The 106,397-nt window shown below is 37.7% G+C and overlaps 9 protein-coding genes across 25 annotated transcripts; 7 read left to right on the top strand and 2 right to left on the bottom strand.

Moving 5' to 3' along the window:
• The first annotated feature begins 1,671 nt into the window (after positions 1-1,671).
• Positions 1,672-6,850, top strand: LOC103712140 (putative cinnamyl alcohol dehydrogenase). The gene is made up of 5 exons (XM_039116042.2): positions 1,672-1,917; positions 2,205-2,318; positions 2,452-2,682; positions 2,922-3,361; positions 3,859-6,850. Exons 1-5 carry the CDS (start codon positions 1,805-1,807, stop codon positions 4,053-4,055), a joined length of 1,095 nt encoding a protein of 364 aa, XP_038971970.2. The 5' UTR covers positions 1,672-1,804; the 3' UTR covers positions 4,056-6,850.
• PDE334 (ATPase, F0 complex, subunit B/B', bacterial/chloroplast) lies at positions 4,201-6,850 on the top strand. The gene has a single exon (XM_088706361.1). The coding sequence runs from the start codon at positions 5,978-5,980 to the stop codon at positions 6,677-6,679; it is 702 nt and encodes a 233-aa protein (XP_088562487.1). The 5' UTR covers positions 4,201-5,977; the 3' UTR covers positions 6,680-6,850.
• Positions 6,851-11,246: 4,396 nt separating this feature from the next.
• Positions 11,247-43,045, top strand: HMA1 (heavy metal atpase 1). Of its 6 annotated transcripts, none has more exons than XM_039116041.2 (14): positions 11,247-11,893; positions 14,087-14,237; positions 14,345-14,529; positions 19,865-20,011; positions 21,226-21,421; positions 26,683-26,795; positions 30,962-31,203; positions 34,175-34,280; positions 36,425-36,589; positions 39,215-39,431; positions 40,764-40,951; positions 41,039-41,125; positions 41,461-41,667; positions 42,758-43,045. In XM_039116041.2, exons 1-13 carry the CDS (start codon positions 11,261-11,263, stop codon positions 41,641-41,643), a joined length of 2,613 nt encoding a protein of 870 aa, XP_038971969.2. In that variant the 5' UTR covers positions 11,247-11,260; the 3' UTR covers positions 41,644-41,667; positions 42,758-43,045. The 6 variants fall into 6 exon arrangements, 4 of the variants coding, with proteins under 4 accessions (XP_038971969.2, XP_038971967.2, XP_038971968.2 ...); XR_015970985.1 differs by having other exon boundaries at positions 11,257-11,893; positions 41,461-41,818; XR_005506996.2 differs by having other exon boundaries at positions 11,257-11,893; positions 41,024-41,125; positions 41,461-41,818.
• A 2,460-nt stretch (positions 43,046-45,505) lies between these two features.
• On the top strand, positions 45,506-46,975 carry LOC103712120 (Leucine-rich repeat (LRR) family protein). The gene has a single exon (XM_008798544.5). The coding sequence runs from the start codon at positions 45,572-45,574 to the stop codon at positions 46,766-46,768; it is 1,197 nt and encodes a 398-aa protein (XP_008796766.3). The 5' UTR covers positions 45,506-45,571; the 3' UTR covers positions 46,769-46,975.
• A 5,545-nt stretch (positions 46,976-52,520) lies between these two features.
• LOC103712114 (D-3-phosphoglycerate dehydrogenase 3, chloroplastic-like) lies at positions 52,521-61,090 on the bottom strand. Its single transcript, XM_008798531.5, has 5 exons — positions 60,516-61,090; positions 54,629-55,005; positions 54,420-54,530; positions 54,219-54,314; positions 52,521-53,433 (listed from the first exon to the last, which is right to left on the bottom strand). Exons 1-5 carry the CDS (start codon positions 61,051-61,053, stop codon positions 52,762-52,764), a joined length of 1,794 nt encoding a protein of 597 aa, XP_008796753.3. The 5' UTR covers positions 61,054-61,090; the 3' UTR covers positions 52,521-52,761.
• A 9,334-nt stretch (positions 61,091-70,424) lies between these two features.
• LOC103712109 (putative isoaspartyl peptidase/L-asparaginase 2) lies at positions 70,425-73,446 on the top strand. Its single transcript, XM_008798517.5, has 3 exons — positions 70,425-70,872; positions 72,413-72,499; positions 72,743-73,446. The coding sequence occupies exons 1-3, from the start codon at positions 70,477-70,479 to the stop codon at positions 73,250-73,252; spliced, it is 993 nt and encodes a 330-aa protein (XP_008796739.3). The 5' UTR covers positions 70,425-70,476; the 3' UTR covers positions 73,253-73,446.
• A 2,109-nt stretch (positions 73,447-75,555) lies between these two features.
• Positions 75,556-84,200, top strand: LOC103712098 (Ribosomal L18p/L5e family protein). Of its 2 annotated transcripts, none has more exons than XM_026806744.4 (3): positions 75,556-75,755; positions 79,428-79,535; positions 83,465-84,200. In XM_026806744.4, the coding sequence occupies exons 2-3, from the start codon at positions 79,428-79,430 to the stop codon at positions 83,915-83,917; spliced, it is 561 nt and encodes a 186-aa protein (XP_026662545.3). In that variant the 5' UTR covers positions 75,556-75,755; the 3' UTR covers positions 83,918-84,200. The 2 variants fall into 2 exon arrangements, with proteins under 2 accessions (XP_026662545.3, XP_088562485.1); XM_088706359.1 differs by having other exon boundaries at positions 75,616-75,755; positions 79,358-79,535.
• A 1,263-nt stretch (positions 84,201-85,463) lies between these two features.
• On the top strand, positions 85,464-96,194 carry LOC103712067 (small RNA degrading nuclease 1-like). Of its 10 annotated transcripts, none has more exons than XM_088706356.1 (14): positions 85,464-85,651; positions 85,734-85,803; positions 85,913-86,019; positions 86,290-86,469; positions 86,567-86,656; positions 87,036-87,104; positions 88,132-88,272; positions 88,388-88,504; positions 88,578-88,647; positions 88,761-88,858; positions 92,168-92,245; positions 92,382-92,489; positions 92,578-92,682; positions 95,698-96,194. In XM_088706356.1, exons 3-14 carry the CDS (start codon positions 85,957-85,959, stop codon positions 96,025-96,027), a joined length of 1,449 nt encoding a protein of 482 aa, XP_088562482.1. In that variant the 5' UTR covers positions 85,464-85,651; positions 85,734-85,803; positions 85,913-85,956; the 3' UTR covers positions 96,028-96,194. The 10 variants fall into 10 exon arrangements, 8 of the variants coding, with proteins under 8 accessions (XP_088562482.1, XP_088562480.1, XP_088562481.1 ...); XM_088706354.1 differs by having other exon boundaries at positions 92,168-92,302; XM_088706358.1 differs by having other exon boundaries at positions 85,491-85,651; positions 85,913-86,023; positions 92,168-92,302.
• LOC103712086 (uncharacterized) lies at positions 96,007-103,253 on the bottom strand. Of its 2 annotated transcripts, none has more exons than XM_008798484.6 (7): positions 97,673-97,848; positions 97,493-97,597; positions 97,285-97,411; positions 97,127-97,198; positions 96,980-97,034; positions 96,417-96,888; positions 96,007-96,305 (listed from the first exon to the last, which is right to left on the bottom strand). In XM_008798484.6, the coding sequence occupies exons 1-7, from the start codon at positions 97,704-97,706 to the stop codon at positions 96,268-96,270; spliced, it is 903 nt and encodes a 300-aa protein (XP_008796706.3). In that variant the 5' UTR covers positions 97,707-97,848; the 3' UTR covers positions 96,007-96,267. The 2 variants fall into 2 exon arrangements, with proteins under 2 accessions (XP_008796706.3, XP_026662543.3); XM_026806742.3 differs by lacking the exon at positions 97,673-97,848 and adding an exon at positions 103,111-103,253 and having other exon boundaries at positions 96,106-96,305.
• Between the last annotated feature and the right edge of the window lie 3,144 nt (positions 103,254-106,397).

Here is a 106,397-nt window from a genome sequence, read left to right as displayed (position 1 = left end):
GTAAACTGTAGACGTTGATGGAGTTTGGATTTTATCAAAAATTTTGTTTTCATTTTTTTTCCCTTTCGCCATCTCCAATGTGATGATGCGTTAAGATGTTTGTGAATATTATGAATCGAGTGAATAGGGTTGACGAGCAGAATGAGTAATTAGCCTATTCATATGTGGCTTTTTTACGCCATAACAATTTGAATATGCAGAAGTTCTATCAAAAGAATGGTGTAGTTTATTGCTTTTCCAATTATCGATTCGAGGCGCGTTCATGCGATGAACGACGTCCTGCTGGTACTGCCATGATAATTTTCAATTATCGGTCTTAAATTATCATGCTGGTACTGCTATGATACTTTCAATCATGCAGGCATTATTTTGTCAGCAAATTAGAAATGGTGTAAACTGGGGTTTTAATATAAGGTTACTAGTTACCTAACTAGACAACTAGACATTGACATATCCGGTTATGTTTGGCAACGTTTATGGAGAGACTGGAAGCATTTTTGGATGGTATAATAATGATTGATAAAAAAATCTAAAAGTTGTTTTAGCTTTGCTAGAAATCTGAAAAAGCTTCATTTTTTAGCTTCTTTCAAAAATACTTTCAGAAAAAAGTAATTTTAGCTTTAATAAAATTTTTATAGTGACCAAAATATCGATGGACAAATATGATAATTACATCTTATTATTAGACTGTGAATATAATATTGTAAAATATTGTAGCATAATAATATCATATTATATTCTTATAGTATACTATATACTATTATATTACATTATAAGAGTATTATACTATATAATAATATTTTAATACGTAATAATATGGAATATTATATTATACATATATTTTTGTTATTGTCCTAACTTCAGCTTTCTGGTCCCATCTTCCTTTCCCTTCCTATCTTGGTTGCGCACACACGCATATCTTCCTTCCCCTTTCTATCTTCGTTGCACGCACGCTTTCTTCCTCTTCCATGGTTGTTGCAGACAGCAGAAACATTTACTTACTCTTCCATGGTTGTTGCATTTACTTCGAATCCTTGATCTATTGAAGTTATACACTATGAGTAGATTTTATATAGCACAACCAAAAAAACAAAAAAAAAAAACTATGTGCTTGGATTTCTTGAATGAGATCTAAACAGGAACAAGATTCTTCACTATTTTGGCATATCAAATTCGAATTATTTGCCGATGGTGGTTGAGCTACCAAAAGCATTATTGCATCCGACAGATTTTTTTTTGGTTTCCAAGAATAAAAATATTGAGGGCTCCGAGAAAAAAAAACATTTTTTTAGTACACCGCACCGGCCCCCGCCCAAAAAAGAAAAAAAATCCGCCGGCAGTCAAAGCTTGTATAGCGTGGCCGCGGGGGCAAGTTGGATGGGGATTCGGGTCGCCTCTTTCGCGCAAAAGGATGATAATCTTTTTTTTCCGCAACATCGACCGTCGGATCTGTTCATGCACAGATCTCAAAGGACTCGAAATTTTTAATTCGCCACCTGCACAGTTGTCAAAGTAGCTGCTGCGCGATCCAGCGGTGGATTCGCGCTCAAGGAAGGCGAATCTTTGTTTCGCCCCCAAGGATACAACCATGGTCTCCTTCGTCAGCAGTGACGGCTGCCGCCGTCCAACCCTGTAGCCTCAACATTGATTAAAGATCCATGAAGCGGTGGATCGAATTTTTTTTTTTTGGATCAACCGGAATCTCCTGTTACAGTGGGATCTTTAGAGGGATGGGAAAGTAATTTACCGTTATTTTTATCCGCCCAGCATCTCTTCGAAGCACATCCCTTCTATATATCCTTCCATGTTGTCTTCTGCAACCTCCAGCCCAACCACAAACATGGATGCAAAAGTGGCCACTGCATGGGCGGCCAGAGATCCAACCGGCGTGCTGTCTCCCTATTCATTCACTCTCAGGTGAGACACAACCAAACCTTCATGAGGATGGTATATATGTGGACGGAAGTTCGTGCTTCTTAATTTCTACATGATTTCCCGAACCAATTTACTTCGCAAAGCCTTGTAATACTTTTATTATGATACAGTAGTCCACGTAAGTTTCGTTTCGAGATGGAAGATTTTATTTACTTTTAGTACTGGTTTCGGTACAGGATTTATCGACTTCACCGGTTTCAGTTCAGAAAATTCAAATTTCTAGCAGTGGATGAAACTTTGACTATATTGTGTGATGCTATCATTGTCAGGGAAATGGGACCTGAGGACGTGCTGTTGAAGGTGCTCTACTGTGGGTTAGACCACACGGATGTTCACATAGCGAGGAACGAGCTCTCCAAGGCCATCTACCCTTTGGTCCCTGGGTTAGTTTAAACTGATGATTTTGATGTTTATATATTCAAATAAAAAGACTGAATGACTCATAAGGATTGCAGCTAATTAGCCCATGTCTCCTTTCTTCTCCGTCCCTTCCTTTCTGAACAAAAAAAAAAAAAGGCATGAGGTGGTGGGGGAGGTGGTGGAAATGGGGCAGCAGGTAGCAGGAAAGATCAAGGTTGGGCAGGTGGTGGGGGTTGGGGGCATTGTTGGGTCATGCGGAGACTGTAGGTGCTGCAAATCCAACCGGGAGCAATACTGCAGCAAGGCGGTGCCCGCCTACAACGGCGTGGATGTCGACGGCCGGCCGACTCACGGCGGCTTCGCATCCACCATGGTGGTAAATCACAGGTTAGCAGCTTTTCTGCACTAAAGTATACTGTCTCGGTACCGAGCTCCGTATTAGTGCTATCCTATTATCGTATCGGTACGATTCCTTATGACATGACATGCTTTGTTCTACACGTTAGTCATCCTTGCTTTTACTTTTACAGTTTCAAACGAAACAAAAACTATGAGATGAATCCATTGAGAACATGACAACTGAATAAAATTTTCACTGGATGTTGACATTAGCTTCTTGTATTCAGGTATGTGGTGAGCATACCAGAGAGCCTAGCACCAGAGCTGGCCGCCCCACTTCTGTGCGCAGGTGTCACAGCCTACAGTCCTTTGAGAAGGTTTTGTGGATCGGAGCCTGGCCTCAGGGGAGGGATCTTGGGGCTTGGTGGAGTTGGGCATGTGGGGGTGTTGATAGCAAAGGCAATGGGGCATCATGTGACGGTCATCAGCTCCTCGGACAAGAAGAGAGAGGAGGCCCTGCAGCACTTGGGGGCTGATGCCTATATCGCGTCCAGTGATGCAGCCAAGATGGCTGAAGCTGACGGGAGCCTGGACTACATTCTCGACACCATTCCTGCTCCTCATTCTATCGATTCGTATCTCTCACTCCTGAATCAGGATGGAAGTATCCTTCTAGTTGGTGCTGCACCCCAACCCCTCTGCTTCACCTCCTCCACGCTTATTTTGGGTATGCAGTGCACAATTTACTTGGTTTTTCTAACATGCATACATGCACATATAGATTTAGAGTAATTCATTTAGCTATTCAGGACAGAATGACAGATGCAATATTATCCATCTTTTTACCCTGCATTCTTGCTATGTTCAGCCAAGGATTGGTAAAAATCTTGCTGCAATAGTGAACACTGTTGCAACAAAGTTTTCTATATTGAGATGACTGTATACCAGTCCATTGGAAGCTGAACTGCTACACCCCCTTGTGACTCCACCTTGGTAGATACAACTAAACTGCCATTCTAATCCACATCAATTTATAATGCTTGACATTTCTACACACACACACACACACTTTAACCCTTTATGACTACATGCATTCTGATGAGAAATGCAAGCTATTCAGTTAAACTCACTAATGTGGTACCTTCGATATAGATAATCACTTTGTTTCTAGGTTACTTGTGATTGTCTTCCATAAATTTACTTGCATATTGTTATTTCATTCAGGGGGGAAGACAATCACAGGTAGTTTCGTGGGGAGCATAGCAGAGACACAAGAGTTATTAGAGTTTTGGGCAGACAAGGATTTGACATCAATGATTGAGGTAGTGCCCATGGATTATGTGAACAAGGCAGTGGAGAGAATGGAAAAGAATGATGTTAGATACCGATTCGTATTAGATGTGGCAGGAAGCTATAAATAAATAATGACTTACTATATCGATAAGGCTGTTTTTGTTAGTGTAAGAGAAATAAAAGTTCTCCACATACATAACCTGGTGTATGCTTCATAGCTTGTAACCAGTTAAGTTGTCAAGATTTTATGCTTCATTAAATAATTTAATGGCTGTCGCAATGCTTCATTAGATCTCTACTATATTTAGGGCTTGTTTGAATCAATGGAGATATAAACTATTCAATGGATAAGTACCAAATTTGTTTAAAGTTTACATAAGAATAAGCAGTAGGAGAGAAGAATATAACACATTCGAATTCCTAAAAGATACAGGGATGCCAAATTTCCTGTAGGAGGTGATTTATGTTATACCAGGTTTTTCTAGAAGAGTTCATATCAAGAGTTCTATCTATGGAAGAAAAAAAATGTTTCCCTTCATCAATTTCTTCTTATCACCGTAAATCATATGAGTATTTGATGAATAGCTTGTGAGGGAATCCAAATAAACTTTTGGCATATTTAACTAAAATATTGAATAAAAATCAAAATTTGCCTCTCTTTTCCTCTCCTTTCCTCATAAAAAACTAATCACGCTCTACTATTTTTCTATAAAATTTATTTGAAATATTTGAACAACCAAATATCTTAGGGCTTGTTTGGAGACCTAACAAGTTCTAGTTTTAATTCATAGAAGAAGAGTTAGAGAATGACCATGGCACTTTGTGCATATAAAGTTCTTATATTTTTTCAGACAAGGTAAATCACCTTCAAGATAGTATGTTCTAATTGAAAATTAGAAATGGAGGAGAATAAATAAGCTAATTGAATCTCTCTATCTCCATTCCATCATATCCTTGAAAGCAAGCTTTACCTTGGGGGCTATAACTAGAAAGTTTCAAGGGCTTATTTGGTTCACGGAAAGCATTTTTCCTTCTAAAAATATGATTCTTGCAAAGCAGGTTCTTAAAAAGAGTACGCCTAGGAAAGTATTTTTAGCATATTTGGTTGATCATGAGAAAGTGACAGATTTTCAGAGTGCTTATGTTTGGTTGACCATCCACTTTTCTGAAAAAATTATATGTAATTCCTATTATGCCCTTAATAAAAATTAGGTCTTTAATAACTCTTTAATGCTGAAGGGCCCTTTTGGAAAAAAATAAAAATAGAGTGATTTTCGGCTTACGAAAAGTAACTTTTCCATGTTTTTTATGTAAAAAACTTTCCCATGAAACATGGAAAGCTTATTTCTATGAGAATACAATTTTTTTGTCTCTCTTCTTTAAAAACTCTAGCCAAACAAGAGCCATCTCATTACTTTTCTGTTGACCACACTTTTTTCCCTCCTTTTTCCGCGAACCAAACGAGCCCTAAAGTGGTAGAAACTTGATCCGGTAAACAAAATTGGATAGCTAAACTTTAATCATGTTTATTTTGAAATATTCATAGACCAACCTAACCTTAATATGGCAATTCGGACCTAAATGACGGCATCAATTTTTTTTATTATTTGTTACTAAACAAAATAATATATCTTTTGAACCATATAATTACTTTTGGAAGGAATTTTGAGAAAGAAGTTGAATTTCATTTAAAAATAACAAAAAAAAATTATTATTTATATTATAATGGTCAATTCTAATGAAAACTAAAGATCATAAATCATAATATATTTTTTTCCATGCTATTTACCATGATAAGGTAATAAAGGTGGCCAGAATTGTTATAACGAAACTAAACCATTCGATTTCTTGATAAAAAAAATAAATACTCAATATTTGAGGTCTCAAACAAGGAAGGGAGGCGAATCCAATATGCGGCAAAGATTAGGATAGGGTTCTTCCGCACTCCCTCCCAGTCACTCATCAAGCTTCCATTCTCTCAGTCCATTCCCTCCTCGCGAAGCCGAAATCCATTGGAAGATCGATCCGAGGCGAGGTTAAGACCATAGACATGGCGAGCACGGTCATGGCCTCCTCCTCTTCCTCCGCCACGTGCCAATTCCTCTGCAATGGCAGAAGAACCGGACATCCCTCTACCATCCCACTCATCCCCAAAGTCGTCGTCATGGCCGCCAAATCGGATTCCCGGAGGACCGCTACCACCAATAAAACCTCCTTCCACCGGCGCCTCCTCGACTCCCTGCCCCAAAAGGCCGGCGCAATCGTCGCCGCCGCAGCGGTCGCAGCATCGCCGCTGCCGGCGCTGGCGGAACAGATGGAGAAGGCGTCGCTGTTCGACTTCAACCTGACCCTTCCGGCGATCGCCGTGGAGTTTCTGCTGTTGATGGTGGCGCTGGACAAGCTCTACTTCACGCCGCTGGGGAAGTTCATGGACGAGCGGGACGCGGCGATCCGCAGGAAGCTGGGGGACGTGAAGGACACGTCGGGGGAGGTGAAGCAGCTGGAGGAGCAGGCGGCGGCGGTGATGCGGGCGGCGCGGGCGGAGATCTCGGCGGCGCTGAACAAGATGAAGAAGGAGACCTCGGCGGAGCTGGAGCAGAAGCTCGCCGAGGGGCGGAAGCGAGTGGAAGCCGAGCTCGCGGAGGCGCTCCAGAATCTGGAGAAGCAGAAGGAGCAGACCATCAAGGCGCTGGACTCCCAGATCGCCGCCCTCAGCGACGAGATCGTCAAGAAAGTCCTCCCCACCGCCTGACAAGTGTTTGTTTGATTGTTTGTTACACCTTTCCCCTTCTACTTACTACCTCTCTCTCTCTCGTTTCTCGCCTTTTCTCGGTCTCATCCTCTTGCTCCTCTCTTTTGTTGTTCGTATAATCTTTTGCTATTTTAAATATGAAGTCAATTGCAAGGGGATTTAATGATGAAATAGGGAGATGTTAGTCGATGATGCTGTTACGAACATCAAGTCCTCGTTCCAGAAAGTGTTCTCAATCTTGCGTGAGAACTCGTTTTACTTTTTTGATTGATCTCTCGATTAAACCCCCCCCCCCCCCGGCCCGCTTTTTTTTTTTTTGGTCAAAAAAAAGAAAAAAAAAAAAAGAAGGGGGGGGGGGGGGGGGGGGGGGGGGGGGTTTAATCGAGAGAACCCCACTCGCATAGTAGCTTCCACTGGACTCTTCGATACGGGTTGCAAGTTTCTGTGTGCCTTCTCCAACCCATGAAAAACTCCACTGGGCCATTCACGTGTAAGTACGTCACCCCAGCGCCACCTCAGTACTGATGGAAAGAAAGCAAATCCATACAGAGCCATCCAGATGTGGAGCATGCGGTCCCCTGTTTTAATCGACGTCCGCATGTTTCGAATCTGGACAATTCGGGTGGAGTCCAAGCTCCTTTACCACCAAACTACCACCTTGGTGGCTCCATTAACCTTGTTCTCTCTTGGATCTTCCAACCAATACCACTACGATGCCAATGGGTTGTGAGAATCAACTCGTTTTACTTTTTTGATCCAGATAAATTTAGGCCATCCCATACTTGACTCAAACCTAATTGGTGTGAGGGTGGCAAGTTGCTTCACCTATCAATATCCGGCCTGACTTGATCCTATTAGGGTACCTAGCATGTAGCGGATACAATTAATAATAAAGCTTGCTCCAAATCTAACATAGATATATAGTTCTTCACAAATCCTTTTTTTCGTGGTAAAAAAAATTGATTTGTATGTCAAAAAAATATAGTTTAATTCGATCCATCCAACCTATCCCATTTTATTTTGAGACTCTACTCCGAGACAAGCAAGGGATGATTCATTGTTGTCCCTAAATTGGTAGAAGTTTGGATATGGTCACTCAAACATATGAAAGACCTTATTTCACTTGGGGTTTGCTCAAATTGAGGGGTCATGCTTCACCTCAATATGAATGTTGCAGCTTCTAGTGATGCTCTCTGGGGAGAGATTTTTAGTTTTAATGGCATAGACAAGACACATGCTCCATTTGCTCGACAACCTCATAGGTATTATAGAGAAAAAAAGGAGTAATAGAAAGTTTGAGCCTGACCAAGAAAGAGATGTGATGTACAAGTAGAAATCCTATTCAATTTTAAAACATAAGTAGTTAAGTTTGTTAATTTTTGTCTCAATCACTAAACCTTTGCATCTGGTTCTTAACGTTTTTTCTTTTTTTTTTTTATTTTATACAACGGATGACTCGCACATTTCTAGTATGAATATATCCAAAAAAAATAGAAAAAAAGCAAATCTTAGAGATTACAAGGCAGCTCCATCTCACCAGTTTACAGGACTCCACTTGAGTGATTCACCATAAAGAAAGCCACCCAGTCCGCAGTTCCATTCACCTCTCTGTAAACATGCCTTGCATCGAAAGTGATACCTCAATTAGCTATACTCCAGATATCTTAGAGCAATGAGTAGTGGAACCAACCTTCCTGAGTTGCCCCCGGATCTACCCAACCACCATGGTCAAGTCACATTCTAATAGGATGGCATTGGCCCTCAAAACATGTTGCGCATGACTGAAGCCAACTCAGGCTGCTCTCAGCTCTGCTCTAAGAACAAAAAAAAACACATTTCAATTCAAAAACCCCAATAATCATGGAGAGATTCCCTTCTTCTTTTTTCCCCATGTTCAATACAAAAAAAAGGATCAAAATTGCACATAGGTGTTCTCAGTTAAAAAAAAAAAAAACTGATTTTCTAATTCTATAGAATTAAAATTTCATGATCTTTAGAATTTACAAAATTTAGGCTGTCTGATGCTTTGGAAGTCCCAAACTTATATGTGCTGGTTGTTCACAAATTCGATGCATAGAACCACAGATTAAAAAAAAATGCAAAGAAAGAAAATTCATCAACAATCTGAATTATGTCGAAAGAATCCAAAAGGTAAAAGAAAGAAAAAAAAACCCAATCTTAGATTTTAAAACAAATATGTACGCATCAGGCATAAAACAGCTGACTTAAAGGCCAGTACTTAAAGGTAAGAAAAACAGCTGACTTAAAGGCCTGTACTTAAAGGTAAGAAAAACAGCTGCTTAGTTTAAGCCTCACACGTCAGATAGAATTCTTTGATAGACACCATAACTAAAATGAAATAATAAAATCTAAGGAAAAGACTCCTCTTGTTACATAGAGATGGTGTGTATTATAATGTAGATGTTGGATTAGTGCCAATTGGTTTTGTTTTCAATTTTTTATTCCCCTTTGTTATATAATCTATTTAAGAACAATCTTGTGAATCTCAATTTCCTAGAAATCAAGCTAGGGGCAATACAATTTTGAGAGCCAGTAGATGCAGTAAGTCAGTGCTGATGGCAAGGGGATCATTGGATGCAAAACCAATTGCACTCTTTTTTGGTTCCTAATGGATTTTCTTGATGCAATAATTAAGAAATTTTTGGTTGCTTTTGAACCTAGAAGATGGGACTCAGAGTTGCATTTAGGAGGGAGCTATGGAATCAAGGCTGGCTCTGATTGTAGCCCATTACTTACAAGTTGTTCCTAACTTTTTTTCTATTATTATTTTAAATGGTCTCGAGGCATGAAGCCTAGTGCATTCTAAAGATATTACCTAGTGAGTCAAACATATGGTAGTTGAGATTTTCTATTGCCATTGGTTATTATGACAAGTTGTAGGTGTGAAAAAATCAAGCAAGCTCTTAAGATAATCTATTCTATGAACCCAATATATTTCTTTCACCGCGTCTTACTAGCTAGCCACCAACTCTAGCCTTTTTTATTTTTTCCCTCTCTTAAACAAAATCAATTCATTTCATCCGAGGGTAATGGCACCACATTGGTTTGTCGATTGTTCAATCAATTTACTTCCAATTGACCTAAACATTTGTGAACAATTAGTGTTCCGCATGATGGTTAGGGCTTGCTCATTTTAGCAAATGACCTAAGCTCAAGAATTACTAAACTCACCATGTCTAACTCGTTTTACACAAGCATGCTTGTATATGTAATGTCCAATCATTTTTTTATATCATTAAGCTTCACTACCATTTTGTTTACTAAATATAAATATAAATCTAAAGGATGAATTATTATATTTGTTCAAATTTAATTTGTAGCAGAATAAAACAACCATAGTTATCGCAAAACTAATATAAAGCCCCTTTACCAACCTCAAACTATCATCAATCTTGCAATGGAGCTATTAGCAAGGAGCCCGAGCCATAGAAATATACAAGTCCACATACAATCTAGGTTCGATGTAACCACTCACTTAGGCTCTGGCTCAATTATGCCCCTAATCACTATGATTTATGATACCACATCTTTGCTAATGATAAAGAAAACTCTTAAGTTGGGCATTTTGGTAAATAGAGTTTTGACCAGATTCATCCATCGCGAGTCTATCTCTCTACATTAAAAGTGAGAGATATGAATCAATTAAAACAAAAATGAGTGACTTTATGGATCTTCAAGTGCATCTTAAGTGCTGATTCTATCGGTCCAAGTTCTATCCTAAGAACAATTGAGCAAAAAGTGAAAATTCAAAATTTGAGAAAACATAAAAATTCAAAACTAAAAAAAATCAAAAAATCACAATAATAAAAAATATTATTAGTATTCTAATATATTTATTCATATGAAAATATCTTCCTCTATCTCCTATCTTAAGAAATTCTCCCCCTCTCTCACATTTACCTATCCAAATGTGGCGTTGATCACACCACCTGTCCATTCTTCATTCCTCCCACTCTACCATAGTTGCCTAGATTTTGAGATATCTTTTCCCTATAATTCTAATATCTCTCTCTCTCTCCCTCTTTTTCTTTCCCAATAATAAAATTCCAATTTCTCTCTTTTAACCTTCATCTGTCATTGATTTTTGAAAGTTCCTATTCTCTCATTTAAGAAGTCTAATTTCAGGCTATAGGATCTCTATGCATCATTAAAAGATCCAAGATAGGTTAAGATCCACTGTCCATGAATTGCAGCATAGTAGATCTCGCCTAGTCGTAGGTCATAGTGAAAAAGACGAAGGATCCGGTATTTGGATCTAGCGAGATTGTTCCAACTCAACTTTGAATTAGAGAGAATATCCATTTTAATGTTGGAACGAAAAATTTTACCTAGATATTATATTAAATTTAGAAATCACATTTTTTTATATTTATCATTATTTTATTTAAATTTTAATAAATTTTTGCATATTTTTGTAATAGTCTACGTTTAATATAAATGTGTGTACATATTATTACCTGCTAATGCGCATTTAATAGAAAACGGGAAGGGAAAAAAACACGTTTCCCATTTGGCAGTAATGCTGACCCAGGGTCTTTCTAGCGAAAGAATGATCACATTATGTGGATCACACTGCGATACTCCCCTGTCCTTATAAATTTCTCCTCTCCAACCCCTCTCTCTCTCTCTCAAAAAAAAAACAAACCTCCCGGCTATCATTCTCCCCTCCCCGCCGTGCTCCAAGATCCCCGGATGGAAGCCCTCGCCTTCGCCACAACGGCCGGCGGGAGCAGCCCCGCCCACCGATTCCTTCTCTCCCGAACGCTCAGGCCCTCTCCCTATTTCTACCGTCACATTCCCCCACGACGCCGCCCAACCCCCCATTCCCTCTCAGTTCTCTCCATCTCGCCTTCTCTCCGCTTACGCCGCCTCCTCCCTCCCCGATCTCTTGCCTGCAAAGCCCATGGCCATGGCGATCACGACGACGATCACCACCACCACCACCACGACCACGGCCACGGTCACGGCCATGGAGGGGAAGGGGAGCTTAATAGGGCTCAGGAGGGGATCCTTCGATTTGCCAAGGCCGTGGGGTGGGCGGACCTGGCGGATCTTTTGAGAGAGCACCTGCAGCTGTGCTGCTGCTCCATGGCGCTGCTGCTCCTCGCCTCCGCCTGCCCGTATGTCCTCCCTGATCGAGCTGCGAAGCCCTTGCAGAATGGTCTTATTGCCATCGCGTTCCCTCTTGTCGGGGTAAGAATTTGCTAATCATTCTCGTGTTTCTTGATCAAACGAGAAAATAACTAGGATTCTTTGACAACCCAGAATCGAAGAGGAATCTTTAACGAAGCAAAGTAATGGAATTTTCTTTCTCTCGAGTTATTAGGGTTTTCTTGCGTGTATAAACATAAATGGGTCATTCTTGAATTATGAGTGCCGACCAGACTTCGAGATATATCATAAAGTTTAATTTGTAATTAGTAAATTATTTCATTAACTTAATAATGGAATTTTCTTTCTCTGAAGTTATTAGGGTTTTCTTGCGTGTATAAACATAAATGGGTCATTCTTGAATTATGAGTGCCGACCAGAATTTGAGATATATCATAAAGTTTAATTTGTAATTAGTAAATTATTTCAATGACTTACTAATGGAATTTTCTTTCTCTGAAGTTATGAGGGTTTTCTTGCGTGTATAAACATAAATGGGTCATTCTTGAATTATGAGTGCCGACCAGAATTCCAGATATATCATAAAGTTTAATTTGTAATCAGTAAATTATTTCAATGACTCAATGGACATCAGTTGCCTAAACATGCCGCCTAAACATACCTTGTTAGTTCGTCTACGCTGGAACACACTAAAATTCATTATTACTTCTCCTGGGGGCAGACTCTTCAGCTCTATCTTTGCTTTGCTTCTCGTGTTTTTCCCCCCAACAATCTGAATCATGATCAGAAAGAAAATTTTCATGCAGCATTTACTCATTTTTAGAACTTTGACTTGCACCCTTGGAACAAGGATATGATCTTGCAGATGATAAAATGGTCTGAGTGTGTGTGTGTTTTGAGAAATAAAAAATGTTTCGAAGCTTCTATTGACAACATTGGAAGCATGACATGCATTAGGAAGCAGTGGTGTGAGAGCCCGTTATATTGAGACTTGTAGCTTTACTGATACCAATAGCATAAACCAAAGGGTGGCCTTAGGCCCTTGTCTCCATTGTCTATAATAGATGAGCTGAAAATTGATTTTTGGCAAGGCTTGTTTCATACGTTGTATTCTGCATATGAGCGATCTAGTATTAATCGAAGATATAAGAACATGGTTGCATGCTGAATTGGATATATGAAGCAAGAACTTTGGATGATATTGTTGAGCTGATCAATTTAACTCTATTATTGCATATTATGTGCAATTTTTAGTTGGAATATGAATGCTATTCAAGATCTGACATAAATTTAATGGCTTCAATGCGTCTTAGGTTATTCTCTTTATCATCTTGAATTCATTGTTCAATAGAATGGTTCATCAGAATTTAAGTGGGGCAAATGTGAATTCGAGTTTCATCAAGTGTTCTTGTGATTCCTAATTGGCGACCAGACCTTATGCAACATAATCACAACACTGGATGAAACTTGACAAGAAGCTTGTTACTTTTGTTGGTGTTGGATGGCCAGACCTTATGGTGCAAATATCAACTAGAGATGTGCTGTAATTTGACTAGAAGTCCTGCTACTTCTGCTATTCCTTCTAGGCTTGAAATAGGGTGACGAGGCCTCGACATTGACTCTGCACTGGATTAACTTGTGTTTTTAGAATTCACCCCAAGATGCTACTCTCCTAGTAACTTGCAGTTTCTTTCACCAACTTGGTTCTGAGACCTTTCTAAGAATGAGTCACCATACTAGAATTTATGTATTTTTATACAATCACATGAATGAATTTCCATTCTAGACTTTGACCTTTTTTGATCAGCATTCATAGCATTTTGTCTTTTGGCGCACAGTTACAAAATTTGTTATTTTAATTGTCAGTGGCAGTATTCTGTTAAATACAAGAAAAGAAATGCTTTGAAAGTTTCTCAATTGTTATCGGAAATTCAATTGAATTTTCTGGATTCTGCTTGTGTTTTAAAAGTGGAGAATGTAAATTAATGACAGTGGAATGGGACAAGGCCCAGCAGTTGCTGTTAACATAATCTATCAGGTAAAAGAGCCCATATGCTGGACTGCGTTGTTAACTGGTATAACTTTATTCTGTAGCACTTTATAAATTCATATTTTTCTTTTAATTTCCTTTTACCGAGTTATAGTCTGTAATGCTTATATCTGAATCCTTTCTATGCCCATGATCCAAAATAAAAATCGATAACCTTTTATATATCAAGGGTTTCTTTTTGTAAATTGGCAATCTCTGAGTCCAATTTGTTTTCTCTATTTTAGGTTTCAGCAGCTCTTGATGCTGTTCTAAATCTTGCTGGTGGGAAAGTAAATATCCATGTTCTCATGGCTCTTGCAGCCTTTGCATCAATATTCATGGGAAACTCATTGGAAGGTGCCCTGCTTCTTGCAATGTTTAACCTGGCCCACATTGGTAAATGACCAGTAATTAGCATCAAGCTCCAATGTTCTTAATGTCCTCCAAAGAGTCTAAATGTCTGAAGTCTCTCATGTATTAATGAATGGCATTTTTCTCTGCAGCGGAAGAGTATTTCACAAGCCGATCAATGATCGATGTGAAGGAACTCAAGGACAGCCACCCAGATTTTGCACTGCTTCTGGAAGTGAATGGTGATAGACCACCTCAATTCTCAAAATTGAATTACACAAAAATTCCAGTGCACGACCTTAAAGTGGGTTCTTTTATACTCGTCAGGGCTGGTGAGGTCCGTGTGCAGAAATCTTTTGCATGTTCGCACTATAAGTTGATATCTCTCGTTTATAGTTCTCCATGTCAGATATGGCACTAATATCATATGATTGCTTGCTGCCAGACATTATTATACACACAGTAGTACGCGGTACTGACTGTACCGACGTACTGGTGGGCATCGGTACCGATACGGTACCGAATCAAACCGAGCCGAACCGGTACGGTACCGATGGGGTTAAAAGCCAAAAAAAATTTGGAGCCGGTACGGACTGGTCGGTTTGGGTCGGTACCGGATCGGTACGGGCCGGTACCGGATTAGTACGCGTCGGTACCGGATTGGTACGCATCGGTACCGGTCGGTACAGGCCGGTACGCATCGGTACAGGCCGGTACGCATTGGTACCAGTCGGTACGGTTCGGTACCGAAATATGTAGCTGTACCGTACTGGTAGGATCCGGTACCGGTATGTACCGGCCGGTACCGACCCGTACCGACCGGTACAGCAGACCATGACACACACCATTATACTATATCCCAGGTGCAGATACTATTTCTGTGTATTGGCTATTACCACCTTCTTGTATCAACCAGTGCTATAGGCCCATATAAATTGAATTATTAGCCTCATTAAAAGATTGTTGCATAACATGCTTATTAGCAGTTATAATTTAATTCTTAAATGATATTTGAGTTAATTCGAGGCATTTTCAGCAATGGAGAGAGCATTATAAATGGGTCTTTTATTGCCCATTTCACCAATGTTTTGGGGTGCTGCAGCATGGATGTAGGTTTTGTCTAAATTAGGATTAGTTAATTTGCTAATTTTATTGAGTCTATCTCTTATTTTCTGGCAATTTTCATAATAATTTTCAGAGATATTCTTCTAGTGAATTTCTAAGTCCTTTTATGAGTAGAATTATCATCTACAGGTCCTACTTTAGGTCTAAGATAGGTTAGAAGAGTTCAAAGTCATCAGAACTATGATTTGGAAAGATTTGATGATCTTTTGTGCGGGATCCTTTTGAATGACGAATTTATTAATATTAGAAAGTCCTTAATTATCTCTTTTTGATGTGGTGGAGTTTTGCTTTGATTAGGAGTTCTATTTTGAGTCAAATAATGGAAGTTAGTAATCTAGGTCCATTATAGAAGTTTGAAGTCCTTATATGATTAAGGAAGTTTGTTCTAGGGATGTTTGAGTGTTTATAAAAATGGATTCATGAGGAGTGACAAATTATATATGATTTATGAATTTGATTAAACAAAGTGACTTCATGGAATTTTATCCTCTGTTATTGTCCCTCTTCTCTACATTTTGTCTTCTCCTCTATTCAACCCCCTCTTCATCTTTTTCCTTCTGCTTTCCCACCATTTTGGCTGTGGAAAAGGATGAATATTTGAGATCTAATAAAAAAGGGTGTATCAATGCATGAATCTCCTGCCATTGTAGGGTTTGGAGAGGTTCAAATGTACACGGCCTTAACCCCATATGTGGAGAGGCTGTTTTTATGTTTCAAAGCCATAACATCCATATCACAATGGTGCAACCTTTCGTTGCGCTAAGGCCACCCTCAAATAAACAGATCTAATTAGGTTTGAAATTTGTTTATGCTCATATCTATATTATTTGCGGACCTAGCTCTATGGAGCTGCATCAAGCATCCCAGCTATGATAATTTTGTTGCCATAGGCATTTGCTGAAAATTGTCGGAGATTGATCTCAGCTCAGCCAGTTGCCATATGATTCACCACATATCAATAGATAATTACGGATTTAAGAAGATATTGTCAAGGTAGGGAGGTATATTGGTTGGTTGTCAAAATTGGGGTTCTCTCTTTCTCTGTCGGATTTAAGAAGATATTGTTAAGGTAGTTAGGTATATTTGTGGGTTGTCAAAATTGGGATTCTCTCTTTCTCTGTCGCTCTATGTTTGCCCTTTTATCTCTAGTGAACAATATTTGAAGGACAAGAATCTTGAAAAAGATATTCAGAAGTTGAGCAATACATCATTAAGCTTGGCTTTGCCACCTCCTTCGCTGAATGGCTTTGTGGTCCTCAAGGTTTTAAAAGCGGACGTGGTATGTGGGTAGTTGGGGGTACTGCATAGCGCATATGAAGATATTTTTGAAATATTAAAAATAATTAAGAATCATAAAAAGGATAAAAATAATTGAAAATTAGCAATCAGTAGATAAATTTTAAAAAAATAAATTGTACACTTCCACCCACTTATTGAAAGCCAATTTTAGTTGCGTGACATGTTAACCTAAATAAATCAACAATATGCTGCTGTTTTCTGTGCTCACATTTCAAGTATGCTAGTGCAATGAGCAAACCTACCAATTGCAAATGAAAAGTAGACAGAGAAAAGAAAAGCGAATGTCCTTAGTAGCATAAGGCTCGGGCTGCATATAAAGGCTGCCTGAGCCTATGTGAGCACATAATGACCCACTATGCGGTTCAACCACAATGCAGTGTGGTCATTAGACTACATCCATGTATGCAGCCACATAGATGGCAACTTGAAATAGTGAGTGACCCTTATCTTTTAATCAAGTGAAACCAAAAGTTTCTAACTGATATGTTATATTTGCTTGAGAAAATGTACATGGCAGTGCTTATTTAAGGATTTAAAAGTTTCTCTTATAAATCTTGTATGGATGGTTTTTTTGACTTTCCTTGCTTCATTACTGTTTTGATATCTGTCTTCTCTGTTTATTAGAGGGATTGCATTTGACCTAAGCTTGCTTCACCATAGCAACATAAGTTATGGTCCCACCAATTGCTGTCAAGATCTTGCTATCCACAATCCAGGTCATACGATCTGGATCAAAATGGTTCTCAGCTATCCAGATTGGATCTGGGATCAGGATTAGTATGTATTCTAAGATTGAGATTTGCAGTAGGATCCGAGTAGCGGATCATACAATCCTTTGGATCTTAAGATCCAAATCCAAGTCATGTTTTTACTCATTAATGCACTTAGTTTGCGCACTTAATACCAATCAATTTCTTTAACTTTTACAGTGATCAATTCACATTCAATAAACTTCCAAAACATCAACTCAGCCGTCTCCTTTAAATTTTCAACCTTTAAGAATAAAGAGAAAATATATTTAGTTTTTTGGAGCTACAACCTATAATTATCTCTTCGCCCATTTTTAAAAAATTGATTCCTTCTAAAATATCTTACTATGCAGGAGAATCAAGTTTGATAAGCCTATGTCTATTTACATTTTTTATTTTTTTGGTGGGGGTCAATAAATCAAATTAAGACATTCTATTGACTTATATCATGAAAAAAGCTACATTAACTAATTGAACATGGTGCTTGTTTATTGGACATGATAAAAAAAATGAGCTTGTTGTTGTTGGAAAGTTAAGTTTTTATGTCCCTGTATGATGGTTTGTTACTCTTTGTTAGTTTAAATTGCAGTTTTAGTGTTCTTTTTACCTTTTATATTGTTTCAATCCTATCTTTTTATGTTTATAAGAAATAGGAAAGTATTTTATATTTTGCAATCTGATCCACGTTCCAATCCAATTCAACCTTTATGATTTATGATATGATCCCAATCTTGACAACATTTGTCTTACCACTTAAGAACTTGGTTCCACACTCAAAAGGGGAACTTGATCATCCAATTACATCCCTCAGTCAACTATACATATAAAATCAGCAAGATAACTCTCTAAAACACCAATAAATAAAATGTGAACATCTAATAAACATAATAATGCAATTAATGAGATGAGATAAAATCAACAAATTTCTGGTGCCCAAATCTTCCATTTGCATTTCTCAATACCTTGGTTGCCCCACATTTGTAGATTTTCAAATGGTCTGTTTTGAGAAAGTGGATTTTCTTCTTATTAGAGACTATCTCAACAAAAAAGAATGCCTGTTGGATTCAGAAAAAAAAAGAAGAGAGAATCAAAAATTCAAAACAAATTTCTTATTCTTCTTTCTCAAACAATGCTGTTTTCACCTCTTATCCATTTGTTGCATGTATCTGAATACTACTACTTGTCTTTCTTCTTAAAAGCTATCCTTTTTTTCCATCTTGGTTTTTGTCAAACACAATGTATTTCACATTGCTTTTCTGTTCGAGAGCGAAATTAAATTTAATTCCATTACTGTTGATGAACTTTTCAGTCACAATGACAATAAAATTCTAGTTTACTAAGCTATTGATATTATATATGGTATTTTCATTGATTAGTATGGAGTTGCTTATTTTTTCAAAATGGCCATTAAATTATGTGCATATATATATATATATATATATATATATGCAAGGTATAAGTAGAAATCATACTGTATGGATGGTATCTGCAACAGTTTGGACTTTGGACTTTCAGCTTAAGATGGCTCACTTATATCTTGGGCGATTCACTTATTATCAGGTGGCATGTCGCAGTGTTCGTGCATTTTGATCTAGTTTGGTCTACATTATCATTTTGATCAAGTCTTGATGTCTTGGAAATCTATCATGATATTTTTCTGTTATGGAAGTTCGATATAGTATGTTTATGAATAATCAGCCACATTGACGCTCTTAATTTTTCTTATAATTTTTTTTCTACAAATAAAATAATGCTTGAAAAAATTACTGTCTGGCATATGTTGCTTTTTATACCAGTATGAAGTTTTCAATACTATTATTTTGCCTTTGCTATCTTTATCAGCACTAATATGCTTGCTGATGATAATTTGTGTTTCACGTTAGATTTTATTAATTTAACAATTTATTAACCATTTTTCATGTACCTACCCATTACACAATTTTTCCTTTTTAGAGAACTGCCATTACAAAAGATGACATGTGGTATTCTTGTTTATAAATGACCCATATGGTTAGGGCACATGGTTCTTTCACACTAGGTGTGCGTTATTGCCTTAGGCATTTGCATTATACCTGAAACACTATAAGTGTTGCTGTCCTCTCTGGTTATACATTTTAAGAGCCCAGAGTAGTCCCTAGGATCATTTTAAGCTATATCACCTCTCACTGCTGGGTATGTAATCTTGAGGATGGAATTTTGCTTAGGGGGTTGTATCTTCATTTAAGCATCTCAAGTACTAATGAAGTGATTGACTCAAGTCTTGCTGAGAGAATGATGCATTATTGAAACTCTAGATGGATTCCCCGTTATTTAATTTGTCTTTTACTTTGCCTTTGTTACCTTCCTGTGTGCTAGAGTAGAGTTTCTTAATCAGGGAATCATTTTTTTCCATATCATGGAGTATATGTTATGTTGTGGTTCTTGTATTTTGATGGGTTTTTTTTTGATATACTTAGTGTTTATCGTATATTCTTATTCAAATTTGCTTATTTTGATTAGGCCGTGCCTGTGGATGGGGAGGTCTTTCAAGGTTCATCTACAGTTACCATTGAACATTTAACTGGAGAAACTAAACCTCTAGAAAGAAAGGTTGGAGATAGTATTCCTGGGGGTGCTAGGAATTTGGAAGGAATGATGATTGTTAAGGTTTGTTTGAAATTCCATTACAAGTTATATCGTTATATTTTTATCATCTTAATACTTTTTTCTATTGCCTAGGTTTCTTGTCAAGCAGATATAGTTCTTCGGTGTGATGTTTTTCTTGCTCTTATTATGCGTTTTTCCTTTTGTAGCTTTTAGTATTTTGATTGATACCTTTTGACTTCAGGAGCCTTCAGTGGAGAGGTCATTTTAAGAGTTAGCAAGAAGAGAATAGAGGCTAATAATCGACATAGATGTAATATTTCTTAACATATAATTACCATCAGGAGGTGCTGCATTGAAAACATTTTCTCATATGTGCCTAGATTTGTTAAACATTTATTGTGGTTATATTTGTTGGCCTTGCCAAGTTGTCCATTTTGTATACCTTCTTTATTGATGAAACAATTTTATTGTTCGCCTGAAAAGATGAAGCAGTCCTTTTTCCCCCTCAAGTGTTTTCTACAAATACTTCGTATAGTTCTGTCGACTAAATGAAATTATAAATATGTTTCTAAAATGCATATAATTTGCTGCAGAGAATTTTAAGGGTTCAATATCTATACTGAAGGATATGCATATTTTCAAAGCCTAACTGATACTATTATAAGGACCCTCCTAATCTTGGGGAGTATTAGTCAGCATGCTCCCACATCAGTGTGTAGCAACCTTCATTGTGGTATTTTGAACAATGGTAGTTATTGCTGATATAGATGATTATCTTTTACATCAATACATTTTTTTTAAGATGTAATCTATATAAGAGAGTGAGCCATGAGGCAACGGTAAGGTTGTTATATTGTGACCTGGTTTTCATGGGTTCAAAGCATGGAAATAGCTTCTCTGCATGCAAGAATAAGGCTATGTACATTTGGCACTCCCTAGACCCTGCACGGGCAGGAGTCTTGTGCATTTTGCGGCCCTTTTTACTTTTCCAGATAATGCTTGTCTGATGGTACTTTGTGGTTTAGAAACTCGATGTTGTTTAAAATTAAACAATAGGTTCTTAATGTAAGTATTTATTAGCTTTTCTATGTTATGTGTGTTGTATTATTCTGGATTCATCATTCAAGTACTTATTAGCTTTTCTTTTCATTCTCGGGGTTTACATATATGCTGAGCTGCTCATTCCACAACTTCGATATCTACCAGCTTTTGTCTTTAAATTTTGTTTTAAACTTGTAATTTATTTAGCTACCTTTTTCCTTTCTCTTCTGTAGGCAACAAAGTCTTGGAAGGATTCGACATTAAACAAGATTGTGCAGTTGACCGAAGAAGGGAAGCTAAATAAGCCAAAGTTACAAAGGTGGCTAGATGAATTCGGGGAGCATTATAGCAAGGTTGTTGTTGCTCTATCTTTGGTGGTTGCTCTGAGTGGACCATTTCTTTTTAAGTGGCCCTTCATAGGAAACTCAGGTACTTTCCTGCTGTATAAAAATATTTTTTGTTGTTTCTGATGCTGCACACGTATTTATCTAACCCGCATACTAGTTAGTTCCTATTAAACTTCTATCTCTTTCAAGTGGTTCAATCGAACCTTTTAAGCATGCTTCATTGGAGTTCTATTTACCACAAATTATATTCTTTTAAATTGCAAATGCTACACTTGATCTATAATGAATTCTTTCAGCACATAGTTTGTAGATATTTGTCATATATATATATATATATTGTCATTTATGAGCCTGCATTGATAATCAGAATTCAACATCTAAACTGATTAGTTATTATATCATATAAATCTGATGCCGGAGTCTGTGATTGATGTGAATAAGTTGCATGAACAGTTGACTCGGCCAAAAAGCAAACTGCAGTTTATGCTCATCTGTGCACAACTGGTTCCAATTTGAGCAAGGATTAAAATATCTTGTGCTGGTGCTGCACTGGCCTGGCACTGACACAATATGTACCATTCTGCCACTTGCCAAGCGCCAGTATCTCGCACTGTATTGGTGCTGTGTGCCAGGAAGGCTCAGTAATTTAGTTCATGCCTCCATGGATATAATTGTCACACTATACCCAATATTTTCTGTGACTACTATGTTGTGACTGCATGTAAATCTATCTGGGAAGCTAGTAAGTAATTGTGTTATGCATCTCGCTGTCACATAAATGAAAATTCTCTTCTGTTACTTACATGAATGCATAAGTACAGTAGCTAATATATGGCTAATAAATCCCCATAACATCGTGGTGAACATTTAGATGCAACTATTACATTTTTGTGGCTTAACAAAAAATTTCACCATACAGACAGGTAAAAAATGGATCTATCTGATGTGTGAAGATATTCTGTCCAGCTGTGGTGAGTAGGCTGCAATCAATTCCGTTGAAGCAAAAAATAGGAGTGCTACTCCGTGGAAGTTTTATTTCATGCTCATTACTTAATGTATTAAAATATCAGGATGTCTTGCTTCTAACTTTTTGGCATCGTTAGAAGACATCTGGCTAATTTTGAAGTTTCAAATTATAAAAGCTTCCAGCTGACTCTCCCAACCAATACTCATAGGATTCCATGTTTGCAAATATTGGAAATTAGATAAATGTATTCCTTTTTTAAATGGATACCCTACATAGGTCTCCCTTTTTAAAGGACACAATGGAATGACGAAAACAATAGAATAACACCAATAAGAAAAATTTATATAAGAATGCACACTCAAAAAAGTGGGAAAAAAATAAAAGGGAACCCATTACATCATCATTGAGGCAAATTCTTACTAATAAGTTGATCTGTTGCGAACTATCAACTCCCATCATTATAGAGTGGCCATCCTTTTATAAGAAGCCCCACCCATCCTTGTACGTCATCATGAATCTGGACTCCTCATATGTGCATCAACTTTGCTCAACCCAATGTTTTGGGGCTAATGGTTGTGGGGCACATTCTTACACGCTAGTGTAATGATTGAGGAGGATGACATATGTGGAAGCCAAATTGAGAATATTTGAGTGCAAGAAGACTTCCGTTTGGAATCATTTTATGAGTCAGTGAGGCATTGCTAGTTTAAGATGTCTTTTTATGGTTATATTATCTTTTGTGGAAGTGTGTCTATATATAAATTGGGGGCCTTGATGGATTTGATTTGGTTGATTTATATGTGCCACTCTCACTTAGGAGAACATTTGGTGGAGGAAAAAAGGGGGCAAAAATAGAAGGAAATTAAGGAAAAGAAAGGAGAGAGAGGAGAAAAACTGTTAGAAGGAAAAAAAGGAAAAGGCAAGGAAATAAGAATAGAAAGGGTGGCCAGCTACTTTATGGGCGCACACTTTGAAAGAAGAGGAAAGAAGAGTCCAGCAGTTGATATATGGGAATTCAGAACCAAAAAACCCTCATTTAGGGTTGAGGGGATTGGCCTCATGAGGCAGCAGAACTCTCTCTACAGTAAAACCATGAGACTTGTCAGTGATCATTTGTCATTTTGTTGAAACAATCAAAATTCTTTTTTTTATTATGGCTTTCAGGAGAATTTAAGTTCAAAGGCTTAAAGTTATTGTTATAGATCTTTTTATGCGGAAAATCTGTATAGAAGGAAATGCTTAATTTTCTTTTAGCTTTCAATTTTTCTTTATTTCTTATAGTATTTTACTTTTGAAAATTCTGGCAAGAAGAATAGTAGGCTAGGCATACAACATTAATTTTTTTATAATATAAATTTTTTTCAGATATATGAGTCTCTTTTCGTTTTTATTGTTCAAATTCAAGTATCAACTTAAGTATAGTTCACAACTTCACATCATGAGGTTGATCTACCATATATAGCAAAAGATCAAACATCATTTTTGTCTATTTCCCCATCATCTGGGAACAAAATATCGTGAAGGGAGCCATGGATGAAGTGCTAAGAAGGTATTGGAGGATAGGTATGATTGCTTTGATTATGTAGATGTTGGTTGAGATCATCGAGTTATTGATGCTTCAACTTGAAAGGCCCTTCTGAATTACCCAAAGTGTTGAGCTTGCTATATAGTCAATTTTCATTGCGTGAAATATAAAGAAGCCATGTATTCAAATCTTTTCACTCTTTGCATGTGTATGAATAATGTTGAAGGTGATGCAGATTAATGTATGGATTCTTGTGCATGCGGGCAGCAACATCTTGGCCATGACAATAAACCACAGCATGTTACATGCATATAATTTTGAGCAGCAAGTAGGAATCTTCAGGTCTTCCTCATCATCCAAGAAACCTTGAGATGGGACCACAAGGTCCTAAATCCTATGTGCATGTGTTATTCTTCCATTGGAAAAGTGAATGAAATTTAAGGCACTAGAGTTCTATGGATGTCAAACTATGATTTTTTATTTTTCTGGATCAACTTTCCACTATTGGCAGCTTATTTGCATGATACTAGATGATAGACACTTGAAAGACAGTTTTCTGGGACAAAGTTAAAGGTATTGCCATGGTATTATTTCGGTTCCAACCCCTTCTGGGTCGGAACCGAATGGTTCCGTATGTATACCGGTGCGAACCGGTCCGGTTCGCATGATACAAGCTGGTATTAGTGCGAATCAGGCCGGTTCACACCGGCCCCGCGTGGGCGCGGGGCTACGTGGTTTCCTGTGCTGAGAACCGCGCCCGCGCGCTGCCTTGCGCGGGATATTCAATGCCACATAGTGGCATTCAACGCGTCCGCGGCGGGGGGGGGGGGGGGGTTCTCTTTTGGTCTTTGCCGGTACGGTACCGGTTTGGTTCGGTATCGTACCGGTACCGATGCCCATCGGTACGTTGGTACAATCGGTATGACGAACATTAAATGTTGTACTATTGCTGCTGCATATATGCAAAGAGGATGCATTCAAAAGCAAATGAACACTGTAGCAAAGGCATGATACTCAACTAGGTTGAAATAAGGATGCTGTTGCATGGTTGATTTGGAGTTGTATGCTCTTAGAAGGCCACAAGTGAGACAAAATCACTTAGCGGAGATTTTTACATGCACAAGTTTTCCTAATATGCATGCAGCATGTGCATTAAACATATGGCATACAAGCCAAAAAAGGAGTGCACAGGTTGTTTTGCGTGGAAGGGCAAAGTGGTTGTTCTGCAAACTAGAACACATTTAGATCTGATTCATTTCTATACCTGTCAGATTGCTCACAGCTCTGGTTGAGATTAGGCAGTGCACTTTCATGGCTGCCATTGCGTAGTGTCCAGGTTTCTTACAGAAACTATTTGCTGGTCATCGGGGCAGGGGGGCCCATGAGGTGATGGGTGTGATTTCACATTTAGTGGGAAACAGTGTAAATTCATTTACTGAAACCATACTGTCAAAATGAAATGTTCGATTCACTATCGTACACACAGTGATACTATGGTCCATGTCTCTGATGCCACAACTGTTCACTGTTCTCTTAATATTTTTGCTTTGAGGCCCAGTTGAAGTTCTTGTATAACACATTATGTAGAGCTTATTGGATGATTTTATAACAATGTCTAAAGCTGATATACGGGCAGAATGGGATTCACCCAGTACCAAGGCACTAGCAGGTTCTTGGTTAGTCATTTAGAGGTCTATGAGGCTAATCAAGAAATCATATATAAAAACAAATCCAAAAAATGATATAAGTCCAAGAAATACATTCCAACATCTAAAACATATCAAAGGCGTCTTTGTGGCAATAGCGTAGTTACTCTCGGTTTCACTGCTCGGAGCACCATCAGCAATAACAGCCTTGGTCATTTCCTCTGGTGGAGGCAGCAGCAGCAGCAGCTGTGCCACTGGTGGCAGTAGCAATAGAATGAAAAAAGGAAAGAGGAACAAGGGGAGAAGGTATAAAAAATTACAAGCATTTGTGCTGTTTGCCTTCACAAGCATTGCCTGAGATTGTTGGCCCTGAGTCCCAGAGCCACTAGATTCCACCACTGTTGCTCTCTTCTTTCTCTCTCTTCCTTTGTTGCTTAACCTAGGGCACAGTGCAACAGGGTAATGTGGTGACTGCACAAATCATGCTCTACTTGCCTGACCCAAGCACTCGCCTATGCACCCATAAGATGTCCAGGATGTCTTGGCACCTTCCAGTGCATGACTTGCATTGACCTAGCTTGCAGGCTTAGGTGAGGTGCCTGAAAAATATGGCACATTTTTAATCCAAGTTTGCATCACAAGTTACTGTTTTTAATAATTATAGAAGCCTTCACACTTCTCGGCAAGACTGAAGCACATTAAAGGAGCTCAAAATATTCTAAATTGATTAAATTATAGCAAAATAAAAGAGGAAGCAGTTTAACATCTTGCTGTTCTTTTCAGCAAGGAACATAATACTTCCTTGCCTATCATTCCTCTTTTTCGAGTTCTCTTGCCTCAATACATAAAACACCTACACATATGGTGTTCTTCCAAATTTCTGATACAAAGAGCTTTAAAGTAAATATTTCCATATAGATAAAACTGATGGACCTGATAAGAGCTTACATTAACTAGTTAAGTCAAAATCTGAAGGGATAATAATTGGACATATGAAAAGCTGCCATGCAAATTCTAATTGCTATTTAAAGTTTATCAACTTATGCTTCTTAAGATGTGTGTGCACGCCATAACTTAAAAATGTTCCCTTTTGTTGTCTGGAGAAGTTCTATAGATGTTTCATATGTAGTGCTTTGATCTAACTTTTTTTCTCTGTTCAACCTTGTATCTGTATAACCTTTTTCTTAAAACATTATCTCTTTTAGTTTCCAGGGGTTCAATTTACCGTGCTTTGGGGCTTATGGTTGCAGCATCTCCATGTGCATTGGCTGTAGCCCCTTTAGCATATGCTATTGCAATCAGTGCCTGTGCTAAGAAGGTAATGTGGTCACTCTTTAGTGCTTTCCATTGGTAGAACTGTACTGACATATCATATTTGAATAATCTATTGATTATTACTGTATTCACTCGTAATCTTTATGGATGTTTTTGTCATTATTTGTATCCACTTGTTCACATATGGCTAGAAGATCGCTTAAAATATATTCAAAATTTTTTATTTATTATGTCTGATGCATTTGATGTCTTTTTTTTGTTTACTTTCAGGCCTAGAAGGGAGGGAGAACCTCTTATAATTGTTCATGATTTTTATTCTCTTGTTTCTACCTCTTTCCTAGGACATCTATATTGCGCATAGCCTCTCTCATAGATGGAAGAAAAATAGAAAATAAGATCAAGAAGAATACATATTTTAACAGAGGAGCCATAAAGCTAAATGCTATTCTTCTTGACATCATCTAGTTGCTAATTACATTTCAACCTATGGAAAAGATTGCCATTGTAGACAATTTCAAACGTGGTCTTGTTGTGTTAGAAAATAGCCTATTGTATTAATCATTCAGTTACAACAATTTTGTACATGGGATTAAGACAAATTTATTTTGGAACAAGGAGCTATAAAGCTTGAAGATGTTTTTCCTGGATTCATTAGTTGCCCAGTTATTTAGTCAAGGAATAAAAATACCTTGGTTTGTGTTTGTGAGGATATGCCCTTATTGTGCTTTAAAATAGCCTATAATCTCAATAATTCACACTGATCTTATGTCTTATTACATTCTCTTTAGCAAAGATCTTAGAACAATTAAGCAAGACTTCTTCGATAAATTGTGTGACTTCTCATATACATTGTAATACTAAACTTTATTTAAGTATTATTATGCATTTTTCTCTAATTTCTAGTTTCAGTCTGCTTTTGCAAGTTGAAATCTAGGTGTTTTTTTCCGTTTACCAAGCAGTGTACAGTCTTAACTTTTGTCTGGGCTCACGAACATCAATACTCAGGGCGCTAAACGAGGATAATATAAAAAATATTCTTCCTTCAGCTGCTCCTCCTTTTTTCATATTATTATATCGCACAAGTGGCCACAGGCTTTTTAACGAACTGTTTGTAGCTACCTTTTGACAAACAAGGGCAAAATTAGGAATTTTCTTTATGGAGGGAAACTTGTCATTTAACAGTACTCGATATTTTATACAAGTATGCTGTGTATTAATTTTCACTTAATTTGAAAACTTGGATTCTGAGTGTCTAATAGATTAACCAAAGAAAAAATGTTTTTTCTATTAACATTGTTAGATTCATACATATGATATGATTCCTTAAAGGCCTTAAATTTCTGACAATGTACAGGTGTTACTATCTATTATAACTTTATATTGTGACAGATAAAACTGCAAATTCATGCATTGATTTAAGCTGTTAACCAGGCCCGAGCTAATTTAGTTTCAATAACACCTAAAAAAGGGTTAAAATGGCCCTTAATGGTTGGGGGAAAACAAAACAGATGACCTCTCATAACTTGGTCACTAGAGTGGCCTTATTGTTACCCCCAAACCTTTTTATCTCAACCTAAATGGAGGTATGTTCTTTATGAAATTTAAATGATCTTCTCAAAATGAGAATTTCATTTGACTAAATTAAGCTAAGCTAACTTGTTAGTATTGATGCTTGATTTCATATTATTATGTAGATTTGGCATTTATATAAGTTATCTTCAACAGAATTTGACATAAAAGTGCTTAAAAGCAACAATATATGCCTAAGTTTGGGAAACTGCTATTCATGCCCTATCAACTGGGACCACCTTTTAACCAAATAACATAGAGGGAGAGATGTTCTTTTATTCATTAATCATCCATATACATACATATCAAGGTAGGCTGAACCAATACTAGTAGGCGTACCGGTCGCCTACCAGACTGGTTCGTACCAGAACCGATCCAGTAAGAACCAGTCTTCTGCCTCCCCTTTTTTCGGTTCACGTCTGCACGCGGACGCGCGCGGATGCGGGTACATAAAAGGCCATAGAGTGGCATTAAATGCCACTTTGTGGCATTTATGACCTGCGCGGGGCAGCACGCCTGTGCGCTGCCTCGTGCGGATAAACTGGCCCGTACGGCCGCGCTGCCCTGCACAGGCGGAGGAATTGCCCGCGGGGCGGTTCCCAACGCGGAGAATCGCGCCTGCGCGGGGCGTTTTGCTCTGAAGGAGCACGTGGCCCGAAAAAATTGACGCACAGGCCGGTTCGCACCGGTACGTCACCGGTACACGACCGATACCGAGCGGTACCGACCGGTATGGCAGACGTACCGGCCAGTTTTCCAAATAAAAGCTTCCGGTACCGGACTCCACACTGATCCGGTACCGGGAGCAGCCCCGACCATGGAGAGAGAGAGAGAAAGAGGTTGGGCTACTCTCAACAGTGTTTAGCTCCTAACACTTCTTTCCAGCCACAAGCCTGCTTTAAGATCCATGCCATGTTAAAAATATGCTAACATTATACCCTGTTTACTATCACTTGCTCTCTTCCTCACCTCATCCAAATCTCTCTCCCTCATGTCCCACCCCCATGCTGCTACCTCATGATGCCTTGCAATCACCCCAAAATCTACATCTTCTATATTTCCTTCTAGAGCTTGTCTGCTTCTAAATCCACTACTATACGGACAATTGATGGCAATGCTGGTCAGCAGCCTTTGGAATGAGCCTCCAAAGATTTTTTTTGTGATGATCATCGGTGTAGGACCAATTTGATTTTGTACCTGTCTCCAATCTAGCGATGAAAATAAGGAGGGAGTGGCATCCAGCATTGATTGTAACATCAAGGGAAGGCAGGGGAGGGAAGAATGTGATGGGGCAGAGGAGGCTGAGCATGTCCATAGCATAGGCAATCAGATCATCTGAGCCGCCATGGAATAATGGATGATGGGGTAGGCGAGGGCAGGGGAAGGAGGAGAAGGTAGGGAGAGTAGCGACATTGTGGTCGTGGATAAGTTTGCACAGGCTAGATTTGTTATGGTAGTGGGATAAGGAGAAGATGGATAAAAAGTATAAGCATGGTGACCATCCACTGGTTAGGATGCGATTAGGGCATTTGGTGGGTGGTGACTAGAGGAGATGAACAAGAGATTAGGAAGGAGGGAGGGGTTAATGGGGTTGAGAAGCTAGAAGCGTGGTTCCTTTTACCCCTTTATTATACACAAATCTTAAAGTCTATCCTGTGGCTGAAAAGTTAGAAATGCTAGGGGCTAAATATTATTGAAAGGAGCACAACCTTACTCTCTCTCTCTCTCTATCTATCTATCTAGATATGTATCTATCTATTCATACATAGATGTGTGTGCGCGTGCACACACATTATATACACACACATATGTATACATGTATACATATAAATATATGTATGTGTGTGTGTGTATATATATATATATATATGTATGTATATGTATATATATATATATATATTTACATATATGTGTGTGTGCCTATCTATATATAAACTTTTTTCTGGATTGTCGAATAGTTTTTCATGACGTCACTCCGCGTGTCGGAGGCATATTGGATTACCTCTTCCTTTCGCTGTGTGTGTGTGTGTATATATATATATTTAACTTAAAAAATTGTGAATATTCCTGAATCATACCTAAATACCATAAGTTTCTTATGCTCTTTTTATATCTTATTTTCCTTTCTCTACTCCCAAATATTTTCGAACTTCATCAAGGTGTTTTTTAAATAATTTTTAATTCTTTGTGTGGCATATGTTTGTCCTTGCAAGGTATACCTTAACTCGAAGCTTGATTGTATGAACATGGATGTGACCTTGATGATACATGTATTTTGAAGTTGTTGGATCGGAAGGCTTGATTTCTTCTGGCATTGCATGTTTATATCAATTGTCATAATTTAAACTGATTACAAATGGATTAAGTATTGCACTCAAGTGGTGCAACTAGATTCTTGATTGGAAAATATTTGCTACTTTTTTGGGTACTCCAAGGAAAATTGCTAGAATTACTGTATGCATTTGTAGTTTTCCTGGATTGCAGTATGTTGAGTTTTTCTTTTATTTTCCACATAATACTTAAAAATGTCAGTATATTGATTATGTTATTACTTCTGCTTTTATCTTCTTATTTTCCTCTTATGAGTATAATTAATACAATGCTATTAGTGTGTCTGATTTTGTTCCTTTGTTTTTGTAGGGAATTTTGCTCAAAGGTGGGCATGTATTAGATGCCCTTGCAGCTTGTCAGTCTATTGCATTTGATAAAACCGGGACTCTGACAACAGGGAAGCTTATGTGCAAGGCAATTGAGCCCATTCATGGGCATTTGGAAGGAAGGATCAGATCTGAGGTTCCATCGTGTTGTATCCCAAATTGTGAAAGTGAAGCTCTAGCTGTTGCTGCAGCAATGGAAAAAGGAACTACTCATCCTATTGGAAGGTAAAACAATAACAATGAAGAAACAATAGCAATGGAAATTATTGGATGTCTTTGTGTTATTGTCATGAGAATTGTTTGTCAAAAAGAATTAATCCTCATTGAAAAGGAAAACTCAATTAATTTCCTGCTACTTGTTTTTCAATTTATTTTTGGTGGTAAAAGCTTTCCCATTTCTCTTTGATGGGTAAAAGCTCAAAAATGTACATACCACAACTTAAAGAACTCTTTATAAGAGTACAGCCAGCATTTTACCAGAAGATACAGGTACAAGCTGAAGTTATAGGAAGGGACCTAAACCACATTCAACTATGCTGCAGTTCCCTATTCTGGAACCTTAAAGTCTTGCTAGTGATTCTCATTGTAGTTTTCCATCCATAATATGATCTAAAGAAAGTGATTGCAACAGTTGCAATTGTGTGTTAGCCTCTTTGTTCTAAGTAGGGTTGTTGAACCTATTTGCAATTGTTTGATTTCTTCATCATATGAAAGTAAATTAAGCGAAAATATTCATTCATTTAGTTCTGAGGTCCCATGAGCAGCAAAATTGAGGAGACATACTTATGCATCATTGTACATTATTTGCCACACTTCTGCCTAGTTAAACCACCTTCCCCACCCCACCCCCCCCCCCCCCCCCCCTTCCCCTCCCTCAAAAATAAAGAAAGTTTGCCTAAAAAACTCATCTATCCATGTTGGAATCTCATGCAAATTCTATGCCACAAATACCACCTCTTTTTCTATGTAAACTTTGTACTATTATATGATTTTTTTATTACCTCATACCAAATTGTGAACTTCTCATTCATATACAATTTCTTGTCTCCTAAATTTTTCTAAATATCTGCTAAATCATGACCATAAATCACTCTTGTTTAACTAGACTCCTTTTTTTATGCAATAAGGGATAAAGGGAAACAAGTGAATCATATTTCCAACTTTCTTATATTTTTGAATCAGCAGATTTCTGGCCCATAATCCCTCCCAGACTTGGAGTTTTTATTTCTCCTATGTGGCGTAGTTGAAAAGGAAAAGAAGTAAGCTCTTTTGAACCTTACTGCCTTGCTCGCTTCTCTTTCTCATAATCTTCCTAATTTTCTTATAGATCCCAACCATCGAATCACTCCTAAGTTTTTGGCATGGATTGTTGTTTTCCATTTTTGTATGATAAAGGAGGTGAACTCTCTTGCACAGAATATTTTCTACTTACAGATTTGACTTGTCAAATCTGTTTCAAACCATGAATTTCTTAGTCAATCCTAATTTGCCAGCTCCAGTCTCTACCAAATACCATACTGTAGGTCACTCCTAAATCTACAGCACGGACTATCTTCTCCTTGATGATATATGGTATACTGGAGATGCTTGTGTTTAACGTGCATTTCACATGCATATTTGCTAGTAAATAAAGTAAAAAAGGAGGGGTCCAGCATGAAAGTATGTGTTGATCACTTTCATGATGAAGAATGTGTACCAATTTCATATTTTAGACTTAGATTTTTCTTTCATTCTCTTCCGTTTGATAGTATTATAGTGAATCTATCATTTGTTATATGCTGCGTTGGTCTGATTCGAGATTCTTAATCCATTGAATGTTGATGTTCATGTTATTATTGCATTACATCTTTCTTTGTTAAGGGAGAATGGGTTCTTATTGATATGGAGAACTATTGCAACCTACATGGAAGGCACGTATGCATCATAACCATAAGTGACAGGTTTTAGTCAACTATCTCATATGTCTAAATTATTTTCCGTTAATTTTAATTGAGGATTAAAAATTTCGCATAACTTCTACATTGTTACCTTTGGTCTTCCTCACATCTTTTTAGTTCTTCTAGACAGCTCCAACCTTCCCATTATCAGGGCAACAGATTTATATTGACATAACCGTTGATCTTAGTGATTATTCATGATTTCGTTTCTAAATGGTGCAACTTCTAAGCATCCTCCAATATGCACATATTACTCCTATAATTTCTAGATTTGCCACATTTGTTCCTGAAGATTTTTATCTCCATGATTCTTATCTTGTCTTCGTAACGCATTTTGGTTTTTGATATTCTGGTCCATGCAACTCTGGCAGCATTACTGTTTTCATAACCTAATGACATGTCTTAAAAGCATGCGGTAGTTGCAGGCTATGTCAGAAACTTCTCTTAAGTTCAGTTATCTTTTTCTTTTTTTCTTTAACTATATCTTGTTTATTTTATCTGTCTTATGGATGGAATATAGCAAAAATGATTGCATGGTGTTTCCACTGGTAATCAATATTAATCATGGTCATTGCATTAAACTTTTGCTGCATTTTTTCTGGTTTTGTTCTAATGATTACTGCCATACACCCTCTACTTGTTTTCTTTGTTATGTAGAAACATTCAACCCAATTCTAGTACCATAAGGATTCATACATCATCCATTAATAGCACGTAACATGGAGCCTTATCTTAGAAGTGATTTCGTATATAACAAATGCAAAAGATAGCAAGTGTAAACATGCACTTAGAATATCCCATATCTTTTTCACAACCAAACTAAAACCTATTAGTCCTCTGATAAATGTCTTAGACACTCCGACATCCTGACTTGCAATTATCAGTATCCCAGTTGGAGGTAAACATCTATTTGCCAATGTTGTTTATTCTGAGTTTAGTAAAATGTTTCTTCATCTCAATTAGTCTATATTTGTATAATGTTTTCTCTAGCATGATTTCAGTGTGTGTTTCATACCAGTTCTGTTACTTAAAACCTTTTTTATTGGTTGGCTACTCTATGAAGGGAAGAAATTGAACTCGGTTAAGTTTGAAATTTTTTATTATAATTTACCTTGATGTATAGAACCATGCAAACTTATTCTCGACTGTTTACTTGTATGATCGGTTTATATTTGTTGCCCAGAAAAAGGTTTTTCAAGTTATGTATGCCCATTGAAAAACTTTATTCTCATATAGCCCTATGCCTGCTTGCTCTGCAGAGCAGTTGTAGATCACAGTCTAGGGAAAGACCTTCCAGACATTTCTGTTGAAAGCTTTGAGTGTGTGCCTGGCAGAGGTCTTTTTGCGACATTGGCTGGTATCAAGGTAGTAGCCTGCATCTTATCTCAGTTTGCTTAATATCACCTCACATATTTTTCTGTCCAAGCAAGCTCCATTTTGTTACATGCTGCTTTAGAAGCATTTCCAGTGAAATGATTCAATTTTTTTTTAGGCTATTTCTTTTAAATTTTGACATAGATCCTCAAGAAGTGATAAAGTATTGCTGGTAATAAGCAACTACTAATTATCAAGCATGGCAGGCCTGTGTGGAACAACTCTGTGAACTTTTGCATTGCAAGTCTTTATTTCTATGCTTCAAAATTTTTTCAAAATCTAATGTCTTGTATACTCTTTTATCTTTTCCTACTGTGCAGCTATGGTGATTATTTTCACCATGAGTGTTCATTTTCTTTTTTCTTCCACATGTAAATGTCTCAAATTTGATAAATTTCTGTACAAGCTTATGCTTATGTCCTAACTGATCATGGAAATGGGCAATGATGGAAGGTTATGTTCTTTATTGCTAGTGTGAATCAGCTGAAAACTACAAAGAACAGTATTAAATGGTCAGAAGAGCATGGACTAGTGGGATTTTGCTGTAATTTAGTTTAATTTTAAAAATTAATGGATCGGGTTCTGACAATTTATGCTATTGGGGTAATTTACAACTGCTAGACATCAATCTGATGGATGGATGAGATCACATCTTATGCAGTCTGGGAAGTCTAGTTGGTATTTATCTAAATTCATGACAACCAGCGTCTGTGATTATGCAGAACTTGATTTGGAGAACCACCTCTTCAATTGGGAAGCAGATGCCACTACAAAAGGGCCTCATCTAATAACAAGAATTGATTTTATTTTTTAAATATTGAAATTAGTATGACATTGAGACAAAAAAGTGGGGGAGATGAACACTTTGGAAGACTAGGGAAGCAACTCTTCCCATCATTTTCCTTTTCTTGTGGGCCCATCTATGCTGGCCTGACACCCTATTTTATTTGTTGTTGTTGTTGTTTCGTTTGACTAATGCCTATGTTGTGCATAATAGTTTTCCTCTTTCTTAGGAGAAAGTCTACTAGGAGTTCGCTTCAGTAAAAATCTTAATTGGGAGACATTATGGCTTTACACAGGGTACGACTGCTACATCTCATATGACAAGCCTGGATACTAAGGCAGTTGAGTTGACTTTGAAAATAGGTTATTGGAACTAAATGACCAGATTCCACATTTTTACTTTTAAAGTACTTAGCTCTCTCTTTGGAACTTTTCTTGATTTTTATATGATAAACATGACAAAAGAAATGGTTGATTATTAAAAAGTTTGTTCACAGAAAAAATAAAATAGGAAGTTCCTATACTAAAATTATCCTAAACTAATTGCAAAACATTGTTTAGCCATATGTTACATACGCACTCCAATTTTAAAGCTTCTAGAAATGCCAATAATTTTCAACACTTGGATAATAACCCAACATGGCTAGGCAGTAAACTTTGAAACATCCTGTTGACATTTGCAAACAGTTCCGACTTTGCCGCTTTTTGTTTCTAGTGTTGGCTGCTTTAACAAAGTGTCATTATCCTTTTAATATAAAGTTATCCCAATTATTTGCTAGCTTAAGTATCTTTGGGACTTTAATTGACCTTGGTATCTAGGGAACAACTTAAACAACATGCATACTCGTGGCTGATTAATTGTTTTATTTGTTAGATAGCATATAATATCTCTCTTTTTCCGTTAGATTCTGTGGCTGTTTTATTTAGCTAAAGAAAGTCGTTTGATACATTTTTCTTGGTCGATCTTACAGAATGTTCCTCTCTTGGGAGTCTCATTTTGACATCATAAAGATAAATAGCTGCGACTAAATGAGCTTGAGAGAATTTGTGAAGAACAATTTTCATAACTTTATTGTCATGGTTGCATCTTGCATGCATTATTTAGTGTTTGGAAGGTGGAAAGAGTCACTATGTAAATACAAAATTCTACTTCTGTTTGTCTTGGCCCACTGCAATAGTATATAATATTTTATTCATGGATTAAGTAATCCTTTCTTGCCACCATTGCTATGTGCTTGTCTGCATGACTTTGTAGACCACTTTTAGCTCTACATGGATATAAATGAGAAGGTTGCATTTGAAGCTCATTATGCTGCCTACTAATTTAACACCATTTTCTCTCTTTGATATAGTCACTAACTGGAGATAAAGAGCTTTTAAAGGCATCGCTTGGTTCTGTCGAGTATGTTGCCTCATTGTGTAAATCTAGTGTTGAATCCTCAAAAATAAAGGAAGCAGCGAGGACATCTGCTTATGGTAATGATTTTGTTCAAGCTGCTCTCTCTGTCGATAAGAAGGTAAGTCATCCTTTGTCATGTACTTGTCTAGGTTTGCAAATTTATAAAGGATTTATTCATAAGATAGCACATCAAAGCTTGCATATATGGATAACTTGCATCTGAGGTAATTCATGATTGTATATGCTTTATTTCTCTATTTTCATTGTCTCTTCTCCCTTAATAAAAATAAAAGCATGCCTCGACCATCTCTAAAAGATATTTTAGTTAATGTAAGTTCCAAGGGATAACTTCTATTTTATCACTTGATAAGATATCTATAGTTGGTAACTAAGGATTTGGCATTTTAAAATAGCTTCCAACATTTAACAATCTGTCAAGTGAAATGAACAACGTTGTCAACATCTTTGCATCGGGTAAATCAAGGAGCTAAATGAAAATTGAGAATAATATCATTTGCTAATTTAATCATGATGTGATATTGTCTTTTTTAATGTAAACATGTATGGATTTCAGAAAGGGATAGCAGTGTAGAGACAAGTGGCCATCCAAGGACTGTTGGAAGTTCCTTAAAAGTAAGAAAAAGCAGTGAAAAAAAATTCTTGATGTAAGTTTTCAACCTGTAGCAACTTCACAGGGTTCGGCAAACATAAGATTAACAACTTACTATAGTGAACTGGTGGAAAAAGGCCAATTTTCTATCTATAAATGACAGAAACAATCAGGAATTATATTTTTATTCCCTTTATGAGGAAAATTGAATATTTGAGATTTTTCTTAAAAATCATCATGAATGCATATATCTGGTGCACAAACAAGTTCAATCTGCAGGAATTTTTTTTTTCCGTATTTTGGGGGAGAGGGGGCCAATAATATAAAGCATAAAAACATTAATTAATATGTAATAGTGGTAGACACAACTAACAAACAATTTGTTGTACAACTTAATTATGTGTTTTTTTCGCACCTCGACTTTTTTTTTCTTATAGATTATAGTTATGAATAATTTCAAGAAATTATAGATGGTTACCTATAATTTTGTGTAAGGTTCGCTATCTTGGTACCGAATCCTATATCGGTACCATCCTATTATAGTGTTAGTATACGATACGAGACGGCGAGGCGTGCCAAGCGACGGTATCGTACGAAACTGCATGCCAGTTCGGTATCGGTACGGTACGATACTGACTAGTATGGCAAACCTTGGTTTAACAACCATCGAAATTATACTTTTATTTAGAATTATACTTTTTATTCAAATAGATTTCTTCTAAGTGTATGGTGTCGTATAATAGAATAAAGAACTAAAAAATTCAATATACATTTTAAATAAGGTCTTGTTTGGCACAATGGGATAGAATGTGTGTGTATGAGAGGGAGAGAGAGGGCGGGGGCGGGGGCGGGGGCGGGAGAGAAGCCTAATCCCATTGGGTTTGACGGAAGTTTGCCGGACAAGCCCAAAATGTGAGGGAAAATAGAGAAGTTACCTCTACATTCTAGGAATGGGAGAGAAGAGTTTGAGAAATTAAGAGTCAAGACTTGGACTTGTCCCTTCAGCCACAGTTTTTTCCATGTAGAGAGAGAAAGAGAGCGCTTGTGCTGTGGTTTATGACCTTTTTTTAAAAAAGAAAATAGGCTGGTTCTATACCAGTGCTAGAAATATCAATACATAATTTACTTAGAGGAAACTGCATTGTGTTTGGATCTCATCAATCATCCTTTTTTGCAATAAATTGTATATTAAGAAATGTGAATCCTTTTTTTATGAAAAAAAAGAAGCATGGTTTATAGAAGATTAGTGAGGCATCCTCATGTATACGATATCATAAAACGTGGAGAGGGGAGAGAGGAGTGGGGGGGGGCTTTGAGAAAATATACAAGCAGTAGTTTGGGTGGTCCGTTGAGTTTGAATTTTGACTGAAATTAAAAAGATAAGGACATCAGATTGCTATTTCAATTAGATGAGATTGTCATTACTAAAATTATAGAGGAGACACGGTGTTTATTGGGCAACATATTAGGAGAGGAGGGCATTTTTTTTATTAGAGAAATAATAGAAGGAGTCGCCATATATGATTGCATGAGTTTGGGGGTGCGCCTAGCATTTTTTTTTAAATGAATGAAAAGAAATTGCCAATCTTGGGGGAGCCATGTCTCCTGCACACCCTCGTCCCCAGGGTGGGACCCTCTCAAATCTGCCAACGGTGAAGAATGTTTTGTACTTTGATACTTGATATATTATTAATTCATATGTCATGAATGAGTTGATATTTTCTTCTTGGTGAGTTTGTGAAGCATATCTTCTATCATCTTTCTTAACTAACCCTAGCTCTCTTGCTACTACTGTTATAAGTTAGTACTTTGAATGATCAATTTAGAACTAATGACATGAATTATTTAGCATTATCCCAATTGCACCATTATATCTTGTTATCAAACAATGCCCTCCAAAATGGCAATTAAAGATCCTTTTCTAAACTTTTATTTTTTTCTGTTTTCTTTTGTTATATTTTCCTTTCTTTTGATTTTTTTAGCTTATTCTTAGCCCCTTTAAGTATATGAATTTTAGCAAATATGTTGCAGTTTTTTTTTAATCTGACTCAGATCAAAACTGAAGTTTGATATTAAGTAATTATTATGCATTCTTTTTGTGCTTTGACTTGTAAGGGGGAATCTCTATTTTAGGTAACTCTCTTCCATTTTGAGGATGAGCCCCGACATGGTGTTGCAGAAGTAATATCTACTTTAAAAGATCAAGCACAGCTTCGTATAATGATGCTGACCGGTGACCATGAGTCAAGTGCAAGGAGAGTTGCTGATACTGTAGGCATTAATGAAGTGCATTGCTGCTTGAAGCCTGAGGATAAGCTCAACAAAGTAAAAAGTGCTTCTAGAGATACAGGTATCCTACTACTGGTATTGTTGAAGATAGGCTTATTCTCATCATAAAATTAAGGTGTAATTATTATTTTGTTATTAGTAACTGTTTAGTCATCTGATGATTAGTATATTTAGTAATTTTTTTTCATGATGAATTTTCTCAGAAATGCTAGGTATAGCATGCAATTGCAGGAACCTTCTGTAAATAAATCGACTTTCAGATTTTATTTGTTCATGACTTCAGCCTAGTTTTGTACTGATAGATGATGTGGTGCAGCAGAACATAGGCTTGTTATCCAAATAATATTTATCCCAGTGCATGCAATGATATTGTTGATTTTGAATTTTCATTATTGAAGAAGTTGAATCATCGTATTAGGATTTGCAAACATAAAAACTTAGACCATGTACCAACCATCCATCAAGCATTTGAAAACATTATACCTTAAAGATCATGTAGAATGCAAGGAGAAAAGGAACATGATGACAAAGAAGATGAAATCAAGACCATCTATCAAGGCAAAAGTCGTCGAAGAGTAATTACTACTCTCTCTCCTCCATTCTCTTTTTTCTCTCCTTATTTTTTTCTCTTTAGGTACTTTAGTGCCACATCAGCTACCTACTTTTTTAAAGTTATCATAACACAATAACTAACCATGGAAATCTGAAGTCCCTTTGGGCCTTTGGAAAGAGGCTGAAAATGAGGGGGAAAATAGGCCTCCAACTTAAAATTAAGCTTGTTCTCCACCATCTCATGTCAACCATTTCGCCTGGTGCACCTTAATCATAACATAATAGTAAAGTTGAAAGAACCTTGTATAGTTAATGTTAGGTCCCTGATTGTGTGAGCAGGGTACCCTCCTGGCTACCATTCTCATACATGGATTCATTGACCTAATCAGCTCCCCGCATATCATAAAATAGTCAATATATTAGTTAGGCCCCTAGATAAATATCCCATTACCACAGTAAGTAGTTGCTTCCTAGAATCTGAGAACTGCAGTCTTCCTGTACATTTGGAGTCCTCTGAAATACATAATTGGATTCATTGACTCAATCGGCTTCCTGCATATTGTACGAAGTAAGATTTGGGGCACCAAATAACTAAAAGCTAACTACAGTCCGTGGTAGTTTCCTCAGATCAGAGGACCAAATTCATCTTGTATATTTGGAGTCATCCAAAGCCCATAGTTTTCGGTTTCTAGGTAATTTAGACCATGTAGATCATGACCAACGGTGTTCTTTTCATTTTAGAAGCTCAGTTATGGTTATCTAATAGGAATATAGTTTTACCAGCCCAGCTTTGACTTACCCCTGGTACTTCTTTGAGATGGTCCTATACTTTACATTGCAGGTGGAGGATTGATAATGGTAGGGGATGGTATCAATGATGCACCTGCACTTGCCGCTGCAACTGTGGGTATCGTGTTGGCTCAACGTGCTAGTGGAACTGCAATAGCTGTTGCAGACGTGCTGTTATTGCAGGATAACATTTCTGGTGTTCCATTTGTTATAGCCAAAGCTCGCCAAACAACATCATTGGTAATGTCCTTGTTAGGTTCTTAATCATCCTGTCATTTTAACATGGATCTATTTATATAATTGTTTCAAAAGTTTGGGTACTTGCAGGTCAAGCAAAGTGTTGCGCTTGCTTTATCTTGCATTTTTTTTGCTTCTCTTCCTTCAGTGTTGGGTTTTCTTCCTCTTTGGTTGACGGTATGTTGTCACATCTACATTTCCTTGATATTTAGCCATAGCTTCACATCCTTTTTTTTGTTCTTTTCTGTCACTATTGGTTCTTTGAATGAATTAATTTCTTTTATGGTTAATTCCATATGTGATATTCTTTTTCTTTAGCCTCTTAATGTCACTGTGAATCGATGCCTCCAAATATAGTTGGGCTATGCCCCTTATCATTCCTATGTGCTTCTAAAGAAGTCTGTTGTGCTCAACAACAGACTTCATTACTAAACTGGTGTTTGTAGTCACAACAGACTTCTCTACCAATCTGGTGTTTAGTGATGCATCTTTCTTTTGTGGTTCAAATGTAGGTTCTTCTTCATGAAGGAGGGACCCTTCTCGTCTGCCTGAACTCAATTCGTGCCCTTAATAACCCGGCATGGTCTTGGCTACAAGATCTACAGCAGCTAGTGGATAGACTGAGAAAGTCTGTGGCTGATCTTTTCAATAAGAGGCCTCCAAGGAATCACGTAATTCAGGCAGCTCCGTTATAATATATACTACATCAAATTTCACAGGTCCTGTTGCAATTGAATCAATTTTTGAGAGATGATTCTAAATTACGTGTGGAGGATGAATATATGCACAAAATTGTATCTTTTGTCTATATCATCAGCAATTATATTTTGATGCAAAAACTACGACTGCAGTGCATCACTTAGTTCTCAGGTGTTTGTTCCTGCCTTGTCATTTGTAAGCTCTTTAAAATGGAAGAATGTTGAATGCTAAGTAAATAGATTCCTCACTTCGGTAGCGGTGAGGAGGCTGATTGTCATTTATCTGCATTAATGTTGTGCTTTGAAGGTTTCATATAAACCGTCATATAAGCAGATGTAAGCATGTGTTGAAAAACATCTTAAATAGCTTTTATGCAATGAAATTATGTATTTCCATTGTTTTGCTTGAATCTTGACCCCTATCTTTCTTAGAACTGACTTTCGTTGTTTTGCAGTCTTTCGTTTATAAACAATGGCATACAGTTCCAGTTTCTTTTGTAACGCTTGATCCTATATGTTTAGAAACAATGAATTGTTTAATAATTGTGGTTAAAAATTATAAGCAGGAAACACTATGGGTCAATATGGATTACGTGTCAACAAAATGCTGCTTTGTATATTTTATGTCCTGGTATTTAGATTTAAACTTGCTGTCAAGCGCCCAGCCTTTGCTTTCTTTACTCTTTCGTGCCCACGGACTATATTTGAAGCAATATCGACTAAACGATCTGCTGGCAATCTATAGTATTTGTAACTCACTTATGAGTTAAATTAGGAAACTTAATTGTTGAATGGGTGGCTAAAATTGGGGCTCCATATTCTTTATGGTTAATGAATCTGTGCATTGCCTGCTAATTTTAACCTACTATTTATAATTTTCTTATGCAGTTCCTCTTCAAATTCTTGATTTGCTCCAAGAGTATTTATGAATGTTTGCCTTTAAATCAGAAAATTCTCACTTACTCTTTGGGAACATGGCTTTTTTTTATTTAGATCTACTGTAACCTTTATTCATGGTAATCTTTTGTCTTGAAGAAGAGACTGTGAAGAGTGCGAGCCACAATGCAGTAAGGCATCTCATCTGACCCTTGTTTGTGTTTATATAATGCAGGCATCACAGGGTAGTGACAACATTTCGAGCAAGTTGTTAGTGGAAATACTCTGAGCAAGCACTTTCATCAATGATATAGACCTGCCCATGACTGATCTCCAAACCACTCTGTTAACAAAGTGGATTCTAACTTGCTAACCGCAGCACTTGCAGCTCTTGTCTGTCATCACTAACTTAACCACTTGCAAGGAAGATGGTAACTTGTGTGCTACTGTTGGTCCATTGGTTGCAGGTCTGGCACCCAGTCATGTAAAATTTAGTTTATGGTACATTTGTTTTACTTGTGCATGATGGAAAATGTGCAGAGATAAGGCTCGAGTGCATGGCAGGGCATGATAGCCCTCTCTGTTCCTGAAAAGGTGACTGCAGGTGGCTAGAGATTAGGTCGGGGATTGCTGCCTGCTTCATGGGCTTTTTAATCAGAACTTGGTCTTTAGATGAATCTCATATTAGGTGAGAAGCATAGATCTCTGCCCACAAACTGATGGGTTAAAGCTCGATTCATAACCATTTCGACATACGTGTTTGCTACGGCAAGCATATCTTCATCAAAACAAGCCCCCTTTTCTCTTGCCAAACACATGAGTAACATCTTTTTGCAAAAGCTTAGCCCATAAACCCAAACATCTTCACCTGCTACATGATCCGAGAATGGCCAGGTCTCAAGAGGGGTTGAATGATTCACTGAGGATTAGCTTCATTGGTGCTGGCTTTTGGAAGAAGCGGAGGAAGGATGCATGTCAGTGAATGGAGCAAATGACAACTAAATGAAACTAAGAAGGCAGGTGATATTGTTGTTTTCAGAATAATAAATCATAGATGATTATTATGCGCTCGACCTTGCTTTTGATGTTATGTTATCCTAAAAGCACAAGTCAACATATGATCATTATCTGCAAAATTTTCAGAATAATAAATCATGGATGATTATTGTGCGCTCCACCTTGCTTTTGATGTTATGTTATCCTAAAAGCACAAGTCAACATATGATCATTATCTGGAAAACAACAAAAACAGCTGTGACAGCTTGACCTTCCAAACAAGAACGAAGTTTTATATATAGCAGCTTCAACAGTGATCAAACTATGAGCCTGTCACAATAAAAAAAATAAAAACAGAACTAATCCATGTTAAAACTAGGGTCTTGGGACCAGAAGAATATCATTAAAAACCCCCGGTGGGGTTGGTCTAATATCGAAAACGATAGCTCTCAGTGAGTGACCTTCCAACAAACAAAACAATTCAAAGTGGAATGGTCATCAGTCCCTTTCAGACGACCTCTTTTTCCAAGCAAAGTCTCCGCCAGCTAATCACCTCCTTCCTACTAAAGCCAATCACTTATTTTCCCTTACCCCACCCCACTTGCTCTCTCTTTCCTCACCCAAAGGTTCCACGAAACTGTCGGCGAAATTGTATCTAGAAATTGCAATGGATCGAGACATATGATGAATACTCTAAGAACGCGATTCGCCCTCCACGTGTAGATCTCTGGCTATCTCATTGCTAAAGTAAAATATTCTAGCTCAAGCCGATCGTTCTTCAACAAGCATGGATGCTGGGACGCTAGATCTGATGGACTCCTTTGGTTGCTCAAACAAAAAGATTGGAAAAAGGAAACGATATGGAAATAAAAAGAGTGAGAAGAGTTTCTGCGTCTATCTCAGACTTAGAAGCATAGAGTACAGAGACAGCACCAGAGAGGGATGTAAAAAATATGCTATTTACAGACCTATTCAAGTGACCGAAGCAATGGGGTAGTTTCGGAGATATACGATGCTTCAGAAACACCGTATCTCCTAACCTTGCCTCGCCCACCATGAAATGCACACGTGCACAGCACGGCATGGTCGGCTGCACCGAGTGAATGCGCGTGGTCACCGACTCAATGTCCTTGAAGCCCGACTTGGGCTTCCAAGGATAGGATTTCCATAAAAGCAAGAGAATTTGCTATTATGGTTCGAATGTATGACCGGAAAGAAAGTATTTTAAAGCTTTAAAAAACCCAAAAAAAAGAAGGGGATAAGGATCCATTTGAAATTTAAATCTTTTCAAAATTAAAATGTGTGACAATCTCTTAATAAAGACTTAATTTTTTTAAATCATAAAAAAGAATATCTAGACAACTTATATTGTACAATGGATGCGGTATTTTGTGAATCTGAACTTTACTTAATGTTGATTCCATTTGAAGAAACTATAGTGGATTAAACTTTAAATTAGGTCATTTTTCACATACTTCTATATATTACATACATAGTACAAAACTACAAATTAATTGGATTTTTATGATATGACTATTCTTACATAAATAAGCTCTCAAATAAAGAATAAAATTTCCATAAAAGCAAGAGAACTTGCTTTCACATTTCTAGCATGGGACTAAAATGGAAGTATTTTAAAGCCTTTAGAATAACTAAAAAAAAAAAAAAGAAGATAACGGTCCATTTTAAATTCAAATTTTTCCAAAACTGAAATTTCCGGCCCAAACAAAAGCCTAGCAACTTTAACCAAATAGAAATATAGAAAGCAATGCCATATGATAGGAGGGTAAAAAAAAAAAAAGGACTGGTTCCGTCATCCTATCCTATACTCTTATATTGGTCGACAAAAATGCACCTAAAGTTTAGTATGTTATAATTTTATACTTTTAAAATAATATTATAAAAATCAAAAAAATATTTAAAAAATTAAAAAGTAATTGAAGAATAAAATATATAAAGTAGTGCCGCGTCATACAAATAAAGAAATCACCCCGTCATAGAAATATATAAAGTAGGTAAGATACTGGACTCGGAGGGAAGGAGTGCATACACCATGTCCATCTTTTTCCACTTACTCTTCCTGTGGGTAGTATCACTCGTCCCGGCGGGTGCGGTCACCGCCCCGTCGGACGTCGCGGCTTTGGCTGCCTTCAAGGCGGCCATCTCCCCGGCTTCTATTAGTCCCTCGTCTTGCCTCGATTCCTGGAATTTCTCCTCCGACCCATGCCGCCCCGGCCCCTCCCACTTCCTCTGCGGCCTCACATGCACAACCACCGGCGGCGGCGCCACCGCCACCTACCGCGTCTTCTCCATCACCCTCGACCCTGCCGGCTACTCCGGCGCCCTCACCCCGCTCCTCTCCAACCTCCCCCTCCTCGCCCACCTCGAGCTCGCCAACAACGCCTTCCACGGCCCCATCCCCGCCTCCCTCTCTTCCCTCTCCTCCCTCCAAACGCTCATCCTCTCCTCCAACTCCTTCTCCGGCACCATTCCGTCCTCCATCTCCAAGCTCTCCTCACTTCAAATCCTCGATCTTTCTCATAATTCTCTAGCCGGCCTGATCCCCCAGTTCTGGGGCTCCATGTCCGGTTTGAGAACGCTCGATCTCAGCTTCAACCGACTATATGGGAATCTCCCCCAGACGATGCCTCCCAACCTGGTGGACCTGGCTCTGAGAGGGAATTCCCTCTCGGGGACCATTAAAAGAGCCACCTTTGCGCCGCTCCGAGCATTGGAGGTGGTGGAACTGGCGGCCAACCGGCTCGAGGGGAAGCTGGAGGGGTGGTTCTTTCTTCTCCCTTCGTTGCAGCAGGTGGACCTCGCGAATAATAGCTTATCGGGCGTCGAGGTAGGGCCGCCGCCGCCAGGGCAGCGGCTTGTGGCGGTGGACCTGGGGATCAATCGGATCGAGGGGCAGCTGCCGGCGGCGCTGGCGGGATTCCCAGCTCTGGCGGCGCTGTCGGTGCGGCACAACAAGCTGAGGGGAGCCATCCCTTCGGAGTACGCCGGAGCCAAGAAGGGGGTCCCGTTCGGGCGGCTGTTCCTCGACGGGAACTTCCTCACCGGGACGGTGCCGGCGGGGCTCCTCAGGAGCGGGGAGCTGGTGGGGAGCTTGGGGGACAACTGCCTCCGGGGATGCCCACCGGCGGCGCCTCTGTGCTCGCCCCCGCAGAAGCCGAAGGCGGCTTGCAAGCAGGTATACGGCGTCGACGGGAGGCCGCGGCGGCCCCACTCTTATTTGGATCGGTAGAGAGGTTCGCCGGCGGTGGTGTTTTTGGCTACTGGCTTTGGGTCTCTTTGGCGGGTAAAATTATGCGCCATAACAATAATAATATATAGTTTTCTGTAATATTGTTATATAGAACAAGGCTTCTTGTCGTTTCTTACCGTTGTACGGTAAATAACGGTTTACTATGATTGAAACGGACATCAAATACCGGAGTTTTTTCATGCTTCACTCAAGACATCTCTGGAAAGAAAAATTTAGAGTTTATTTGGCTCTTTGCAATCTCCTTCTCATGCATTAATCACCAATCTTCCATCCCCTTTTTTAACATTTCCTTCGACCACCTCAACTCTATTTGGCAAACATGACTCCCTTTGACAAACTCCAACCCCTCCCTATTGCCCCTGCTAATGACCCCAACCCTCTTTAGTGACCTCAACAACTCTAATGCCCTCCCTATCTCCCACTGCAATGATCCTTACCTACTTTGATCTTCTACTTACGTCCCACGCCACCAACCCTCTTTGGTGACCTCCAATGCTACCACCATTACTACTGCACCACTTTTTTTTGCCTCATCATAACCTAAATCGATCTGGGGCTACTTCAGTCTACCGTAATTCTTAAGGATGAGATCAGCAAGGAAGGTTAGAAATCTCGAAGGAATGAAAAAATGAAAGAGTTTAGAATGAGAGCTGAATGAAGAAAAGGAATCGCCTGAAAATTAATATGAGAAGCCAAACAACCATATTCCAAATCGAAAATCCCATATGGCAACTTGATCACCATAGTTCAATATTATTGCATTTAAATAAATAGAAAGGTTTCAATTCGTAGTTGTTATTTACATAAAGATCATTTGATATAATAATAAAAAATAATAGTTGTTATATAATTCTTTTTATTATTTCTAACCTTTTTTCGATGAAAGAAACTCGTTTAAACCCTAGCATGCCATTCTTGTGTCTCATATGTGCAGCGTCCCTGGCCTTTAATCAAAATGCACTTTGCTTCTCTCAAGATAAAAGAACTTTGATTAGTTTAATTTGAATTGAACTACAAAAAATAATAAAATTGCATCAGATAAAATTGAGACTATATTTGTTATATATATAAAAAATTATCGGCTGCTCGCTCCCTTCTAGTATGTGATTATAGCCAATTCATAATTTTTGCATGTGCATTGCATGTATCTTAGTATTAGCATACATGAGCTATAAGGCAATGAGAAGCCTCCAAAATTATAAGGAAAGCTATCATAATGTTTTCACAACTTTTGTTTTTTTAGAGGTTGAGGGATGATGGGTGGTGAAAGGTTGTTCATGTTTGCACGTCTTGTAGTGTTTAAAAGCCAAGCTGAAGTGATAGATATGTCGGTGGTCACTGGAAGCTTGTGATGCCCATTGATTTCCAGAAGGTGTGAAGAATACACTACAATTGTAGGGGGCCATGGTACACGTTCTCTTGTCTCTGTTTACGAACTTTTTATTTGTTAAAAGCAAGAAGAATCAATTACGCCAAAAGAAAACAAGAAGAATCCCTGATAAAACCTGGTCATTTTCGTTTCTTGTATCTCCCCCTGTGAATGCCTATATGTTATTTTGTTTTCTTTCTGAAGGTTTGATTGATTGCTGAGGAATTAAGATACATAAGTTGTGCACGTTGGGGCCATCTAATGCATTCCATTCTGCCACTTTACAGCTGCTGATGAACACTAGATTTTTTTTTTTTTTTTTTGCTTTTTCATTTCAAAGTTGAAGAGATCATGAGTCATTTGTTAGTATATTCTCTACATGCAATAATAATCATATATTTTCTTGCTAATGGTGGGACTATGGTGGGGCATATCTGCTTGCTAGGTTTATATATCCTGCAAACAACATTAATATATTAGAAGACATCATTAATTTTGCTGAATGTTGCAATGGTAGATTACGGTAATGCACTTAGCATGCATTGTTATGCCCCAAATCTAGGACATAACACGGCTATGCTACCGAGAGATACAATCCATAATAATATGAAGCCAAATATTTCATTTAACTTCCAAATTCATCTTAAACAAAATATAATAAATAAAAATCTAATTTTGTCGTCCATTAAATAAAACCAATACTGGTTCAGTGCATCTAAATTCAAACACAAATACCAAACCCGTAATCCTCAATATATTAAGCTACATATTCATAACCACTAAAGAATTAAAGTTCTGCTATATAGATTGTCAAGTTTGCTAGCACGAAGTCCAAGCCTGAACCATCCTTCGTCCCTATTGACTCTATTTATAAATAGAGAAAAAAATAAAGATATATGAACAACACAGCTCAATAAGTAAATCTTACTCTACCTTTCCGGATCAAGTATAAGTTTTTTACATGATTCAATGCATCATTTAAAAAATAAATTTATACTATAAAATAAATATTTCATAAACATAATAACATAGCAAACTAATATATATGTACAAAGCATGCAAATTCGTAAAACTAAAAGTATAATTTAAAATATTCATAATTGTTAAATATTTGTCATTTATCCATATTTCCAATTAAAACAGTGTTCACAGATTTTGCGCTACGGCCACTATAATCCATGACAGGGCCATCTTCATAATTGACAAGATATCATATTTTGTATTCGTTACCAACTTTAACCCGTTGGTAAAGAGCCGTTTTCATTAGATACTAGGTCGAGGGAGTCGATTGGCCCCCATTTCTAGGGACAGTCATAGCAATATGAGAGCCTTTAGAAAACTTATATCTTTGTCTTAAAGCAAACAGATAAATAGATAAAAAAACACTAAATAGTATGATCAGATTTGCATCTCACAAACCAAGCTATTTTTATTAAAATATTTATGAAACTATATTTCATAATAAAGCATGATTTTCATAAGACATATGCTGGTATATAATTTTAAGAAAAACATAATATTTCCACAAGCAAATTTTATACACGGAAAACTTAATTATTTAAAAAATAATAAGGAGGATAAGATTTACTTGCTTCTTTCGCCATACACCGTCAAACTTTATTAGATAAATCAGTTAACCCTGGTTAAAAATATTAAAAGTGAAATTAATTTCTGTTCGATGATTTTAATCAAATTAAAACAATACAAAAAGGATATGGTGGGTCGAGTGACAGTGTACAGTAGCTTCGGGCGGGTCGGGTGTAAATAACTCAATCAATGAATCAAGGGGTATGGACTCGATCAGAGCCAAGGTCATTCGACGAGGCTCATCATTAGTGGGTTCTAGGGACACTTAATAGAGTTGGAGTGATCAATTAGGCAGACAGCCCAGGCACCAGGGCAGTTTAGGGCCTCTTTCTAAGGGTCAACTCGAGTCGTGGATCAGATCGACGGAACCCTGTACTATGATCCATAAGGCTATTTAGAGAGAGAAATAGGTAGATGAGAGAGAAATAAGAGAAAGAAAATAAGAGGAGGCCTCTCTTCTTCTTCTCTTCTTTTCTTTCTTCTTCTTCTTCTTTTATTGGTAAATAGGGGAAGGAAACAGCGAACCACAGCCGTCGTTGTACTGGTTCGACGAGGTGGCAGCAGGCGATGGTAACGACAGCAAAGAGTGGCCAGCGGCCGGCGGTCGACCGGCCGAATTCAACCCAAAAATAGGGCTGAGAAGGATGATTGTTGACTCGGTTGTCCTTGGATCCCAACCCACTCGTCAATGGCCGAGGGTCTGGGCAGATGCGAGAAAGGGTTGGGGCTCTCGACGACGAACGCCGGCAGCAGTGGTGATCGAAAAAGGGAAAAGGGCCAATAAAAATAGAAGAAAAATAGGGGGTTTGATTTTCGGTCAATTGCTCAACCGACGGGAGTGATTCCAAGTCGTGGAAAGAAGAAAAAAAAAGGAGAGAAAGAATAGGGCATTACCTCGGCCCCGGTGGTGTCCCGCGGCTCCGATTTTTGGCGAACACGAAGACAAGCGACCATGAGTTCAAGTGGAGAAAAGAGGGAGAAGGAATCTCGATGATCAATGGTGGAAGATCATAGAGGGGCGGGGAGGTGGGTTATATAGAGGAGGCAAGCCTCCTTGGCTCTCGAAAATCGGCTCCCACTGGGAGTTGAATGGAGAAGAAGACTCCATTGAGAGTCTTCCTTTCTGTTTTTTTTTTTTCTTCAACCAGATGGGAGCTTGAGCTAGGCCAAACCCTGGTCAAGCTGGTCAAGCGAACCGGGTCTTGACTATGCCCAGCTATCACATTCTCCCCCTTAAAAGAGTGATACCATTTGAAATAATCCAAGACCTTATCCAAAATAGCTAACTGAAAGATATTATTTGGATATTTTGATCCTATATAAATAACATCATCTAAAATAGCTAGCTGGAAAGTATTATTTGGATTTCTTGATCTTGTATAAGTACCAAAAATCTACTAGCAAATAACGAACGTGGAACTAAACACACACTCGCACGGGTCCTCGCATACATCCTTCTTATCATGTTCAATAATTCTGTTATAAATAACCAAACTGGGGAGTCCCTATCGAACAAGGCCGAAGCTTTCTCATGAGTTTGATCTGATGGCTAAATTTTCCTGTGATTCCTACCATGTTAAATGATGATATGGATGACAATGGATCTAGAGCACAATCTTTGTTTACATCATTGCCCGGCATTTCAAATAATTGTAAAATACAAAATTTAATATATAGAAATGCTTTAGATTTGCTCGTAGATCAAACGTTTAATTTTGGCATGTAATTTTACAGGATCATCAGCACTCACCAGCTGCTGTACACTTGATTTGTATGGAGGCTACATATCATCAATATCGGCAAAATTCCCTTCCCAATCTGATTTTCTAGCAAGGGTTGAGTCCAAAACAGAGTCAGGAATGGCTTCCAAGGTTTTTTCAAGGAAAGACTCAATTGCCAGCGGTGAAGATCCACTGGAAGTTGTTAATACTCTAAACGCAGCATGCCTTCCTCATCACAAAAAAATAGCAGTACCGACCAAATGACAGCAACCACGAGCACCAAAAATCAAAGAAAGTTGTTAATACTGAAGTACGACATGCCTTCCTCATCACAAAAACAAGTTGACTTGACTGCACCGACCGAACAACAACCACGAGCCGGAAGAATTGAAAAAGGGATGAAGAGGACTTGTCAATGATCTTGCTGCTATAAATAATTGAGAGCAACATCCAAGACACCCCTTCATGCATCACAGAATGGTGACTATAAAGCGAGGCCACAGGAAAAGTTTCGTATCTCTAGGCCTCATAATAATGATGCAGCATTGTCACAGTTGTTTACCCAAACATCTCCTATATCCTAGAGCAATGCAACTTCTTTTAAGAAACACAGTGCAGAACAAATATCTGAAAGGATACAGAATTGGAATACCATCACAATAAACAGAACTTTCCTGGTGACACTTGAAAATGATGACAGAACCAGTGACAGAACCAGCGAGCGGAAGTGACGAAGAGGTACCGAGCATGTTCCTGACAGAAGAACGATGACCAGCAATCTTGGTGTTCGAGGCCAGGCAGAGGCAGCTGGTCCTCCAGGATCCCTCACCGGGAAGGCCCGGTTCACTAGGAATATCGAGTTCAATGATCGAATCTCGACAAATTCATCAACCCCGGTGACCATGCGTCATCGGAATGTCGTTTTGTCCCTGGCTGCCTCTACTGTTTCTTAACCTTGAACTTCAGCTCAAATGGAAACTTGAGGATGACTTCTAGGTCCTCGAAGGTCCAGATGAGGTCTATGGCTTTTGTATCAAACGTCAAATGCCAAGGATTTCAGAATTACAAAAGCATTCTGTATGAAAATATGAAGTACATTATTACTGAATAGCACACATGCTTGATCAATTAACAGCAAACACAATCAAAACGAAGGGTTGCATCTAATACTACCAAGAAAAGCCCGAGAATGTGACAAATTTATTCCGAGTTCTCTGAAATACTCTAGATTACTACCATAAGTTCCTGTGCGTCAAAATTGGGGGTTGCGGTTTCTGAAGATGGCAGTGACTTTGCTAAACCTTGAGGAAAACAAATTCTTCAATGGCTGGTATCTCCCCAATCTTCTTCAGAGTTTCTGTGTCTGGCTCCTCATCAACACCGATTGCCATAACTGCATGCTTCCGAGGGGCAATCCTTCCGACGCTCATAAAACTAACATTTATATTCTGCTCACCCAAGATGCTCGCTACTGTCCCAATCATCCCCGGCTGATCAACTTGCCTGCAGAGGATCAGGCTTCCTTCCAAGCTTACATCCACTTGGAATGATCCTACTTTGGTTAGACGAGGTATCCCATCCTTTACTCTCCCTTCCACTCTTATTTCCCCAGTCTCAGACATTGCACTTGCAAACTTCGACTCCACGTTGGCAATCTGAACCTGTATGAATTCTAGAGGGTTCTCAGGTGAGCCATCCAACACAATTCTCTCTTCTGTAATGCGGACCCCTCTTTGTTTGGCTGTGAAATCAGCATTTACAAGATTTACAAACACGCTAGAGATGGGCTCAATCAGACCCTTGGTGATCATGGCACGAAGTAGCCTAGTGTCAAGATCATCAGGAGCTCTGGCAGATGCATAGGTCACCCTCACTGATTTTACTCCACTACCTCCAGCCACAAGCTGGACAGCAAGCCTGCCAAGCTTTTCTGCCAGAACAACAAATGGTGCCAGCTCCGAGAGGACCTACAAATACAAAAATTATTGCATAAGTTCTCTATGGAAATGCCAGGAAAAGGTAAGGATACTGGTTTCACAGGCTCGGTGATAGGTTTCATGAACAGAAGATATTTTACTGCTCTCAGAAGATAGGCACAGCTATCAGAACTGCAACATGATCAGAGACTTTCTTTTTAAACACCAGGTGGTGATGGCTTTGCAGACATTGTACAAAAGAAAGAAAAGGAGTGTCTAGTGCATACACTGGCTCCGTTAACATATTATTAAGATGTACAAGTTGTATGGAAGCAGTTCTCTGATATGTGGCCTGATGACTGTATGGTTGCTTCCAATATCAGTCCAGCAGACGTTTGTCTAGCATTGCTCAAAACAAAAGGAGCTTGACTGAACTCTTTCCTAAGGAAGGCTGCTTGACTTTTTTATGTGGTAAAACCCCATCGGGTGGAATTCTATTGTTGGATTTGACTTTTCAATTGCAGGTGAGTTTAAAGGGTCAGGTGACTGCAACAAACAACTCTTGGTAAGCTATCTCCTGCTGGAAGGAGAGCTCACTTAAACAGCGTGCCTAACTTATATATTTGAGGTTGAAATAAAAGCCCTTACTTCACCGCCAATTAATTAGAAAGATAAGAGATGATATTTCTGAGTAAATAGTAATACACTTGTTGACTGATAGGATTTGGCATGCTCTTGGGGTTAATTTTATTATTTTCCTTCAAAACTTAACATTTCTTGGCATAAGTGAAGGATAAAAGGGCTACATCATGAATATAATTTTAGGACTGTCATACCTCAGCAGGAACCATTGGTGCATTTACTGCAGTAGCAGCAAGTTCCCCTTTCAAGGCACCCACAACAGCTTCAGCTATTTCAATGGCTACTCCTTCCTGGGCATCCCAACCAAAAGAAAATGGAACGAACAAAAGATTACTATTTAATTCAATAAACAAATCAAATAATGCTTGAAAATTAGAACAGAACATTCAGGGTACCTGTGCTTCCATTGTGCTGGCACCAAGATGTGGTGTTACAGTTACATTTTCATGCAGCACTAATTTGTTGTCAGCAGATGGAGGCTCTTCGGTGAAGACATCGAGAGCAGCCTGATTGAGTCACTCAGGGTTACAAGACAGAAAATTACATTCTTAAAATTCCGAGACATATGACAGCCAGAGCTGAGAGAATATGATCGAAAGAGAACCTGTGCCACATTGCCAGAATCAAGGGCTCTGACTAGAGCTTCTTCATCAATGACACCACCTCGAGCAACATTTACAATTCGTACTCCTTTCTTCATTTTTGCAAAAGCCTCATCGTTGAGAATCTTGGATGTGGAAGGAGTAAGAGGCATATGCAATGAAATGAAGTCAGCAGTTGAAATAGCTTCATCGAAGGTTACCAACTCCACTCCTATAGCATGAGCACGGTCTGCAGCGGCATATGGATCATGTGCAATCACATGCATCCCTAGCCCTTTAGCACGTCGTGCAACTTCTGATCCAACCTTTCCAAATCCCAACACAGCAAGTGTTTTCCCAACAAGTGATACACCAACATATTTGCTGCGCTGCCACTTACCTGTGGAAAAAAAATCATCAGAACAAGGTTGGAAAACATGAAGATCTAATGACTTCCAAATTAATAAAACTGATGTAAGTAGGTGCAGCCTGTGGGAAAAAAATAAAATGGAATTCATTGAGGTAGCAGGAACAGGTTAATCAACGTAAATGAAAATCAACCTTACAGCATTCCCCAATATGTTCAAAAAATATCTAGAAATTTACTTCAACTAATGCATCCTCAAGGAACAAGTAGATTTAGATGATTTGTAAATTTCAAAGTCCCAGAATTCTCCATATTGGGGAAACCCTAAAGACACAAGATACCAAACTCTATTGCACTTCAAAATTAAAGGAGAATAGTTCATAGCTGTCACTGCCATGGCAATTGGGATTTTGGTAGAGGGTCCATGCGGATGAGAGTCTATTCATTAGAAATTATGTGCGTAATTGTAGGTCATCCAAAACCTTATACAACACCATATAATATGTTATAACTACTTGTACGTTCATGCTAAAAGAACCAAAAAAGAAAAAAAAAAAACTCTCCTCATTGTTGATATACCAAGGTATGATAAACTTCTCATTTATTGGAGCAAGCAATTGCCAAAAAACGCAAGAAGAAACAAATAGGATTCAAACGGAGCTCCTTGGAGGGTTCTAGCATCTAAGAGGGAACTGCTTCATGAAATTTTATACAATATGTAATAATTCATTTGCTCGAAATTATTAAAGAACTGATTTTGTTTCCATGAATATAAATGTAGTTGGAGACAATTTAAAGAAAAATGTTTTTTCTAGATTTAAGTGATAGACAATTAATTCCATGTTTATCAAGTTTAAGAAGGAAAGTTAACAGGAAACTTAAACAAAAAATGTGCCATAAAATGTTGGAAGAATTGAAACATATTTGAAAATACAGAATCTTCGACTAAAGGAAACATTTTGTCAGTCCCATTATAATGGTGGCAAGGTCCATGGAATATACAAATACAGCAGCAGAAATGCAGATTCTTAATAAATATGACCATTTTTATGGTTTGCTTAGGCAAAGAAGAGGTTGGTAATGAAGCGGACAACCTCCTGATGGTGGAAAGGAACATCCTATGATAGTTTGGCATGGGCAATATAGCTATGGGATACGGATACAACATGACACGGATATGCTGATACGACAACCTCAAAAAAGTAGGATACGATACATCTAAGATACAGCAATGAATATGCTAAATAACATGTTCATAATTTATATACTAAACATCCACTTTCATAAGCTCATCAATTAGTTATCATTCAAATCCAAAGACCCCAATCCATAATTTATATTTTAATACTCACATCAAAGACTATAAAATTGAACATTCATCATTAAAAGGTTAATATTAGAAAAAGAAAGAAAATGCCCTCCCTCTCATTTTTGGAGGTCTCCAAAAAGTATCTCAAGTATATCCAAGAAATGTCTTAAGTATTTTTTAAACTTTGAAACACAAGATATTTAACATAAGCATCAAACAACAATCCAAGAAGTATCTAATGAGTATCGATATGTGATACGTATCTAATATGGACATGGCATGTGATTTGAAGTATTCGTGCTTTTCTGTTGGGTGGTTTAAATCACTGGATAGTTTTGGGCCCCATGACTAAGGCATTTCTCATGCATCATGAGATCCAAGAGCAAAGGTCAAGTGAGGATTTTTCAAATCAATTTTTTGAATGTCGTACAACAATGTTATTGTATTGTAAAAAAAGAACACATGCCATGAAGTTCTAGCATATGAAGCTTAAGTCTCAACGCAACAAGGGTTTCAGGATAGAGATTCTGGCTCTGATTTATCGAACAGTTTTAATATTGAATAGATCATTTGAAAGAGAAAACAGATGAAAAATAACAAATATATAAACCTATAAGATGCGACAAAAATAGGTATTCAGATAAAATATACTAATAATTCTTTTGATTACAACTTTACAATGAGAATATATAAGGAGTGAGTGAGTTGCTCGTTTGCCTGAAAAAAGGAAGAATGATAATATATCCTTATCAGTTCGATTTAGTTAGTATTAGTTTATGAAAATTAGTGCAGAGATCTTCAAGAAAGCACAAAGTTTGTTTCTTATCTAGAAAGTGATAAAGTTCAAGCTTTCATAAAAGTAGTTCGGCATGGATTTAATATATGCCAGCTTAAATGTCATGACCATGCACAGCAAATATAAGAAACTAAACAAACTAAACCAAGGCAGAGAGTGCACAAATTTGTATAGAAGGCCAACAAATTGGACAACCACGTCTGCAAAAACATGAGCAGAGGTTATAAAAAGGATTGAAAGCTCACTGGAACAAAGATTAAGCTCCTTAAAAACAAGATCCATAAGGCATATACCAAACTGGCAATTTCAGCTTTAAAGGTCTAGAAGGATATGGTAGATCACATATTAGTCAATTTTAAGAAATAAAAAAGATTCCATGGTAAAATATGGCTTAATGGCATATAGATTTGTCTATACGAACAGCTAACCTCTACAAACATGATATAGAATAGAGTAAATTGACTTTGTTATCTGGAGTTGCTTGCAAATATAAGAGAGATGGTAAGGTCTACAAAGATCATTGATGGACTCTTCCAACAAGGGGATGACATCATGAATCATGTAGAACTAACATTTGCTGCACCTGGCTGCCAGGTTCTATCATGAAAATAATATATTATGAAGAACACCTCGATGAATCAACATCCTTAATGGTAGATATTTTGCATTTACAATTCCAATTTTATGAGTTGGAAAAAAAATCCCTTATGGCAAAATTTCCCAAAATATGTCCCAGATTTTTTTCTCCGGGCCTCACCACATGACCTCTTTTTTTAGTATTTTAAATTCTTTAAGAATAAGTTCAAAATTTAACATGAGTAAGAAGTTTGCCAACACATGCATCTCACTAGCAACTGTCTCCTATTGCCCAGAAAATAGCTACACATGGACAATGTGGTAGATTGGTTAAGAGTGGTCCAAACTGAAGGGATGCCAGGACTGACAGATAAGAACACAAGAATTTTGAACTCTAGTGAAAAGAAAAAAGTTTCCTGCCTGCTAATTGAAGGAACTCTAAGAATTTAGAACTTCAGAACTCTGAGAATTTAGAACTTCGGTCAAGTATTCCTTGCATTGGAAAATAAAGTATGTTTCTCTGATTGTATAGTCTAACCATAACCATCAAATATGGTCCCAAGTAGCAGTGGTTTATTGCATCATACTAAAAAATGTATACTACTAGTTGCCCAGTCAAACCATCACATGAAGTTTCAAATTTTGAAACACTTCAAATGGGGAAGACAAAATTCAAACTTCAAAAGAAAGCATAGATGTAGTGGACTTCGCAGAGAGAACAATAAAATAAATGAAAAGCATTGAAGTAAATGCACTAGCTAAAGATCGAGTACTACAAAAATGGCCATCTAAATGTTGCGGGAACTGAAAAACGGACCACTACTGCATATATACATACACACACACACACATACATGCATGCAGTACCTATATTTGGCCAAAGTCAAGTTCTGATGAGCAACAAGCTGTTGCACACAATAACCTAAAAACATGTAGGATACATGCAGACAGGCAAAGCAACACTCTGAAGGTGTAAAGAATCAAGGACGTATTGTAGGAAATACTTTATAAGTCAAATATAAGTAAAAAAAAATCAAGATAATGAATAAAGCTATATGAAATCAAAGTGAAAAAAAGAAGAAGTATATGAGTTCCCAAAGCAATCTTGAAATGATTGAGAGAAAAGAAAGAAGATAAGAAAGAGAAAGAGAGATCAGAAATATTACTCTAGATGCTAAAGAAAATCGACCAAAGGTAAGAATACCACACATCAAAACAATAAAGAACTTCAAAAGAGAAACATCAAATTTTATGAGAAACGGACTAAAAACTTAAAAGGAATATTAATTAAGATGACCTGGATCAGAATCAGATATGCTATAAGTAAATGTCAAGCTGGAGACTGGTTGATAATGAACAGGGTGGTGTTTTGTCTTTTAACAAAGTGGATCCTAATCATTTAATATGTCAAAAGAAATGCTTTAGCAAGAATATGTTCAGTTTATGACACAACATATCTATTGCTTCTGCCCAAATTCAGACAACGAGCATCCAATCGATGATAAGTTGGCTATTATAGTTAACTATCCTGACTCACTAGGATAGAATAGATAAAACTCTACTTTCCTTCTAAACATATATGATAGAGTGGAAACATGATCAAGTCTGAAGAACAAATATGATGGCCAGTCCAATAATTAGACTTTCCAATACCAAGAAAAAAATTAGCATTGCAGAATCAACTTACTGTAAAACAGAACATAGAAAGCTCCTGCAAGAAAGATATTAGTGAATCAAACCCAAAATGGTCAAAGAAGAAAGATTAGAAACCGCTAGACATGGTATGCTGTACCGATCGGTACCGGTCGGTACCGGGCGTACCGTACCCGTAGCGATGGGTACCGGTATCGGTATGCCAATGTCGGTACGCCTGGCATACTGCATACTGTACCGTACCGACACTCGGTACGCCTATACTAAAGCGGCAACGGTACGGGGTTCGGTACCGGTACGGCGAACCTTGCCGCTAGATTTATGGGCAAGTTTTAATCAGTAGAAGAAAAGAATGCAAGATGATATACAGCATAGGGCCACTTAGAGTTCTATTCCTATATTAAGTTGGAGGAAACATTGTCTTGTGTTTCTTTACTCCCCTATAAAAAGATGCCATGAAACCCTTTCTTATCAACCCGAAACCTTTATTTCTTTTACTGTCCTTCCATTGCTGCTTTTTCCTCCTTTACTTTATCTAATTCCTCTATATTACAAATTAAGCACAAAGATCAACACTTTCGCTGGCATATAACATCCCTAGATGTTCTGCATCAGAACTTCAATAACTTCCAATAGAATAAGCCACAAAATGCTGGGAAGTGATCTCCAGTCTATCTTTGACTACCATTACTTTTTCGAATATTTTATCATAGATTTCGTCTTTTATTATAGATTTGGTCAAAAACATATTTTTTGAAGCGTAGCACACTGATATCACATATTGTTTGACGAAGAAGTAGACTAATGATTCCCTTCAACACAAGTACCATTTATTCGAGGAATTTTATCGCAACTACCTACTTATCTACTTATGATGATATAGACAAAATCAAAAATGAAAATGGAAATAGAACATTCTCTTTTCGTTTTAAAGAATAAGAGCATAAAGGAATCACTGCTCAAGCAAAAATATAAATAAGAGCGTAAAAGAACCACTGCTCAAGCAAAAATATACAAATAAACAAACTTTCCAATCGAGAACTCACATTTGGTTACAGAAGGCATTTTTAAATCACACAGAACCCCCAACCCGACATCCAGATCTATTCCGCACCCCCACCCCCCCCCAAAAAAACCCAACCTTTTTTGATGCAAGGCATCCGGATCTATCATAATAAAAGAAATAGAGAGAAAGGGAGAGAAGGATACCGGCTTTAAGGGAAGCATCAGCCTGAGCAATGTTGCGGGCCATGGCAGCGAGCAGAGCGATCCCATGCTCGGCAGCAGCAACGGTGTTAGCCGTGGGGGCGTTCACAACAAGACACCCATGCTCGGTGGCGGCGGCGAGATCAACGTTGTCGATGCCGACCCCGGCGCGTCCGACGACCCGGAGGCGGCCGCCGGAGGACTCGAAGACCTCGCGGCCGACCTTGGTCCCGCTGCGGACGATCAGGGCATCACAAAGCGAGATCTTGGTGCAGAGCTCCTCGGGGCTGAGGTTGTAGGAGCAGTCGACGTGGGCAAAATCCTTCAGCAGCTCGAGCCCGGCCTCGCCGAGCTTCTCCGCGACCAGCACCGTGGGCTTGGCACCCACGCCGCCGGTCTGGGCGGCGACCACGACGAGGCGGCAGCGGCGGCGGTGGGGGATGGCGGCGGGGGAGGGGAAGAGGGGGCGGCGAAAGAGGGAGGAGGGGGGGCGGAGGGAGGGGGAGCAGAGGAGGTTGGATGGAGCGGTGGAGGCCACCATTCTTTTCCGGACGCTCCTTTCGCGCTGTTAAAGTCTCGGGGCAGAGCACGAGAGCTTTGTCGCGTATTTATAGACAGGGAGAACCGAGCTGAGGAAGCGGGTTCAGGGGCTTGGGGGGTCCGGTTTCCAGAAGGGCTTTTAGGGGAAGAGCTTATAGGGTTAGTGGCTGGGGCCGGGGACTGGGATACGCAGCATCCAATCTTTTCGATTTGGTCGCTAAAGGTCAATGAAACCTTTTGCCTAATTTTGAAACGAATCTGCATCTAGATCTAGTATTATTTCATGTCGTAAAAGGCTAAAATATTTTCGACACAACTAAAAACTACGTATATTCTTTTTAAGCAGGGGTGGTAATTAGATTGGGCCAGACGAGATGTGAATCAAGTTGGATACATGATATATGAAAAATCGACCAATTCAAATTGAACCGGTTTATTAAACAAGTAAAAAATACAGATTCAAGTCTGACTATTTTATTCAACAAATAATTTAACTTGATCTGTAATAGATTAAAATAAATTAAATGGGTTGAACGGTTAAGCATTATCATCTATATTTTTTAAAAAAATTAATATTCTTGACGGAAGCGATACCCATTATTGGAGCGCGTCCAAATTAAGCCATTGCTAAAAATAAGCTTTAAACTATGTCCGTAACCCTAAAGACAAAAATTAAAAGATAAATTATTGGGAAGAAGATCATGGAATGGGCTCCCTTTCGAGGTTGTTCGTCAAAACTAAAAACTAAAAGACGCTCACAAGCTACATGGATTAGTTTATAACAACTTAGAACGAAATCCCATTAAACTATTATAAAGTTGCTCAATATTCTAAAGCATAAGTTGCCAAGAAATTGGTTCCTAGATTGGGTGCGTGTTTGAGAAACGAATCGAATTCGATTAGTTTCCCTTCCAACTGGATCGAGAAGTGGTTGCACAATGAGGGGCCCGACCTGTTAGCCGAACGAAGTCAAGCCTAAAAAGAGCCCACTTACCACTCGATGGGCCATGTTCATCTGGCTTCCTCGGTCCATAGATTGAATGCCCCTTATTCAAGAAAAGGCAAGGTTGGCGGATTGAGACCCAATCCATGGATTTGAAACTAGTTTGGAGGCGATACCAAAGTCTTGATGGGCATGGAAAGCTCAATATATTAAGATAAATTTGGCCATCTAAATCCTTGAATGTTTTGTAATGCAATATGTGTAACAATGTATGCAATGATATCAAATGTACTTCCATAATAAACATCTCCTTTGCCTCCAAACATAGCTTGAGCATTGCAAGCAAGAAGATAATCAGAACCATTCACCATCACTAGTGACAAGATCCATGGCTTAGCTTCTACTGCTTCTCTTGCACTCATAAGCTCGTTGGCCTATAAAGTACGACCAATAATTCGAAATACTTTCTGCTATACAATATTGTTATATTTTTAAATTTTTTATGCGTATTTTGTTGTTTTAATATCATATAAATTTATATATTTATATTGGCTCGTCATTTGACTCGGAGAGTTTCCAATCTACTTGGATCAACTTAAAAAATATTATTTTTTTTAAGATCAATTAATCCTTTACTCTATTGACTAACCAACCTCATCCGACCAGATCGACCACTCCAATGAAAAGAAAAGCTGGGTTGAAGATAAAAGACGAGCCCTCATAGTCTGAAATGTTAGGCCCGCCACTAAAACTTCCATCACCTCTTCACATGGAGGCTTTTGAATCTTAAGACCAAGGGTGACCCTCAACAAATTGCACCTACCCCTTCTCATGTGCACCATGTCCCACTAAGTTTTTCCCAATGCCTCCTTTCTTGGTTCCTTCATCTGATCATGTTCGTATAAGAGAATCTTCTATCTCTCGTATTAAAAGATAAAAAATATTAAAAAATGAATATACTTTAACAAATATATGTAAGGTATATGAGTGGGCATTTTATAAAAAAAAAAAAAAAATTTATAAAAACGATATTTCATGTAGCTCTAAAGCATTTTATAAATTTCTAAGATACTTACATTCTTTGAGCGCAGTCACATTCTTGAGCCCATGGCCTCACACCTACTATAGCTCATTTTGCCCTGAGCAATACCACTACCGAGAAAAACTACTCAAAAAAAGTCACTCAGATGTCCTGCACCAATCACTTTGCTTCATTAAATGGCCACTCAACACGCCATTTCAAAAGGAAGCTACGACAAATATTTAGGGTTTATCTTGGTACTCTGGGCCAGTCCGGCCTTTCTTATCCTATTTTACCCGGACTAGCTCGCATTAATTGTTCAACCTATTGGGTCGAGCCAGGCCTCAAATTTTCATGCTCGAAGAAAATCGGGTCGAGCTTGAGTTTGACATGTTTAGTCCAACCTGCCCGTACTAGATCGATCCTTTAATATATTTATATATTACATCAATGTATATAAAAAAAATATTTTCTATATATTAAAAAATAAATACACATTATAAATAAATGTAATAAGTGTTCTTTCTCGGCGGGCCAGCAGGCGGGATAGGTGCGAGTAGCATGTAGGGATTAGCCGCCTTCTTATTTCAAAAAAATAGAGCACGGATCCTTCGTGGTGCGCATGTAGCACTGTAGAGTATTGTGCAACTATGAATGGCCGCTATCAAATAAGTTGTTGCGAACGTATGACATGTCATACACAGCATACATCTCTACTAATAGCAGCCATCTAGGAATGCATGGCACTGTCAGTGCATGGGCTGTACCCTTAGAGAATCTAGTTGAAAAAATAATGCAAAGAGACCTGCACTAGTTAAATGCTTGCACAAATGAAAGCCGACAAAGTAGTAGGCACAAGCACCTTTGGGCTTTGGGGTATGCGAGTCTAAACCTAATATGACTGAAATGTCAAGAAGATAAAAAAGATTACTTTATAGCCTAAAATTTTTGAATTCATCCTAGTTTTAATCTCCTACCAACTCGTTTGGTTCATGGAAAAAGAAGAAAGATGGGATCAATGAAAAACTGAAGAGGTGCCGCGTGTTTGTTTAAAGCTTTTAAAGAGGAGAAATAAGGAAATAGGTTTTTTATATAAATTCGCATATGCTATTAAAAAAATATTTATGATATAAAAAATTATTTTTTATTTGCTGAAAATTAAAATATTAATTTTAAATTTTTTAGATAGAATATGATAAAATTCTCCTGCCTCTGTCCAAATGTTTGCGTTAGCGAGATGCGTCGGCGCATACCCAGCTCCACAGAAAACCAAGCTGCCACTAAAATCTATGCAAGCCTTCAGTGATAAATTAGTAGGAAGTAATGGAAAAGAACAAAGACACCAACAAAGTTTCCCTCGAGCAACGAAAAGAAATGCTGATTCCCAGACAGAGTGGACGTGTAACTAAGGGCGTTGTTGGGAACCAAAGCAAAAAAAATAGATCATTCTTCTCTCTCTCTCTCTCTCTCTCTCTCTCTCTTTTAAGGAACAGTAGATCATTCTTTTTTTTTTTGGTGAACAGTAGATCATTCTTGTCTTGCCCAGAAGAAAAGAACAGAAGAAAAGCCAATATTGCCGTATGCCTAACAAAAATCAGTACAATAATCATGGATTCGCCGCCAGGAGTAAAGGCTACAGGATGAACGCATATAATAATAATGCTATCCAACATTGGGCTGGACTCTAAAACAAAAATAAATAAATAAATAAATAACTTGTATTCTAACTATTTAATTTTAAAAAATATATTTTTATTTCGATTCTAAGAAAAAATAAGAATATTTTAGTTGTCCAAAATTCAATCTCTACTTTTTTTTTTTTCTTCTAGTTATCAAATTTTATTTTGATTCCTATCAAGAATCAAACATGCATGCCACGTGATATCACTATCTCGATTCTTATTCTAATCCATTTCGATTTCGATTTCGATTCTGATTGCAATGTTAGATAAACCAAACACATCCTTAATTTCTTTGATTAATTCAAATTCAACGCGACAAAAGTCAAATTGGGCTTATGTTAATCCAAATTAGATCAAAAGCACTAATGTTGGTAAAATATTTTAACTGCCCATACGAAAGGAAGTGGGAATCTGTGTTGCCTCTCTTGCTCTTAAATAAAAATAAATAGACAAAAAAGAGAGAGTCAATGACACGGTCCTTCCTCGAGGTTTGAAGTAATTATAGATTTTTCCATCTAACATTTAAAAATTAAACATTTCATTATCTAACTTTTGCTATGTGTATAACATATAACTCCTTAGGGTTATTTTCTGTTAAATAAACTAATGGACCTTATCATCAAAGTCATCACTCTTTAACCTATTTGGGTCTTATTATATTTTAGCTAATTTGGGACGAAGTTAAAAAGAACAGGCTAGCCTAAAAAAGACTAAAGTTAATTTGAGATATATTAGTCTTTTTAACCTTGTTCAAAATTAGCTAAGATATTGTAAGAAAAAAAAAAGGCTAGAGAGTGATGATGTTACCAAGCTCTGTTAGCATATTTAATAAAAGAATAAAGATAGGGGGTTATGTGCATGATTAATCATCAAGGGTAAAGGTAACTTACTATTTTTTCACTCTAAAATCTCGCAGAATTCATCATTCAAGAAAATTGTCCAAAAATCTAAAATAATTAAATATCATATTAGATTTCTATAAAGCATCATATCACAACTTGAAATGTTCTGAGGTAATGTCCAATCTATGTCAAACCTATCGAAATTAGTCTAATGTCAAGAGGTCTCGACCATCTCTTGGATCAAAACATAAATTTTACCAGAAGGTGGGGTTCGTGCTTACCTGAATGCAATGGATCCGGTCTCGATCATGCCTCCTTGCTATCCATACCTAGGTTTCTACCCGAGCAAATTAAAGTTCTCGGGTTAGATAAAATTTATCAATCAAAAAAATAGACTAATTACGAAAAATTAAACTCAATCTAAGTCGACTAATTGAGGTCGAGCTGAGAGAGAGAGACTCAGTTTAGGTTCAATCAAGACCGGGTTTTGATTTCGATGATGTTGCTAAATCATTGCATCCGGTCTAGGGGTCAATTAACATAGGAAGGAGAGAGAGATATATGATCTAAGGCCAGTTGCGCTTTTGAGTTTGATCTATTTGGTTTAGGTCCAATCAAGGGCCTGACCTATTCAATCTGGGTCGACCAAAATAGGAAAAGAGGAACTAGGTTTACTCGGGGCTTTGGATTTGGTCTATCGGTGACCTAGACCAATCAATGTATCTGATTTACAAGTAAAGTAGAGAGAAAAAGAGGATTTTTCTTTTTTCATTAATTAATTACAAGAAATGGAAAGAAAAATAAAAGAAATAAGAAGAAGAAGAAGAAGAACTGAGAGAAGGAAGAAGAGAGGGAAGAGGGAAGAGAAGAGAAGAGAAGAGAAGAGAAATCAGGGTGCGTTTCGGGGATCTGACAATCGGGTATAGTACAATCGGCCGCGGAGGCGGCCACTACAATGGTGGCGATGACTAAGGATGGCAGCACTAGCTGAAGATGGTGATAAGCAAGGCCAATTGAAGCGAAACAATATCTTTAGTTGGGTTAAATCGAGGGAGAGGCCTCGAGTTAAAAAAGAATAGAGGAGGAGGAGGAAGGGAGCTCACCGATGTGTGGTAGAGGTGGTGGGTCTCGACGGAGGATGGTGGGTTTCGGCGGAAAATGAGTGGCAACACTCAGACTGGGAAAAACATAGCACAGTAGGATCTAAGAGAGAGAAGGGGGTTTGGGGTAACGACCACCAGAGGTGAGGAAGAAGAAAGGAGTGAGGCTCGGTCATGGATCGACCGTAGGGGAGAGGGTTAAATAGGAGTGCTTAAGAAGGATAAACATGGCAGTTTTGCACCCCCTCAAGAATCAGATGACGATTGGGAGTGGTCTAAACGGCCAGTAGCCGATTCGTGTCGGACTCCTGTAGTCCACACTAGCCATGGTTACCGTGGGTTTATAGGCTCAACAGAAGGGGAGGGGCAGAGGATCGCGAACACATCCTCTATTTTGAGCCTTTTTCATTTTTTTTTTTGAATGAAAGATAGAAGTCAGTTGAGCTTGCCGATTTCAATCTAAAACAGACCCAATTAGGCCGGTTCTCACAAATCACCTTCAAGGTCAGATCGGCAAATGTTCTCTAAATCAATAATTGTTGTTACTATTGTTATTGTTAGTATTATTATCATTGTCATCGTCATTATCATCTTGATCCTATTATGGTAATAAAACTTTAGCCGTATGGACACCCAAAATCTATTTGCTTACAGGAAAAAAAAATGGACAAATTCCCGGATAAAGGCGCAAAGCTGGTTCCAGCCTTGGGGCGGAGAAGGCTGTGATGCGGTGCGTCGGAATGGCGACTCTTTGGTTGTTCAAAGGGCACTGATCATGTAAACTTGCGAGGGGGCGTGGCTCACCCTTCGTTCAAAGCATCAGCCAAACTTTTAGGCAAAAAGACCATCAAGTATCTCAAATAATTTAATCAGATCCAGTTGGATCCAGATTCGGCCAGAACTGAGCTGTTTATTGCCACGCGTTAAATAATGTCACGTAGCGCCAACCTCGTTGGACCACCCAAAGTGACCGTACCTCCTTTCACGTGACGTGATCGCGTGGCTAACTTCGAGCCATCAGCCCTTGGATTCCGAATCTGTTCATGCTGACAAAAGTAAGCTCTGACTCTAGTCTCTTGTTTTTATGCAAAGTAGGGATTAATTTTGGTTTTCCCTCTACAAAGTGCTGTTATGTGTTCTTGGAAAATGAAGGCATTAGATAACCATGAGCGAAAATTATTTGGAAGAATTTAGGCAATTGAGAGTTAACAACTCGAGATTGTATACATCCACATCAAAATTTTATTATAAATTGTCTCTAATAGTGTAGGGTGAAGCAAAGGGGATTGTTATTTTCACAGATCATGGTGCATACAAATCTTGAATCAATTATCTACAGACGCATTGTTTTTTTTATCTACTTGTCAAATTTTTTATTTATAATATGCTTTCAAATTTCATCGAAAAATGTCATTTGCTATTTCAATCTTTGGAACTGGTTTCTGATGGTGTTCTCTATGCTCATTGTCAAGGGAAAAATAAAAGGAGGATTTTTTTGAGGAATTCATGTGGCGTGCTATATTTGCTAACAATTGTATTCTCCATGTTATTGAGCTTTTCATGTGAACTTGCTTGGAATTAGATTCAATATAGTTTCCAATTCACTCATGGTTTTTTAAGTTGTAGGGCCTGCAACATACTTTTTATATATCTTATAGTTCTGCTTTTCTATAATCAAATCCAAAACCTCTTAAAAGTAACTTATTGAGGCATGTTTAAAAAAATGCCATGTTGAAGAAATATCTCTACTCCTAATGATCTAATAAATTGGCACATTAGAGCTACAGTTATATGGCATGACCATTAAATGAGGCACCTCTTTGTGTCTTATAACATCTTTAACCTTGATGTGACACAATATGCATGGTAAACATTAAAAAATAAGATAACTTACAAAAAGCATGAATGGGTTCTATGCTATGGATAGCACCATGAATAGATTCTACGATTTGGATAGCACTAGAGTTACTAATACAAATAGTAAGGAACATCGAAAAAGTGTTCCACAATTGGACGATAACTAGAGTTCCATAATCGGATGGCATTAGAGCTCCTCTAATGTTGGAGAATAAAAATTGTAAAAGGAAAATGAAAAAGTATGGAGCATTTATGAGTTCCACAATTGGATGATAGTTAGAGTGGCTGCATGATTTGATAATTACTTACAATTCATCTGCACTTCAACTTTTTTTTCCCCATTTGAAAAGAGTAGGAGTGCATCATGATAAATAGGTCACTAAATTTTATAATGCCATGATCAAAGGAAACAAACAAAATGCAGAAAACAGTACTTCAAGATTTTTGTTGTAGATAAACACTTTGTAAAGTAATCCCGAAAACATGGTGATTGCTACTTATCAGAAATTTTCATTTATAGGTCGATGCCACTTGTTAAAGAGTAAAATTTTTCTTTGGCTACAGATGCCACACAGTAAATTTTGATTGACGTGTTAGCCACTCTTGAGTTTCATGCTATTGTGAATCTTGGAGGAGGACTTTATAATAGTTTATTTCAATCATAATAGATTCTTCGCAACCCAAGATGTCAAAAATTTTGCAGACTAGGATTCGTCACAAATTTTGATTGATATAAAAAATATGGTTAAAATTTTCATGATACTTTTGAAGTTTGGGATAGGAAAAGATTAGGCCAGAATCAAGATGAAGCAAGTATTCAGTTCTACGTCATTGGCATCCAATTTTTAATGATTTTATTGACTCAGCGAAGTAGCGTGTTTGGAATTTTTGTCCCCAGAATATGCGCCATCCCTCTGATGACACACCTACGGCCAAGATCACCTGTACCCATGGCCGAGAAGTGGGCCCGGCTAGATATAGGAAAGAGCAAACGAATGGCGAATCCTCCCTGCATCCAAGGAGATTTTCCCGGTGCCTTGTCGGCTGGAGATTCCCTCGTTTTGCGAAGCGGGCCGACAAGCGGAATCCAACTTGGATTCCAGCGCTGACGAGTTCAACGCTTCGTTTTTTAAGAGATGTTATATTAAATTATTAATCACCACCACACGTTACTTGTCCAAACCAGTATCTATTAAATGATAACGATTCTTTTACTTAGTTTAGATGTTTATTCACGCTCACCAAATTTGAATAAACATTAATGATAGAATCAAATAGCAAAAAAGAAATGCTATAAAATATTATTACTTACAAGCTTTGTATACATTCCAATGAATTATATAAAAAAATTAATTAAATATTTATATTTAGTTTGAATATCTCAAAGTATAAACATTGAATAGCCTAAAAACATATGATAAAAAGGGAAAATCATTAATGGTGTTAATCTAAGTTTAAAATGAAAAGCTATATGAAGTCATGCTACATTATTCACTTTATCAGCCTTAAATTTGGTGCCACTAGGGTTTCCTATGAGTGGTCAAACATAACAAAGGAATCACGTTTGCTTTACAACTTGCATCAATCCCCTGCTGTGACTTTGGACGAAACAAATTGCATCAATTTCCTTACATGAGTTTGGACAAAAAATTGGATATCAACATATTGGTATTCCATCCCATTACTTGCCAATGATGGGCACTGCTTTATTTTTTTCATTGCAAGTAGTGAACGTGACAGGATACCTTCAGCCAGTTGTTATAGCGTTTTAATTTTACAGCCGTTAATGTAAATGGTAAATAGTAAACCTTCAGCTTGCACCGTCGCATTCCCTTCCCGGACCTCGGTCACTTTACAAAATCGAATATAAGAACATTTCAAGTCCGGACTTCCTCAAGTGTCTATAAAATGGCGCTACCGGTGGCCCGGAAGTGCCCATCCCAGTATTCACAGAGATCGGAGAGAGGGAGAGAGAGAGGATGGGAGGTTGGGCGATCGCCGTGCATGGGGGCGCCGGTGTGGACCCCAACCTTCCGGCGGAGCGGCAGGAGGAGGCGAAGCGCGTCCTCTCCCGGTGTCTCCACCTGGGCATCGCCGCCCTCCGGGGCGGCGCCGCCGCGGTGGACGTGGTGGAGATGGTGGTCCGGGGACTGGAGACGGACCCCGTGTTCAACTCCGGGCGGGGGTCCGCGCTGACGCGGCGAGGGACGGTGGAGATGGAGGCCAGCATCATGGACGGCCGCGGCCGCCGGTGCGGCGCCGTCTCCGGCCTCTCCACCGTCAAGAACCCCATCTCCTTGGCCCGCCTCGTCATGGACAAATCCCCCCACTCCTACCTCGCCTTCGACGGAGCCGAGGAGTTCGCCCGCGAGCAGGTAACGCCGTTTGTTTTGACCTCCCTCTGTCTTTCTCCCTCTCAAAGCCGGTGACTGTATCTCCGTCCGGCGAGCCGTTGTAAACTCTGAAAACACGGCTTTATTTCACGTGGTCGGTTGTGGTGGCTTCTCGTGAGAGGTATCCGCACTCGCGGTAGATACTCTGAAAAGAGGAATCTTGCCAGTGCTGCCGGACGTCTGGGGCCATGGTAGGGTGGCAGGCAGGGGATCCTCTGCAACCCAACTTGTACGAGTTTTGTGCAATTTGGGTACATGACACGTCCTAATAAAAAGTACTTAAAAAAAAAACCTGCTATGCCACTGCTGCTTTCACTTGTTCTACGTGGCAGTGGACTACCCTCATCCACCTCTAGCATATGAGATGGGTGGATTTAGAAACCCTAACCGGCAACCATATGTTCTAAGTTCGACATCTAAAAAAATTTGCAGTTTTTATCTTGAAAATAATATTCTACCTTAATCAGATGAAAAAATATAATTTGAGTGCAATTTGTTTTTTTGTGCATACATGCGGAGCATAACTTTTAGAATCTTATCTTGACATACTATGTATATAATATATTATTTTTAAAAATTATATAAATGATAGAAATTTGTTGTGTAATTTGAACATATAGAAATTTTCTATATTTCTGATGGCATGGATTCCTTCCACAATTGTCTCCATCTTTTGGCCCACACAATATTCTGCATATGGAGGCATGTGGTTGGATCGTGTGGAAGGCATTTGGTGCGGACCCACAGACTGAATATTCCCCTTAGAACATGCTTTGTCTGCAGTCATTGGTGTATACAAATTTCCCTTAAAAAAATCCATGTATGACGACTTAATGATAGGATGAGCTTCTCTTATGTATCAAAAGAACACCTATATTATTAATTTGCCCTCATATTTGCCTATAAATTCTATGAGTTCTACCAATCTCCTCTCGTCATATGGTTGAAATATTTTTCATGTGTAGCATTACGTGGAACTTTAGTGACGCAATTTTAGAACGGGCGATGTGCACTGAATCTAATCCGTCCTTTTCGGTCACTGTAGTTGGGTGGACTAGGTTTTGATAGCCAGGACCCAACTTAGCATACTTTTGAAACCTTAACCGTGCTTTTTCTTTAAGAAAACCTAAAGTTGTAGCTGCCATCTACTATCTGAAGCGCGCCGACACTTGTGATTAAATTATTTAAGATCGAATCTCAGTCCTATAAGCAATTATTTTGGTTGGTTCATGCTTCTCGACGGTAGCCACGTGGGTCCTTACATTGCCGGAACTTTGAGTCACCGAATTCTACCAACTCCAAAGATCAGCCACCCGACCTTATTTTTTGCACAAATCTTGATGCACTGGATCATTTCATGCGCAAATTTCTCTAGGAAAGGGCATATGGGCGGCTGTGCATTGCGTAGCCAAGACTTTCGTCGAGCCTTCGTGCCAGAATTTTCTTTGCATCTTCTCTCTTGTTTGGTTTGCCTTTTCTTCTGTTCTTTGACTGAAGCTATTGAATCCATTGTTTGTTTCAGGGTGTAGAAGTCATCGACAATAGCTATTTCATCACTGAAGAGAACGTGGGCATGCTGAAGCTCGCCAAGGAAGCCAACAGCATCTTGGTTCGTCCCACATCCTCCTCCATCACTAACTCTTCTTTCTTTTGATCTATCCATCTATACTGTCTCCTCTTTTTGGGTCCTTTTGATTTCAAGATCAAAGCTCAGCCTTCCTATCTCTACTCTCTGTGGCCGGGGCCAACTTAATTGACATTATGCAATAGCAAACTCTATGTAACGTAGATGGTTTAACACCAACTCATTCCCCATCTGATGGATATTCTATATATACTTGGAATCGAACAGTTTGATTACAGGGTTCCAGTTCCTGGCGTCGAGACATGCAGCGCCAGCGCTGGATCCATGGTGGACAACCCTCTGCAAATGAACGGCCTCCCTATCAGCATCTACGCGCCAGAGACCGTGGGGTGCGTCGTGGTCGACAGCGGCGGGTGGTGCGCCGCCGCCACCTCCACCGGAGGTCTCATGAACAAGATGATCGGCCGCATCGGCGACTCGCCGCTGATAGGCTCTGGAACCTACGCCTGTGACCTCTGTGCCGTTTCATGCACCGGCGAGGGCGAGGCCATCATTCGGAGCACATTGGCGAGGGACGTGGCGGCGGTCATGGAGTACAAAGGTCTCGGCCTCCAGGAGGCAGTGGATTATATCATCAAGAACAGGCTGGACGAAGGCCAGGCCGGGCTTATCGCGGTCTCGAGAAATGGCGAGGTGGCCTATGGATTTAATACTACAGGAATGTTTAGGGCTTGTGCTACCGAAGATGGGTTCATGGATGTGGGGATATGGGAGTAGGTGTACGTATACGTTCCCGGCCGGTTGTCTTCGTCTTGAAGACAACTCTAGGAATTTGTCTGCCTTCATAGCCAGATGCATGGGATCTCTCTCTTTTCTCAGGGTGAATGTCGACGGGTGGGTTAGCGAATATTAATGCCCGTCATGGAAGGAGAATAACAGTAATATTATCTCTATTTGTAGGCCCTCTTTCACCATCTGTTCATCATGTTTATCACCTTAACATCTGCCATCTCGTTTGGTTCGCAAAATTTTTTTTTTCCACTAAAATATTTTTTTTAAACAAGTTTGATGTTTGAATATATAATGCTGAAAAAATAGTTTTTGCACATTTAGTTAAATGACAAAGTGGAGAATGGCTTATGTTTGGTTCTGGATCTGCTTTCAGAGCACTTGTTTCTATTTTTTTTTTCTTTCAAAACTTCAGCATCCACTGAAAGAGGTGGGCAAAGTGAAAGAAAGATAAGCTTGTTTAGGGATAAGGTTTAAGAGGCAGGTATCTCAGAGTTTCACGGTCTTGGGCTGCAATTCATATGTCTCGTTGACATAAGGCCAAAACCCAAAATAGTAGGTCTGATCCAACTCAAACTAGCAACGATCCACTTGAATTTGCGTCCGGGTTTAAATTTTCCATCTCTTTCCAACTTCAAATAAAATTTGGATCAAAATGAGGGGCCTCCCTGTTCTAATCTGAATAGATCAATCCTGGAGGCCGAAACCCAAGTGGTTAGAGAGGGAGGGCCACTTCTGATCCTGCATAGGAATTTTGAGGCAGCCATGTAAGTCCGGGTGAGAGCATCAGTATTATATTTGGCTCCTACTCAACTTGTAGATCACCTGTGATCGAACTGAAAATCTATGGTCTAGAGTAATTTGGTTAACTTGCTCTTACCACTCTTTGCTTTGGAATAAATTGCTCCTCTATGTTGTAGAGTAATTTATTCCTAGATTAAGTAGAGTAAATGAATTTAGAAGGCAAAAGATTATGTACCAACCTTTCGGAAATACTTATTTTTCCTTCTCAAAAGATGGTTTAGTTCAAGTGCACTAATGAGTATTTGACCGAAAAGAATGGAATATATAGGTTAAATGAATTTTACTCCCTTTTATTCTGTTTTCAAACATAGCGTCTTAATTTTTTTGCTTACCAAATTAACTATTAGACTTGAGTTAGTCTTTCCTAAGAACATATTTAACAAGACGACTAGAAATCAAAATGTACTTATATTTTTCTTGAGCCTCTCTATACTCCTAATCCCCTTCTCTTTGCACCCATGTACTCACTCACCTCCGCCTCGATCTGGTCGGTCTTGGTCGCTGTGCGCCACCAATCAGCCGGTCTTGCTCTTTTTTCTTCTTCCTACTGCACTTTTCTTATGCCACAACCCCCTCATTGTGCTCTATTCAAGCATTGACAACCTTATTCTACTTTCGGCTACTCTCTTTCTCTCTCTCTCTCTCTCCCTCTCTCTCTCTCCCCTTCCTCTCAAAACCTTAGCCTCTTATTTGACCGTCTCTTTTTCCCTTTTTGTCTTCTTCTCCTAATTCCTCTACTCACTCTCTCTAAATCCTTCTCCTTTAGGATAATATTCTACCCTTAATCCCTAATTAGGACCTTCTATTTCTCTCGAGCTATTTTCATTATTTGTCTCAAATTTTGGCTGACTAAATTTCGTGTGGCGGCCATTCAAGTGATAAGAAGATTAATGTAATGTTTTCAAATATAACCCCAAAATTGAGATAAAACTGTAGCTACTCACTCCTTTAATATAAGTAAATAGTATGGATTAAGTTTAGATAACAGAAACCTTCAGACTAGGATTGGTTTTGAACATTGAAAATTCTGAGATAAAAAAATTGAAAAAAAATAGTGCATGATGAATTAAATTATTCATGCTTGTAGGTGGACTAATTATATTAACTTTTGGAAAAATTGGTCCTCCAATTTCCTGAGAGCAATTATTTTTTATAATCATACTAAATATTAATTGAATTGGATGCGTTTGTTTTTCATATAAAGATGCAAACTCATGATTTGCGCATAGGACTGAGAGTGGGCCTGGCCTGGGCCGAGATCTATCAGGCCGGGCCAACTTTGGAGCAGGCTACAAGCTACGTCCATGACCATTCGAGTGAAATGTGGGCTTAAAAGTACGGCCTATAAATATTTCGAGCCGGATTCGGGTACATGGTTTGCCCGTCCCGGGTCTGGCCGAGACTGAGCCCGAATCAGGCCCGACATCGGAGCAGTAAATCAGGCTTGGAGCCAGCCCCATAGTTAGGCTTGGAGTCAGGCCCGAGGAAGGTTACAGTGGTCAAATTAGGCCCTTCCGGCATCTCTCATCTCCAGTCTCTGTTGGCCTCCGCCGCCTCTCCATCCTCTTCGAATCCGATCCTTTGGTCCCTGAAGGGCTTGCCCTTCGACTCGTCGCCGGACGCCGGTCTCTTGTCCAAGCAGGGAGGACGCGACCCTCCTCTCATCGGCCGACGGCGGTGCATTCAGGTACGCCTTTCTCTTCCTCTCTAGAATCCACTTAATCCCCCCTCTCGGTATCGCAGATGCTGTCATATAGAATCGACGGTTCTTGAGATGTCTTCTCCAGTTTTGAGATGCGAATCAAATCTCCCAGCAACCATTCAGTAAGGGGAAAAAATGCAATGGAAGAGGATGTCTTCTTGATATGCCTTCTCCCGTTTTGAGATCTCTTATTCTTCTCTTCGCCTCTGCCGTCTCTCCATCCTCTTCCAGTTTTGCGGCTAGGGTTCCACCGGCAACCATTCATTAAGGGGAAAATGCAATGGTTCTTGTATCTATGCCTGATGCTTTGCATAAATTATATTGAATAGGAAACATCCGAAGCATTACAGGAAACATCCAAAGCATTTCTTATATTCACGTTATATTATGGAAAGATGTTTAAATTCATAAATGTTTATTAATCAGTTATTTTTCTTATTCCTATGTTAGTTAATGAAAAAGTTTCAGAAGAGATACTGAGATGCTGAAATACTGATGGATTTGCTCACAAATTTATATTATTGATGATCTGATACCAAAAAATTTAGGGCTAATCTTCTTCATAAAAGAAAAAAGATTTGAGGGCTAATCAGACCATTTGAGATGGCAAGAAGATGAGTGCTTGAATCAAAGTTGATTCTAGTTAAAATGCAATTTTCTGGTTTTCTTTCTTCCCGACAGGGGCGGCCCAAGCCTTAGGCGACCTAGGCGGTCGCCCAAGGCCCCGGCTCGAGAGAAGGCCCCGCGACGGCGCCTACGCTCTACGCCTCTACCCTCCCATCTCCCGCTCCTAGCTAGTAGCTAGCTACAGACTACATCAGAGGGTAAGGCCGCAGCCCGCAGGATGGCAGGAGCCAACGGCTACCTCGACAAGACGCGGGTCGCCGGGTGCTCCACTGTCCACTCCTCCTCTCCCATCGGCCATGATGCCATCGCCCATCATTCCTCTCTGCCCTCTGGCTCTCTTTAAAATCTTCATCCTGCTCCTGCTCCACTCCTCCTCTGCTCCTCATTCCTATTTCCTCAATCCTCTTCTACTCTGTGTCTCTGTTCGACTGTTCCGTGAAGGTGAAGGTGTGACTGCCTGCCGGCTGCCGCCTGGGTCGTCTACTCGTCTCCTCCTCGCCTCCCCCCGCGTGGCCGCGCCTCCGCCAGTCCGCCTCCCCGCCTCCTCGGGCCCCGGCATCCCGCGACCGTCCCCGCCTCCCCGGCATCCAGGCGGTCCCGCCGCCCGCGACCTCCTCGGCTCCTTGCCTCGCTCCCGCCTCTCGGGCCCCCGGCTCTCGTGAGGCCGTGACCCCGTCGCCCGTCGGCCCGTCCGGCTCAATCCAGCGAGCCGGCGAGCTCGTCTCCTCCGCCTGAGCGCCTCCCAGTCCCCGGACCCCGCCCGCGGCCTGTGCCGTCAGTCCGTCACTCCCGTGAGCCGTGAGCCCGTGACCTCCTCCGCTCCTCGCCCGCCCCCGGCCCCGGCTCCCGTGAGGCGTGAGGCCGTGACGACAGACGGCGTGAGCGTGACCTCCTCGCCTCCCTCCCCGGCCCCGGCTCCCGTTGTCCCGTGAGTCCGTGACCCGTCACCCCGGCGGGCCCGGCCGTCCCCTCAGCCCTCCCGTCCGTCTCACTGAGAGTGACACTGACAGTGACTCAGTGGGACTGTGGACTGTGGTCTGTGGGTAGTGGGCCTAGTGGCACTGTAGCACTAGCACAAGCTGCACAGCATATGGTGTGATCCTTCTAACCCTCCTTTTGTTGTTTGATTATATTTTCGACATCCAGTGTTTAATTTCCCTAATTTTATTGCAATTTCTATAATTTTGTTACAATTTTTCTCTTCTATTTTTTCTCTTTTATATTTTAATTTGTTTGTAGTAATTATCTTAATTGTTTTGTTTGGTAATATAATTTTTATATTCAAATGTCTAATAGAAAATATGAATGTGGATATGAAAGTATTTTATACTTATTAAAAATTTATTATTATTATTATTATTATTTTAAAAAAGGCCTCATTTAGTGAGTTCGCCCTAGGCCCCCAAATGCATTGGGCCGCCCCTGCTTCCCGATACAGTGACAGGGTGAGACCGGTACGGGGCATGGTACCGAGACTGCTCACCTTTCTGTCAAGAATGGTGAAGATGTGATAAACCTTGAAAAGGATTAAAAGGTTGTTGGTGAATCGTATGTCTTGGATGCTCATCCATCCAACAAGGCTCATCCATCCACTTTCTCACTGCTGAAGAAGGCCTGCATATTTTTGTTTATCAGACAATAAAGTATTACAAAGAATTTGTTATTTGCTCTTTTTAACATGTCTGTTTAAAAAATAATATAGATGTCTCAACAAAGAACTGACTTCCCTCAACCCTTCTATTGAGAGGTTTCACAGACAAACACAAAAGTATTATATAGATTGTTTTAACTGGAACTGATTCCCCCCATTCCCTGGCTTCTTTCTGGATCAGCGACATAGAGACTCCTCTAGCTAGTGGAGACTAATGTTTTTGCTGAAGTGATAAAATTTTTGATGAATATGAGAATCATCCTTTGGGCAACATTATCAAGTAGAAAAGCAGCCTTTATGTGAATTCTTGGTGGTTAGCATGTCAGGGGAGAAAAGACTGATGGTTACAGAGCATGAAAAGGAATGTTCAAACTCAAACTCGAAGAAGAGGACAACAGGTTGATGTGATGTGAAGAAAGTCATCAGTTGCTAAAGTTCAAAGCTACCTTTTTCTGAGAGGCTGATGAAACCTAGTTCTTTCGTGTATTTACAGTCCTAGAGTATTTACCAGTTTATAAGGTTGAAGCCTAAGGTGGACAGAGGATGGATAGGAGACTGAACTAGAGGGGATGGATGGATAGGAGATCAATTGCATATTTTGATGTATTTATTTGTGTTCTCATGGCATTATGTCTATAAAAAGAAATTCTTAATTGATAAGAATAACAAGGTAGCAACTGGGAGGTGTAATTGAATAAAAATGTTCCTAGATACATGGACATACAATGTAAATTGTATCTGAAAAGTTCTGATGCAAATTTGAATGGTTAAGCTTTTTCTTATCGTGTGATCTGCAATTGTGTATAGCATATTTGTAAGATAAATGAAAGAGACAAATTTGTCAGTATATTTGGAAGGACTTATTTTACACTGCTATCAGATCCAGTTTTTCATATTATAACATTTTGTTCTTCTTTACTTTGATTCCATAAAAGCTAGAAGTTCTGTAGGATGAAGTTAGATATAGGTTTTGACTATTGGGCATTTCAACCTCTTCAATTGTTCCACGTTTTCTCTTCAAAATGGTATCTTTTTAGGCTCCCCCTAGCTCTTATGCACACACATACACAGGGACTCGCATAGTGGCAGGCATTCTTGTTTCAAAACTGATGCTCTGATGACTACTATGCCATTTGATTCCAAAATTTGCTGCACTAATCTAATTTTTGACATTTGGCAGTTCCATTTCATGAACATCAGCTTTTGACTTCTATTTGTCATTTAGTAACTCTTCTTCTGGTTCCAATTTCTTGTTTGATAAGCAACATTTAATTTGTTTTCTTGCCTCTTCTATTTGTCCATGCTTCAGATTTTAATTCTCATAATAGCAGTTATTGCGTCTGGTGCCTTTTTACCTGGTATGCAATTATTGTGAGCAGATGTTAAAAAATATCTTCAGCAACACATGGAGGAATGGATTTCTTGCACCAGAGTACAGAAAAAGGGCAGTTTCATATGTTTGTAGAAACAATTTTCATGATGGACAGGTAATATTCTACTGCCGATTTATAGTTACTGATTCTTTTCTATTCTTTATATATTTTTGTCCTATGATAATTACTTTGTTCACTTGTTTATGGGGAACTGGTGAACACTTCCTTTTAAGAGAAAAGGGTTACCATATTACTTGTTTTTATCTATGTTGTATTTCACCCTAGCAGTTGTTGCATGGGAAGAAAGAAAAGGTTAAGGGAATAATGCACCATAATATTGCATTGGATAGTGAGATTCCAGAGCAGCATCCAACACCCTTTTGTGGAAGTGCCCAACCACTGAAACACATCCAGCTTTCCCACAAGTTATTCACATCATAGACCTTCATATGCTAGAGACCTTTTTTGGTAGAAAAGTGTGCAAAACTTCCTTTTGCCTAACACACTTAAGTATTTTAAAGTACTGCTGATAGCTATCAATTTCATCGGAGGTAATGACCCTATCTTAGATGTTGTGTAGTTGCTTCAAGGTTCTATTCCATATTCATGTTACCTTAATATGATCCAGTAAATAAACCATGAAGTGTAACAAAATTTTGTTATAAATAAGCTTATAAATACATGTGGTGTTTTTCTCTTAGATGAATGTGGTGTTGTTTCTTTTAGCCCATATTTGGTTGTTATGAAGGGTAATTAAGAATTGGACAACCATTCCAGGAAACCCATTCATAGGAATCATCAGGAATGATTAGTTTGATTCCTGTGTTTGAATAAGTCCACATAAATCCCTAGAGAATGAAATAAACCCGATAGGATATAAAATAGTGCATAATTATTAATATATCAATGATTCAATATCACTATTAATATTAACATAATATTATTATCATTATTTATTAACAATATCATATCATGATAATGATTATCTAAATAATATAATGTAAATAAAATAATATAAATGTATGATTTATAATTATGAACTATATAATTATATGAATATAACATGCTATATTATTATTGTTATCAAATATTAGTAAATAGTAATATTATTAGAGTAATTATAATAAAAACAATGCAAACATAAATAATATAATATATGATATAATAATATCATTATAATATTATAATTGCCGATAACACATATTATAATAATTATAATAATATTGTTGGAACAATATAATTTAGTAATATAATCATACTACAAGTAATAATATATTATCAAACATAATATATTATTAAAATGATGTATCATATAAAAATTGATAATATTATGTTAAATATAACAATATTATTACTCCTATAACCATATATTAATCTTTCAATACATTGTTTTATAATTAATAGTATTTATTCTGTATTACATATTAATATAATATTATATTGTATAAGATTATTATACAAATATTATTACTGTAATTAATATTATTATGATTACAAACAATGCAAATGGAAGTAATATAATAAATAATCTAATAGTATGTTTTATATCATGTTAAGAATAAAATATATTTACTAACAAGATAGTAATAATAATATTATAATTATAAGAACATAGTTGAATGATTCATAATATATATCATATAAAATATGGGATAATATTATCATTAATAATATATCATGAAATACAGTATATTATTAATGTAATATATAATCTCAATATAATATATGATATTATATATGTAATATTATTTTAAATATTATATTATAAATAATATCAATATAATATAATGTATATAATGTTTTATTAACTAATAGATAATAAATTACTGAGATATATTTTTAGGAAATAATTAATATTAATAATATAATAGATGTAAAACTCTTTTTACTGCTTTCCAAACACAAGAACCGTGACTAGGGAAAATGATACCGATGGAATCTAATACCCACGGGAATCAACATTCATATGTCCAAATGGGTTATAACACGAGAATAGACTAGATCAGAGTCTGATACTCATTCCCACCTTCTGTCAACCAAATCTGGCCTTCGTGTCTCGGCAAGAGTTAACAAGAAGTTCAATATTAGCTATTTTATTGTGGGCATGATCTACTTGGACAAATGGTGTCATTACCATTACTTATATATTATAGCTCTTTCATTGGAAGTTGGTAGCATTGGAAGGCAAACGTGTCAACAGTGTGGGCATCCCTTGTCATTAATATTAACTAGATTATTAACAGCTAAACAGAAGATATGCAAATAAGCAACTTTCAATGCTGTTGTCTCAAGAATGTGTGTAAGATATAGAGTCTGCCTGTTTATATGTGATATAATGGACCTATTAGCATGTCTGAGGGATTCAGGATAATGGATTGATACTAGTACCTAGGTCACTGGTGTATTTAAGTGATTAAGAAGAGAAATGGAGCTGGATGGTGACTGTATGTTTTGTATATATTTTGGATTAGAAAGTGTAAACACGTCATCCTCATTCATCCACTTTCTCGCTTTTGAAGTGGGTATCCATTCTTCCTTCTATCAGCCAATTAACAATTAACCTGTCTATTGAGTATTTTTAGAGAGAAGCACTACAAGGTTTTTTCAACAAGAACTGATATCACTTAACATGTCTATTAGGAAGCAGCTGTAGATAAGCATGATTTATATTATTGCAACTAGAACTGATTCCTGGCATATCCCAGCTTCTTTCCAAATCAGCCTCGTAGGGTTCCCTCTAGCTGGCGGAGACTAACATCTTTTCTGAAGTGGTGAAATTTTCAATGAGCAAACTTGAGAACCATTATTTTAGCAACTTTATTAAATAGGAAACGACATTTATGTGAGGTTTTGTTGATTAACATCAGAGTGAAGTGTAATTGTGGAGGATGACAAGTAATGGTCAATGCCAAACTAAAAGAAGTGTACAGCAGGTTGTTGTGATGTGGAGAAAGTCGTTGGTTGCTAAAATCAACATCTACTTATACCTGAGAGGATATTTAAAGTTACTTCTTTCATTCATTTACAATACTAGGACATTGATCAATTTATAAGGCCTAAGGTGGATAAATAATGGATAGGAGATTGAAGTAGAGGCATTAGATAGATTTGTGATCAACTGAACATTTTGATGTAGGTATTTGTAATCTCAAGGCAGTATTTCTGCCAAATAAAATTCTTAGTTCTATGAGAACATACCAACTGGGTACAATTGGGAAAAGGTGTACCCAGATTTATGGGGATGCAAGGGGACTGATATTTGTGATAGTTCTTTTCTAAAGTGGGAAAAGTTAAGTTTCCTTTTATCATTAGTTGCAATTGTAGGTAGAAGATTTTAAAAAGGGAAAGAAATAGATAATTGCATCTAAGGACAAAAACAACATATTTGTCTTTTCTCAAGGAGGCAGACTTGCTTAATTGGTATATGCATTTGGAAATACTATTTTACATTGCGATCAGGTCAGGTTATAACGTAATATAAGGTTTTAATCTTTCTTCTTTGTCTAGATTGTCTATGTTGCACTGACTAAATTGACTGTGATATCTTGGTCTCATAGTAAACTGTTAACTGACGCATAAACTTGACCTTGTTGATAAGTCAATTTGTATTGCACCTTAGACAAATAAAAAAAAAAAGACCTGGTGATGATCACTTTGGATTGTTCTAGCACTGTTGCTTCATATGCTTAGTATGTTATGACATCCAGTCCTTATGATATCACGGTAGAGGCTGTATTTATTGGTCCCAAGGCATGCTTGTGATGTACATTTTGTTGATCTGCCTCATTTCTTGGTCATTGTATAATGTAATCACAGAAGCAAACAAACAGCTGGTTCCCAGTGAAGATTGTCCTTTCCCGCTTCTCTCCGCTGGTTTCATAATTGTTTGCCTAAGGAACATGGAACTATTTCTTCCCTTCTCATCTAGGGGCATCTGCACTGACTCCTCATGACATTGCTGACTACAGATAATTACCATTCTAAAGTTTGCCTAAAAGGCTACGATATGGAATTTTACCTGAATAGTATTTTTATTCTTTTAGGTTCTCAGTGCCCCAAGAAGCTTCTTTGGTGTTGAAGATTTCGTGGATGATGACAACAGCAGACCATACACATACAAAAAGGAGAAGAAATCAAAGAATCCGCAAAAGCATGTTTCGTTCAAGCAGCGGACAATAGCATACATGGAGCCCTTCTCGCTTGACGTGTTTATATCCAAGCGGTTTGTTTCAGCTTCGCTCACCCACAGGGTGACATGCAAGCAGGTTGCAGTCGCAGGGACTAACTCAAAAGACATCAAAGCAGCTCTCCAGTCCAGATCAGATATACCTGCTTGCCTGGCCATTGGTCGGATCTTAGCTGAGAGGGCCAGAGAAGCTGATGTTTACACTTGTACTTACACTCCAAGAGACCGCGACAAGTTTGAAGGGAAGATACGAGCAGTTGTTCAGTCTCTTATAGATAACGGTATCGATGTTAAAGTTTATCTTGATTGATGATTTGCTGGTGCATGAAATCTTTGTTGGAGCAGTCTCAAAAAAAAAAGGAATATTGTAAAGTTGGTGTTTCTTAATTAATATTTTATCACCTTTCTAAAATAAACTTGTTCAGGATGGGTACTTCACCATGTTTGGTATCCCATTGGCAGAAGTCAGTTGGGTCTTGGGTTCAAGTTTTTTTTATACCAACCTAATTTTTGACTTGTATTGAGGGATGCTCTACATTTAGTCTCTTCCTTGGCCTTTGAGGTAATATTAGAGTTTATGATTTAAATTATCAGATCCATGTCTACACCATAGTATAGTGTGCATCAGTCTGTGATCAAAGCTAGCTACTGGATAAGCCTTGTCAAGGATGAGGAGGTGAATTATGAAATAGAAGGTAGAAAATAGCCCCATCAGTTGGATTGGTGCCACAGGTGTTGTGCTATGAACTTAGGAGGAGAATGAGATGCAGCCTACCATGCTGGTGCAGAGCATGGGAACTCATATGCACACCTTGAAAATTTTCATGCAAAGATGGAAACAATGCATTTTTTTTTTCTCTTGACATATGAATTGTCAAGGTGTACCATGCAGCTGTCTAGTACTACAGGAACATACATGGCCATCAAATTGTGGAGTTCTGGATAACATTAAGAACCCTTGATAGCATGCTACATAAATATAGTAGGGTAAGGGGCACCTTGTCACAAACTCATGGATGATTTAAACCAAATAGAAGGGAAGTCATTGATCAACAAAGCAAAGGAAGGAGTTTTAACACAAGCTAAAACCCAATGAATCCACACAGAAAGGAAATTGAAATGGCATAGAATCTATTTTAGGAAAGAAATAATCAATCGTTGGCATGCTCCATATCCAGCTTGAGGGCCATTAGGAGTGAGGACTTGGAGGCGAAATACTTTGATTGGGGATGCATACAACTTGTCCTTCCAAAAACTGGTGAAGAATGGATTTCACAATGTTGGCAAGAAGATCTTGTGGGTGACACTACAAACTGCTTTGACTAGAATTCGAGAAGGTTTCTCATTTTCTGGATGAGCTAAACATGCATAGAATTCGAGCTAAAAGGTATTGAGGAAGTGCAGAATAAATGTTAATCTCTTCACAAATTTTTCTTCCATGATGTTCTATTAGATTTTGGTGCTTTATCGGATCCCAACAATCGAACTGTTTTTTAAATTTTATTATTTGTAACACCTGAAGTTAGGAGCTGGTGTTCAGTAACATCGAATCTACAATGTCAATTCCTTTTCTTTTAGAGGGGTAGTTTTAGCTTCAAATTTCTCTCATCCCAAACAAGTGAGGTTACTGTCATAGAAGGGCAAAACCGATCTTTCACTGTAACGTAGCCGTAGCCGAAAACAAAAACGATTACCGGCGGCAGCCATCACCGTTTTTGTGATTTAGACAAATCGAATGATTTTTTTAACCAACCCTAGGACAATCCTAGGACCTTTCCCTGTCGGGTCGGATTCTTTTTTCCTGACGGGTTCGCGGGTCCGGGTCGTAAATAGCCACTTCCCAGCCCTAGGACTTCATCGGAAAGGGGGGAGGCGAAGGGTTTAAGGGGGACGAAGCGAGCGGCATCGAGGGGGAAGGGTTTCGGCGAGGACAAAATCAGGGATTTATCCTCTTCCCACCAAATTTTAATTATTTTCCCCCCTTTTAGCTATTTTTTTCATATCCTCTCCAATGGACGAAGTGATTTCGAATGCAGACGGGGAGGTACTTATCCCCACTCACTCTATCTGTGCAACCATTTTTTTCTTCTTCTGTGGATTAAGACAACTATTGGTGTTTCATGTAGTTCGTCTATTGCATTTGTGATCCTATCTATATCCTCTGCGACAACTGAAGTAGATTTTCTTCCTTACTGGGTTCGTTATGCTGTGAAACTTTTAGTTATTGATGATGAAGACAATGCGTGCAGTGGGCACAAAGCAATCCTAGAAGTTCATTCTATTCATTTCATTGAATAAAATTCAGGTCTTGGTGATATCAATGGATTGTAACGATCATGGAGAGAGTGTATGTGTGCTTCTGTTGGATTTGCCGGGTCTTCCATAGACATGCTGAATGCTACGTTTTATTTTGTAGGTAGTTCTATCAGTTTGAATGTGCCAGTAAAGTGTAGTCAGTTACCTACTCTTTATAACTACTAATTGAATTTGCCTCTTTAGATATACCTGTTATGCTGGCAAAGCTCTGATCAGTGTTTGTTTGATTGTGTTAAGGGTTCAGATAACTAGAGATCATGCTTCATAGGAAATTGCTATTTTGCTGTATTATTAGTTGCAAAATGCATTGCCTTGCGTCAAGTTTGTGCTTTTATAGTGTTAGCTTGACGGACCTATCTCTGCTAGATTCTTGCCGAGATCGTGAAGTTCACCCAAAAACAAGGATTGAAAGGTGGCAAAGGAGGATGGAAAGATTTTTTGCATAGTCATGATAGGAGATTTGGTGCTGGTGTAAGTGATCCGGCAAGAAGAACTAAAGAGATATTGGTTGCTTTTCTGCAAACGTTCGAGGAAAAACATCTGAAGGTAACTAGTGTAAAAGGCATTGCATTGTTATGAATAAAGTACTTCTCATTTATTATGTCTCTAATACTTTCACGGTTTTCTATTTTCTTGGTTTCAGTTTTTTGACAAAATGATAAGACGTCTTGCTGACTGCAAAGCAATAAAGAAGTTCATCACCGACTTTCCAGTCCAAGAGACCCCTCTGCAGGTATATGTTGCTTGGAATTCTGTCTTAGGTTAGGCATTCTATTTGATTTTTCTTGCACTATCTCATTTGAAGGAAACTGCTTAACTTGCACTTCCCTTCCATATGATGACAGTCCTGCTAATATTGTTGAAGACTTCTCTTCTTATTTTGGAGACATCAGCTTATGTGTTTAAAATCCCCATTAACTGATTTTTTGATGACTTGGACTGTATATAGATTTTGAGTTTTTTTTTTTTTGAAATGAAGTTATTTTATATTTTAAACATTACTGTAATAGCTTTTCCTTTGTTTGTTTGTGCAAACGTTTACCGGCGAAATTGAACTTTCAGAATGTCAGTCAGTTCATAATTGTCATTGACCTACACTTGTACAAATGCAGAGGCTGGTCCGTTTGACGATGGAACATTCACTTTTCTCACGATGTTACTCTTTTCCATCCCATGAGGAGGTTGGATTCCATCTAGCACTCGACTCTTTACATTTCACACATGCTATGAATATCTGGTTAAAAACGGTGTTTATGCTGTCATGATCTTCTGATGCAACCACCTATGTCGTTGCTCACTTAAGTTTGTTTTATCATTAAATTAAAAAGTTTCACTATGCTAGTTAGCTTCTAATGGTAATAGATACCAGTGATATATATGTTTAAGTTTATTTATTTTCTTTCTTATCATTGATGGATTCATAATTTCATATAGAGCCATGTTAAAATCTTTAAATTTTCATGTTCAAGTCTCTTGTCTGAAATAAGCAAAACAAAAAAGGAAGTCTTATGTGGACACCCCTAATTTTGGTTTCTTGAGATGTTGGACACTTGGGACTTTTTATGACAGTTGTAGATAAAAGTAGCTAAGTCTAACACCATTCTTGACAAAGGTTTTATGAATTTTATGAAGTTGCGGAAATAATTGGTCTGACTAATTTCAATCAATAACATACATCTACATGTATTTGCACACATCTAAAAGGTCCATACTTATACCCTTGTCGGCTTGTTGAAGGTTCATTTGGTAGTTTTCTCTGAACAGTTGAACGCTTGACGCCTTTGTCATGTGTCTGAATGATGCTCGATTAAGCTTTCCAAATCTCTTTTTCCTGTTTTTCTGTAACTATAAAAAAGAATGATAGTCTATCTCACAAGATGCAAATCATGTAGAGACAATTATTTACCAATAAAAAATATTTTCTCAAATTATTATATTAAATTATTATGATTGTCCAATTTATAAAGTTTTATGGCAAAGCAATTCCATGTATTGGTGAATTCATATAAACTACATATATGTATATCTACTTTGAAATTCCGAATTCAATCAACTTAATAATCATGAGTTACTGGTAAATTCATCATGTAGGACTGCAAGAAATCCAATGTCCATTCAATTTAAGAATCTGAGAACATCCTTCCATTTGAGTAAGTAAAAGCCATGTTATGATACTGATATTTATTTAATTTGATGGTGATTTGGCAGGAGTGGATAATCATTCCACTAGGTAAAGTTTCTGAGGCAATGAAATCAAAAGTTATGCTTTCTATTGATTGTGAGATGGTCCTTTGCGAGGATGGTACTGAAGCAATTGTAAAAGTATGTGCAGTAGATCACAATTTGGAGGTATAAAACTGCTTTGCGTTATGTCCTAATCTTCTATTCGATACGTTATCATCATATATACAAAGCTTTTCTGCCTCAGTTTCTCCAAGCTTTTCAGGATAGCTCTTGCTTTCAGGTTAAACTTGATGAACTTGTAAATCCCAACAAAGCTGTTGCTGACTACAGAACAGACATCACTGGAATATATGCTGAAGATTTGGAGGGAGTTACTTGTTCATTGCCTGATATACAGGTAGTATTAGCTACCTTCAGTTTACTAGTTATGATTGAATTTTCTTGCCCAAAGTTAATCTGGCATTTTGCAGAAATCCTTTAAGAAGCTTTTGTCTCGAGGGACTATTTTAGTTGGCCACAGTGTACATAATGATTTACGAGGTATGCTGTATATCTTATAATTTATATGTATATTTGTTGCATTCTTTTATTGCTTTACTGAACTAAATAAAGGATTTTCTCATGTTCTAACTTCTCTATTTTAAACTATACAGTACTAAAAATTGATCATCCACGAATTATTGACACATCATACATCTTCAAATGTGGAGACTTGCCTACTGTTACCCCTTCCTTGAACAATTTGTGTAAGGTATTTTCTGAAAAAATAAATTTCTTTTGTATACAACTATTCCAGTTTTCAGTTATTTCTAATCTGTTAATACCTGTACATTGTAATGTCAGCGGTTGTATCTTCTATACATTGACTATTCTGGCAATATTACTGTGTTTTTAACTCATGTCGTTGTATTTTAATCTATCAGCTGAACAATTTATTGTCGTGCTTCATTTTCATTGTTCAATAAATTTGCTTGCAGTATGCAGATCTTTTGACTCTGATTTTTTTGTTTTCTCCTCATTAATTAAGTTGTCCAGTATATTCTAATGTCCTAACCATAAGGGAAATATTTAATCAAGGAATTGCGTTAAAGATCAAATGATGGTTCTGTGGTCCCATCATAAAATGTAGATCGAATGTGATGTGCACTACAAGGAGCCTAGGATAAATACTCTCTATTAACCTTCTTTTTGTGGCTTCCTGACATGCTTCATTGCATGTTCACAACCTACACAATTCTTCATCATCAATCTTCTTTATTGTTGCATTCTTAATGTTGTAAAAACGTTTCTCTCCTGATTAAAATTTGATGTCATCAATGGAACTTTTAGGCATACCATCAGAAGGTCAATTGATTAGAAGAGAAAGGGCAATTGACTAAGGGGCTAATAATGCCTGGGATCTTAATATATCCTTAGTTAGGCCTGTAAACCGCACGCATCAAAATGAAACTTCTTTTATTTCGGATCTTCCAAGTGCACTTTCATTGTCAAAATGAAATTTAAAACATGGATTACTAGTTCTTGATAAGAAGAAGACATTATAGTAACTTCTAACTTCATCCAATCAACTGCCTTGCAATGCCTCTCCTATTTTAAAGACAAACAAAAGAAAGCTCTCTTATTTTACATTACACGAGCACTTACATATTAGCTCCCTTTTATCCACCATCAGAGTTTGGATTGACTTGCTCTGTAGTTTATGAATATGACAAAATTGGTTAGTTTATTTGTAATTTTTCTTTAATCATATGTTATTAGCTTTGATCTTAGTGAAACTGATGATGTACGTCATGGTTATAATCCTTTGCATCAAATTGGTCTTTCAAAATGTCAACAATACTTCTTGACTAATAAGTAATCTCTTGGCTAATAGTCTTCTTACAAAAAATAATGAATGCTGTGAATCTCAATCATGATAAAATGGATAAACATATCTATGGAATTGAATCTCATTCTTTATATTCAACTCCTATATTTGGGTATTAATTGGAGGCAAATTTCAAAGGATGATTATTTATTTATATTAAAAATATCTTCTGAAAAATTTCACTATGATTGAAGCTCCAGAAAGCAGCCATTTCTGATTTTCTTTTGATGAGCATGTAGTATGACATGTTCATATTCTTATTCATCATTGGTATGGAACGATGGAATTAATGAAGATCCTTCACATGGTTCTCTTCCTAGAGCTTGATCAAAAATGAGGTCAGCAGTTCCCATTATATCTTTGATCGTCACCCTTTGGAGAAGTATCAAAAATTGGTAATTAATAAACAACTTGGGCAATTGATGCTAGGTTTAGTGAATCTAAACAAAAAGATGGACAAGTGTAAACAAAACTCATGCTTAAATTTGATTTATGTGCTTTTTGATTGGTGTGGATTAAAGGTGATGAAAGGTTTGAAACTCAATATCTGACCTGCGGAATCACAGCTTATGCCAAAACTGCGATGCCAATCAATATCTGAATTAGGACAACTTTGATTTTCTTGGATGATGACTGAGCATGATAGTGAGAAACACAGTTGAAAAATTCATATCACAATTGGAAGGATAAAAGCATGGCATGCAAAAATATTTCATGAATGCAACATGCATGAGGCAAAGGATCATCATACATATTGGAGAGAGTGGAGAGCAAAAAAAAGGAGTTTTATGATGCTCTAGGGGTTGGATATAGGGGACGCCTAGAGGCTTGCCCCATCATTGTTTTATGAAGTGATATATGCGGCTCCTAACTGGCCTGCATATGGTCTAGACTGCCTCTGTGTGTAGATTGGTCACATAGTGGTTGCCAAGCGGCCCCCATAAGCCTAACCCTTGGATATCTAGCCCTCCACCTCTATACTTTTTTCTTACTTTTCTGAATTTTATTGGGCTAGTTCTATATTTTCTATTCTCTTTTCTATTATTATAAATTTATTTATCATTTAATATTTTTTAAAGGTGAGCCACATAGTTGCCAACGTGCATTAGGAAGAAACCTTGAGTCCTGCAGTGATGATACAGTTAAAGACTGGGCTCTTACTCGAGTTACAGGCCTTGTGAAGTGACCCCACTGCTTCCTCGCTCTTTTAGGAGTGTAATATAGTAGGCGTGAACCTATGTGTGAAGTTTGTATTCTGGCTTCATGGGTCCAAGGGTTTTAAAAGAAGCTAGTCCAATTTATAAGGTTATTAGAATTGGAATAGCAGGCTGGTCCTTTTTTGTCTGTTCTTTGCAGCACATGCCGGACTATCACATAGCAAAACTGCATGCCTGGCCTGCTCTGCAAGACAGGGAAGTGCCAGACTGTCACATAGCAAAACTGCATGCCGGACTGTCCATGTGCATCAGCGCATGTCGAAAATTAGCATGGTGGTGCTGGCATGTGGCACTTGAAGCCTTGTATGAGAGCACACAAGTAGGCAGATATTGGGATTCCTAGTCCAGCTATTGGATACATGATCAACTAAACTTATGTGATGGGATTTGTGATATGAGAAGATGATATTACATTGTAACTCCCTCTAAATTATAATAGTCTGTGACAAATCCTGCCATGTGATGATAAAATTATTTACATTTGGCTCACTTTACGACGACTTGTATCGGTCTTTGGGACAACTATTGTAACACATAAGTATTGAGGACCTGTCTATAAAGAAGCTGATTTAGCCTAATTTTGAACTCAGGTTGTGGAAGCTGGACATCTTTGACTGGGGGGAACTGTTCTTTATCATATTGAACATTTACTACAATTTTGGCATTGTGTCCTATGCTACTTATAAATAGAAAAATGTCCTGATTGTTTGTAATTCTTTTGATTGTCTCATAAGCACAAGCACATGTTCTACATAAAGATAGAAACAGGTTTATGTTTACTAATTTACAAGAACTCTTATTAGCAAACCATTACAAAGAACAAAATGGCAATTCATGCTGAACTGCATCAAGAGTCTTAATACCAGATGTGGATGTATATGATTTGTATAGGCGTGCTCTGTTTCCTCATTCTTTTTTCCTTATATATCTTGTCATTGCCCTTCATTTCTCATGTTAATTGTTTTGCTTTTTGCAGTCTGTGTTGGGTTCTCCAGTACGACAAAAAGGTGAACCACATGACTGCTTAAACGATGCAAAGGCTGCAATGAAGCTGGTTCTTGCTAAGCTTGAATATGGATTTGATGATCCCATTTCTGTTCTAAACAACAATGTCTGTCAGAACTAGGAAACCAAAATTTTACTTGTTTGTTGAAGACGCTTAACTAATTTATCAATTTTTTGCGTTCCAGTTGTCTGTCTCTGATCAAGCGAAGTTACTTCTTCACAACATACCAGTTGATGTTCCTTATCAAGACCTGCTGAGACTATTTCCTGAGAAATATAATGTTGATATCGAGGTGCTTGATTACTCATGCTTTATGTCTTAGTAGTGTATATAGAGAGTCTTTTGTCTTTTCTGAAATACAATAAAGGTTTCTTTTGCAGAATGATCTAAAGGTCCGAGGCCCTAGCTATGCTACATTTGCTGTTTTCAAGGATGCCAGAGAGGCATATGAAGCATTCAAAGGAATAGAAGCCCCAGAAAGAAGGGTACGCACCAAATTAGTCTGTTTTCAACTTTACTCAGCTGAATTAAATGGTCTTCATCTCCTGCAACTTTCTGCTTTTTAATGCCATTATCTCATTATATGCACATCCTATCTCTTAATTTCCATGCGAGCAGGAAGGTAACACATTGAAGTCTGTGTTTCTAAGAAATACGTCAGAAACCAATGCAAGAAACAGGATTGGCCTAACACTTTTATTAATTAGTGGAAAGTAACATATAGAAAGTGGGAAACATGTAAGTTAAAGAGAAAGGGATTATTATTTGAGGGCCAACAACAATTATCCATACCTTCAATATCCTTCGTGTAGTGTGGATTTCAGATTCAGGTTGAAGTATCATAAAAAGACGTTGAAAAATGTAAGCGCCGAGAAGGAATATGAAGACATTTACGTGTAGAATATTAAGTTTACATTATATTATCAGCCCATAGTAGTGTAGCTGCCTGAGTTAAAATCATTTTTGAGTTTGAGGACTGAGAACTCTCCTAAAACATTTGAAAATGGACCACCTTAGAATTGTTGGAATGTACTGTTGATATTATAACAAGTACATCGATATACTGTGCAAACCTGCAAAATCAAAGTTAATTTAGTGAATCACTGAAAACAAGTGATTGAAGAACCAGTCAGAACTAGTTACTGAAGAACCAGTCAGGGTGGTAGGAAGCTGGTGCAGGGGCAAGAGAAAGATTATGTAGTGGCATGGCAAACCTGGTAGAAAATTTTAGCTACCAATGGTTCTACAGATCATTTAAACTTCACCTTTTGACAAATAGAACACTTTTTCCCTATTCCAAACAGTACTGGTAAAATCATTGGTCCATTGGGAACATGTCATTGAACAATATAAGGCTAGGAGGTTGTTTGCCTCATTAGGCATCGGGGAAGTTGGAGACAGATTTCACATCTATTTTACAGTAATGTTTAACTCTGCATAGAACAGATATCAAAAAACTATATATGGCAAGCAATGACATGCAAATATGTCCTTCATAGGTAACCAAGCAACACTAACATAAATTATGGGCTGTATTTCAGGCTTGGTGCTTAAATTATCATGTTATCCTTGGTGCTTGTTTTTACTTCAATTATCTAATTGATGCATATTATCAGCTTGTCTGGGAAAGACTTAAAAAGTATGATGATTGAGTAGTTTCAGGGGTTGGAGGGGCTATGGATTCCCTTGTCTTTTTTTGGGACTTGTCAATATGCACATGCAAAATGCACATAAAGCCAATCACAAGTTTGATTCTTGTGTTCAAAAGATCAATTATGTAACTTCTAATATTTTTAGGCAATTCAAAACGAACATTTATCATCCATCCAACATGCTAGAATTAATTCTCAAAATGAACTAATCAGTGGAACTACTTTTACTTGCTTGATAGAAATTAACTAAGTTCTAGGTTAAATTTCAGCTGCAATTGTGCTTTCATTCTTGTTGTTGTAAGCCAAAGTTACGATTACACTCTTTTTACACTATTGCATCTGTTAGCAAGCAGGCTTGATCAGTTGATTATTGGTAGACATGTTACAATTTATTATCTAAGGGAAAATCTAAGCATATTAATCAAAATTGCCCCCATTCTACCTTCCACTCAAGGTTGATTTTATTTGGGTGGCCACATTGACCTCATCTAACTCTAGGTGATGTTCTTTTATTTTTTTTTTATTCATTTCTTTTCAGAATCCTGTTTAAAGAGGAGGGTCTGTTGACAGAGGCTTATGAGGGAAAGCACCAGTTTGCAGGTTATTTACATCTGTTTTGGTGATACTAGAGCTATAGCTGGAATAGGGGTATTATGAAATAGGTATGACAGGTTAGTGTAGGCAGATTTTCAAATTTTGCTACAACGGGTGAAGTGTTGAGGTTAGAGAGGATTGAACTGAGTCTAGATGCCAATTAATGGGTAAAGATGATCCAAGAGCTTTAATGTTAAGTTGGGAACAGCGTGATGAGAATAGTGTTCCTTGAAATTTGGGATAGTTGAGGAGATTCACTGAAAACACAGTGGTTAACTGAGTTGTAAGATATCTCAGAGCCAAAAATGCCTCTGGATAGAATTTATTCATGCTGATATATGGTAGTATGATAAGATACATAATTACCTTTTTACAGGATTCATTATCTGAACTAGGGATTTAGGGATATTGGCAACCTTCCATAATACCTCAATCTTTAGCTGATATGGTTCTCTCAGCAACTTCTGTTCTTGCAGGGCGATACCACCATGTGATTGGACATATCAGCAGGCCCTCACACTAAACTTCCCTCTAGTATGCGAAGACTTTATTGCCCTCTGACAGTTAACTTGTTCTTCGTTGAATGTCTTATATTATACATAATGAGAGTCTTATAAGAATGTTCTTGATTTTGTGACTATACTTTGCTTCATTATGCATACAGTGGTGTATTTTCTTGAGCATATCGTAGTTCTTGGTTGTGAACGAGCATTTATCCTTAGGGAGGGCTCTAGTGAATCTTGATGCTCATTACATTAAAAGAAAAAAAGGAGAGGCTGGTTGGTTGCAGAGAGTAATTTGGTTCTTTAAGATGGAAGAACATATTAAGGCACTGCTCTCTCTCTCTCACACACACGCACGCACGCACACACATACGTGCATACATAGGTCAAGTTCATGTGTGCATGTTATATTCCTAAAAAATGCATACCAGTTACCTTCATATAATGTTCCCTCAGGCAAAAAAAATATAGAGTTTGAGCACCATAATTCCTTTCCTGTCACAACTGGAATTTTGGTTGCCACCTGTCAAATGGGCATCATCCCGTGGTTTTGTGCCCTTCTTAGATCTTTCTATAAAAGCTTAGGCTTACGATATGAGAATACAATTATGATGTTCTTCTTTTTCTTCTCTCTCTGTTTCTCTTGCAGCAATAATGATGATGTTACAACCAAGTAACTTCTAGAAGCCATCCGCGAGCACCATGATTCTGCTAAAATACTAAGAACTTTTTTCTTTTCTTCTACATCCAGGACTCCAGTGGTCGGCCTCAGAAGAACGTCTTCTTAGAGACTAGAACTGGGAAAAGCATCAGCTTACATGTTCGAAGGATGACCGCTGCTGCTCCACTCGATGGACATGATCCATTAAATAAGAGATGGCACAAGATGGAAATGGTGACCCAAAGAAGGCAGCACGCAAAAGATGAGACCAATGATTCAAAAAAGCCACGGACATCTTTGCATTACTGTGAGCATGTTAAAGAGATTGAGAAATTGAAAGAGGAGCTGTGTCAGAGAGAGGATGAAATATTCGAGTTGCAAAAGATGATCGCTGCCCTTGCTAGGAAAAATGGATTGTGATATAGAAAAATATCATCACACATACATCCCCAGAAACTGGTTGTAACATCATTTCCTTTTTGATAGCAGCAATCCTCCTGTACTAATTGGCTTCCCATTCATATTGGTAAACAAGCATTTTTTGAAAGTAAAGTAGAAAAAGACAACCACAAGTCTTGGTTAAACTACTTCTGAATCAAGTATTGTACATGTTAAACTAGCAAAGCTGGACTGTCAGTAGCAACTGCATCTCTTCTCTCATCAATACGGTGGTGGTGGATAGACGCCTCGGTAAGGTGCTGCACACAAAAAATTTCACACAATCGTTATTATGCACATGTTTTATCTTTCAGTGATCTCAAAACAGGGGAGAGGTGTTTATTTGTTTGTTTGTTTATTTATTTATTTACCTGGTTGATAACAGGGTTGGGCTTGTGGTGGAGGGGGGTAAATGGCTGGTGGGTATGTTTCGGTGGGTGGATACGCTGCAGTTGGATATGCCGGTGGCATCGGGGGAGGAGGGTATGCTGCTAGCTGATAAGGAGCAGGATTAGCCGGTGGTGGACGTGGTGGGGGTGGATATGGTGCCGGGTAAGGGGTTTCTGCAGGGCAAGCTCCAGCCGAAGGGTAGGAAGGAGCAGCCATTGATTGCAGGGGTGCATAAGGAAGGGCATATTGAGTTGCTGGATTGTACACTGAAGCAGTTGGTGCCATTGTTTGCGGGGGTGCATAAGGAAGGGCATATTGAGTTGCTGGATTGTACACTGAAGCAGTTGGTGCCATTGTTTGCGGGGGTGCATAAGGAAGGGCATATTGAGTTGCTGAATTGTACACTGATGCAGTTGGTGCATAGCTCATTGGAGCTTCGGCCTTTGAAGATTTCTGCCAACAAGAAATTAGGGCTTCAGGTTTGTTGTTGTCTGCATGCATTGACTGATCAAGAAATTATAGTTGGAGTGGAGATAGGAATTACTTGTGCTTTGCCTGCTTGTGCATAATGCATGATGAGTTTTACATCGCCAGCGTACCTGTGGAGGAGAGATTGCAGCGAGGGGAATCACTCGTGCAACAAGAGAAGAATTGGTTTGGTAGCTAGATTTTAGAGGCTTGGAAGTCTTACTTTCTGGATTTAGACTGCAGTGACCAAGAAGAGTCATCATAGCCTTCAGAGAGGACCTTCTGCAACTGGACCCTAAGAGTAGAACATTGAAACATATAATTCGGTTTTGATTCTCTCTTTTCAGAAGAACAGTTGGTAGAAAGTGAACATTTATTTACCTGCCGCTGCCAATGAAGTCGTCGTAGGCGATGGTGTTGCTGTTCCAGACGCTGATGCTGATCTCACGGAGGCCTTCGATGAGGGGAATCATAGTCTTTTCCTGAAAGCGAGGGTTCCTGCCTCCATCTGCATGTATTGTTGTTCGATCTCAAAAAGTCGAACCAATCTCTCAAAACAAATTTCCAACACAAAATCGATCCAATATACCTGTGCAGGTCCTGGTGCGAAACTTGGTTGTGGCATATTCAAGGCAGACGAATGGATCCTGCCTCGATGTCCACTCTGTGTCCTTCAGTTTGCTGCAGCCAACCACTGATCAAAAGGATCGTAGAGTTAGAGTTCAGGGATGATCTCCGTTTCAGTTTGAAGGAAGTATTGACAACTCACCTGTGACCTCAAGAAGCTGGCCTTGGATTGACATGGCAATGAAGGGAAGGAGGTGACGAGGATGGGTGCTTGGTGGTGGTCAGAATGGATAAGTGGAAGAAAGGGGCTGTGACTTCTAAGGGGGGCTGAGAGGTGAAAGAGTTTATAAAGAGTCTCAGAAAGGACTCGGTCTTGCAGTGGGCATTAAGCATCTAATTAATATTCTATGCAGCACTAGGAACCGCGTTTATGCAACGGCTAACGCGGCTACGTAGCCTTTTCGCCATGCGTGGGTCTCGTGAAAAGAATCGATGCGTGGGTCTCCGTGTGCACCTTCTCTCTTTTTAAAGTTTAACGCGAATATGTTCGGAATTCCAGTGATTCAGTTGTCTCCCTTCAAATAGAGCAGTCAATGGAAATGGTTTTCATGAACTTGCTTCGTGCTTTCCCGGAGATTACTTGGTTTGGAGACATAAATTTAGATTTGCTTGCACTTGTCGTGGCTGACTTTAGGGGAGAAAAGCGGCTGGCTCGGGCATCCAGGGTCAACCCTCATCTTGATACGACACGATGACATATAATTTGGTTGTTTCTAATGATTCAAACTTGGTTGAGAACTATATGACTTACTAATTGTCTTCTGCACTTTATAATGGGCGATTGCACAACAAAAACATGTAACCTGTTTGACTTCACTCATCCCGTTAGCAGGAAGCCTATCCTTGATAGAAACTACGACTTCTCCCTTCTCTTTTACTCTTCTATTTCTAAATATTGCTTAATTTTCGGATATATGCTCCCATGGGCTTATGGTCAAATCAATCCAAGCATAGATTTCTTCTATTAATTATAGGATGTAAGGAATGGTACGGTCGTTCATGCACTGCATGGCCGGTCGAGATTTATGTTACAGGAGAGAAACCATTGACCGAGTGAAAGCACTTCTCTAACTACATTATATACAGCATAAACAAATAATTTGTTCTTCTTAGCAACACTGGACCTCATATTGATGCCATATTATTACTATAGTGGTACAGTACGATATAAATTTTTTTTGGCATACCGAATATTGATACGCCTTTCGTACTATATACCAATATCGAATTGGCACGGTATGGTATGTCCCATACCACCCGGTGAATCATGCTTCTTAAAAATTCATATGGATATCAAAATAATGAAAGAAAGTTTAGGGTTTAAGGTTTATTGCACACTTTCAAATCAAAAAAAATAAAGCATTAGTCTTTCAAGAGGGACCGTGACAGCATTAAACATTACAACTTAGTGAACATTCAGCATGTAAAAGGACATGTTTGAATTTAAATACGTCATGATAATGGTAACTACATAATTTGAAAAATCATCAGCATGTCATTGCCAATTAACAAACCGATTGCTGTAACAAATAACATGAAGGTGGTGTTTGGTAGGAGCATAAGACTGGAATAAGATCATATGCCAGAGAGCAAGATTCGGAAAATGGCCAAAGACGTGAAATACGCTATGCCTTATCAAACCTTCTTATGCTAGTTTTCTGGGAATATACTATTCCATTTCCATTTTGGAATAGCTTAAGCGTGTTCTTTATATCCATTTCACCATTTTAGATTGTATCCCTAAATCTAATTTTGTATTATCAACTATATTTGTTACAACACTATAAAATTATATTATTATATGATATTTCATTTATTCATATTATTATAAAATACGTATTTAGTAATATTATACAATACTATTATATCATATTAACATTTGATTATATCTAATATTATATTAAATATAATATTTTATATTAATACTATAATATATTATCATATGTATTCTTATTAATAACATGACATATTATATAGTATTATTAACACTCGTATAATTGTTCTACTAGTACTATAAAGGTATATTATAATATTATAACATAATATATAAAACCTTTATTTATCATGTGATACTATGATAAAGATCAATAATTTTATTATAATTTAATAATATTTCTACAATAGTTTTATATATTCATCATAGTAAATATACAACATTTACAATATTTTTTATAGTTTGTTATGTTCTAATATTATAATATGACATTGTAATAGTATAGTATTTCTTTAATTAAATAGTATTTATGTTACTATTAAATATCTATAGTTTATTATGCAATATTGGTAGTATGTTATGTTTATGTAATGTTGCTAGAATAATATTATTATATATTATATCATTAATTACAATAATTCTTTCATATTAATATTATAATATAATATCATAACATTATTACGTACTATTAATAATACAAAACATTGCTATAATATATTCTTTAGTTCTATTATGATATTTAAATTATATAATATACTCTAATCCTATAGTATTATATTACATTTTGTAGTACATAAATATTAATATTTAGTTTTGGTGTTATACTAAATATTAATATTAACCATATAAAATATGGTAATCCATTATATGTAATACATAATATAGAATAATCTTTTGTATGAATATTGTATGTCAATATTAATAATATTATAAAAGTATATGCAGTTTTGTCATTGCATGAAAATCGAACAGTTTTTTCCTACTTTAAGCTTATTTCAAAAATTTTGAAAAACCAAACAAAATTTGGTATAAACACCTACCACAAATATGCCACTCGTCATAGCTTTCCCCATTCTCATTTTTCTTATATGCTCCTACCCAATGCCACCAAAGGGTCCTATCCTACTTACCATAGCATAGCAATCAATTATGCCCCTTAGATCTCCCCTCTCTTCTCCATTATCCCCTTGCCCACTATGGACTCTATTACTATCACTCAGAGAACCCCTAACATCATCAAGAATGAGTCAATGGTGCCACAATGTAGGGCTCCCACCTTCGAGAAGAGTCAGGTAGATCTCCCTCCACCTGCATCCCACCCACATTATCAATCTTAAAAGGAGCTGATTGAGCTTGAGCTTGGCTCAAATTTACTTTTCAGGCTTGAACAAGCCAAGCTCAAGTTGACCATTTACTACTTCATGCCAAGCTAGAGCAAAGCCCAGCTAGCTCATTTACTACTTCATCGCACGCAACTTATTAAGTCCATTAATAAACGGTCCCTATGGCATGCATCGTTATTTCTTGGTATACTGGTTGCTAAGATAGAGGTTTAGGCCCTGTTTGGGGGAGCTGTTGGCAGTAGAGCTGTTGGAAGTAGAGCTGTCTGAAGTAGAGCTGTTATAAAAAGCTGTTTGCTGTTTGGTAACTACATTCGTAAAGTGCTGTGGTACTTTGTTTTGTGTTTGGTAAACAAACTGAGAAAGTACTTTTGTATGACAAAATTACCATAAAGGACATTGCATAGTATTATACAACATAACATAATAAAACATAACATAAATTAATACATAAATATAAGATATAGTATAATATTATTGTAATATAAAATAATATTATGTTAATATAGCATAATAGTAATATAATTATTAGAGTAAATTAATATTTGGTAATATAACATAATATTAAATTATTTAACATAACATATTAATGTATTATGATATAATATAATATATATTATATTTATAGTATAATACAATAATAAAAGTATAAATTATTATAACTATTAGTATAAATTAATTTCTCATAATATAACATAATATTAAATTATTTAAAATAACATATTAATGTATTATAATGTAATGTAATATAATACAATATTTATAGTATAATACAATAATAAAGGTATAAAATATTATAATTATTATTATAAATTAATTTTCCATAATATAACATAATATTAAATTATTTAAAATAACATATTAATGTATTATAATGTAATGTAATATAATGTAATGTAATATAATATAATATTTATAGTATAATACAATAATAAAGGTATAAAATATTATAATTATTAGTATAAATTAATTTTCTATAATATAACATAATATTAAATTATTTAACATAACATATTAATGTATTATGATATAATATAATATGATATTATATTTATAGTATAATTAAAAAATAAAGGTATAAAATATTATAATTATTAGTATAAATTAATTTTCCATAATATAACATAATATTAAATTATTTAATATAACATATTAATGTATTATGATATAATATAATATGATATTATATTTATAGTATAATAAAAAATAAAGGTATAAAATATAATAATTATTTGTATAAAATAATTTTCCATAATTTTCCATAAAATAATTTTCTGCGGTCCAGAGGCTCTTCTTCGTGGTCCACGCTCGAGGAGAACCTCAGCGCGGGCCGCGAGGTTGATAATAAAAAAAAATAATAGATTGATTTTGGAAGGTATGGAAAAGGATTAAAATTTTTTTCTTCTAAAATGTGGTTCAAGAGATGCATACAAAAATTGAAAAGAAAAATACCTTTTCTTACGGAAGGGAGTCTGATGGCTAGGGTTCTTGGCTACAGCAGATTTTTAGGTTTATAAAGGGACAAACTATGTAATTATGTTATTTTAATATGGGTATTTTTGTCAAAAATACAGCTTTCCGAAAAAGCTGAAACAGCTTCCTTCCAAAAGCTTCAAATTGGAGCTTTCTCCTAAAAGCTGTTTTCAGCTTCCCGCAAAAGCTGAAACAGCTTTTTGAAAAATTTACCAAACACAGTTTTTCATCTAAAAGTACTTTTGGAGGGCCAGAAAGTGCTTTCTGGCCCTCCAAAAGCTCCCCCAAACAGGGCCTTACTCCAAGATGAGCTCGAGCAATGCCCGGCTAGCTCATGTTCTGCTTGTTGAATCCCTAATGGCTATTGCACTCAACTTATTAGGCCCATTAATAAATGGCCAATATTCTTGGTATACTGATTTAGGGGAATTTTCCTCATCTACTTCCTAGCCAGAAATACAAGTTTCTTCGTGCTAGGAAGAGTAGGAGTACCTCCTGAGAAGAACTACCAAAACAAGAAGGTCTGAATTCATGAACTTACTTACAATGGGGAGGTCAACCGAATCTATTTTCCCAACTTTCAGTTTCTTTTAGTCATTATTATATATTGATTCATGTGCATTACGATAATTACACTTTTAACTTGTCAAACTTATTACTTTTTTTTTTCTGGTTAACATATTCCTCTCTTTTTAAGTTTCTAAATTTTCATGCTAATAGGACAATCAAACGTCATTTGGATCACTTTGAGATCTATGCAGATGGATATATATTTGGATCATTCATGCGGTTGTTTTGAGATATACGCAAGCAAATGAATATTTGGATTACTTTGCAATCTATGCAAATAAATGAAAAATCGAATTAATTATTTACTCATCACTTCGAGATCTATGCATATGCAAATGGATGAATATTTGGATAATCCACACAATGACTTTCAATTCTTACAGCTTTACAGTAAAGAAAAATAAATATGGTAGGACATTTTCACTCAGCAACTCAAATTGCAGAAAGAAGCAAATAAGCTGAAACCAAAATAAATTCACATACCTCAGCAACAACCGTGACAGTTTCTAGTAGTTCATCCATGCTGTCTCCTTTAAGAGCACTTATTGTTTTTTTCTTTATTGAGGAGGGTAAGTTAAGAACACTTTTGTTTTTTTCAGAAAAAAACACCTCATCAAGAACACGAGTACATGGGCTCAAGCAACCAGAAGACTAAGCCATCTCCATTTGATTTGGACGCAGGTGGTGGGAGGAAGGATAACAAGTTTCAGTGGGAAAAGCCAAAAGAAATTGGAGACGAAAGCTAACAGCTTGTTGTGGCCCCTGAGAAACCCCAGGATAAGTGGAGATACCCCTTTTCTGCAGTGGGCTACGGTTCACGGTATCTATATGACGTAGTAGACTCTGAAACCTTTTTTTTTCAATGATGAGACGTAGCAGATTCTGAACCAAGATAAACTTATAATAATGCCCTTATCTTTGACGATCGGATTTCGTTGGAAAATATTAATGAAAGGTTTGGCTTATTGTGAGCCATCACGGAATGGAATGCGCCCCATTTTCTGATACGAGTTCATCGATTGATAAAATATCTACCTGGACGGAGCCCACAACTTGTCACCTTGTTCTTAATTGCCATGGAAAATGATGGCCTATCACTTGCTGTGCCTATCATGTATACTTCATGCCTGACATAGAGTTGCATCACAACAATTAAAAATATCCTTACAAGAAACTATGACCACCTTATTAAACCATCAGTTCTATATATATATCTCAGAGAAATTCTGCAACACCATAAAAATATTTGATACTTCGGCTATTAATTCCTTTGTTTGAACCATCTTACTCTGTTTTTCTTTTTTGATGGGAAAGTGTGGAGTGGGGCGAGCGCTGTCCCGAACATAATATCTTTTTTTTCTTCTTTTTTTCCTAATATGAAAATATAATCTTCTTATACAACTTTTCTCCCTTGCTCAAGTGCTTCCAGTGAACTTCTAGGAAAGATTAGGGCTTTAGTTATATAATGGTTGATATTATAGTGTTTTGATTTGAATATATGAATATTTTGAACTTTCTCTCTATAAGTGATACATGTTGCATAATTGGTAGTTGTAAAATTTTTGAAGATTTATAAGAAGACAAAATTCTATAATGCCTTGAGGATTGAATTATGAAATGAAGGAATAGAACCGTATGCAACTTTTGGATGAGCTTTATTTTATTCTTATGCCAGTTCTTCTTGTGTGAAAAAGAGAAGCAAGCTGGTTTAAATTTTTATTTTCTGCATGTTGGCAGATAGATAATGAAAGCGAAAGGTTAGTAGATGCTCCAAAGATGTTATTTACACTTTGGGGACCATATCTATGATGTATATAAAGCCTAAAATTATTATTGGAATAGTTAAGGACAAGGTGTGCATGGCTAAAATAATTATTAAATTTTTTTGTAACATAACTTTTATAATTTGGAAGCTTTAGTAATTTATAATGATCATAACACAACAAAAAGCTGAGAGAAAATGGCATTAGTAGACATGTTGGTGAATGCAATGCAAAATTAATATTTTTATTCTGATAAATAAATTTAGAAGAGATCAACCTCAGTGATCACATTATTCAATGCAAAATTAATATTTTTATTTAGAAGAGTTCTTTTCGTACAAACAACCACATGCAATGACCTGACTTTTTTCGTCTGCTAGCCCATAATTTATATATGTTTGATTCTGATCTTAGGGAGGCATGGGCGGCCATGCAAGGCCCGCACAGATCTAGTTTAACTTCAACCCATCCAATGAATCTGTACCGTCCAAAAGTTGCACCCCCACGAGTACAGAAGATAGCAACCGTCGAGATATTTTACTAGCGGTAGATTCTTTTGGATCGCGTCACGGTGCGAAAGATTCGCGGGTTAGGGAAGGAAGCTCCAAGACGGGAGGTGCGCACGTGGGGCCCAGCGACACCACCACGTGAATAGGATGCTTTTGTTTTGTTGTCCTGAAGACAAGATCCGACGACATTTGGGCAGCCAATGGAGGAGTGCCACGTTTCCGGGTATGGAGCCGGCAAGATTCCAGCTTCCAATCCCAGCCGGGAATCCTGGGGAAGGCATGGATGGGAATCATAGGGAGGTCAGGTTGGTGGGTAAGTTAAAGCGGGTGAGTGGTCGAAAGTGGTGCGCATAAAAAATATCTATGCGGATACTGTCTCTAAGCTCCAAGGTGTTGTATGGAATCATCTGACTTGCGAGGTTTCACACCATTATCAACATAACCCCAGCTACCATCCATAACAAACACTAATTAAATCAAATAAAAACGGTAAAAGCAAAAAATAAATAAAAAATAATGGCCAAAATAATGTGTTTGGCCCTCATTCTCGAAGATATCACATCTCACTAAAAATAATTTTCTCCAATTCTCCACACGTCACTCTCTTTCTCACTTTGTAAATCCCACTTCAACCTAAATTAACTTAGACTAGCATTAAAAGATAAATTATTTCGATTAGAATTGGAAGAGAAAATTAGAAAAAGATAGGAATATAGTCTTAGTATCAGCATAACAAGCAATTGATTTCCAACACTGCCCTTCATTATGAAGACTAGGCCAATAATATTAACTTGTCGATATCATCGAATACCACAGCAACTATTGCCAATATTACCACTTGATGAATAAATAATTGAACAGTGCAGCATTTTGGTTGGCTTGAACAATCACTTCTTCATTAGCTTCTCTTTTGATGTATATCTTGCAGTCAGAGATGTCCTTCACCACTTTCTCTCTACATTGATTTCATGATCACTATACCAAAATTTCATTAAGCATCTAGCTTGTCTTACTGGACATAAAGCTGCGAGTTACAATCACTGCTCAAGAGTGCATTAGCCAATACTGGCAATATACATATCAATAAAAGTTCATGTAAAAACCTTTCCTCCAAAACTTAATAATTTTTACCAGCTAAATAGAAGTTTGAATACAAAATATACTTTTTTCTTTACTAAGATGACATAATAGAAAATGTTAAAAAAATATAAAAATATTTTTTATATCCAAATTTACTTATATGTAGTTGAAGAGTGAGGAGGCCCTATATTCATGGTGTAATTTACTTGATTGTTTGAGATAGCCAGGAAAATCAATTTTCCAGTATGTTCCAAAAAAACAATAACCTGATATCATCCGACTAAATCTTTGGTACTATCAAGAGAGATGTGAGAAGCATTATGAAATTTCTAGCGACACACATATCCTTTTGCGGATGAACAGGATTATTAAAGCTGAATGATCAAGTCTTATCCTACCAAATTCTTCCACTATATTA

The sequence above is a fragment of the Phoenix dactylifera genome, chromosome 11 (genome assembly GCF_051530095.1).
Source record: "Phoenix dactylifera cultivar Ajwa chromosome 11, Ajwa_hap1_PhDact_Kaust_v1.1, whole genome shotgun sequence".
Taxonomy (NCBI): domain Eukaryota; kingdom Viridiplantae; phylum Streptophyta; class Magnoliopsida; order Arecales; family Arecaceae; genus Phoenix; species Phoenix dactylifera.
This window is presented reverse-complemented; position numbering and strand designations above follow the sequence as displayed.

Bases quoted from the DNA above. Each gene is read 5' to 3' on its own strand.
- LOC103712140 (XM_039116042.2), top strand. From the start codon at position 1,805: ATGTTGTCTTCTGCAACCTCCAGCCCAACCACAAACATGGATGCAAAA. The intron at 1,918-2,204 runs GTGAGACACAAC...TATCATTGTCAG, and splicing joins CCCTATTCATTCACTCTCAG to GGAAATGGGACCTGAGGACG. The intron at 2,683-2,921 runs GTTAGCAGCTTT...TCTTGTATTCAG, and splicing joins ACCATGGTGGTAAATCACAG to GTATGTGGTGAGCATACCAG.
- LOC103712086 (XM_008798484.6), bottom strand. From the start codon at position 97,706: ATGTCAATCCAAGGCCAGCTTCTTGAGGTCACAG. The intron at 97,035-97,126 runs GTAAGACTTCCA...TCTCCTCCACAG, and splicing joins CTGCAGTCTAAATCCAGAAA to GTACGCTGGCGATGTAAAAC. The intron at 96,306-96,416 runs GTAAATAAATAA...TTTTGTGTGCAG, and splicing joins CCAACCCTGTTATCAACCAG to CACCTTACCGAGGCGTCTAT.
- HMA1 (XM_039116039.2), top strand. From the start codon at position 11,261: ATGTGGATCACACTGCGATACTCCCCTGTCCTTATAAATTTCTCCTCT. The intron at 14,530-19,864 runs GTCCGTGTGCAG...TATTTTGATTAG, and splicing joins TACTCGTCAGGGCTGGTGAG to GCCGTGCCTGTGGATGGGGA. The intron at 20,012-21,225 runs GTTTGTTTGAAA...TCTCTTCTGTAG, and splicing joins AAGGAATGATGATTGTTAAG to GCAACAAAGTCTTGGAAGGA.
- LOC103712098 (XM_026806744.4), top strand. From the start codon at position 79,428: ATGTTAAAAAATATCTTCAGCAACACATGGAGGAATGGATTTCTTGCA. The intron at 79,536-83,464 runs GTAATATTCTAC...TTATTCTTTTAG, and splicing joins ACAATTTTCATGATGGACAG to GTTCTCAGTGCCCCAAGAAG.
- PDE334 (XM_088706361.1), top strand. From the start codon at position 5,978: ATGGCGAGCACGGTCATGGCCTCCTCCTCTTCCTCCGCCACGTGCCAA.
- LOC103712120 (XM_008798544.5), top strand. From the start codon at position 45,572: ATGTCCATCTTTTTCCACTTACTCTTCCTGTGGGTAGTATCACTCGTC.
- LOC103712109 (XM_008798517.5), top strand. From the start codon at position 70,477: ATGGGAGGTTGGGCGATCGCCGTGCATGGGGGCGCCGGTGTGGACCCC. The intron at 70,873-72,412 runs GTAACGCCGTTT...TGTTTGTTTCAG, and splicing joins AGGAGTTCGCCCGCGAGCAG to GGTGTAGAAGTCATCGACAA. The intron at 72,500-72,742 runs GTTCGTCCCACA...GGAATCGAACAG, and splicing joins AGGAAGCCAACAGCATCTTG to TTTGATTACAGGGTTCCAGT.
- LOC103712067 (XM_088706354.1), top strand. From the start codon at position 85,957: ATGTGTGCTTCTGTTGGATTTGCCGGGTCTTCCATAGACATGCTGAAT. The intron at 88,505-88,577 runs GTAGTATTAGCT...GGCATTTTGCAG, and splicing joins GTTCATTGCCTGATATACAG to AAATCCTTTAAGAAGCTTTT. The intron at 88,648-88,760 runs GTATGCTGTATA...TAAACTATACAG, and splicing joins TGTACATAATGATTTACGAG to TACTAAAAATTGATCATCCA.
- LOC103712114 (XM_008798531.5), bottom strand. From the start codon at position 61,053: ATGGTGGCCTCCACCGCTCCATCCAACCTCCTCTGCTCCCCCTCCCTC. The intron at 54,531-54,628 runs GTTCTCTTTCGA...TGACTCAATCAG, and splicing joins ATTCTGGCAATGTGGCACAG to GCTGCTCTCGATGTCTTCAC. The intron at 53,434-54,218 runs GTATGACAGTCC...TTGTATTTGTAG, and splicing joins CACCAATGGTTCCTGCTGAG to GTCCTCTCGGAGCTGGCACC.